This window comes from Rhinolophus sinicus, chromosome 2, assembly GCF_057876585.1.
Source record: "Rhinolophus sinicus isolate RSI-liver-muscle chromosome 2, RSI-T2T, whole genome shotgun sequence".
Taxonomy (NCBI): Eukaryota; Metazoa; Chordata; class Mammalia; order Chiroptera; family Rhinolophidae; genus Rhinolophus; species Rhinolophus sinicus.
The window spans coordinates 156,415,922-156,560,100 of NC_142502.1; the positions used below are offsets into that span (position 1 = coordinate 156,415,922).

The 144,179-nt window shown below is 37.2% G+C and overlaps 1 pseudogene; it reads right to left on the reverse strand.

The window, feature by feature from the left end:
* Positions 1-52,734: 52,734 nt before the first annotated feature.
* Positions 52,735-53,812, reverse strand: LOC109438882 (HAUS augmin-like complex subunit 4 pseudogene; annotated as a pseudogene).
* Between the last annotated feature and the right edge of the window lie 90,367 nt (positions 53,813-144,179).

Below are 144,179 nucleotides of genomic sequence, written 5' to 3' on the forward strand. Positions count from 1 at the left end.
TACCTCTTTTCTAAATATGTTTCCTTGTTAAAATCTCACAGTGGTATCTTGAAGAAATTGAGGTTGTTACCATATCAGTTAGTCTTTTTGGATATTAGTTTAATAGTTTAGAAAATTAATTTCTGGAACATTGCCTTCTGAGATTTAATAATTATTTTAGTGTTATGACAACTTTTCTTTTATGTCTTAAACATGTTATGTGAATAAAAAACGTATAATCTTGTCCTGAGCTGCTCATGGTTGCAAAATTGGGAAAATACCAAATTAATTATTAGTGGATATGGGATCCATTTAAGAAAACGTATTATATGCAAAGATAAACTTACCTACAATGTGTGAGAAAGATTAGGCACTTATAGTATGATAGGACTTTTAACATAAGTATAAATAAAAGAATTAAAAACATTTATATAGATATGGAATTAGTACTACCCACGTATAATGTGCATCCTTATTTTTCCCTCACAAATTTGGGCAAAAAGGTGCACATTGTACATGGCAAAATATGGTAAATCCATTCCTACATGGTCATTTAATCTACGACAAAGGAAGCAACAATTTACATTGGGGTAAAGACAGTCTATTCAATAAATGATGTTGGGAAAACTAGTCAGATACATGCAAAAAAAATAAATAAAACTGGACCACTTTCTTGGGCCATATAAAGAGTAAACTCAAAATGGATTAAAGACTTAAATTTAAGACCTGAGATCATAAAACTCGTAAAAGAAAATATAGGTAGTGAACTCTCAGACATCATTCTTAGTTATATTATTCCTGATATATCTCCTTGGGCAAGGGAAACAAAATAAACAAAATAAACAAATGGGATTACATCAAGCTAAAAAGTATGTTTCACAGCAAAAAAAACCCAACAAAAAAAACAAAAAGACCTCCGATATTTGCACATGATACATCTGATAAGGGGTTAATATTTCAAAATTAGAAAAAAATAAACCTCATATAACTTAACACCAAAACACCAAATAATTCAATTAAAAAGTAGGCAGAGGTCCTGAGTAGTCATTTCCCCAAAGAGAACAAATAGATGGCCAATAGATACATGAAAAAATATTCAACATCTTTAATCATCTGAGAAATGCAAATAAAAACCACACTGAGATATTACCTCACTCCTTTCAGAATGACTATTATCAATAAATCAACAAACAAGTGTTGGTGAGGATGTGGAAAAAAGGAAACCCTCGTACGATGTTGGTGAGATTGCAAACTGGTGCAGCCACTATGGAAAAATATAGAATATTTCCACTAAGTCTACACAGTCAAAATAATGTATTCTAAAGTTGCTTAAAAGAATTCTTATCTGTGTGGTTAATTACAAATAATTTCTTTTTTAGTTTGTTTTTAATTTTTAGATACTGTTTCCTATTTTTCATTATATTTTACTGTAAATGTTTTAAAACACTTATAAATGCAAAACTATATTAACAAGCTTTGTTTCTAAAAATCTTGCTTCTTTTCTTGTCCTATCTACCCTGTTTCTTCCTACTCTATAGGTAACCATTTTTTTTTTAATTTTTGGTTCATACTTTCACTACTTCTCTTTGTAAAACTAAGCACATATTTATTTATACATAACTTCTTTCATTCACCAAAGGTAGACTATTTCATTTACTTTTCTATTAGACTACATAATGGAGATCACTCCATATCTGTGCATAGAGCTCTTCATTCCTATGTACTGTTGCATAGTGTTTCAATGGGTTGATGTACAATAATTTGTGCAGTCTGTCTCTTGCACATTTGGGTTGTTTCCAATCTTCCATTATGATAAATAATGCCAGAATAAAACATGAGTCTTTTCATATATTTCCAAGTGCACCTTGCTATAGATACTTAGACATGAGATTGTTAGGTTAAAAGATAAAGGCATAAATTATTCTAAATATTGCCAAAACTCCCTCAATAGAGTTGAGGTTTTGTACTGGTGTTTTGTATTCCCAAGAATAATGTTTTGACAGCGAAATGCACACTGCATGATAAACAATGAATTGAATGCTATGAAAGGACTTACTCAAGCTTATTTTTGTGGAATTTTTATTACTTTCGTGGTAGTAGTATCAAAATTATACTATTTTCACATGTTCTAGGTTTTCTGGTGATTGGTTTGCTGTTTGGTTAAATAGGCAGATTTTAATTCTGAAGCAATTTTCCAGGGACTTAGTTTGAATGGCATTTGGTTGTTTAAAAAGTTGATGTCAAAAGTTAGTCTTATTTATTTAGCAGTCAATTCAACTCTTTTTTATTTTCCAGCTTCCATTCAGGCTGAGCAAAAGCTCTTCCTATTACATCAAAAGGTTTTATTATGGGTTGTATGTGATGAATGGTTTTGCCCTCCCTGTTGTTTCTAAGGCATTAAACAAAGGTTGATATTGAATTCCTATTCTTCGAAATAAAACTCTATTTATTTTTTCATCACTCTGTTAAGTAGCAACGATTTTATGAATAACCCTAAAGGGAAAAATGTTAATTTCCCTCCTAGCTTCCTTTAAATTCTAACTTCCAATTTCCTCATCATCTCTCACTGCAAATATATATACATATATATATATATATATATATATATATATATATATATATATATACATATACATATACATATATATATATATATATATATATATATATATATATATATATATATGTATATATACACATATATATTCTAAGCCTAAGTAGGATATAGATCATTTTGGGGATCATTTCTTGATAAGCTTTCAAAAAGGAAAATACTTTTATTGAAAACAAGAGGAAGACACCCTTGTCGATTGATCCTGATCTCATTCTGCATCAGAGAGCTTTGTTTTTTGTTTTGTTTTTTTAATGTGTCTTTCTGCTTTACCTGTTAGAAAGAAGGCATGTGGGAAGCAATTAATGATTTTCCTTTTCTCTCTATAAAGCCCTTATCTTGCGGCAAGCATGTTTCTTGAGGAGAAAGAAGAAAATCACCATTTATTTTCAGAGATAACAAAACAAAAGCCTTAAATCTGTTTTATTCTCACAGCTTCATTAGTGACAGGCAGTAAACCTGAACAGAGAGAAATACACAGGAAGATGCTGATAAACAAAATTGCTCCAAGTACAGGATGACTTGTGACCGCATCTCTAGTTAAAGACAAAATAAACGACTTTACCATGTTTCAAAATTCACTTTGTCATAAGTTTGATATTAAGGATTAATACTAGGAAGAAGAAACTGATAAAGTATGAATAATAATAATGCATGTATATATCTTTCTTCACTAATTAATTAAACATGGTATTTGAGAAGACTAAAGCTCATTTATTACTTATCCACATGTGGTTTTGTTTCGTATAATATTTCTTTAAAACAAATTGGCCATGTGCCCTTTTGAAGAACAAGTGAAAGGCTCATTGATGTATGCCTCTGTTACGCAACAGGGCAGAGTATGTGTTCCATTACTTGAAGTATAAATATTGAGAATATCTATCAAAGGAAAGAGCTAACCATCAATGATTAGTATTAGACAGAAAATTATTTAACAACACACAGTATTATACATGAAAAGACAATCTTATAGCATGAAAACTACTTAAATATTAGGAAGGAGCTACCCTTTAAAAAGATTTAATTGTAATTTATAGAAATGTACCTTTTTTGAGCCTCGTTTAGTTATTTTATATTTTGCATATAAAACCATTATGTATTAATTGTACTATTAATTGTAAAAGCTTTATGTATTAATTGTACATATTAATGTTTTGTAATTTTTATTAATAATGAGTGTATTTGATTTCACTACTTAAATTGATGAAACTATTAAATATAGCTTATTAAGTAAACACGAAAAGCTACAAGCAGTTATGCAATATCTGCCATTTTTCTTGTTGATCATTGAATAATTGCACATGCATCAAAACTGACTTCCCCAAGAGCAACTTTCTAAGGCTTTGGATGTTCCCTTCTCCCTTTCTCCCAACTATATTTCAGCTGACCTTGGCACTAGTACAGTTGACAGACAAGAAAGCTATCAGTTATTAGTCTGTCAGGTCAAAGCCTCTTGCAACACAAAATAACTTAACACAGAACTAAACGACCTGATAATTTTTTTACTACTTTCTTAAAAACTTAGTACTCCTATTGGTGAAAACTTGATCTTTTGGGATGAGGTGTGGGACATACCTCAGTCACAAATGTATACCGTGCTTTATTCAATCACAAAAGAAAGTCCTTCTCAAACTCAGTTTCTGTAATATTTGTCAATGTATCTCCAAGACAGCCATCTCTAAACAAGTTTTACAAACAATACCAACGTTTGTCTCCAATGTGTGAGGATTATCAGACACCTGAATCACCTTGATCCTATTTAATTCATACATTTGAATTTGTAATACAAGAAAGCCACATCTAAGGTAAGATATTTATAAGAATCATTTTGTGAATTGGAAATCAGTATATAGAAATCAGTTAATATACAACTAAGAGTATTTTGTATTATTATTATTATTATTTTAAATCTTAACTTGTAAACATGTTGTTCTGGTACACAGTTAAGTTATTTGGGAAAGTTTGATCCTTTTTAAATTTGTTTCTAATGTCTGATCAGTGGAACCAGAGAAGCCTTTAGTCTATGGCTAATTTGTCCTCAATACTGAATACTCTGATGCCCTGAATTTGTAGTTTTTTTTCACCCTGGTTGTGAATATGAACTATTCCCAGCTCAGTGAAAACTTTAGGAATTGTTCTACCACTTCTTTACAATACAGTTTTCTCTTCAGCGTTGGATAAACTCTTCACACGCATGCTCTGATCAGCATGTTGCTGCACACACAAGGAAAATCCTGTGCATATCTCCAGAGCTCCTTTGCTCCTTTGCTATGCAGCTCTCTCTTCTCCAGTCTCCTGCCCTGTGAATTCTAGCTGCTTTGTCCTCCCTGAATACTCAATTGGTTTTCTCAACCCAGGGAGTCCACCAACCTCTGTTAGGTTTTCCCCTTCGTGCTCTGCAGCCTGGAAACTCTCTGCAGGCAATAGAAACTGAAGGATTGTAAGGATCACCTCAATTCTTTTTTTCCTTTCAAGGATCACTATCTTATGCAGCCTGTTGTCCACTGTCTGAAAAGTATTGTTTTATATACGTTGTCTGTTTTTAAAAATTTGTTTAAGATGGTAGGATAATTCCAGTCCCTGTTACTCTATTATGACCAAAGGCAAAAGTTGCTAGTTTTCTATTGATATTGTATTATATCTATGAATATTCTCCTAGATAGCCCAATTTACCAGTGCTTATTTTGTGATGTTTGCCTTTGATGTCATAGATAGAAATCTTCCCTCTCTGTAAAGTTACATAAATATTCTCCATTTCTCCTAGGGCTTCCATAATTCCATTTTTTAATATAGTCTTTAAACTACTAGGAAGTTTGTCGTAAAATATGAGATGGAGTAAGATTTTTATATATATTTTTTGTGGTTACCTAGTTATTGTCAAATCTTTTTAGAATAATTCATTATTTTCTAACTGTTAAAAAAGTCATTTTATTCATTTATTTGCTACAATAAGATTTAGGTCTCTTTCAAGATCCACAATTTTGATTTATTAATGAGTTTATGTATTCTGATATCATTTATATGCAGTATTTACTATTATAGAATTATAATATACTTTAATCTAAGAGTTTTAGTCTGTATCCTGTTAAATTTTTTTTTGAGGGGGGTAAAATTTCTCAAGTAACTTACATTTATTCTATTTCATGAATTTTAGGTAGCTTAGCTATTTTCCTTTATTGATCAACCATTATTAGATATTTGGCATCTGACAGAAACTAGCTTTGCAAAAATAAGTTCTGGAGTTTTCATTGTTTCCCTATTTGCTTTAACTATTAAACTGACTAAAATTTGGAGTCCTTTTGTAGGTTTAAATAAACTTGTCTGCAAAATTACCTGAGACCATAATGTTAAAGAAGTGGAAAGGACAAAAACACAGGCTTTTCTGTTTGTTTGTTTGTTTGTTTTTTTAATGTTTGCAATATCTTCCAAAGTTATTGTTGTTTTTGTCTTTTTACCCCTTCTTGAGTTAATTTTGGCAATTTGTACTTTTGTAGAAATTAATTTTATCCACAATTTAAATGTATAATTATAAAATTGTAAACATTTTCTCACATAATTAAAAGATTTTTCATACGTAGGTTGTAATATCCCCTCTCCCTAATTTGAAAATTTTTCTTTTCTGTTTCTTTATGAGAGTAGGTAGTATCTATTTTTATTAATTTTTGCAATCCATTTTGAGTTGAAGTTTTAAATCAAACTTATTTTTTTTTCTGTGTTTGAGGGCATTTATTACTCCATTACTTTCATTGTAATATGAGATTTTTATCCTTTTAGTATTACTGCATTTGAGGGTTTTTTCTTCTATTTTACTCCTCCTTTTTGCAAACTATCTTTTTATTCTGCACCCTTCTTCTCTTTCTTTACGTTTTTCTAGCTTTTTAATATACTCTCATATGCCATGAGTAAGCAAATGGTATCAGACCTGTCCTCCCATCATAAACAACTATAAAACTGGACAAAGTCAATGAAATACTGGTTTTCAGACATTGGACAGGAGGACTAAATGCTAGGAGAAAAAGAAAGCAAATGAGGCTAGCCCTGTGATTGCCCCAGTTTACTGCATGGAGGGACTTTCCAGATTACAGCACAGAGATGGAGAACCCAAGCAGATAGTGACAGACTAGCAGAGTTGAGGAGAGAGATCAAAGCTTGGGCAAACTGACACAGCAGAAATCTGAGGGGCAAAGATAAGGGAACTAAAGAAAAAAAGAGCTCCACAGTCATCCCCTCGAGTTCATTCATTAATTTGATTATTCTCCTCGGAGACTAGCTCTTTCATTTATCAATGCTACTGATTTCTGTTTTCTTACTATTTTTTTATTACATCTGCGTCACTTTCCGTACTTTCCTTAAATTTATTATATTGCTCTATTTCTAATACATTGGAGACAATATTAGTTTCATTTATTTCCCATTTCTTTTCTGAGCTAATACATATAATTGAACTGTCAAATCAGACACCCACAGATCAAACTTCTTGTGCAGGATCAAGCTTTACAAATAATTTCAAGGCTACAAGGACTGCAAAGGACTCAGATAAAGTAGGTAAAGGTCTGGGACATTAAGGATCATTTCTCAGACACTTTCTTCTCACACCTAACATGCACTTTCTCGTCCAGAATAATAGATGAGGTCCCTAAAAGGAACTTCACAAGTTATTTCATACAGCAGGAAGAGCATTTAAATTGAGTAAAATCTCTAGTTTTTAACCTAGAGAGTTGTGTAGCTTATATATAATTTTCCAGCCAACCATGCCTCATGTTTCCATAGATTTTGCCTTTATTTACTCTAAGCAATCCTTTAGCTAGTGATATTCTCCAAAGGGAATTCTGTAGGTAAGATTCTTGCTCCTTGCAAATATTATTAGTCTGTTTACCTAGAGTTCTAGCTGACAAGAAGGTTAACCATCTGCCTTTTTCACCTCCTTGAGTTTGTCCCTCCACTAAAGGGAGTATATGAATCACAAGCCAGCTGCTTTAAGTTTTTCCTCTCCACTCTCTATCTCATTTAATAATGAAATATTCAGCAGTATTACTTTTTCTCTGAGGAAAATGTTAGCCATGTATTTTATATATGCTCACAATTAATCATTAAAATTACATTAATATAACTAATCATTATAATTTATCACTTCTATTTTTAAAATATTATGTTAAATAATAGTTTGGAGTGTTGCTTTGAGTCAAGAGTTGTTAACGTTTATTTTAAATTTTATTTCGAATACCATTCTTTCATATTGTTATTAGAGAGTATAGTCTATAACATTTTACATTATGGATTTCGCTGATGATTCTTTGTGACTTTGAATATAAGCTATTTTTATAAATAATTTGTGGGTATTCTTTTAAAGAGGTTTCTCTGTAGGATACAGAATTTAATACATAGTTGTGTTATTAACTTCATTAAAATAACATTCAGAGTCTCCACATTTGCATTAATGGTTCTTGACTCCGGCAGCACACTGCAATCTTCTGGGAGATTTTTATAAACCAACAATGTCTGGGACCCAACCCAAACCAGTTGGAAACAAGTGAGTTGGGGGACATAACCTGCACACTTAGAGCTTCTCAAGTGATGTATATACACTCTGACGTTTTACAAACACATTTTATTTGCTAAAAACATATAAGGGAAAAGCAAATTAAAATTCCCCATTAATTTTATGTTAGAGCCCATTTTGTCTTCTGACTCATATATTATTCTCCTTACGTATGTCAGCACACTTAAGTGATTCAACAGTTTTATCTTTACGGTGAGAAACCATTCATGCAGATTTTTAATTGCCTTAATATTTTACTTTTAATCATATATTTCACTAAAAAATATATTTCCAATCCTCCTGTCTTTTAATTGCATGTGTATGCTTATGCTTTATATTTCTTTCTTTTTCTCTTAAGCTTTCTGAATTATGCTTCTTTATGCAATAAATAACATTTAAATGGATTAATTTTTAAATCCTGTCTGCTCATCTTTTTTCTTGCTATAACTGAGTTTTTCAATTTATAGTGATAATTCTATCAGATGTGTTTTTTTTAACTAACTCAACTAATTTGCTTTATGTTTTATTCTTATGAATAAAATGTATGTCTTGTTGTTTCATTAGTTTTTTTTATTTCTTGATGTTTGTATTCTATATTTATTTCTTTCACAATCCACTGATTTGGAAAAGAGAAATTTTAACAATAATTGTTAAATTTTAAAATGCGCATCCATTTCTGGTAATGGCAGACTATGAAATTTAGACCAAACTGTCTATAGAAAATACCTCGAAACACTGGATCAAATTTTAAAAAATAAAATGAGGAACTGGGAAATGATCAAGGCAGTGAAAATTTGCAGTATTTGAGACCACTTCTCCTCTTGGGGCACAAACTGATCTTAGAAGATATGGTTGAGAGGCTGAGAAAAATAGAGTTTTAACATAACTGAGACTCCAGGGGGGCAAAAATTACAGTACCCTTTTCACCAAGAGAGGTTGGTGTGACTGGCTGCACATCAGGCATAAATGTAAAAACAAAACAAACAAACAAACAAAAAAACAGGCTGGTTTTCTCAGGAACTAAGGACCAGCTTTATTTCAATAATAGTAATGGCTTGTGGAATTCTCTCTACATTTTAAATTCTATGAAATACACTAATTATTGTTCTATGTATTTAGTGTTCTTTTAGAATTATTCAAATTTAGCCTTACTGTTTGCATTCATTCTGGCAGCTCCAAGTTTCCATCAGGGATCATTTTTCTTTTGCCTGAAGTATATTTTGCTTATTACAGATTTGCTGGTGTTTAATTCTCAAAATTTTAGAGTGTCTGAAGATATGCTTTGCACCATCATTTTTATAAGGTATATTTGCTGGGCATGGACTTCTAGATTGGCAGCTATTTTCTAGCAGCTTCTTGGAAGATACGATCTTATCATCTGCCTTCCACTGTTTCTTTTGAGACATCAGCTAATGGGCTACTTATTTCTTCTTTTACACATAGTATGTCTTTTTTTTTCCTTCTTAAATTTTTCCTTGTACTTTGGCTTTTGTCAGTTTTACTATGCTCAGCCTGTGTTCTTCCATTGTATTTATCTTGCTTGCGGTTTCTAATATTTCTTGACTCCATGACTTAAATGTGTCTGGGTGTGCGTGTATGTGTGTGTTTTCATGCTTCATTATGGCTATTTCTAATCAAGTGTTTAATATTTCACATGAAAGTTTTAGAGATAAGTTGTAGCTTAGTATAATGCTATTGCTTTGCAGAGAGAATTTCTATTTACTTCTGGTAAACAGCTAGTAGTTCTAAAAATGCAAGATTAGCCTCATGCAACCAGGAACTGAAATGAATCTACATTTGGATGAGGAGATATGGTTTCATCCCCTTGCTTTTCATATCAACACCTTACTAATCTTCCCTTTAAGAGTTTGTTTCAGAATGTGGTTTTCACTGGTAGGATACTTTCTGAATCCTTGACTATCTGAGAGTTTCTTTTTGCTCTCTTCATTGAGAATAACAACTTGTTTCCATCTCATATTCTTGAATCACTACTTTTGTTTATTCAGCCTTATATAGATGCTAATACATTAACCAAATGGTCCGAAGGGGAAGTCCCAGGACAGCCTGAAGTCTTGTCTCTGTAACTCAACTTAGAAAGGAAGCCTAACAGGATGTTTGTTGTAATCTCTCCCTCTTTTTTTTAATTTCATAAATTTGTTCTGATCTGTAGCTATGGCTAAGTATAGCCTTTGATAAAATTTGTTTCATATAAAAAGTAAGCCATTTCTGTTTTTTGACTCAGCATTCTATCAGGTATAGACATTTTCCTACTTTCTTTGAATATAACTCCTATTTCATTTATATCATCTCTTTTTATTCATTTAGGCACACCAGTTACTCACAGATGGTATCTATATTTTCTGGACTCCACATTAACCATCATTCTTTCATTGCTTTCAATAATTTAAACTTTAATTGGTATCCTGGGAGGTTAACTCCCGCTTCATATTGTGAGATACATTTCTTGAAGTGGTAATTCTGCCATCTAATACTACCATTGTAAATATTAATATTATACAGTTTGATTAATTACACCATCATATTACTTAATAAATCTATTACACTACAGAATGATTTACAAAAAATGTCAATTACCTGCCCAAGTCCTATATTCCTCAGTCTTAATCCTGCTTCCCCACAGAGCAAACATTTTAATAGTTCCTGCCTCTTATAAGTTCCCTTTGTGTATTTAAATAATACACTAAAATCTTTATGTCATAGGTAGTATCTCTTGATTTCATTCTTTGCAGAAGGAACATGTTAATGTACCCGCTTTCCTTTTGCCAATCTCCCCTCACCATCACCTTTTAAATTCTATCTGTATTTTATATAGTCAATGCTGATAATATTTATTTTCTTCTCTATAACCATAATTAAACTTCTGTGCTTTATCTATATATTGATGTTAAAAATTAAAAATCATTAAGCAATGTAAAATCTGTTTGGGAGGTTCACTGAAGAAACAATGAAAGTTCTGTAATCACATTTCCTTTCTCATAGAGCTTATAGTTTTTTAAGTGCCCTTCTCAATCTCTTCTATGTAATGCCTTTCCTATATCTTTATATTATTCAAGTATCTCAAGGACTCTATGGAAACTGTCCATGGAACACACATTTTTGTTTTTGCTATCTCCCTAAGATCTTTGTGATCCTTTTCCAGTTTTTATCAGTTGCTCTTTGGGACCCCAGCTGTCTGCCATTTTGGGAAATCTCTACTTTGTGTTCTTAAAGTTGATGCTCTACTTCCTGATTCCTAACTCTTTCTTGGTTTGTTTTATTTTGTTTTATTTTATTTTATTTTATTTCATTTTATATTTTTACTGGGGCAAATCTTCAAGAAATTCTCTAATATGGAAAGTATGGAAGGTAAATTTCCTGAGTCACTTTATGTCAAAAATGTCTTAATTCTTCCTTCATACTTGATTGAGAGTTTGAAAGTTGCAATATAAACACACAGAGGTAAGGATTCTTTCAAGTGACTTTAGAACACAGTATTTTTACTATATATTCTTATGGGATAAATTCTATTCTGTATTTATGTATTATTAGTATTTGCATACTAAATTTCATTATGCAGTCCAATTGTTAGTATTTATATTATAATTTTAAAATCTATTTTACATAGAGTATAGAAAGATACAAGTTGCAAGTCATATTACTGATTTTAGGAACTAAAAGTTTTAGTATAAAAAATTAATATAAGAATAAAATTAAAAATTAGTAAAAATACTGTAATTTTACATGTGAATGGGAATATCAATTTGCACCCTTGGTTACTTTGTCTTGTTTTTAAGCCTATTTAATTTCTAGCTTCATGCACTGAAAAATTCTAGAATCAGTGACAACCCATTAGCAGTGAGTAACCTGGCACTAAGAGCTCTTTGGAGGATACCTGATTCCAGGTCTAAAGCTGGAAATATACAGGATCAGGCTAAAATATCTTGTACCAGAAAACAAGGACATTTTCAAGAATCATAGACTAATGCAAACAAACAAATAAACAAACAATAACATCACCGACAAAAAACAGAATACAATCTCAAATGCCTCCTTTGGTCAAAGGAAGAGCAACCAATAATATGATGAATACAACTGATTAAAACACATTGACTATACAAAAATCTGTGAGTTCAAAATGATACTTTAAAAAGAGAAAGGGGACAAATGCTTTACTGGACATCACTAGAACTAAATCAACAACCTCGGAAAACTGGTCATTAAAAAGAAAAACATTATCCTGCCTTTCCTGTGTTCAGTAGATTTCATGATAACCAAATATCTCTAGTTGATAAGGGTAAGTTCTCCTTTGCTGAAGAATTCCAGCTGAAAATGTGGAAGAAATAATAGAAGAGGAAATCTTTGTTTTGCAATTCCTACTGAAATAAATCATGGATTCAGGCAATGATCATAAATTAATGAAAACTGTAGATGAAAGGTCATGAGATATTTCATAATAACAGGATTATATTTTCAGGTCCTGTATCCACTAACTACTCTTAGCATCACTAAACATAGAACAAGAAGTCACTGTGGTCCTAAAATATGATGCAACATGACACACTGCATTGCATATAAAGCGCTTTTGCAAAACAAAAGAACAAAAAATCTAATCAAGAGTTACAACTAATTATCAAAACATCAACAAATAACATGTGCTGGCGAGGATGTGGAGAAAAGGGAAGACTTGTGCACTGTTGGTGGGACTGCAAACTGGTGCAGGCACTAGGGAAAATACTAGTATCGAGACTCCTTAAAAAACTGAAAAATAGATATACCATATGACCCAGCTATTTTACTTCTAAGTATTTATCCAAAGAAAACAAAACACAAATTTGAAAAGATATATGAAGCCCTATGTTTACTGTAGCATTATTTACCATAGCCAAGATATGGAAGCAACCTAGGTGTCCGCTGATAGATGACTGGATAAAGAAGATATGATATATATATATCACATTTGTGGCAACATGAATGGATCTAGAAGGTATGATGCTAAGTGAAGTAAGTCAGGCAGAGAGAGACAAATAATGCATGGTTTCACTTATATGGGGAATCTGAAAAAAAAAAAAAAAAAGAAAAAGAAATGAACAAACAAAACAAAGTGAAAACAGACTCAGAAACAGAAACCAAAAGGATGTACCAGAAGGGAGGGGGTGAAGAAATGGGTAAAAAAGGTGAAGGGAAATATAATTAATAATTTTGTGATAAGTTTGCATGGTGACAAATAATTACTAGAATTAGTGGAATGATGACACTGTAAGGCATAAAAATGTCGAATCACTATATTGTACACCTGAAACTAATATAACATAATATTGTATACCAATTATACTTAAATAAAAAATTTTAAAAAGAGTCACAACTAACTTCGTTTATAGGAGATATATACAGGTTAGTTAAATAACACCAAAAAAAAACAAATACACAAGTCTAGAATTTGGAATATTTCTTAGAATCATTGATTCCGTTTTTGTAAAAATTCAATAGCATAAGGGAAAAAAGGGAGAAGTAGGTGGACTACAGAAAAAATAAAAGAGACTCTAAGGACCTAAAGAACAAGTATAATTAGTGGAACTTGTCTGAATCTTGATTAAAACAAACCAAGTATAATAAGGTATTTTTTGAGATAATCATGGAAATTTGATTACAGACAATATTGTACACTAAAAAAGAATTGTTATTTTTTCAGGTATTACAATGACAGTATAGTTTTGTAAGACAGTGTCTATATTTTTAAAAATACATACTGATATATGTAAAAGTGAAACAACCTGTCTTCATTGATTTGTTTTAAGATTATTTAGTAAAGGGACAAAAAAACTAAAAAAGAGAAGAAGCAAATATCGCAAGATCTTGACAATTGTATCTGGGTGATAGGTATATGAAGGTACACTGTGATCCCTTTAAAAGATTTACTAAATAAATTTTATAATAAATATTTTTAAAATAGGCATCATTTCTTCATGATTTCTTCTGTGCTTTCTAAATATTGAAATTTAATATTCAATTTTATCTTGTATTATATCTAAGCTTTAATGCTTAGCATTTAACTCCAATCCGTGTGTGTGTGTGTGTGTGTGTGTGTGTGTGTGTGTTTGTGTGTGTGTGCAATGAATAGTGTTAGGGGAAGATCGAAATTCATCAAGTTGATTCAGTTCAACCAGTATTTATGAAGCACCTAATCTTTGCCAGGTATTTAGGAAATGAAGATGAATATGATACAGTAGAAATAATATCAGTTTGTACCAGTAAATAGAAGTAAATGATTAACTTCTGGCAGAAAGGAATGAGAAATAGCTTCATATAGAATTTATAATTTGAGCTGGGGATTTTAAGAATGAATAAGAACTTGTTAGGAGGTGAGTGGAAAATTCCTCAGAGGAAACACAGAGGGGAAGACACAGATTTGTGGAGCTAAACCATAAGGTTTGGACAACTTCTATTAACTCTGCTGGAAGATAAACGCAAGAGGAAAAGAGGTAAAATAAAATAGTGATGCAGGCAATAGCCCTGCTTTTCATATTCTGAAGCCGGGACAAACTTTGTAAAAAGGAAGTAACTGGAAGGACTGAAAGAAAGAAATGATTATTCCGTTAACAGTGAGGAAGGCCAGGGAAAAAAGTGCTAGGTGATTGAAAAAACCTAGGCAAGAACTAACCTGGGCCTGAACTGCTAGTGGCAATGATAATAAGGAAAACACTAGTAATTTAAGAGATATTTAACAATTGATCAGAGGAGGAAGGTGAAGGAATGATTTAATAACCACACCTTTGGTATTATCTTTAGACCATATTCCCTGGAAAGCGACCTGGATTTGCTCTTTGCCTCCCAGTTGATTCTTTGTATAATTTGCCATCTAAAGAAGCTAGTAGTTTTCTATGCCAGCAAGCATATACAAACTGATGACCAAAACCAAGTAGAGAGACTAAAAAGAGACCCACAAAAACTCAGTCACTTGGTTTGTGAAAAAATTCCACTCTGGTACATTAGCGAAATTATGGTTTTATCAATAATTGATACTTGGACAATTAGATATCAATATGCTTTAAGCAGGACATACACACACACACATACACACACACACACACACACACACACACACACACACATACAAACCAGCATACACACATAAGCACTAACCATAAAGGAAAAGATTAATAAACTGGATCTCAATAAAATTGAAAACCTTTGTTATCAAAAAACAAGAGAATAAAAAGCGAAAATATTTCCAATACAAATAACAGAAAAAATGACTCACTAAGAATATAGAAAGAACTATAAAGCAATAACAGACAACCAAATAATAAAGTGACCAAAAGACTTGAACACCCAACATCATAAAAAAGTAAAGAATGTGCAAGTATCCAATAAACAAATGGAAAGGCGCTTTAATTCATTAGTCATCTTAGTAAATCCCACTTAATACAACATGAGAAATTACTACACAAGTAATAGGATGGCAAATATGAAAACAAATAGATACAAAAACAAATAACTGCTAATACCAAGTATTGGCAAGGATTTGGCTATCCTCACACACAGTTGGGGGAAGTATAAATATGAGCGACCATTTTTGAAAAGCATTTGTTAATATTTACTGAAACTTAAAACATGCATACCTCATGACTTAGAAATATCAATCCTAAATGTTTACTTAAAAGATAAGCATGTATGTATTCATAGAGAAAGAATGCTTGCAACAGCAATATTGATAAAGCCAAAATTTCAAAACAATGAAAATGAGCTGAATAGAATGAGAAAGTAAATTGTGATGTATGAGGAAAAATAAACACTGTTTCATACAGCATGGATGAATTTCATAATTCTGAGTGAAAGAAGCTAGCACAAAAGAACATATTCTGAATGATTCTATTTATATAAGTTTCAAAAACAAAGAACTCTATGGTGAAAAATGTCAAGATACTGGTTAACTTTGTGAAGGCAGTAATTAGAACAGACGCAGTTGAAATTTTAAAGATGCTGGAAATGCTATATTTTTTAATCTGTGTGCTGATTATATGGTTTATTTACTTGGTGAAAATTTATCAAGATGTATATATGTATAATTTGCATACCATTTTAATGTACATATACTTCATTTAAAAGTTCATTTATAAGATAATTGGAGTTAATTTAGCTTGGGAACTTATCACAAAAATCAATGGATTATTTGAGAAAAATTGAATCAACCCATGAAATGAGCTACATACAGCTTACTAACCAACTTACTCCCTAACTAAGTGCATCCTATCTTGAAGATATATTCATAATTACTAATGTAAATACACTTGTCTTATAGGCGTACACTGACTTACTGGCACCATGTAATAAATATTACCCATCTTTTAAGTTCATTTCAAGTCAGTACTTTCTCTATGAAGCCTTCCCAGTTGTTTCACTCACTTAAATCTTTCTTTCCCCAGGATCTCCAGCATTTATCAATTATATCAATAATTGCAAAGCGATATATGCTGTCTTAAGTATTCCTTAGATATTTCATATAGGCTTCTCTTATCTCTCAGACTACGCATTCCTGAATAGGGAAAAATATTTTGCATGCAACGTAACTTTGTATTTGATGCATACCCTAAAATACCAAATCAATGTGTAAAATATTTTAGACATGTCATTGACGATACGATTTACACATAACACAACAGTATCAAGTGCTGTCTAAGCACACAGACACACACATTCACAGGACACTCACATGCAAATCTGAAAATACACAGTGCTTCCTGTGTCTGAGGGATAAGTCATCATGAGAGTTGTGGCTGCCTCCCACTACAGAAGTCACAAAGAGCTGCTTCACTTAGTCTTCTGGTAGCCAGGGCAAGGGCCCGAAATAAAGGTGTGGCCAAACAGATGTGATACTAAGAAGCAGGGACAGAAATTCCTTTCCAGCACTGGCAGCGAGAGCATTTCTACAGGCAGGGTGGCAATGAAGAAGGCTCCTGAGGGATGATTTTGGCTATGGTTTGCACTGCCTAGTGGTTGATTCCTGACCTTTTATCACTCAGGCTTCCTGGGAAATCTGTGATCCATCTAGTATTTTTTCAAACGTCCCTCTTCTGTTTTTATTAGAATCATTTTCTTTTGGTTGTAAATGAAAACTCTTAGAGATATATTTGCATGTGTGTGTACACGTATATGTGTGGACACACTTGTATCCGTACACTTGTCTCTATACACATATACACCCACACATCCAAGAACACATTTCCAAAAACAAGTGTGTGCACATGTGCATGTGTGTGTGTATTCCATGTCAATGCCACACAGTTTAGATTTTTAGTAACTAAAAAGTGGAGGCTATAACTGATTTTTACTTCCTCAACCATCTATACAAAGCAGTTCTTATTCTGTTGTTTACTAAATAGACTACATTGCTTTTTGCTTGTTTATTTGTTTTAATAAAATTACTAGCTCATTGTAGAAATTGAGTCATTCTCAATTTCCATATCAAGAATGTATAAATATTTATCCATAACTTCCATATCAAGAATGTATAAATATTTATCCATAACTTCTTAACAATTTCAAGTTGTTATTTTTAAAAATTTTACTAATTTTCTCACAAGGTGTATGGTGTGAGGAAAAACATCGGACTGTATATTTTTCTAACTGATCAGTCAGTTGCTTGACACTAGTTATTCATTTTTCTATTTCTAATTGAATTGCCATCTTTGTAAAGTATATTAAACTTATATGGGTATCTAGACTTCCTTATGGTTGTTTTTCCCGATTTCAATAGTCTATAAGTTTATTCCTGTAATAATTTATCCCAGTTTAATCGACTTCATAATTTGTTTTCTGGTTGAGCAGATAGTATTGTATTTTCATTGACATAAGTTATTTTGTATCTGTGATTTGTTTCTGCTTCCTCATTCTAGTATTGCTTTTTAAAAATTTATCTATTTTTTCAATTATATTTGTAAGAGGTTTATCTACAGTATTGTTCTCCTTAAATAACCAGTTATTGAGTTTATTCATCAGTTTTATAGTTTCCTTAACTACTAATTCATGGTTTGCTTGAATATATTTTTATTTAAAAAACTAATATCTATTTCAACCAATCCTATTTATTCTCAGCTCCTTGGGTATGGTTCTAACTTGTTGAAACTCAAATATGTTCTTTAATTTATGCTAATTTCATCTCAATGTGGGGCACTTCATGATGCTGCATTCACTGAGAAATTCCCGGTTCAGCTGAAAGACAGGACTGAAGCATTCCTAAATATCAAGAGAACCCTTCCAGAGGCTGCTTAGCACTGACTGAGAAATAGATGTAAAACTCTTAATTTTTTGTGATTCTGCTTTACGTCAACTTCATAATCAGTACAACATCTAACTTTAAATTCCTTGATGTTTTCTAATGAGAAACAAAAGTATTGGGCAGATCCAAACAGTTAAGTCACCACTACATGCAAGAATAGTTTATTTTCAAAACATGTGTAACTTATTTATATTCAACAAAACAGCATAAACCATTAAAAGAAATAATCTAGTATACAAAGATTTCTGTTACCTATAATTCCATGAAGGCAAACAGACTTGGAGGTGTTTAAAACCCAGAAGTAAAATGGTTGGTATGGACATGCTTTGAGAATAGTCAAAGAAGGCCCTTCAGGAACACAAACCAAACATAGATAACAAGGTGCTAAATCTGAATTACACAGCTCCTGCATGAGTATACTGGTTTTGCATTCTTGAATGAAGTATTTTCATTGTTTGCTTCTTCTACATGGGATGTTAAACATTCAGAACAATTTATAAAGCCATAAACTTGCAGGATTTCTTTTCCAGCTTAAGCTAAGTCCAGGCAATCTTTATTTTATTTGCCTAGTCCACACTACTAAAACCAGTTTATCATTGACTGAAGTGACCATAGTTATTCCCTGGGGTACTATTGTAATGATCCTTTTTTATTTTTATTTCCTCCTTTACTGTTTTGCTAAATCAATATTTGAGGCTTCATTAAATTGACAACTGAATCTAAAATGTGTTTGCTATAGTTCAAAATGCAAATGGCTATTTGGTACTCTTAAATCTAAGAAAAAAAAGTAAACATGTCAAGGGTATTATGAATGTATATATTTATTTTCAAATTTTTACTCAGCAGGTTTCTATGTACTTCTGTAGATAAGTCTTTTATATGAACATAAATTAGAAAATGAATTCCTTGATTTAGCTTGCTATCATTTTTGCAAAAAAAAACTAAATTAGAAAATAGTATTGATGATATATGAATTATGATTTTTACAGAGTCATGTACATCTACTGAATTTGTTCTCAGTTTCCCTGCCATCCGTGTGAAATTGAACAAGGAATCTTAAGACTACAAGGTGAAAATTTGCCTTATTTGTCACCACACAGCTTGGTTCTGTCATTTTCTACATTAATAGGATTTTGTGACTGAGCGACCTTGTTAATACAGCAATATGTTTTCTGCCATATCATCAATAACAATCTTCTAAATAGGTAAAACTAGTATTAAAAAAAAGTCACGCTTGATTTCACTCCATTTTTTTCTTACTTTAGCAAAAGCATACAAGTTCCATTATATCTTAATACAACTACCACCATTAAAAACAAAAGAAAAGAAAGAAAAGTCACTGAGTGTTGAAAATGCAACATGTTGAAATAAAGAGTTGAAAACCTCCTGCCTGACAGCATAATCAGATGCAGACATCTGGATCTTTGGCAAAATGTTAGTTTTAAAAAATGTGGTGATGGTGGGGTCGATATTTTCTACCAGACATAGAAAAATGGAATTAGGAGACCTCTAAAAGACCTCTAAAGATTACTGCAAAAAATGAGTTGTATTAAGATGGTTAAAAGTGATTTTATTTCTTCTTCAGATCTTTGAACCCATGTCATGTTATGTTGGTTTCTGTTAATCACATCAGTCAATTCTGACTTCATAATTTAGTATTAGAGATGTTGTCTCTTAACCAAAAAGTGTGCTAAAAGCAGAAAAGAACACATTTTGCTAAAGGGACACCAGTAATTTGCCTCATTGGCTGCTAGGAGCTCTTGCTCTTCAGGGTTAAATAATCTTTATTGGAAATATTTAACATGTTTCCCTTGTTTGATCTCTCATTTCCCCATTCCTCACTAGTCCTCATCATTAAATCTCTGGAAACTTTCCCCAGATATATTTTCCTCTCACTACTACTCCTTTAGGTAATTCATTACTTTCCAGGACCCTTATTCATGTCTCTATTCCAAAGGTTATCTTCACTAGGATCCTTATTCCAACCTGTCTCCAATTGCCACTCCTTTCACACACTCATCCTTCGTGCCATCCTTTCTTCTCCACCATATGTTGACCATCATTTGGCTTTTCCATTAAGGTTCCACAGTTTCTTACTGTCCTCATCACAATTGTTCCAAAATTCCAGAAGGATGGATAGCAACTCACAGGAAAAGCAAAGCCTAAATGTAATTTTGCTTAAAGCAGAAGGATGGACCAGATGTCATTGTGATAAAAGCTTTCAAAATTTGTCTCAGAAGACTTAAGCTCAAATTATGTTGTTTTTTTCTCCTTTGTGTCTGTGTAATGACCATGAACCTAACAGATCACTTGTACTTCATGAGACTAGGAGAATCAGGCTGTATTAGTCTGTTAGGGTTGCCATAAGCAAGTGTCACAGACTGGATGGTAAACAACAGAAATGTATTGCCTCACAGTCTGGAGGCTGGAAGACTGAAGTTGAGGTGTCAGGAAGGTTGGTCCTTCAGAGGGCTGTGAGGGAAGGACATGTTCCAGGCCTTTCCCCTTGGCTGGTAGATGGCTATGTTCTGTCTGTTTCTTCACATCGTCTTATTTCTATGTGTGTCTGTCATGGACTGAATTGGGAGCCTCCAAAATTCATTTGTTGAAGCTCTAACCCACAATACCACTGTATTTGGGGATAAGTTCTATAATGAGGTTATTAAGGTTAAATGATGTCATAATCTGATAGGACTTGTGTCTTTATAACAAGAAAAAGACACTGTGTCTTTCTTTGTATGTGCATAAGAAGAAAAGCCATGTGAAAACACAATGAGAAGATGGTTATCTACAAGCCGTAAGAGAGGTCTCACCAGACACCAACCCTGACAGAACCTTTGTAGGGAGCGAGCTGTAAGCTGACAAGGGCTTTGCAGGCTGCAAGGTCATTCCCATGGGAAGCCTCGCCTCAGAAATATTCCCAGGAAGAACAAGATAACACTAATGCAGCCACAGATATATAAACTCGCCAATACACAAAACAAAATGTTCCAATAATACCTGCTTGTTCTGCTAATACTTGTTTGTATAGATAACTATTCTAAGACTGTATAAAAACTGTGTGTGAAATAAAGACTGTGCCACTACTCCGTCATCCATGGACGATGGACCTCCTGATCCCAGCTTTCCTGTCTCTGAGTCTTTTCTCAATCTCCTCGCCCTTCCCCCTCAGGCTGAGCCCTCCTGGCCTCACGGGCCTTGGCAAACCTCAATCTTGGACTTCTAGCCACTCAGTCAGGTATTTTATTATGACACTCAGTCAGGTATTTTATTAAGACAGCCCAAGCAGACTAATACAATGTCCAAATTTCTCCTTTTTATAAGGAATCCAGTCATACTAGATTAGAGCCTACCCTAGTGACCTTGTTTTAACTGTAAAGATCCTATTACCAAATTATGTCACTTTCTGGGGGTTAGGATCCCAACATATCTTTTTTTGGGGGGACACAATTCAACGTATAGCACAAGCCAAAACTGAAGCATGCCTCTCACTGTTTAAGAAACCGTCTATTTGAGAAAAGTCTAACTTGTTAAGTTGATGTATAGGACTACTATAAAGATCCCTGAAATAATTGACCTGGATCATCTGAAAAGACATCAGCAAAAGCCTAATGAGTAGGAATATCTGAAAAACTGCATTAGCAATACTAGTACATGGCATAATTCTTCTGCTTTTACAGAAAATGTCAACACTCTACAGCTACATGATAAATACCACCTCTACTTCACACATAGAGCTGATGACTACTAAAGATCAGATGAGTGAATCTCATGGGTAATGAGAAAGTCCCTTCTCTGTGGACAGGAGATAAACTCAAACCCGACCTCACACTGCCAGTATAGCACCAGGTAGTTCCTGCTGAAAGAACTCTGGGAGTTTCCTCCTCCACATAACCCAAAACAAAAGACTTCAGCTCTGATGTTTCCCATTAGAATATTGCATCAGTTCTGATTCCTGCCAATTCTTTATTACACACACACTTCCTCTTATGCCACAGTATTTGGACAGTTTATCTATTAAGCACAGGAAGCTCACATAGGACATGAATTCTCAGTGGAAGCACTATCATCCCCAAAGGAGTAAACATGGAGGGAGGTAAAAAAAAAAAAAAATCTTACTCTTTTCATGTATAAAGCACAGATGTACATATGATACAAAAACAGATACATTATATACATGGTATTAAAATTTCATGGGGAAGGAGACAGTAATTAGAAAAAAAATGCCTACAAAGATAAAAAATTGCTTCAGGATGTGATAACGAAGAAAAAAAAGGTTGAAAAATACTGCCATATGGTATTGACATATCCTCTAGCCATGGCTCCTTTTAAAACATCAAACATCAAATTCCAACCCAAAACACCTGCCCCCTCTCTCACCTTCTTTCACAGCCTGTGCCCTGTTCTGGTCCCTTTTCCCTCACTTCTTTTACTTTATTAAAGGTGTATATTATAAAGGAATTCTACATTGAATGCTTTTAAATAGAAGTCCCCTTGGTGCATGTGAGTGTTTATTTACAAATAATGAATGATAGATGGCAGAATAAACTAGAGGACAAGAAATAAAAGGCATCTCAAGTTTTAGGACATACATTTAGTGGAACATGAGTTTAAGAAGAAAATGATGTAGTTCCATTTCAATATTAGGAAAATGAAAAAAAAAGGATTTGGTTTTTTTAAAGATATTTTACATGATTTCTATACGTTAATTTTCTTAGCTCATATTGTTTTAACATGCTTAATATGTATTTTGTACATATTAAAACAATGTACAGTTGTGATATATCCATGAAAAAGCAAACTGATGTAGAGAGGGTAAGGCCTTTCCAAGCCTTCATTTAAAATGTTATGAAAACCCACAAACAAGCAAATACTCTTCACAACTACCTTCCATTCCTAGGAAGGAAAAAATATATATCCAATTCCAAGCAAGTAATAATAATGTTAACAGATTACAGGAAAAGTGCCAAAATTTGAATAAAGTCAACTGTTTGTGTGTTTTGTTCTGTTTTTCTGAAAAGAAAGAAAGAAAACACACAGTGGCCTTTTAAATTTTTTGCATGCTTAAGTTTTTTGCTTTTTATTTTTCCATAGAGAAAACAAGTTTCTAACTTGTTATAAAGAAAATTTAAGAATCAACCCATTTAGTCACAACCTTAATGAAGCCTAAAGAGTGGGAATGGTAGCTTTTTAAAAATTGAGAAGGGCTCATCCTGAGCCACTCTGTTTGTCAGCTGTCACTTGGTCTAGGAATGAGCAGCCAGTGAGGTCATTTAAAGCTCAGATGCTGTGGCAAAGGCATCTGTCTTCCTACGAAGCTCAAATCCTGCCCGGTCCACTAGCTCTACCCTTATAAGTTCTTTTGATTGGTAATTGAGAGAATAAATCTTTGAAGGACTTATATGAATGCAAATATATATATATATATTTCAGGAATAAAATACCTACCACAGTATTTTATGCTGTCTCCTTTCAGGACTTGGGCATTTAATTCATTTTGAGAAACAAAGATTTGGAATTGGGATTCAATTACAGAGTTTCTGTTCTTGTTCTTTTATTTCTGATGTGTGGTTAGGCAATTTCAAATTTTTATTTTCTGTCCCGGATTACGAGTTACATAATTTTGGGTAGGGATGGGGGGACAAGGGGTCATATCACAGACTTAAATAGAAGTTACATCTACTTAAGTGGGAAAGCTACAGAGAGAATTCAAAGGATTAGTCTGGAAAGCATTAGGTTGGATAGGGAAAGGTGAATAATACTGGGGTTGTTTAAGAAAAAATAAGACAAAAAAATAAGACTAATTATTGGTTGCCTTAAAATATTGTTTTCCTTAAAACACTCTCTTGGTCTAGAATCATAAAACACTCCTGGAAAAGGATCTAAGAGGAGCTCCCAGAGGCTAAGGAGCAGGATGTGAGCAGACACTCAAATCCTACTAAATCAGGTTACAAACTTCTCTTTGAATTTATTTCTCATGTTTTCCTTATAGGATCCCCCCACTTTCCGAGGGATGGTTTTACTCAATATTCTCCATTATCCCCATGTAGAGTCATATAATATTAAGCTTAATACTAAGAACAATATTGACATAATAACCATTATTTTTTGAGCACCCACTATGTGCCAGTCACTTTTCTAGGCACTTCACAATTATTAATTCTTATTCTCAAAAGAGCACTCCAAAGTAACCATAGTGATGCTCATTTTATACTTTAGAAACCAAGGCTCAAGAGAGGTTAGACATATTGATTGTCTAAGACCACAAGCTATTAGTGAAAGAACTAAAAAATAAAAATCAGTTCTATCTAACTCTAAAGTCTATGTTTTGTCCACTTCTCCAGGAGCCCCCTCTAACTGAACATGATGGAAAAAGTGTTCTGTACAAAGATGTTAGTAGCAAAATGATTTATAATAATAATGAATGTGACTTTGAATAATTATTCATTATTCAAAGGTAATAGTATATATGAATTATTAAATAAAATTATGGCAGATGTACTTGATGGAATAAAATCATGCATAATTAATGTGGAAAGTGCTTATTATAGCAATGTTTAGTTGAAAAATCCACCTGATATACACTTGATTGAAGCCCTGCTTTAAAAATGTCCAGAATAAGTCTGGAATCAACTGTACTAAAACATCAATAGCAACTGGGAGGGGACGTGTGATTCCAGGTAATTTCTGGTGTTTGTTCTCTCTCAAATGTATTCCTATTTTCCTTAATAAGAATGTATTACTATCATAATTATATAATTAAATATCTTTAGGTAGCTTATGATCTCTGATGTTAGGAATAAATACAGTAAAATCCTGCCCTAAAAAAAAATCATACTGTTATGCAACTCTGTCATGCTGCTTTCTTCCCCTCTATGGCCTCTCCTCTCTGCCCAGCTTTCTGCTCTGCATCAATGACCGCCACTGGTCTCCATCTCCCCATGACCCTTGTCCTGGCTTCCTCCTCCCACTATGCTTTTTTGCCTTGACCATCCCTTTGACCTTTAAACAGCCGGGAATACTTACTTCTCTATTTATTGCAAGCATGTCTTATATCCTAAGGTATAATTCAGGGTCTTATGAACCTCAACAACTATGCCAATGGTTTCATTAATGGGAGCTTTAATATGTTTCTTCCTCGGCAAGCAGCCAGATTGTCTCCATCTCCATTGAGTCAAGAGCAAGAGAATTAGGCTTAGCGTTCACCTGAGGAAGGAAATGTAACATTTCTCCCTCAGAAATATTTACTGCCATTAAAAGTTCTTATACACTGTAATAGCTGATCAAGTAGCATTTTGGATTTACTACACGGGAGAGTGTTACTCACAATTTGGCTTGATGGATATACACGTGATCTTCGGTAAAGACCCTCCTTACGTCAAAATGATATCTGAAGAGTCATTTTTCATTTCAAGAATTACGTGATGTTCACCTCCTTTACACAAACAAAAAAGTTCTTTTTTCCCTCTGCAAAAATATGCAATTGATCATAATTTCTAAGCCACAATATTTTCCGAAATTAATATGAGTCTATATGAAGGAAGAGAATCCTTCCAGAAAAATTTTGCCTTTTGTAGGTACCTTTGACGGTCAGCGGGAGATTATCTGAAAATTTATGAACATGAGCCCTTTTAAAATTGTATAACTCTAAAATGTTTTTTCCTTTCATTCGCTTCTCTCTGAGAAAATAAAACCTTAGCTTTTTGGCCACCTACATATATCAAAAGATGCTTGACAACTGTTTTATCCATCTTAGTGTCAGCTATACTAGAATGGTGCTTCCTACACAGCAAATATTAAATAAATACTCACTGAATATATGAATGAATAAATGTTTGTCTTCTATTGCCCCATGCAGGCAAATCTTGAGCCTCAGCATAAACTACAAATGCAAAAGAAGCCTTTCCTCTAGGAACAGAAAATGTTGACAAATTCACACTGTTTCTTGCAAGATCTATCAGGAAATGTCATGTTCCTTCTATGTGACACCCCACGGAAACTAAGACACACAAGTTCACATACTGATCAGCCAACTTCATAAATTGACAATCTCACTGACCTCTACAATTCTTATGAATTAGGGCCAGTTGAATTATCTTACTCTTATACAGAATAAGAGAAGATTGCTTATTTTAAAATCTGCAGAGAAGATTGGCAAGAATAGAAAAAATAGTTGTTCTTTTTTATTTCAAATTATTTAGTTTAAATGTGCTAGTAGTTCATGTGTATGAAATACTCAGACTCTCTAAATTGGGGGGGTGGGCAAAGTACCCGGTAGATTAGGTTGAGAAAACTTCTCACAATACAAGTCAGCTTTCTAATATTTTGTCATGTCCAGAGAAACAAATCAGCCTGAAAATAGCTTTTATAAACTCCAGGAAAAATACTTTTCAAATAAAAATAAAACAACCAAATAATTAGATTCAAATTCAGAGAGAGAGAAGATTGGGGTGAGACTGAGGGTGCTCTTATAATTTATCATCTAAATTTGGATACTTTTGTTCTGGAAAAATTCTAAGTAGGATTGAGTGCTGGGGAAACAGGCATAACCAGGGACATTCCTGGGAAAACCCACGTCATCACATCAGATGCCACTAATGACTCCTGTATGACCTGAGGCAAATTATTGTCATCTTCTATATTTCACTTCACCAAGGGCCATTCATTTGTGTCTTCAGTAAATACTTGAATTGCCAAAGTGAAAAAAAAAAAAATTAAGTTCAGGATTCTAATTGCAGGAAGATGGCCATCAAGTAATTGATTACAAAAAAGCATTTTTTTATACAGTAGAACCTTGTCATTCCTAGATATAGTATTCATGCTTCAACAGTTACTGTATGTTCAAAGTTTACAACATAGAATAATTTGTAACTTTGTAGAGCTATGGACTCAATTATGATACATAAAGTTTTGGGATCTGTATGGACAGTGGTGTTGGAAGGAGAATATTTAGCTGGTAAGTTAGCAAGCAAACTGCTCATTAACTCAGCATATGGAATTTAGTGGGGAATCGCTTTGTCCACTATTTCTTACCTTGTAAACAACAAGGGGAAATAACAAGGCCTGTATCTGTGACTACAGAGATTTAGGGTCCCATGAGAATTCCTTTCAGAATATCAAGGATCAGCCACATATAATGTATCCCCCTCTCTACCTCAAAACTCTGTAAGGCTCATTGTTGGTTCATTCAATAAAGCTTATTGATTGATTCATTTATTCCAAACATAAAAGTGTTTTCTTGTTCAAATATTTCCTATTAAAGGGAATACCTTGGTGCAGATTAGTTTATCAGAATAATTTCTAACCCCAACTGTGGGTTAGGAGGTTAGATTCTTAGAAACAGAGGTATTAGGAGGAGTCAGATGAACAAAGCAGAAAATGAGTTAAAACAACAAGGACATATCTTGCTCCTCATAGTCTGGCCAAGGGTAAAGTGAAAATAGGGAATACTGAGCATTCATGTCTAGGATCATTTCAGATGGAGCAACAGAAAATGTCATATATGTTCTGTACGTTGGTTTATTATTGCTAATATGAGATCATCATTTCCTTCATACATGAGAACTATGAAATATATCTTCCAGGTCTTGCAAGATCCCTTCAGTACAGGTAAGCATACGCATATATCTTCCCATCCCATTTCGCTTAAATAACACTACTACACCCCACCCACATTTCTGCCTAGTTACTTAACTTAAACAAACAAACAAACAAAAAACTTTGTTGAGTTTCTGTAATATGTCAGGGACTGTGTTTGGGCCAGTTGATTGTTGACTACTTTATAATATCCACCAGAGATACCCATTGGTCAGGCAAAGCTGAATTTATTAGATGTACTGCAGCAAAGGAGGAAACTACATTGATAGTCATATTAATGTCTCAAAGCAAAAATTAGGTAAGGATATTTATAGGGTTTTGGGCATTGGCCTCAAATGATTTAAGATGAGTGCTTCAAGGTGGGAGGTCATTGGAACTGGGCAAAATTCATAACACAATGGTTTAAGATTGGGGGACGTATACATTTAGGACTCTTGATGAGAAAATAATAGCCTGATAAGGGAGCAGTTTGCTGAGTAGGAAGAATATTGTACAATAAGAGAACTATTTGCCTATAAGAACACATCAATTTCCAGGATAAACTGGTTGTCAGAATGGACTGAAACAAACCACATTTTTTTTAATTGGTTTATAGCTTTATCTTTACATTTAAGTCATATTGACAGGTGGTCTCACTTCTTAGTTCGGTGGATATGAAGTTAAATAAGACATACTCCTGATCTCAAGGAACTTACTGTCTAATGTGGATGACAAGACATGCAAACAAATAATTTTGGTTGGAGAGGAAGGGACAGATATAACATATTACAGAGACAGGATCAAAAGGACTTAAGTGTTGATTGGATATAAGCAGTAAGGAAGAAGGAGGAATCCAGAATATTTCCATCCTTACTTGGGTGTTTTAGAAAATATTGGCAACACTAAAGAGGATAGAAAATATGGGGAAAATAGGTGGAAGAGAAGATAAATAACGGTGTTCATTCTAGACAGGTTGGCATTGAGATGACTTGGAATAATCAAGTAGAAGGAAGTAGGCAGTTGGCCATACAGGCCAGTGTTTGGGGGAGACACCTGCATCAAGTCGTTAAATATAAATATCATTCAGCCCTATCTGGCAGTAGCTCTCATGGACAGAGAGAGATCAAGCAGAGAATGTGCACAGTGAAAGGAAACCAAGGATTAAACCGTACATAACTTCGGGATTTACGAGACAGGTAGAAGAAGAGAACCCAGCCAAGGAGCTTAACAAGGGTATCACGGAAATCAAAAGCATAAAGAATTTTAAACAACAGGGAGAGTTAAAGGTATCAAATACTACAGAGGAGTTACTGTGATATACGCTAGAAGTAATCATTCAATAGTTGGAGTGTTAAGAATAACTTTAATACTAATAATTTCAGTAGAGTGAAAAGTACAAAAGCCTAGAATAAAGGTTCCTCTCTCTTCTAGTTGTATTCCTCAGTAGAAGCTCATCACTGTTTTAGAACAACATTGGAAGATAACTCTTTTCGCTTCTCTCAGTAATTTCCATGATAGTGAATCTCTATCACCTCTCAGAGTCACTGACTGCAATATCTCAGTATAATGGGTATTTGTTATTCTTTTTGTCTAACTGAATTCCTTCCTATGTTTGGGGAATCCCTATGTTATGAAGTTTGGTGGAGGCAGGTCCCACCTCCCATACTATCTATTCCATCCTCCCTTGCAGCTCAAGCATGAGCAGCAATCTGTATTTCATCAATCAGATATACCACCACTAGACTTTGATGCAAGCGCCAATGATGCCCAGAATCAGGAACCTTGTGGGAGTCTCTCTCTGGAAGCAGAAGTAGTTACGAGCCAGATCAGGTTCATGGCTAAACAGCTAGGACCATTGGAAAGCTGACAGCTTGTTGGTTTCCTCCCCAGAGCAGTTCTCTGCTGTGCCTGCTCTGTAGTAATAAAGCTGACACTTGCTGAGAACCATGTGCTCTGTAAGAGTGTTTGAGGGGTACTAGAATACAGAGTTTCTTAATCTCAGCAAAGTTCACATTTGGGGTTAGATAATACTTTGTTTTGTGAGGGCCGGTGAAGATGGTAGCAGACAGAGAGGATCTGTCCTGTGTATTGTAGGATGCTCAGAAGTGTCCTTGGTCTCTACCCACTAGATGCCAGTAACACCTTACTGGCAATAAAAATAGGACAATAAAAATGTCTCTAGACATTGCCAAACACCCCCTGGAGGGCAGAACAGCCATTTAGAATCACTGCATTAAGTCATTCAATATTCACAACCACCCCAAGAGGCAAGTACCAAACTAGATTCTTCCGGTCTCCAGGAGACTCAATTCAATGTCCTTTTAATAAGGCTGGTAGTGGGGTCTAAATCAGTTTTTGTCGAAATCTGTTCATTCTGGCTTCTGCTGTTAGCAAAGTAAAACCCACCTGCTAGAGTTTTTCATTCCCTTTCATTCTATTCTCACTAGAATCTCAAAATAGTTGCTGCGTTCCCTTGGACAGCAAATGCCTGGGTCCTATATAATGAGAACCGTGATATTAATGAGACATTCCTACATGGGAGTTAGAAACTTGGGAAAGAGAAGTGGTTTTCTCTGTTTCTCCAATCCAGCAAGGCAATTTCCAAGCTTAATTAGCTCTGTTGGCTGACACTGGGGCCAGTGCATTTGCAACCCTCATTAAAGCATTATGAGTAAAATAGAAGGCTCCACTGTCCCTTTTTAATGAGGCAACTTCATACCCTATTTCCCAAACAGTAGGTCAGAGGAAATCTCTCTTTTTTCCCTTAAAACTGTGGATGGCAGGTAATTGGATTGTTAGTTTATCCCTTGACTGAGATCTCCTCTAGAGAGCGATCTCAGAACTTTGTTCTTTCAAACACTCACTTTCTCCCAGGGCATCACCTTGGTAAGTACCTACCCACCTCTCAGAAATCTCTTGGTAAGTTATGAAATCAGGCCTATCGCCTGATCAGAAGCTGTAGGTTGAACACAAAGACCATCACATTACAACATATTATGTGCAAACATCCTCCGAAAGCTTCTATTTTTATTAGGAAGATGGGGCGGTATGGTTAATTAAGCCCATGGGCTTGCCGTCAGACTGATGGGTTCCAATCCTGCCTCAGCCTCTTCTGCCTGCTTGGCCTGGAGAGTTTGCCTAACCTCTCAGAGGCTGGGTTACCCTAGTCATAAAATAGAGGTAATCATGTAAAGGTCACGGCGAGAATGAAACGAGATGATAACAGAGTATTCATTCAGCAAATGGCAATTGTTGTCATTATTGCTATTGATTTGTGTGTTTTTTCCCTAGCTTATAGTCATCGTTATTGATTTATGTTTTTTCCCTAGCTTATAGATATTTGCTAGTTATTTGTTTTTCCTTATATATACCTACATATAAAATCTTCCACAAATTCTCCAAATTCTAGTCCCTAGGACTACTCAGTCTGTGATTCATAATGTGTATGTATTCTCTGAGCTGTGGGCTTTGCTTTATTTTTGGCCATCATTTGCAGAGAGCTTTGACCAGCATCATCTCATCTGCTCTTCGAACTATGTGATTACCGAAAGGAGTGCAGGTGTTACAGAGGATGAATCTACAATGTTGAAAGGACTTGAGCTGGGATCTCCTCAAGGCCTATTGATCTATTGATATCTATTTGGGTGCTCTTCCCCCACACCTCATGAACGAAGCACAATGTCACGCTTATCTCATATTTTTTCATAAACTTTTTTATCTTTTTTCATTATGTTAAATGAGGGGCTTAACTAAAAAAAATCACTCAGTTCTGGTGCCATCTCTAACCATCTATAAACTCACAAAACAGGTTCAAGTGAGCCAAGGCCATGTAAGGAAGTAGACATTTGGCAAAGGAAGTCATCTTCAAGCCAGACCAGGTGAAAGAAAAGTCAGAACCGGATGCAGCTAAAAGTCAAAGCCTTTAAGGACGCTTTGCCACGCTGATGGCATGATTCTCTGACACTCCCCTTTATAGTCAGAGACACTAAATGACTGTCTCTGATCTTGTTCAACTCGCAGTTACCACTCTGACTCCACTTTCCAGCATCTCTGCCATATTACTGGCTTACCTGACTTGTCAATCCCCCATTTCCAATGCCAGCCATCTGGGTGTAACTGCACTGTCTACTATGTAGGATGGTTTGTTTCTGGTTGTCTGAACCCTGGATTGGCTCCCAATCCTCACCTGGTCCCCACCTTGGAACTTTCAGAAACAGAAAAACCCTCACAGCCATCCACTAATCCCTGGGATGTCTGTTGTCCTAGCCTCTAGAAACTCACTTAATGGGACTTTGAATCTAAATAATTTTTTTCACTTCACAGATCTTCCTGGTATGTATTCTCCTGTGTAACCCCAGAGTCTTTGTGGAGAAACATCCAAAGCAATCATTCTTGGACTGGACAATGGCTGTCACCATGTTTGAACAGCTACAGATACAAGTTTCCCACTTGAGGGAACACCGTGCTTCCCTTTATTGAATATTCAAGGCTTACTGCACATGTGTCATACGTGGAAGAAAATCCCTTTGCTGGAATAGATGAGGAACCCTACCTATGGACAATGAAAACAGTGAACAAAATGATGGTTGTTATTCCTTTAGGAGGAGCCAAGAGTCATGGACCAGAGAATACAACTAACTGTAAGAATTTTGTAAAATTTCTAAAACTTTTCTAAGTTTCCTGGTAATGCTATTTTTGTTATTACCATCTGTTTCCCCATAGTGATTAGCACTAAACTTCTTAAAATAAAAAGGGCCTGTGTGCTTATCTTCAGGACATTAAGAAAGAGGAAAGTAGAAATATAGCTTTTCACTCTGCAGGCATGCTTGCTAGGAGAAAGACCTAAGAAGTAGAAGGGTGTTTGCAATTGTCAAAGGACAGGGAAATGGGTTGAGTCCTTGAAGCCTACGGAAAAGGGGAAGAAAAAAGTAGAATAAATTAGGGCCTAAGAAGAGATTTGGGGTTAGATAGAATGAAGTTCTTTGTAAGAATTCCCCAAAATTTGCCTTAGAAATTTATCTTTAGGTGGGCAACCGACTAGCAGAAATATTCCTGAAGGCGAGAGTTAGAGGCTGTCCTTTCTGAGATCCCTTTAGACAACAGCAGAATATGTGCCTTTTCATTGAGGACAGGTTGAGTGAGAAACTTATTCCTGAGAGATAGTAATAAGTTGTGGGAAATACACCAGATTGGATGTCACCAGAAATTGACAAACTAATTCTAAATTTATATGGAAATGCAAAGAACCTACTATAATCAATATATCTTTGGGGGGAAAAAAGGGGATGGATCTTACACTACCGGACTTTAAGACTTATTATAAAACTACAGTAATCAAGAGAGTAAGGTACCGGTGGTAAGATAGACAAATAGATTAATGAAACAGCATAGTCAGCAAACACATTCACACATATATGTTCAATTGATTTTGACAATGAATTCAATAGAGACTTTACAAAAAATTGCAGTTGAAACAATTTGATATTCATATGCAAAAGAATGAACTTTGATTCTTACCTCCCACCATATATAAAAATAAGTTAAAAATGGATCATAGTTCTTGATGTATAGCCTAAAACTTCCAAAAATATATAAGAAAATCTTATGAACTTGGATTAGACAAAAATTTCTTATACACAATACCAATCATGATTAATAATTTGACTTAACTATTAAGACATTAAGAGAAACAATAAGACAAACCACAAAGAGAAAAAAACATTTACAAATCAGCTGGCTGATAAAAGCGGTGTATACAAAATGTATAAGAAGCAATTCTCAAACCTCAATAAGAAAAAATCATAAATGAGAAAAAAAATTCAACTAATGTTTGTCCAAAGAAAGATACATAGATGATAAAAAAGCACATGAAAAAGTGCTCAATGTCCTAAGTAATTAGGGAAAGGAAAAGTAAAACCTCAGTGAACTACGAGTATACACCGATGTCCAAAAGTAAAAGGCTAACTGTACCAAATGTTGATGAGGGTGTGGAGAAACTAGAATGCTCATACATCACTGACAAGAATGTAAAATGACATGACCATCTGGCAGTTTCTTCTAAGTTAAATGTGTATCTATCTTATGAGCCATCGATTCCTCTCCCAGGAGTTTATCCAAGTGAAATAAAAGCATATTCATAAAAACACTTAAAACATGCAAATATTTATAACAGCTTTATTTGTAATAGCAAAAAATTGGAAACTAACCAAATATACATCAACAGGTGAATGGATAAAGAAATGTGGAATAGCAATACAATGGAACACAGCTCAACAATAAAAAAGGAAGAAACTCTTGATATGTGCAAATATATGGTTTTCTCTTACAATAATTATTCTGAGAAAAAAGAAGACAGATAATTTGATTCCATGAATTCATTTTTATGGACTTCTCAAAAATGCAAACTAATCAGTAGTGACAGAAAGCAGATTGGTTTCCTGGGGATGGGACCCAGGACAGGGGAGTTGTCTGGCAGGGGAGGAGATAAAGGAGGGATTAAAAAGGGAGCAAAGAAACTACTGGTGTGGTGGGTATATTCATTACCTAGATTTTGGTGATGGTTTCACCGTTATTTGTCAAAACTTATCATATCCTCTTTAAAGATATGATTTAGTTATAATTTACTTATGTAACTAGAAGTACAATTATACCTCAATAAAGCTGTTTTAAAAAGTATCAGATGACTTGCCCAGACTGACAGAGCATATCAAAAGCCCCAGGAACTTACTCTGTAGTCAGATGACTTTGGTAATTTTTTCTACATTACAGTGTTTTAATACTACTGTCCCTCTAATCAGATGTATGGATTTTAAGGAAAATAACTATGCCTAAACCTTTAACCACAGAAGGAACTCAAAAAACCTGGTGACTTTGTCCTCTTGAAATTTACTCCAACACGACAAGGTTGGAAACAGAAATTCTACCTTCAGTGAAACTCCGATATTTGTAACCCCAAGCCATAATAAAGGTTTGATGAAATGGCAAGTGATGCTACATTAGAGCAACGGTCACATAGAGGCTCAGGGCAAAGACTGTGGGCCAAGCTTCCTGAAGGCGAAACTTAGCACTGCCACTTAGCAGCTATGCGACTTTGGCAAGTTACCCTGTGTTCAGTCTCCTCGTTTATAAAATGAGGATAATAATATTACCTCATAAGACTGCTATGTTATTAAAATGAGTTATATTTGTGGGGTGCTAAGACCTGCCCTAGCATTGTAAACACTATATAAGTTTTTGTTAAGTAAATAAAATATTGTAGAGAGATCTATTCTAAACAAAATGTGTGCTGATGAGGATAATGAAAAGCAAAGCTATCCAGGAAGGATGACTGGGATTGTTCGTTCAAGTCTAAAAGAAAAAGAGGGCTTATTTGAAAGTCCCTATAATAAGAATCAAACATTTGGTTACCCTTCCCCACACTGACTCTAGCCAGGAGATGGTAGGTTTATTTTCTTTAAAAAATGGAACCAGAGAGGCACCGGAGGCAACTACATTAGGCTTAAAATGGGCAAGGATAAGCAGTTGTATTGAAATAGAGGCTAAAGTGTGTAGATGTCTGACCACTGCACTGTACACCTGAAGCTGAAGTTGAATAACAATGAATGTCAACTATAATTTACTATATGTATGGTCACAGGATATAAAGGACAGCATAAGGAATAGAGTCGATGGAATTGTAACAGCTATATACGATGTCAGAGGCGTAAAAGATTGGGGGAAGGGGATTATCACTTTGTGAGAGGTGTAAATGTCTAACTACTACATTGTTTTGTACACCTGAAACTAATTTTTAAAAAAAATAAGGGCTGTCTACTGAGTAAGAACTGTGTAGACCCCTCTCCCACCACCCAGACTACTTGCAAGGAACCAAGCTGGTACAACCTAGGTAAGACAGAAAGGGACTATTCTCCAGAGAAATTGAACCACTCAAAAGATAAATTATTTGCACATAACTAATGATAAGCCAGTGGCCATTAAACTCTATTACCAGTGATGTCCACCAACGACAACTCCACCATTCACACAGAGCTTCCAAATAATTTTTTGGTGTCTCTATCTTAAGTAGGCATCAAAAGACAAAAATCACCAGACATTTGAGGAGAGCCTTCATTGTGAAGGAGAGACCAAAGCAAACAGTAAAAAGAAATAGAGATGATGCAGGAAATTAACAAGCCTTTAAAAATATCACATTCATGGACCAAGAATGGGATACTATAAACAGAAATAATCAAAGGGGAGGAAAGTATCATTGCTTTGGATTTAAAAGTATAATTGCTGTCTTATGTAAGAAACAGACCCTGGAAACAGAGCCTGAGCTGGTGATTCTTGTTTAAGAAATAGACTGAAGCAGAGCTTTCAGGAGAGAGGAAGAAGCAGGATAGATCAGAGGAAGACAGCTACACAAGAATCTGGTCTCAGTTATAGAGACTTCCTTCAGTCTGGTGCCATATTAAAAAACGTAGAAGACACATTGCATCATTGAATCAATCCCACTTTGAAGCAAGGGTCCAGCCTTTTCACCCCCATGTTGGTCAATTATTATCTGAGTTCTAAGCCTTGAGAGGCAGGTACATAACCACCCAGAAGAGGCAGCTCCTCGGGGGCCAGGACAAGTCTCTAGACAAGGGGATGCTATGAGCTATAAGCTCACACCCCCAACAATGGTGGGATGGCAGCATTGGCTGCTACAGGACAACCAACCTTCTCATTCATTTTCCCCATACAGATAGTCTAATTGTATCTTTTCCTAGTAACTCTTACTAGTCTAACTTTCTTCTTGCTCAAACAAACTATGCAAATAAGGAGCTTTTGAAATTATCTAAGTTATGTTGGTTATTTTGACTTTTAGCTTTTGAAAAACTTAAATAACAGCAAGACTTGCTTGCAATAAACCTCCCACAAATATATGCCAACTCTTGGGCTAACACCTGGCATCGGTTTCCTTTCACTTCTCTTTTTATAGTTTGGATTACATAACTGAGGAAATTTCATTTAAATCTTCTTCCACTTTCACTGTATTAATAGAAGTTTTAGAAAAAAAAAAGATGAGAAAAGAATTATCAAAAAAAATTATACAAGAAAATTTCCCAAATGTGAATGCCATATAACTCTAAATTAAAAGTACCCACTGTCCAATGAAATAAATGAAAAAGTATGCACGAAAAGGTGCATTATGAAATCTTAGAACATCAGGGATAAAGAAAAGGTTCTAAAGGTTTTGAGACAGAAATCCAGGGTTATTTTGGGCACTGTTTGGCTTTCTTAAAGTATAAGTCATAATAGCTGTAACACAATATATGCATTTTTAAGAAACTTTACATTCCACAAAATTAATAACTTAAAAGATCTCTTGGGAAGGGAACAAGACCAGGAATGGAGAGGAGATACTATCTGCCAGCATTTAAAATTTTAAGCTGAGTAATTCTGTGTCTTAGGGGCATATTTAACTTTTTTTAAGAATGCCAATTTTATTACCTTATAAGTGCTAATTCATGTTTATTTCACTATTTTTTCCATATTTTGATCATTTCCAATATTCTAACTTGGACATAGGCTTAAGCTTTCAGTAGAGAATACTGCAGGGTGTGTGTGTGTGTGTGTGTGTGTGTGTGTGTGTGTGTGTGTGTTGCCTGACAGTGGTTATCAAAAATGACTCCACTGGAACCACTTCCCTAAGTGAGTTTAGCTTTGCTAACAAATACCACCTGCTAGGTTCAGTGACAGATTTTCCCGATACTTAATGATAATTTCTTTAATTTCACATTTTTAGTAAAAAATAATGTAGGAGTTAAAATTGGGATAGAGTACATTGGTACCATAATTGGCTTCAAACCTACCAATTAAATATTACAGGTATTAAAATTTCATGTGTTTTTAATTGTACCTTCAATAAGAGGAGTACAGCTTGTCTGTTAACTATACAATAAATTATTTAACTATTGGATTTAATCCTGAATTTCATAGGTTTTAATCACCTAGAGAAAAATCAGAGAGATGACAAAGGAGGAGCACAAAGAAGGTTTGATCAAGAAGAACCTCTGTCTGTGCTTCTCCTCAGTGTGAGAAGACATCTAGCCACACGATGGTACTTGTGTAATTAGAAAGTAAGTGAAGTTGTGATTAGTGCTGATCACAGCACAGACATTAAACAAGCATCACTAAAAAATCCTCAAGATTCCAGTTCATAGGTTATAGGCTGGAGTGCAAAAATAGGATCCAGTTGTCTACCAATTCAAAATATTTCTTTAGCAATGGTTCAAATTTGACTAAAAGAAAGAAAGTAGGTTGCCTAGTTTTCATATTGCTAAATAAAAATCTCTCTTTGGAATGCATCCCAATCCCAATGATAATTTGCAAAGTAAAACTGAAATAACAAGAGGACATTAACAAGCTCCCTCCCAATACCTGAGAAGCACAAGGGAGATTTGTAGCTACTCATCTGTCCAACATGCCTCCCACTTAGTGAGCCTCTTATGTTGAGGCACTGAGCCAGGTACCAGCTGCATGTGGATGTGAACAAGATGTCAGCTGGGTGTGTTGAAGATGGAGGCCTCAGGTACAACTGGTGCTACCCTAAGCACATCCTTACCTTATATTCTATTTCACTCAAAGAGCATCTTCTCAGGGCTCCAGGAGTCACTCTGGAAGAAAACAAAAAGAGAATTTGGTTCTTGTAAGTTGTATCCAAGCATCCTTTATTTTTAAATCCTAGGTATTATTTTTGATATGCTATTCATTTCACTGCGCTTGGAAAAGAGACCTTGTAATTCTTCAGACAAGCCTGGCAGCTGCAGCTTTATTATAAAATCACAGTGAATCCCATATCTACTGTCACTAAAGCATACTGTGAAATGATTCAGTGGCAGGTCCTGAAAAAAGAAGGGGAAAACGTTGGCAGAAAGAGCGTGATGATGATATGTGATTTGGTGATTCCCCAAATTGTTACTAGACAATAAGACGACTAAAATCCTCTTGATAAACTCAGTTCTCTGGGTCTCCTGCTGGCTGCCTTCGTTATAACAGCTGGGAACATTGTCTTAATGACATCTGCAAGACTTAATACTCTGGACACACCGCACTGTGCCGATGGGATCATCCATACTCACCAGAACAGACAGAGCTTTCAGAATAAGGAAAGACGTCAACTGGGCCTGGTGTTGAAAGGGGCACAGAAACACAAATAGAGGCCCATCTCCCCTCTGAACTTCTCCTTTTCCCATCTGCCTCTCAGGGTTAGAATAATTGATTAGAGACAGAGTGAGAAATTTAGAGTAGCTGCTGAAAGAAAACTCAGGCTTAATGAGGTTGGTGGGCTCCTAGTTCAGAGAAGTAGCCCCAGAAGAATTAAGAGCCCAAATCCCCTTCCCTAGCCATTTTATTACAATGCTTTTGTAGCATCACCTATTGTCATAACACTGGCTCTTTTCCACCCTCAGGTGTGATATTTCTGTGAATGATTTTTCCTCCATGCTTTTTTTCCTTCTTCCATTTAGCCTTCTCAAATAGGCTTGGTCTGTCATTTTATTTGGATTTTATTTCTCCCATATAGTACCACACATTTCTTTCTGCATTAAAAACAAAATCGCCACTCCATCATTTCCCTGCCACAGCGTCCCCTTCCTTCCTTTTACTTCCATAGGGTTTCAACTTAATAAAACATATTAATCATTTTGCGGGTGTCCAGTGTTGTGCTTGGCACTCTTTAGGGTCACTCTATGAAAGCTTCTTCCTTCTTCTCTTACCCCAGCCTAAATTAGTGTGTCTTTTCTCTCCAGACAAGGAGTCAGAAAACTATGGCCTATGGACCAAATTTTGCCCACCACCTCTTTTTATAAATAAAGTTTATAAATAAAGTTTTTTATAAATAAACAAAAGCCATGATCATTGTTTACGATTTGTGTATGGCTGCTTTCATGCAATGAATGAGTTGCATGCTTGCACAGAGATTGCTTAGTCCTTAGAAAAAGCTTATGGACGTGTGTGTGTGTGTGTGTGTGTGTGTGTGTGTGTGTGTGTGTGTCTTTGTTGTCTTGTCTGCTCTTCCTAGTTAGGCAAAGATCACAAGGTTAGAAACACTGAAACAGAAATAATACCAAACTAGAGATGCCAATAGGTTTCATTTAATTTTTCAGAAAGATGACCTTTATGCTCAGATAATTAAGAATCCTTACTATTTCCCAAATTGACAGCATATTGTTTATACCTTGACCACATTCTAAAGTTAAAAGTTGTTTTTCTATTTTATATTAAACCCAACTCAAGTACTCCCACTGCCATGAAGACTTTATGATTGCTTCTAATTGCTTAGACCACTCCCCGCTTCTGAGACACAGCCTTCCCCCATCTCACTGTGTCATCTACATCCGTTTCCCTTCCACTGTGCTCGTCTTCCCCTAGCCTCTCCCTCTTGTGATTTACAGTTTAGCAATATTTATTTTTAGTGCTTGAGAATGCCTTTGTAGGTTTCTTTTCACTTGATGCAGCATTTTTTTCAATGAAACACACATGCTTCACCGAAGATGGATTCTTAAAAATTAACATGTCTCCATCTCCTCCCATGAATGAATATTCGTCTTTCCTACTGTCCATGAGAAGTTTTATATTGACCATTGGCTCTGAAATAGCATCACGAGTAGATGCAAGATACAATCTTGACTAGGTAATAGAGACTGAGGAGCAACACAGTATTTTATTTTATTTGAAATGGTTCACAAATTTTAAAAATTATAAGCATTCAATTAAAATCTGTATTACCAGCTTCTCTTGAAAAAAAATCAGGAAATCTAATAGCACTGGGTTTTTCACATGGCTTCCATCAGCTATAGCTCTGCAGCACTGCCTCCTTCAGAAGAGTCGTGTGCTTTCAGATTTCCAGTACACTGTAGTACCAGACACTCCTATTAGCCTCTGCTGGCCAACTTCATCATTTGTGTTGCCCACTCATTCCCACAGGTATTTATAGTAATCCCCCCTTATCCGCAGTTTTGCTTTCCACTGTTTCCTTTGCTGCAGTCAACTGCAGTCCAAAATATTAAATGGAAAATTCCAGAAATAATCAATTCATAATTTTAAATTATGTGCCATTCTGAGTAGCATGATAAAAATCTCATGCCTTCCCACTCTGTCCTGCCCAGGATATGAATCATCCCTTTGTCCAGCATATCCAAACTATATATGCTGCCCGCCCAGTAGTATTCACTTAATAGATGTCTCGGTTCTGAGATCGACATGGTATTGCAGTGACTGTGTTCAAGTAACACTTATTTTGCTTAATAATGGCCCCAAAGAGCAAGACTAGTGACGTTGGCAATTTGGATATGCCAAAGAGAAGCTGTAAATTATATGCATGTATAGGAAAAAAAACAACCACATAGTGCAGGGTTGTGCAGGGTTCTGTAGGGTTCTGTACTACCTGAAGTTTCAGACACCCACTGGAATGTATCCCCTGCATACGTATAAGGGGGGACTACTGCAATTTGTGATTCCTGATCTAAATCAAATATCAAAGGAACATGAATGTATGACTGAAAAGCTGTATTTCAGAGGTGGTTATAAGTAATAGCCTAATACACCTGGAAATGAAGGTTGCACAATGGGAGTAAATGGCAAAAGCACGGAATAATATCCCAGAATTCTAGAGTGAGTATCGGTAAAATGCTGAAAGAGAAAAGAAAAAAAAAAAACGAAAAAAAAACTAACCTTGTAGCTTTGATAGTATTACCAATCTAAGCCCTAGATTTGGTAATAGCACTTTGGAGTATATGGCAAAATGGGTCTTAGGGGCTGAACAGTGTTTCCCCAAAGTTCATATTCTGAAGTACTAACCCCCAGCACCTCAGAACGGGACTGTATTTAGATACAGGGCCTTTAAAGAGGTGATTAAGTTAAAATGAGGCTGTTAGAATAGGCCCTATGCCAATCTGACCGGGGTCTTATAAGAAGAGGAAATTTGGACATGTGAAGAGACACCAGGAACACGCATGAACAGCATGAAGAGACACCAGGAACATGCATGCACAGTGGGAAGAAACACTAGGAACATGCATGAAACAGCATGAAGAGACACCAGGAACATGCATGAACAGCATGAAGAGACACCAGGAACATGCATGCACAGCGTGAAGAAACACTAGGAACATGCATGAACAGCATGAAGAGACACCAGGAACATGCATGAACAGCATGAAGAGACACCAGGAACATGCACGAACAGCATGAAGAGACACCAGGAACATGCATGCACAGTGGGAAGAGACACCAGTAACATACATTCACAGAGGGCAGAGACACCAGGAACATACATGCACAGAGGGAAGAGACACCAGGAACATACATGCACAGTGGGAAGAGACACCAGGAACATACATGCACAGAGGGAAGAGACACCAGGAATATACATGCACAGAGGGAAGAGACACCAGGAACATACATGCACAGTGGGAAGAGACACCAGGAACATACATGCACAGAGGGAAGAGACACCAGGAACATACATGCACAGAGGGAAGAGACACCAGGAACTTGTATGCACAGAGGGAAGAGACACCAGGAACATGTATGCACAGAGGGAAGAGACACCAGGAACATGTATGCACAGAGGGAGGACCATGTGAAGCGGCAGCAAGAGGGTGACCATTTGCAAGCAAGGACAGAGGCCTCAGAAGCAAAACATGCTGACATCTTGATCTTGAACTTCTAACATCCAAAGTTGGGAGAAAATTAATTTCTGTTGTTTAAACCACCTGGTCTGTGGCATTTTTAGGGCATCTGTAGCAAATTGATACAGTGGAGCCCCTATGATAGTCTCCTCCTTGGCCATATTACAAGGGTTTTTCTCACTCTCCTGTGACTCTGAAAAGTACTAGGTTCACTTGTCATCTCCCAGTCTCACACAAGCCATTCTCACAGCCTGTGATACACTCTTCTGTCCTCACTCTTCACCAAACCAGACCTATCTGCACCTTTTTGCAAGGTGATGATTGCCAAGATGCCACAGTTTACTTAATCCATCTCTGGGAGACAAAGAATGAAAACTGAAGGAATATAACACGGATATTTATTCTTCCTCATTCGACCTAGAAATACACAGCAAAACAGGATCCATCAATTATTTCATTACTACTTCTTAGTTCCTTTTTCTGTTGATGCTCCTAAAATGTCACATATCCCTACCCTTGTAATGCTGGTATTCAGAAGACCCTGATTGCAGATGATACCTTTCTTGGCCATCAGAAATGTCCCTTTTTATTTATTCTTGACTCAAGGAAACTGGCCTGGAACTTTTCTCTCCAAATTCACCCTGTCTTCTGCCAACATGTGAAGGTGATTATGGCTTATTGAAAAGGGTCCTTTAGCAGGCATATGGGGGTTTGCTGCATGAGTTTTCATAGCATGAACACTGCATGGTAGGAACAGTCAACTTGGCCTTTCAGCTTATTGAAATCAGAACACAATCTTCACAATTGCGTACTTTTTTGCACTGTTGCAAAAGTATCACATACCTCTTTGCACTGTTGGGAGATAACGCAAAAAGAGTGAAAGTTCCTTGGAGACAGTGATAATTTTTTTTTCCTTTCTTTGTATCGCTGACTATGTTGCTGCCATTTGACATCGCATTAGATGATCATTTGTATTGGCCGTGGCTTTGCCCTAGTTAAAAGGAAATTCCTCTTGCAATACCTCATCTAACCTTTGCAGAGATTCACATTACCCAATATGATAGTAAATGAAAGACAGTTCCTCGAAAGGAGATTTCTAGTGGAGTTTGGAGTTTATAGAGAGCAGTTTCTTTTAGGAGAGAGCATATACAACTGCGTGCCAGATGGGAGAGATCTGACTGGTTATCCAGAGGATAGCAGAACAGAGGGCATCAGAATAGAGATGGAGAATGGCAGTAATAAGGAAGATGGGAGGGAAATCAGAAATAGCATCCTGCTGAGGGAGGGCTCTGCGTGGAAAAACCCAGCCGGAGGTCTCACATATGAGGTAGAGGTAGATATTCATTTTCTAGGCATTGGTCTATTTGATAAATGATTTTTTGCTTGACCAGAGTCAGTACTATCATTTACAGTTTTCTTGTTGAAAATAAATAAGATGTATACATATCTAAGCTTGCATAAGTGTTACAAAAAGGCATATTACTCACTTTTTCAAATAAATATTTGTATTGAAAAGATTTACAATAGGTCTCCTTAAAAAACACACTCATATGTGGCAATTCAGATGTGTCTCCATGTGATTACAAACTTTTCCAAAAGCATAAATATGACTTTAAACAAACACTAAGTGCATAAATTATGAGGACACTTAGAAGTGCGTATATATTTTAAATATATTAAAATATACGCCCCCAGAAAACTCCAAACAACATGCAAGTGTTCACATTCACACGTGTATACTTACACAAGTGCAAAAATTTCAAGCCAACCATTTCCCTTTAAGTTTTAATTAAAGTGCCAATACCAAAGATTGATGATTTCTGGGAGTAAGTACTGAAACAGGTAAATTAAAGGGCCAGTGGCATTTTAACAGCTGACAGTGTGACAGGGAGGCATTGCCCACGTTTTACTAGAATAAAACACCTCATGCTAATATTCACCTTTGACTCCATTTCTCTACTTGCTCCCAAATAAGATCTGAGAGGGATGCCTTGCTCAGGCAGAGATCAGGTGCAAGGAATAGAGACTGAGCTTCTTCAAAATCTTCCCTGAAACTGTATATACAGCAGTAAGCACGAAGGAGCCATGCATTACTAATAATTATTCAATGAACAGGCTCAAAGTCTAAGTTTTCCCTTCCAGATCTTGTCCTTGCTGTGGGTATTCAAGTCAAAGGAGTATGTCAAACCAATGAGAACAGATCACATCTGGAGAAAAGACAAAGGGTATGCATCCTTTAAAGAGTTCATTTCATTTTTAGAGTTTAAGTCTCCTTCCGCTGCTAGCGTTGTGACTCAGAGTCTGCTATCACTGCTGGCCAGGACCTTTCCTCACATCTCTGATCCTCTCTCTCTGCGGCAGAAGATTCTGATCAAACCAACCACACCTTGGAAACCTTCACTTCTTGAACAGAGCCTCCCAGCCGTACTACATTCATCTGAGTGAAAGAAAGTTAAGCGATTTGGAGCACTTTTCAGACTATGTCCCCCTAAATGTATAACCCAAACTAAGGAGATGTATTTGGGAGAAATGAGAAATGGCCCTAAACTCACTTGAACCAAACCCCGCAGAACCTTGCCGAGTATAGAAATGTTCATCCATTCTTTTTCCTCAATCTTTCTTCTCATTTGGTGGATGTACCCACCTCTACTTTCTTGTCTGTGATGAAGCAAATATATCAGAAGTTTTCTCTCACCATTTTGCTGATTAGGAAGTACAGACTGTACACATGAATTTCACTTAAGCATCTGAACTTTTTGGCCGCCGTATCAATATTGGAATTTAACCCACACTAATCATAACGAATCTCACATTTTGTACATTCAGTATCACGCAACAGGCTAGTGTGCATGTTTATGGAATGGAAACATCCTCAATCACTGTCCCTATATGTACATATCTTAACGTTGTCTTTCCTTAGCACTTCTTGCTCCTTGCACGTATAATGCCAATAATAAGATTTTGAAACCTTCTAAGACAAGTAGACTTTTTTGACCCACATCATTAAACAGATAATAGCTAGGCTTGTTCTCAATAAGCAATACTCATCGTCCTCCAATGAATATATGCCAACTCTAGGCAAACATCTGGCATCCGTTTCCCCTTACTGCTATTTTTATAATTATGAGTTAGGTAACAGAGAAATTTTTATGTAAATACTCTAAAACTCAGTGGACACTAGATATTCTGAGCTGTTCCTTTAATACTTCCATATAGGATTTACTTTCATCAAATGTGAAGTGTTATCATCAGCATCACCATTATCTAATGGAATCAATGATGCCAGATGTCCTGTATTGCTTCCAGATCTAAAGATGAAGAAACAAATCAAGTTATAATTATATTGACTTTCTTAAAAATAATCTTTTGCTGCTCCCCCTAAACTCTCTTAAACTAACTTGAAAGCAATACTGAAAGATAATGGATATTGACACTATTATATAAATCTTATGATTGCCAAGGCATAAGTACATTTCAATAGCTATAGATGACCAAAGAACAGAGGATGATATGAAATCAACCTGTGCTTGAAGCCACAAATGGCCATATAGAAGAACATGAAGCTGATACTTGACTTGAGACCTACTTGCTTTCTGAAATTTTTCCCAGTATCGGTTTATATTCCAAAGATTCCTGCTGCGCCGTTACATTTTTCTGCTTTATAAATGCAAGAGTCACAGTGACATGCCAAAATGTCAGGCAAAATTTTAACTCATCACTAGAAAAAAATATCCCGAATACATGGATTTTGATATGAAGACTTGCTCATGAAGTCACGTCTACTCACTTTAATGTGGCTGTTTGTACTGTTCAACATGTGGTAATGCTTACAGTTGGCTTCCAGCTCTCTGTCCAAAAGATGATATTGGGTTCATTCAGGTTATCTATTCCCAGGACACTCATTCCTCCAAGGAATAAAGCCAGACCTATAGAATGTGCAATAATTCTTCTGTTTAGCCATTGGGTCATTTTGCTAAAAAGTCCTTCAAAGCCATAAAAGAAGTAAGGCAGTGTTAAAATGAATTCTCCTTGACAGGGCTGCATCTGGGGAAAATCGTGGGAAGTGCTTTCATTTTCCTTTACCTTTTTCCTACTGTCCTAACATCAAGTATCAGTCTGGCATTGGGCAGGTTTCCAACTACTTCTTCATAAGGGATTAAATTGAGGCAATAATTTCTGGACTCATCTGTTTATCAGATCACCTGGGAAGCTTTCAAAAAAAAGAAGATTCCCAACTTCAGAGATTCTGATTCAGTAGGACTCAAGTTTGAGAAATTTTTCTATCTTTCTTCTTATTATGAGATCATGGTAATTTGAAAAAATTTCAAGATTCAAAGAAAGAAATACCTAATTGTAGACATTTAGGCTTTGGCAGTCATGTGGTGAAAATATGTGTGTACCATTTATCACCCTATATTCAACCTCATCCCTCTTCCACGACCTGGCTGATGATATCTGTGTATTTAGAATTTTTTCTGGACCCTTTTCTGTCTTTTCTTTTTATGAATTTCTCTCTCTCTCTCTCTCTCTCTCTCTCTCTGTCTCTCTCTCTCTCTCATCTCAAATATTATTGGTATATAATATTAGTTTCAGTTGTTCAATATAGTGATTCGACATTTATATGCAGTTGTGCTTCTTATATAAGAAAGGACCATGTGCATGGATGTTAAGACCATCGGCTCACATTTAAGACTTACTGTGTTCAAATACTGACTTTGCCACTTGCTACCTCTTTAAGCCTCATTTAAAGTGAATAATAATAGTATCTAACCCCAAGGGAGAGAATTCACTGATATAATGGTGCCGAAGTATCTGAAACATAGGAAGCACTCCATAAATGTAGGTTATTGTGACTATTGTATTGTAATGATTTATTGGAATCTTAAACTTTTGACTTTCCTTTTTAAAAACCTCCACTGCCTGTGATAATTGGAGTGTAGAAAAGTGTTTCCCAAGTACCTTAACCTCTTTGAATGTACTATCTGTTATCTATTTTGTGAATAGTAAGCTGATCTCTTGTGGAAAGACAAAATAACACTCTCCCAGATGTCATTAGAACACTCCATGTCTTCTCTATCTTCTAGTAACTTTTGTGTGCCCTAGGTGAGAATCCCATCCCTAATGACTTCTGGTATTAAGCTTTGCCAACTGCTTCAATGAATTGTCCTTTCCTCCCAGGCTCTGGTTTCTCCTAGCTTTAGTAGCTGTTAATAGTTACATAAACTTTTCTGAGGGCCTCACTCTACTTCTCACAAGCTAGGTACAAGGACTTCTTTCACACTAAAAAATTTTCACTTATTATGATAACTGCAAGATAATTATAAATGATCTACCAAAACTAGCAAATATTTTAGTGAACTAGTCACACTTTGTTATCTTCTAACTTCTGCTGGAATGAAATTTCCCAGCTCTCTTAGAAGTTATACGAGTGCTAACGTATAGTCTGCAGATGATCACAGTTCATAAGCTGTTAGGGATCCATGAGCGGATACCATGTTTCCCTGCAAATAAGACCTAGCTGGATAATCAGCTCTAATGTATCTTTTGGAGCAAAAATTAATATAAAACCTGGTCTTATAGTAAAATAAGACTAGGTGTTATGTTATGTTATGTTATGTTATGTTATGTTATGTTATGTTATGTTATGTTATGTTATGTTATGTTATGTTATGTTATGTTACATATAAGACTGGTCTTATATTAATTTTTGCTCCAAAAGATGCATTAGAGCTGATTGTTTGGCTAGGTCTTATTTTCAGGGAAACACGGTAGGAAGCTTGGGCCAGAATATAAATCAACCACGTCACTAAGGACATTGTTTTGTTTAGCTGACTTTTTTTTTTTTTTTTTTTTTTAGTAGAAAACTTTCTTGATGAAGGAAGCCATGTGTCAATTCACATTTTGGCTAACTGTTAATAAACAATTCACAGACCAGCTATTTTGTGTAGCACCACACTAGAGCCTATGCTAGGTGTTAAAGATACAGCATTGGGCGAGATAGAAAAGATCTGTTCTCTCAAATAGCTCATGTCCTACCTGAGTTTGGAGTTGGGGAGGAGACACTAAACAAGTTGACATTAGTAAATTTTAGGAGTAATAATTGCAAAAAAGAAAGTAAAAACAATGGGACAGACAGAATCTGGAGGGAGAGATCAAGGGAGGCTTCTGTAGGAGGTCAACACTTGAACTGAACTTGAATGATATCAAGGAGCCAACTGAGCAAAGGTAGGGAGAAGAAAGAGCATTCCAGTTGGAAGAAAATGGTAATACAAAGGCTTAAAGTGGAAACGACTCGGTGTGGCCCAGGCAATAAAAGGTCAATGGCTGAATCAAATGAAAGAGGAAGAAAGAGATAGGAGGTGATACCTGACTGGCAGGTAGCCGCCAAATTATGTAATGCCTTGAAAGTAATTTACATTTTATTTTTGTTTTAATGAGAAACCACTGGAGCATCCCAAGCAGAGGGAAGTCATGATGTGGTTTGCATTTTTTTTACCTTCAGGCGAGTCTTTCTCCTAAGAATACCTCATACTCCTGTAATTGTACCTTTGGTCTTGTTCCTTCTACTTACTTGATTCACCCTCCTGTCCTTCTTTCCATATGCAATTCTGCTACCCTTCAAAGCTCAAGCCCATCTTCTCCCACTGATGTTTTCTAATCACTCTAGACCCTGTCTCTTTTTCCTGACAGCAATAACACTTAGCGGTTTCAAATGTTCATACTTCCATTTGAAAAGAAAATTTATGCTCATTGTCTGGTCAGGTTTGTTTGCTTATTTAAAACATCTACCTGAAGTAACCAATGGGTGAGAAATTCATTCTTGTTAATTGACCCTCTCTTTGCTTTTGATGCCATTGCCTGAGAAAACAGGAGGGTATTCTGTGAAGATATAGGAATTGAAGAATACTAAAATATAAACACGTGTGTTAGAGACAGGGAAAGTGTTCCTGGTGGGAGAATAAATGAGCAAAGGTGAGACCTTTAAAAATGTACAGAAAAAAATGAAGAGTATAATCCTTGGCACTTCACCACTCACTGCATTCACGGACAGGTTAGGTTCACTGGGGAACTCACACTGTTGAATTTCTCATAGTATCAGCCATCTGGTTTCCACGGCTTCTGCTGTTTTTATGCTTTTCTCCAAACCATTGCAATTTTCCCATTGTTCTTTTTTATATAAATGGAAAAAGAGTGCAATTATGAAATACTTTAGCCCCTTCTCTAATCTAAGTATCTTAATTTCTTATTCGGAACTATAATGTTCTAATTTTCTCTTCATCTGATCTCTTGAATTGTAGCATAAAGTACATTTGGGGCCACTGTATTTTAGAATGCCTTCTCACATCTATTACCTAAGATTCTCCTTGCATTTCTATTGCTTCTTTTATCTGTTCTACCATCTTCTTGTAATCTACCTACTGTTCAGTTCTTAATTAAAAAAAGTTACTCTTATGAGGTTGAATGGCTGCTTTTGAAACCCAATCAGTAAGATTCTTTTCACATTTCAGTACTTATCTTGATGAGTACTTACATAGATGATTCAAAAATTGAGGAGGTTAAAGAGCTGCTTTAGTTTCAGGGAAAACTGTTTGGGAGGGGAAAAGAGAGAATATACTGATGGTGATATAGTCTTGTGAGTTTTTCTCCTTCATTTATTTTCATTAAAAAAGATAATTGCATGAAAACAAGATTTTTCCCCCCCATGAGTGCACACCTGTTCGTTCTGTGACATACGACTTAGAATTTCCTCTTGTCTGTGACATCTGTTATTTCCAGTGGAGTCTGGGATAATGTTTCTTGCAATTAAAAAAAAAAAAAGAACTAAATAGATAACAATTCTTCTAAGCTAAAAGGAATGACAGTCCTAAAACCTTGTATTTAGTTGTGTTGTCAAAAATATTTCATTCATTCATGGAAAGGATACTTTTCTAAGGCAATGGCTACTAGATGGAGTGAAGTCACTTATTGATCTTACCAATATAAATGTATAAGTGGTATGATCAGGACTCCAAGAATGCAGAGCAGATTGCCTACAATACCAGAATTTTTGTCTTTTTAAATGCTTGAGGGTACATGACTTTTTTTTTTTTTCCAATTCCAGTTGAAAATATTGTATTAGTTTCAGGTGCATAAAAAAGACATGTATATATCTTACAAAGTGATTACCCTGATAAGGGTACACGGATTTTCATATGTTCCTTTTTTTCCTAATAAATGGGTCATTGAAATACTCTAGTCAATATTTGTTACACAATGAGAACTAAACACCTCTTTCTCCAGTTTTCAACTACCTTTTATGTAAAGATGACTATGTTGCCTAAATAAAATGAAAATGTAACCTCGTTTGCAAAACAGCATATCCATGTTATCACTAAGCAATTGTTCTTGTGTTGGGGAGGTCAAAGTTCATTTTAGGTTTCCCCTGGCAGCAGGTAGAATTCTTATTTCTATTCTAGTCTTAAATCTTATTCCTTGCATATATATATATATATATATATATATATATATATATATATATATATCAACTTTTTCTCTTATTTTATTTCTTTAAGCAAAATAGGAATAGGGAAGGAGCTTATTTTCTATAACTCAATCAGTTCTACGATGTAAGGGTGTTGTTCACCCTTTCTATTGACTTGCTAACTTCTACACATAACTGTAGTTTCAGGAGCAGAATGTACAAGAAACTGAGGACAAGGAAGGCAAGATTTATTACTCTTATGCATGGCATGGTAAAAGAGTAAAGAAAAACTATCAGATAACTAGGGTCTATAATTACCCAGCTATGTCATTTATTGTCATTTATCTCATCCATTGTGTCTCAGATGGGGAGGTCTATTTTCATTATATATTTTTGAATCATCATCTCAATTTCCTTCATGGGTATCTGCAATTTTGGCAGTTTGACCAACTCAGGAAAATTCACCGTCATCAATATAACTAATTACTCCAAAAATATCTGATACTGTACCAGGCATTATATCCATATTCATGTATGGATGTCATTAAATATTGTATACTTCACACAAATATGAATAAACTGTTTGTTAGAGATTAGGAGAAAGATTATCTAGACTAGGAAATTAGTTCAAAGTAACATTTCATGGTGACCTACATCAAAATAAAAAGAGCCATGGAGTATGTTTTTCAAAATATATAAATGATTTGATATGCTTTGACAGTCCTTTGATATTTTTTACTGTTTAAAATACATTTTACTTCCGATGAGAAATAATGGGGTTATATAATTCTTGTTTTTCCCTGTTAAAGCTTGTCTTACGATAGGTATGATATAATTTAAAGGTTGTAGGAAGGACTGCTATTTAAAAATTCCCCTCTTCTTTGCCCCAAGAACTCCCATAGTATCTCACATTTTACTTTTAGAGATTAATTTTTTTTTTTTTTTTTTTTTTTTTTGGTCTTAAAGGCTTTTGTGCTATAAGATCTCTATTAAAATGCAAATGCCTCTAGGAGTGGAAACATCTTAATCCAGTCATGAACAACCTGAAGCTCCATGTAGCTTTATGTTCTGGCCAAGATCTAATTCTGCACAAAAAAAGATTCAAAAGTTGCCTCCTTGTTGCTACTTTTCCAATATTCCCAGATATTAACTTTTTAGTGGATAGAAAGACGCATCAATTTCCTATTTACATTTTTCTGGTCAATAAAGTAAGGAAAATAAATCATCAGGGTATATATTTCAAGATTAGATCAAGATAAAGACTGGGTCAAAAAATATCTACATAGCTAAATCTAATTTTAAAAGTAAAATTTGAGTTTTTTTGTTTATGTTTTTTTTTGTTGTTGTTGTTTAAGAAACAATATTATCACTTTATTCAGGAGATAATCAAATACAACACAAGGCCGACACTGAAAAATAGCTGTATATAAAATTATATAAATTGGCTACATTTTCCAGAAGAGAGTCATTGTAAACAAGAGAAACCAGGAGGGTCCCTAAAAGAATACAGTGTTTCTAGCAAGTGTCCCCACTCTCGCTTGAGTGAAGATGGCCCCAGGTGGATGTGACCCTTTTACCAGGAAGAGAAGGAGGCAGTGACTAGGCAGAAGCGGGGCCTCCTGGCCCCACCAACACTCAGCAGCATGCCTTGTAGAACTCCTGGAGTGCCCAACGCTTGTTCTCAGTTGCCTGCTTCCGGTGGGTCTGTCGGGTGTACTCTTTTACCAGCCTGTCAAACTCCAACCCAAGGACCTCACAGGTGTTTAGGACCTGTTGAAATTTCTCCACGTCCTGTTCTTGTAGGAGAATGGCCCCCTCCAGAGGGTCCCAATGAGACGGTGAACTTCCTTTTCTCAGCAGTGTAAGTGGCAGGCAAAATCTTTAGCTCCTCCACCCTCAGCTTAAGGATCATGGCTTTGCACTTGATCTCCAAGTACTGGGCATTGATGCAGTTCTAGCTCAGACTGAGCCTTCAGCCGGTGGTCCTGCAGAAGCCAATGTACCAAGAGCAGGCAGCAGAGAAGGACCTGGGAGTCGGTAACGCTCTTCTTCTGCAGCAGCACCATCTGCTCCTACTGCTAGATCTTGGCATCCTGACACTGCTGCTTGGCACCCACCAGGACCTCTGCCAGTTTAAGCACCTTTGCTGCCTTCAGAGTTTCTGAATCCCAATTGGGGTCATGAGAACAGAACAGAGTCAAACATTTCTTCTTGAGCTGCTGTTCCACTTGTAGTGGGAGTGGAGCTCTCATCCACACAAAATCCTCTGAGGTTGTCATGAGCTCCAGAAGGTCTGCTTTCTCCAGTTCTTGCAGTGGAGGCATGTTGCCTGGCTAGTACCTAAGAGCTGGATCAGTTGTTATGAGTAACCACGGTTCAAGGGTCTCATAAAAGTTTTTATCTTCAGAAGTTAAGTTTTTGTTTTGTGTCTTCACATGGTAGTCCACAAGCAGCTCTTGAATGGCTCCCTGTAAAATCTCAGACCTCAGCCATGTTGTCTTAGGCACTCGAACTTCCTTCCAGGCCTGAACCTGTTCCTTTGCCAGGCAGACGTGTAAGCCACTCTCCTCCATGTGTTCTGAGAGACTCAGCAGCCATCTGCTGAACTGTGGGTTCTGTAACAGGTCCGCTTCACTCAGAGTACAAGGAGGAAGCTGTTGGCTTGGTGGAATATTTCCATCCCTTCTGCAGGTGAGCAGAAATCAAATGCCATTTGGTTTTCTTGAGATTCTTATCTGCGCACCTTGGGGCCGCTGAGCTCCAGAGGTTCTGTGGGGCAGGCTGGGGCTGGCTGGCTGGGGCAGGCTGGCTGTCAGCATCAACACCAGCGACCACCCCTCTGCTGGCTCTGCAACTTCTCAATCACGCATGTTATAGGGGTGGGGGCGGGGGTGGGGAGGTGAGTTAACTTCTGATATGGAATCTTTATGCTTTACTCAAGATTTCATTTGCCAAAAAATAAGTTATATATACATAATACAGAAAGTTATAGTGCATTTGTTAAATTCAAAACAGTTCATTATGGAAGACTGATATTCAAAACAACCACACATTCTTCAATTTGTGTGATTTGATATGGTTGCTGGACTTTCGTTTGAATGTGAATTTGAATTTTTATATGTGCTGAACATTTAGAATTATATTCAATAAATTCAGCTGAACAACAACAGTAAAAGACTGGGTCCATACAAATGAGAAAAACAAACAAAACAAAAAAACATCTAAAACATTGTAAGAGAATCCTGAAACATAAAAAGCAGAAGGATTGGGCCTGATGAAACAAGGTAAACCACAGTATAAAGCATGAGCAGGAGATAATCACAGACACGAGAAATATCAAGCTCAAAGTGAATACATGCAACAAGACAAAAGGAGGAAAAAAAGAACAAACAAAATAAAATAGGTTCCTGCAACAATCCATCAGAGCTATTTATTAAAGAACTGTATTTAAAGTAACAGTGCTAGCTGGTCTCTACACACACACACACTCACTCACTATCCCCAGAAAATCCTAAAAGCGAGTCCTAAGAAAAGACATGATGGAAGAAGCGAGAGTCTCAGGCTGGATTTGAACACAGGACATAATGTAGGTAGGTAAAGAACAGAAAGGAAAGAGAAGTGGCTGAAGGAGAGGGAAAGTGGGAGGATAGAAACAACTAGAATGAGAACTCAGGTGCTAATATTCTTCCATTGCCAAATTATAAATTTAAAATAATTAAGGAAATGGGAATTTGTGCAAGTCAGTTAAATGTCCCAAATGTTTATAATAACTAGTCCTTGCTCACCTGACTTGAGAAAGAAATGAGTTCATTTCTTTATTTTCTGACCTTATAGCATACTCAGCAAGCTTCTATTTTTATATGGACAAAGCCAGTTTTGAAAAATACATGAAAGGCTTCTTTGGGGATTGGAGTCCTAATGCTGGCCCTGTATATCTGTCTTGTTTTAAATCATAGCATGATGAATAATTTCGGTGGTAATGACTGAACCTCCGTATTTATAGAAAACTGACATTTCTTGAACATGAAATTGTTCTTGTTTCTATGTTAATGAAGCTCTGTATTTAGGTGCAGTGGCTTCTGTTCATTTTACTTGCTCTGTCTTATTTAAATAAAAACGTTGTATCACCAATTTTCACCCTTTACCACCCTCCCCCCTCAAACTTTGGACAGTCTCTGTAGGGTTTTTGCTCCTGCTCAAAGAACATTTTCCTTTCCTTACGTCTCTCACTCAACATGCTTATTTTGTTCTTGCTGGATGGTAAAATTATAAATATCTCATAATCAAGTAAACTTGGTATGTCACACTGAAAGAAAGTGGGACATATGTGTGTATTTTATCTTCCTCCTCTCCTGCTCATACACAGCACTTGCGTTTGGAATCTTTTCCTTCTTGACATGGGTCTTGCCAGTGTTTTCTGTTTCTGGCAGAATGTAAATTCTGACAGGGAAGAGGCTGCCTCTCCTTTTAAGATAACTTCTGTCTGAATCAGCTCAGGCTGCCATAACGAGGTACCATAGACTGTGTGGCTTAAACAACAGAAATTTATTTTCTCACAGTTCTGGATGCTGGGAAGTCCCAGATCAAGGTGCAGGCAGATTTGGTTTTTTGGTGAGAGCTCGCTTCCTGGCTTGCAGATGGCTGCTTTCTCAATGTATTCACATGGCCTTTCCTTGGCATATGTACGCGAGAGAAAGAGAGACCTCTCTTGCCCCTCTCCCTCCCCCTCTCTTCCTCCTCCCTCCTCCTCCTCCCTCTTCCTCCTCCCCCTTCTTCTTTGGCCATCAATCCTAGGGGATCAGGACCCTCCCCCCCCCAATGACTTCATTTAATCTTAATTACCTGCTAAAAGCCTTATCTCCAAACACACTCACTTCGGGGTTGGCACTTCAGCATATGAATTCTGAGGGGAAACAATTCAGTCCATACCAATTTCAATCCGTGCAACGCAGCACTGTGCCTCCCAAACACATTTTTCAAATACTGTTTTTGTACATTTTGATTTTGTACAGAAGCAGGTATATGTGAAAGCGAGGGGCCAATTCAATTCAAATCCCATTCTCTCTAAATATCCCCAAAACGCTCCTCTGAGATTATCTTTTGTTACTTTTTATATTTTGCTAGTATCTTGACTATGTCCTCCCTTCTATGACTCTAGCTCCTAGAGCAGATATTACCTGTACTCCCTCACTGAGAAGTTAATCATGTACTGCTTTATGACTACTATAAGGTGAACTGATTTCTAATCTTTTTTTTGAATGTTTTTTTTCCATATATTTCTTGCTTCTCAATAGGATTCTAAGCCACTGTAGTCAATATGGCGTTCTGCACTGCCACAATGTCCATTATAGTTTCCAGGTATAGTACTGCCCAGCATGAAGGTGTTTCATGTTTTCTTGCTGCTTGCTTTAATCCACATACACTCAATTAATGATCGTGCAACAATTCAAAGAAAATGAAATGAAATGAAAAGGTTTAAGATAGAAAGATGGTGGTCATAATTTTTAAGATACTTCTTATCTTTAAAAGACTAATAACTGACAAGAGTGTAATTCATTCTAGTACAACTTTTCCCAAATCAGTGTCTTATGGGGAAAAAAAAAAAAAAAAATATATATATATATATATATATATATATATATATATATATATATATATATATATATATATATTTGTATGGATAGTGTTTCCTGAAGCAGATGCTTAGAGTTTGGAGTTCAGGGTGTTAATTAGGGATCAGTATCTGTGAAAGATGCATGATCATTTAGTATCCTATAACTTATCTTGTAATTATATCAGATGTCTCAAAACACCCCTGAGCACTAGATAACTAAAAATGTTACTGATATGACAGGCCCCTGAATCTTCACATCTATCTTCTATCTCCTATCTTCTAGGGCTCATGTGTTTTACCAAAGCCTCCGGTGTGCTAACCATGTCTTGTTCATATGGCTCAATTAGCCTAGTGGAGGGATATTCATCACTCATCTATTTCTCAACCAGTGTCCTGGCCTTGGAGTAATACACTTACATTGGCTGAACACTTAACCTCCTCTGGAGCTCGGCTACTGTGACTATTGAGTCCGAGGCCTGGTCCTCAACTTTCCCTTCTCTCCCTCTCCACAAGATGAGAGCATCTTCATAAGCTACCAGGAAGTCCCTCTGACTTTCAAAATTGGCTTTAATTGCCTGAGAACAAACTACAGCCTTTTGTTATCCTTTGTTAGGGGTGCCGGTGGTGCTTAGCAATAGCCATGCCATCCCATCATCCATATAGATACTATTGCCTCTGGATTTCTCAAACACCTGATAAATCATAGCAGCTGTTGCATTCTTTACCACCAGTTCAACCTCCCAATTCACCACCAGTGAGAATTTGCACAATTTGACTGCCATCTGTTGCCAGTAACCTGCTCTGTGCTTCCCATACAACCAGTAATGGGGTCTCCATTGCCTGCTGCTACCATCTAGCAGCTGTTATCTAGCTCTAAAATCTTACATCATTACCTGTTTTCTTGGGGCACTCCTGGCAACAAGTTCACAAATGAAGACCTCTGGAAAGAGTTCTGAGATGGAGTGTGGTGTTCATGGTATTTATTGGGATCAAGCCTGTGGGAGAAAAGGACAGGAAGCAGAATTAAGCAGAGGAAAAGTGAAATGGCTATTCAGGCCCAGCAACATCTCATTTAACCCCATGGGAGCTTTGGAGCATATATAGCTAGTCAAAGTATCTTACGTTTGGCCCAGATAGCTAGGCCTTTATACACCTGCCTCAGTAAGCCACTGGCTGTGGGTCCACTTACCTCCTGACAACTGGAAAGGGTATGCCATCCAGCAAGGCTCTCTGTGGCAGAAGCAAACACTGAAGGTGATGACAGCTGCAGCCAGAAGGCCTTACCTGGATAGCACCTCTGACTTTCTGATAACTCTTCTGCCGGATATTCATAAAAGTGCTGGGAAATAGTATTTTCAAATTGCAATTGCTCAGTTAAATAAATGTAAACTGATTTCTTTATTGCAGAACCTCTCAGAGCCTTTATAAAGCTAATATGCATTGTGATTTCCTAGAGAAGAAGAGAAATTATTCCAAGATGCTTTTATTTAGTTTATACCAGTTTGAAAAAACATTGATCTATTCATATATATATATATATATATATATATATATATATATATATATTTTTTTTTTTTTTTTTTTACAATAATAGAGTTTCAGGTAAAGTCCTATTCCTGTGGAAAATACAGTCACAATTAAATACATTAGGAATGCACCACTTTCCAACAACATGTTTTTAGAGTCATAGAAAGAAGCAAGCTCTGGGTGTAGTTAACATTCTTATGATTGCTTTTGAGATGTGGTCTTCTACTGATCAGCAATTTCAATTGATTGTTTAAAGCTATCCACTGTTAAAGAGCTTAAAGTACCAGTTTACAAAACTCATCGGTTGTGTTAACCCAATGAATTAGTACTTCCTCAGAAGAAATGGATTGAGAGGTGAGTCCTGCTATGCTGGGGGGACATCATCAAAAATATGTGAAAGGAGAAAGAGGAAGTAACCAATGTCCCATAGTAACTGTCTCAAGCTCAGCGTTTTTCTTCACAAACGAGAATCCCCATGTAATGTTATCTTTTAAGTGCTCAAGAGGTCTTTTGGTTATGCCTTGGTCTCTGATTATGGAAGAAGAAAAAAAAGTCTTTCATTCTTTTCATGAAAAATATTTAGGAAGAAATCCATTTTCATTTTCTTTCACTAAGATAGTCAGAAATATTTGTAATGAAAGTTGAAAACAATTGAGGCGGTCTGAATTCACTTAACTGGTTATGGGATCATCTGCCCATAGCAGCATATATTCAGCCTCCATTGGCTCATCTTAAAAGGAAATGAGTTCAGCGTGAATGTTCACCTATTGTTTACACGAAAGCATTACACCTTAGTAAAAACTATGTCTTGTACTGGAAATAATATGGGCGTTCAGATACAACTTTACCTCTGATGCCTCTAACTTGACCTTGCACAATTTACATAAGGAACTGGCTGAGTTTCAGCTTCCTCCTGAGTAAAATGGAGATTATTTGTAAGAATGAGTATTATTTGCAAGAGCTAGAGGCACTGCATGTGTTAAATCTAGTTCCCTACCCAGCAACCAGTAGGCATTCGGTAAATGGTGGTAGTTATTGTTATCAGTACAAATGCGGAGGTTACTATTCCCCCTCATTTTTCTCAAAACTTCTGTTTGATTTTAAAATCAGAAAATTTAAGTAGATAGTGATTATCTAACTCTATTGGATTCATTATGTATACTTAAATAATGTGAAGTGCTACGTTGACAAACGCTATTTCTTTTGGCAAAGATCTATCCATCGCATTTTGCTAAAATGACAAATAGCTATTGCATACATGACGTCAGTGAGGCTTTTAAACAAATTGCCCTCCTGTAATCACAAAGAGAACACCAGCCCTACTCCACCAGTACTTTTTTTTTTGTAATTATTTGTAATGGAAACAGTGTAATAGGAGCTCTTATGGTGCCTTCCATAAGTGCTAATTAAATTACACACTGAATACATTGTGCAATTGATTTAAATGCCTTACATTCTTTTCAGCATTGTTATGAATAAATGCACATATGCTTACAGATCCTAATGTGGTACTTTATTCCATTATCCTGAGCAGTTTGCTTTCTATGTCTGTGATGGAAGACATACAGAGGGAAACGTGTGGCTGTCAAGTGCCCAGTGCAATGAAAAATCAATCATTCCAGGAAGTGCCATCACAAGGGTTACTGGCTTCTGGGAATATGAATGTTATAGTCTCATTCATCCCTGTGCCTTCTGAAGATGGAACAGCTACTTAGATACAGGAGAGAAGAATGCACAGATAAATTGGGTTTGGGAGAGGTCTCCCAAGATATTGTGCTCAGAGACATCCATATAGATATTTTCTAAATGCAGGTATGTTGACAACATTTTGACTTTATTAGGACAGGAGAAGGATTTTAAGTATGTTTTTCTAAATGCAATTAAAAAAAAAAAAAAAAAAAAAGACTGTGCTTGCATCATTCTGACTTTAGAAGAAAGCTTCCTAACATGGTCTTTCCTTTATGAAATGAGAATAAGAGTAGATGATAGTTTTCTGTTTCGTTTTGTATTAATGTCTTTTCTTGGTCAAATAAAGTGCTAGGAACTCTGTCAATTGCTCAGGTTGGTCGAAATGTTGAAGGTCTCTAAAAAAAGAAAGAAAAAATTGAGAACCATTGGTTTATAACGCTTGGTTCTTGGTCCTTCCCTCACTGAGGAATCCATTCTTCTAGATCCCTCAGGAGTTAAACCTAAAACAAATCAAGGTTTGATTCATCATCACCATTACTAACTCACTTATGGTATTTAACTTAATATGTGGGTGCTATGGGGGCTATATCAAAGGAAGGTTTAAATGTAAGTTAGGGGAACTTGCTTCCCCAGTCCATTGACTAGGGATCTGTAGACACGTTAAAGGTCTCAGGACTTGAGATCCTTATAAGGAAAAGGAAACGCCATCTTGTCAGATTACATCCTGAGGAATTAATGGTAGCGTTAATGGAGACAATTAACATTTCTGTAGAACTCTAAAGTTTATAAACTATTTCTATCTCATTTGACATAGAAAATCGCCCTTTGAGGTAGATTTCACTAGTCCTTTTTGCAAAAGAAGTAATTAAAATCTCAAAACAGGAAAAATGAAAAAAAAAATCTAGCTATTAGTGTCTTGAACCTAGATTTTCTACCCAAATTCCAGCGCTCCTCCCTGGAGCACAGCTATGTCAGTCTTCCAGTGGAACAGCTTCTCCTACACCCAGGATAGGGGTTAAAAGAAGCTGGGGCTCTGCCCTTTTCCCCTCAAAGCAGATACATTTTAGAAACTAAAGAAGTAAGACCCACCTATCTAGTCCTAGCTTGAATGGTCCTCCATGTTTGACATCACCTTTGTTCTCCTGTTCAGTGCCTCAGTGCCTGGAGTTCACCGGCTCTGAGAAAATGCAACTGCCTGAGCTTTCTTTCTTCCTGGGGTTTGAGCTGTCCCTCGGAGATGCCACACCCATGGAGCTCTTGCCACCTCTACTGCGCCGTTATCACTAGAGAGCAGCACAGCAGATACCTACTGAGCACCTAAATGCAACAACTGAATCACACAGCTCTCTCTCCGAGGGATGCCTCTGTCAAGACTTCGGAGTTCTGTTAGGGAAGCAACACCGCCTAACTGCACACAATGTCACAGTCCGAGCTGTTCTGTCATGTTCTTCCTTTGGCTCAAGTGAGCTTGGTTCCCTCAAGGCTAAGTGTGGCAAAGTGGGGGGACGTTGCATCCAACTAGATGACAAGATCCATGGCCCCAAAGTCCCACTTCTGCTTCCTGTATATGTGGACACCTACATAAGTCAATTCAAAGAACTGCCCTGAGCATTCCAAAGCTTCCTGAGATAAACATGCAAAATGAAATACTGACCTTGAATTTTACTCTCAAAAGAAGACTAATGCCAGGCCAACTCTAATATGCAAGACTTCAAAAGACTGGGAAGCTGAATGATTAAAGCATCCTTTTTGAAGTTTTTGTTTGTTTGTTTGTTTTTTGTTTTGTTTTGTTTTTTTAAGTGCCAGGGCTTGGATGTTTCTGCAAGCAGATGTTTTGCATTTTTGCTCAGTCCTAAGTAGCTGAGAATTGAATTACAGCCGATTTTTGCAAACCATCATGAAGAATATGTATTTACCAGTTTAAAAAGCTTCCTGGAAGATTTAAGAGGGCAGGAGTATTTCAGTCACAATCCATTAACCCCATTTATCATCCACTGAAAATGTCTAAGTGTGAAAACATTTTCAATCTCCGCTAATGTGCCTAGAACTGATATAGCATATCATACTTAATTTCCACACTGCATCATGTAGTTGTTTTTTGTATTTGTAGATGCAAAGGTGGCAGAGCTCACAAATTCAGGATCTCATTCCTGCACAGCCAGCTAGCATGACTGAGGCTTGAGCTTTCTATCCTTTGACTGAATGGGAATCAGAACTATGCGAATTGGTTCCTCTTAGTACCCTGCTCAGTACACCACACAACTTCTCCATCCCAGGAAAGGTGGCTTTGAGCATGAAATATGGAATACATTTGATTTATAAGTATAACTTCAGCTCCAAAGGATATTTGTGCATGCGTTCTTATTTTGGCTCTTTCGGCTATTTTCCCTGTTGCTTTTACACAGTTTACTGAACATCTATTATACATGACTGGGTGGCAATTGGTACAATAAGTAACATTTATTGGAAATTTACTGTGTTTTAGTCACTGTGCTAAATAGCTTATGGGCATCGTTTCATTAACTACTCACAAGAGCTCTAAGACCTAAGCAGTGCAGGAATGATGATTGGAACCATTTGACGTGTGAGGGAAGTACAACCCAGAGAGTTTAAGTAACTTGCCCGAGGACATACAGTTATTAAATGGGATTCAAACCCAGTGCTGTCTGACTATGAAGCCCAGCTCCTATTCTACAAAAAACGTGAGGAGAGTCAGAGCAACCACTTGAGGAATAAACACACATAAACACCTATCATGTTGATTAGCCAAACCTCAATCATTTCATACCAAAGTTTATGAAAGCAGAAAACTCAGGTCAAGAACTAAGGCTAGTCCGGGAGTGGGGGCTGACACTAGAAAGAGGTGGGTCCAGGATCTGGGTTGAAAGTAAGGAAAGTAATTTGGGAGCCGGAAGGTCGGCAGGGGAATATAGGGCAAGGATATGCAGGAAAGGCCACAGGGGAAACAGGAATGAGGCAAAAAGAAGGGGCCAGGATTCAGGTGGGTCATGGAGCAACAAAGGGCCAGAGCCTCCATGGGGTGGAACATCTGCAAGGCGCACTCTAATCCTTCGCTGAATCTAGGATGTTGGGCAACTCTCTTGTGAAGGTACTTGCCAATTATCAAGGTTGAGGCTGGTCTAAGTAAAAGCACCTCACAGGTGTAAAAGTCAAAACATGCTCAACTCTGTGGAGAATACAGAGTCCTACCATTGAAATAGTTTTGATTTGGGTGGAGATTACAGACAGACAGAGTTGCACTGCACGACTGGGTGGTGTGCAAGGCTGAAGAAGGGTGCTCTTGGCATTGTGCAGGGCACAAGCTGTGTGGCCCTAACCTCCCACTTAAATGTGTGAATCGCCCTTACTCCCACTCCCAACTTGCTTCTGGCAAAACCAATCACACCCTCCTCTGTGATCTCAAAGCACTGGGTGAGTAGGTAGGTAGGTAGGTAGATAGATAGATAGATAGATAGATAGATAGATAGATAGATAGATAGATAGATAGATAGATAGACAGACAGACAGACAGACAGACAGGTAGGTAGGTAGGTAGGTAGGTAGGTAGGTAGGTAGGTAGGTAGATAGATAGATAGATAGATAGATAGATAGATAGATAGATAGATATCTGTGTGACACTAATGTTTGAATAGTGTGAGTCTCATCCACTAGCTGTGAACGTTCTGAGAGCATGTCAACTGAATTACCATGAATTACCATTATTTAAAAAAATATTGTTGTGCTCACTTCGGCAGCACATATACTAAAAAAATATTGTAAGTCTGCCTTAAACAAACACACTGAATGGTCTTCCATTTAGTGACATTTTACAAATTTTCATGGTTAGTTTTGCTTTGTCTTTGGTCCTGGTATTTCTCATGTAGGACTCGCTGGTGGGAATGAAGGGAAAGGTGACCAGGGCAAGTGATGGGAGAGAATGGAAGTGACACTAAGGAAGGAAAAGTATGCACAGAGTAGCTTGGGAACCCAAGAGGCCTCACCAGCTGGAGTTAGTTTATGATCCACATGTGTCTATGGATTGTTGCCCTGTGTGTTATGCTAATCAGCTCCAACTCAACTCAGTTTACCTTCTTAGAGCCTTCTGGAATAACAACTGCCCATTAGCTCTCCGGGGGCAAGGACCCATTTTTATTAGGGTCCTTCTATGCCCTTGAGCCTTCATTCCTGAACTACATAAGGGTGCTGCTGAGGTAGCTGAGCTTCCCAGGAGGTAATGGGAATGGAAGCCCCTCTCACTGGTGGCTGGGTGAGAGATCCTTTAGCATCCCTGTTAGGCAGGCTGATTGGGAAGCATACTCAGCCGCCCTCTGTGTGTCCCTGTACTTTCTTTTCCCCCACGGGTCTCTATGTCTGTGTTTAACTATGCCTCATGAGCAGCTTTTCATTCTGATTTTAATCACATGTGGGAACAGATAACACATCTCACTTCGCTGGACTCACAGGTTCTTAAGTTGATTATTAGTTCCTTGTCTTGAAATTACTATGCTCACGGAGGCCAGCCGGGAATATAAACTTTGCTTGCAGAGAAGGTGATAAGTTCTAAATGATGACATTCCCAGAGGATATTCTCTCTGTAAAGAGTAAAGGTGCTGATGGTCTAGGTCCAGACATGGTCAATGAAAGCATTGCTCTTCCTCTGGGTGGCAAGTGGAGGAGATGACACATAGGAGAAGAGGCATGATTTGTGTGGGTAGCAACTTTCACCCCTTACTTGTGCTGCTTCCTCAACTTGGACTTCTCTCGTTCCACAGCCACTTCTATTCTGGTGCGAAATACAATGTTGTGGCTGAGAGTTTGAGTTCTAGAACCATGCAAATCTGAGCTTGAATGCCAGCTCCTCTATATGTAAGCTACTTAACTTTCCGAAGATTCAAAAGTTTCTATATCTAGGTTTTAAGTAGTTCTTGAAGTTATTACCTGATGCACAGAAAGTATTCAACAAATATGAAAAATTATGGGTTTAGGTCTTCAAAGCCAAACTCAATCCTATCCTCCATTGAGTATTTTCTTTACCAGAGCACCTAAGAATAGAGACCCTCAGATCTTCAGACATTCTACTTTTCCCATTGCTATTGGTTATAAAAATGGAATGAATATTTTAAAAATGAATAGTTAGAAGATTTCACATGCAAATCCTAATTTCTAGTTTCTTTTGAAAATTCACAAGCTCTACAGATAGTGGTCACCACCGTTTTCTTATACCAACAGCTAACACTAGCTCAGTAGGTGCTGCCCTCCTGAGACAAGTGTGCTCTCCAGTTTGACACAGGCTCCATCACTCTCTGTTATTTCCCAGAAAACAAGACTACTCTTAATTGTCATTTTTTCCACTGGGCTCTTACTGTTGTTGTTTCTCCCCCCCCCCCCCCTTCAGTATATTGAGTGTTGTTTTTTTAAACATGTGTTCTATAATTGTTGGGTTTAGTATTCTGTAAATGTAAATTAGACCCACTGGGTTGACTGTGTTATCTAGATCCTCTAATTCCTTACATATCCTTTTGTCAACTTTGTCTAACATTTACAGAGAATAAAATATTAAAATTTCCAACTATGATTATCGATTGATCGCTTCCTTTAGTTCTGTCAATGTTTTGCTTTATAAAATTTGAATCCCTGTTTTTAGTTACATACAACTTTAGAATTATGTCTTTCCATTGAATTGACTCCTTTACGATTCTGAAATGACAGTCTTTATGTGAAACTCTCCTTTTCTTTCTTATGCTATTAACATGGCATATCATTTTCAAAGTCCTTCCTTTAAACCATCTGTGTCTTTATATTTAAAGTGTTTCACTTTTATATCTTTGGGTCCTGCTATTTTATCCAGTCTGACAATATCTAACTTTAATTGGAGCGTTTAGTTTATTACATATATGTACCAATTTGCTAGTTTTTCTATTCATCTCATATGTTCTAATTTATTTACAGTTTTCCTGCCTCTTATTGTTATCTTTGGGTTAATTAAACGCCTTTTGTATTCCATTTATTACCAGTCAGAGATCCAAAGGATTATAGTTCTGCCTATTGTCAATGCCTGAAAACCACTGCCTTACATATTTTCTCTAGTGTTATACTTTATGGCAGAGGTCAACTCCAAAACCAGTTGCACTGTGGTTGAAAATTCCATATTTTTTTTCTTTTTTGATGGGTATCATGCAATATGATTTTAATTTTTTTTTAATTTCTGTATTTGTAGAGCAGAGACTTGTAGCAGTGTTGGAAACAGTAAGTACAATTGTTTGTGAAGTCACATATTTAATGTATCACAACTGAAAGTTGACATACGTGGAGCTATTTTCAGATAGAGCCAGAGCAGCCATTCCAGAGGTATTGCCTTTTGTATCCTCTTTTCTAAACCTTTGGACTGGGCTAAAACCAACATTGTTTTACAAATTGTAAAGCCAGCAGAAAAGCAGACATCCTCTCCACAAGACTGATGATTATGGACTCTCTAACTGAAGAGAGAATCTGTAATCAATCATGTATAGCCAAGAGTAGCTCAGCTTATCAACACCTACAGAAAATCTTTCTTCCTTTCACGTAATTGTTCCTTTCCTTTTCTCATAAAGCCCTCTGCCCTTCACCATGTAATCAGGACACTATTTGGATTTCTGCCTGAAACTGTGCTCCCAAAATTATAATTCTTTGATCCCAAATAATATTGCCTCTTATCAGGTTTTTATTTTTAGGTTAACATAACTAAGTATAATACTACCAGTAATACAATGATGATGGTGATGATGATGATGATGATGATGATGATGATGAAGGAGGAGGAAGAGGAGGAAGAGGAGGAGGAGGAGAAAGGAGAAGGAGAAAGGAGGAAAGACAGAATTGCCTTTTTATCCTCCCGATAGAAAATAATATTGCAAACTTGTCAAATGAAGAGGCAATAAAAAGTATGCAGTCAAAATATGTAGAAAAAAATTAATAAAAGTGTTTTAGGCAGTTAATTAACAAAAATATTTTTCCTTTCCTTAGCAAGGGTTCGTAAGATTGTATATGTTTTCATGCCCCACAAAATCTAGATTTTAGAAGGCTAAAAAGATCCTGTAATGATATTTAAGCAAATCAATAAAGATCAAGAAAACTATAAAATGTGAAAGAGTTTAATTCACTCAAAGCACCATGCAATGATTTTTTTGGAGGAGAGCTAGAGGGCATGGATAGGTGATAAGAAAAGAACAAGCTCACTTATTCTACCATTCGTACCCCCTTCAGTTTGGAGGAGGTAGCACTAGGAAAATAAATTTCCTTGAAATCTCAACCTGAATTACTAGATGTATCACACGATAATGACGTGAGTGTGTGTGTGGGGGGGGAATCTATCAGAAAACTACAAGGAAAAGCAAATATACAAAGTTCAAATTCCAAGAGAAATCAAATACACATATGTGTCCACACACATATAGTCACGGTCTATTTTCCACCTATTTTTAAACAATATAAATAAATAAATACATTTGGAGAATTAGAATAAACGTACGCATTCCCAATAGCAAACTGATTCCCTCTCAAATCCCACAAAGTGCTTATTTGGAGAAGGGGGTGAAGGGAGCAACAATGCTTCTATTATCTGTTAGGTTCAATTAAGACAACAGCTGTCTTAAAAAATAAACAAGAGAAGAAGCAATTTTACATTAGAATGCATCAGGGGAATAGCACGGGGGAAGCACAGATGGCTCTACTCAGAGACATTGGAAAAGTACCATTCTCTACTTTTCCAACTTTTCCAATGTCTGTGTGACTTTCAGGTCTCAAAAAACATATCCCTAGTGCCTATCATAGCTAGCTTTAACTAGAAATTTTTATCACTGACTGTGATGATTGTGTCTTTTTCTGTAAGAATGGGTGCCCATTTCTTACAGCACACATGCTTGTTACGTATTGTTGAAAAGGGGGGAAAATTGGAACCAGGTTCTAAAAAAATAGTTGGCAACATAGGTCTCTGTGAATAAAGCACTGCTGGACATTTAAAATGGAAACGAAAATGACGCTATATATGTTAAGGCTCATAGCTAACTGGCAAATTGAGAATCAGAAATCCCTGGTTCCATTCCTAGTTCAACTAGTAATTCATTTTATAAATTCTGTCCTGTTTCCATGCTATTAAAATATCTCCAATTAAAATTACCCATTGCTCAGTAGCATCTCTCACTTCTTCGTCTATTTTCTGGTGAGTGGATAAGACTCTAACCTCCCCAAAATAGAGCTGAGTACATTCCAAGGAATAAAAATGAAAACCAATCAGTACAGAAGTAATAATAACAAAAAAGTGTGCTGGTCTGTGTGCTGGCCCTTGACTTTAAATACTCCTGCCTGGTTGACTTGGAAAGATCTCTCTCTAGGGGCTCTGGTGTTTGTGTATGGCGGTTGGGAGCTGTGAGACACTTCACAAATTTTATCCACATGGAAGACTCATTGCACTCAGAGTGAAGTACAACCTTGCATATTTACACGTTAACCTTACATAATCCTGTACATTTTACGGGATGGTCTACCGTGTACACATTGCCATCATGCGCACTGAAAATCCCCATTCAAAGAAAAGATTTGCTTTCTTTGTTAGAGGGGCTCTATGATGAAGTCCCCTGGCTACACAATGGGATATTCAACATATAATGTTCAGGGAAAATGTAATTATGGTTATTTTTAATATTAAAAAGTAGTGACATCACCAATATCCCAGCCAGAAATTACTTGCTTCCTAATTATAGCCTAAAAAAATAAATAGGATTTATTAGTTTAATACCCTAATTTGAATTGACCATAAGTAGATTTAGACAAGTTTTGAGATAATTCCTTTTTAAAAATTGACTGTCTTTTTTCACTATTTAATTTTTAAGTATTTAGTGATGAAATTTTATGAGACAATCAATTCTTATTTTTGATAATATTAACCTTCCACTGTTTGGAACAGATTTGATACCACATATACAATAAAAATAATCCCCCCAAACTTTAATCTCACCTCAAGTACTCCCTAGGATGCCCAGTTTTAACTGAACACTCTCCCTTTGAACACCATGCTTCTCGTACTATTGTCTCAAATTGGAACTTTAAGGTGGGGTTGATGTCCCCCTTACTCTCTACCACAACTTCTCACCCTCTAATGACAATGTCTGCTGCTTTGATTTCTAGGCCTTACAGCAATACCACCTTCCCCTTTCCTCACTGCTGTCATCTATCACACTCTTGATTATGCCCTCTTATTAACTATAGACTTTGGCACTTGGCCGATAACGCTTTTCTAAGCCCAGCTGAACACCTGGGCCCTTCACCATCCGCATGGATTCCCTGCCTAACACCCTGATCATTCATTTCCTCGACCCCTTCCCCTCCAGTGATCTACCCTGCCACTCCATTTTCAGTGCATATCGCTGGTATACCTTAGTCCTTGCTGTACCCTTTACACTACTTCCAAAGGGATTTATTTCTCCCATCACAAGACTATCATCCTTATTATTCGATTTAATTTTAAGCATGATCAAGTGTCTCCCCCATAGAGATAAACTGAAACTTCTCTTGACCTACCATTTCCCTCCTGATTCTTCGAATATCCTGTCTTCTCTATTCCCCCTCAAAGTCAAACTTTACAAGGAGTTACATGTCCTCAAAACCATACTCCACTCTAATGTGGTTTCTTCTCTTCATTGCTCATCAAATGGCCCCATGTCACTGAATCCAGGATGTTTTTCAGTCCTCATCTTACTCGATGCTGCTGACCACTTCCCTTTCTCACAACACTCTGTTCCTTTGCTTCTGAGACACCTTTTTGTCCAGCTTCTCTTCCTCCTCACTGCACCTTCTCTGGTATCTCATCCTCCTTCCCACAGGATACATTCTGCAGTTCCTCAATGCTGTCTACAACCCTCGACTTTACTTACTCAGGATCCTCTCACCACAAAAAATGTATCCATTCCTTCAGCTTTAATTACCACCAATACAATGAACATTCACATCTTTATCTCTAGACTTCCACTGCAGTCTGAATCAATATATCCACCTGCTTACCTGACATCTCCATTTTGATGTCTCAATGATACGTCATTCATAAGATTTCCAAAACCAAATTATCTTTCTGCACCAACTCCCTTCACTTTATACCCCAATTAAACGAATAATGGAAACTGTATATCTTTCAAGATTTGATCACCCACCCCGCCAAGTGGATTCTTGTGACCTTCATATTCATCATTCTGTAACCATTTCCAAGTTTTGCCTTAGGCTACCTTCTAATTATCTTTCAAACACATCTTCTCATGTTCATAGCCACCATTTTTATGCTAATCCAACCTACCAGTCCCTCTTACCTGGACAACTTGACTACACTAGCCTCCTAACTGATTCACTATTACAAATGCTTACTTCCTTTCAATCAGTTACCCAAGTGATCTTTCCCTAAAATAAATTTTATTATGCTCGCCCAATGCTTGAAACACTTAATGAGTCCCCATTGTACTGAATATAGAGACCCAATTTCTTCCTCTCTTGCAGCCAGTTAAATTATATTCCTTTAGATCTCCTCTAGTTGTGACCCTCGGAGAAACGTTCCCTGGCATCACTGACATCCCTGCCCCCTGAAATAGCACTTTATGAAGTGGGAATCAGAAAGTTCTAAGTCAAATTTCGGTTAACTTAGAGGTTGGTAAGTAAGCAATGAGAAAAGTCAGAAACCCGACTCTTCCCACAAAATCTGAAAATGCTGCTATAGAATTCTCCAGCAGAAAAAGCCCCTGTCTCTTTCAAATGCTATTACCCTTCTTCACCAAGAACAATAATTTGTAATTTCCAGCTCCAACAGATTGTTTTTTCCATGCCTGGCGAACATGGTCTTTTTACCCATTCACAATTCACTGAGAGCAGTCAGCAAAAGCCGAATGAAGAGGTCTTTTTGCCTTCAGAAAAGTGACAGTGAATATTAAATAGCATTTAGTGGTCATTGTTTCGATAAGCTCATTAGATGTCCCTAGTCTAACTTCTGTAGAATTATAAGGCTATAATAGAAACATTTACCAAAAGTGCTAAACCATTTTTCAGAATGATTTGGTGTCCTCAATATTGAAGAGAATCATTTTGGAACACATTTTCACAGATCACCTTAATTCAACTTGAACTAAATTCATTTACGAGAGCTGCTGGGCTGCACATCTCAACTTATCTCTGCCTTGAATTTGCCTATGATGGATATTGCTTGAGCTGCATGGATCGTTGAGCAGAGAAGAACACTTCTGCCCTTCCTTGCCCTTCTCGATAATCAAAGGAAACTTGTGACTTGTTAAGTGTTTCCCTAACAGGGAGTTCAGAAATGTCCATTGCATATGGCCTGAGAAGGGGAATACAAAATGGCCTTCAGAGTCCTCTGGGGTTATGGTGGCCTCTTTTGAGAGCTGCGGAGGATGTGGACAACAGAGTGGAAGCAAACTCGGAGAAGCTATTAGTTGTGGCTGTGTCTCTGGGTCCGGGACACACCTGTTGAACCGGACCCCTAAACCAGGGCTGGGAACATGCTGCTCTCACCTATGCCATCTGCCTTTAACCTGATTACAAAGTCTAGTTTTGTTGAAAGTTCTTCAGTTACTGTCCTCTGTAAAACGAAATGCCTCCCAGGTCTCTGTCCCAGGGTCTTTTCTAATTCTGTGCCCTCTTTCATTGTTCTTGTCATTTTCTATGTGATGATGATTCCCAAATCATACTAGTTCTGGTCAGCTTTCACTCGTGGGCTACAGAAACAATGATCTCTCTACCTACCAGATGAAAGCACTTGGATGTCACATAAGAACCTCAAACCTGATATGTCCAAATCTGAACTCAATATCTTACCCTCCAAATCTGCTCCTTTTTCTAGATTCCCTATGTTTATTTATAGAAGGCACCAAATGTCTTCCAAGTAGCCCAAACCAGTACCTTAGTGTATTAGTCAGCTATTGCCATAATAATACTGTGTAACAAACTACCTCAAAACTCAGTGGTTTATAATTACAAATATTTATGACCATGCCTGGAGTTCTAAAAGTTAATTATCGTTTGATTAATCTTGTGTGAGCTTGGCCAGGCAGCGAGCACTGCTTCCTGTTGCAGACCCACTCATTTAGCTCAAGCTGTAGATTAGGTCCAGGTCCCTGAGAATTTTCCTCAGACACCACTCTGTTAGAGTCCAAGAGTCAACCCAAACTATTCGAGGACACTTAAGGCTCTTGTTCTGCTAATATTCTATAAGCCAAAGTGGGTTATATGGACAAATCCAGTATCAGTGAAATGGAAGTAAATATTTTCTCTATAAATAGCTCAACCTAACAGATGTAACTGTCATTATTAATTATTCCTTTTCCTTTATCAATACTCTACCACAACCTCTACCACCATCATTCCCAATCAATTACTAAGCCCCATTCATTCTGCTTTGTAAACATTTCTAGAATCAGTGGAGCAGGTCACCATTTTGCCCTTGTCTGGATTTCTGCCACAGCTGCCGGCTGGCCTTTCTGGCTCCAGGCTTGCCACCAATCCTAACTCCACATTGAAGCAAGAGTGACCATTCTAAAAATCTTTTATTTTTTTCATTTCACAAGTACATATGCTTTATCCCCTACTATGGGTCAGGCACTGCTTTAGGAGCTGGGAATAACAATAACCTCAAATCCCTGCCCTCATGGAGGTTACAGTTTAGTGGAGGTGGGCTGAGGAACAGGAAAATAGATGATAAACAGGTAGATAGAGTACATAGTATATCAGATACTGGATAATACTGAGAGACAGAGGGAGCTGGGGGCAGGGCGTAGAGACTGTTAGGAACAAGGGTTAATCTTATAAAATAGGGTGAACATAGAAGGTCTGACTGAGAAGCTGATCTTTCAGTAAAGGCCTAAAATAAGTGAGGGGATGCGAACCTGGGGTCCAGACTGATGTAAGTAGAATGCCAGTGAATGGAGATAAGGTGGGAGTGTACTTGGCTAAAGCACAGTGGGTGAGGGGGAAAGTTGTAGAAGATGAGATCAGAGAGAGCCTGAAACCAGGAAAATGCAAAATCTGATTCAGCAACCCAGCTCCACATCTTGATATAAATACTGATAAAATTCTAACTCCTTAATGCGCGGTACAAGGCCTCTGTTAATCTTATCCTCGTTTACCTTTTAAATTCCAGTGCTTACCTTCAAATCCCATGCTCAGGCCATTTGGAACACCTCTGTTTTCTGAATCAACACTGCTCTATGTCAGCTCAGCACTACTGAATGTCCCAAACACTTGATCTGAAGCACAAATCCCCACCTCCCGCCCTGCCAGAGCTTTGCCTGGCTAATTCTTCCTTTTGCTTCTGTTCTTAGGTTAGATTCCCTTCTTCTGGAAAACCACCGCTGCCCTCCAACATGCTGCCAGAGTACACCATACTTCCCACCTCGCTGCCTTCATCACACTGCGTAATAATCATTGGCTTATTGTCTGAATTCCGTGTTTCTCACTAGACATTTTCTTTCTTGCCATTGTATGGGATCCATCTTAAACAATGTATAGCACACAGTGGATGCTCATTATGTATAGCATAAATAAGTGAACAGAAATATGATTCTAATAAGGAAAGTATTGCACTCAAATTTGCTGTAAGATTATCATGGTTGGTGACATCATCATTAAAAACGGAACGTGGAGATCTCGCTTTCAAGTAGCTCAAGGCTGAGATTTAGCAACAATATGCTATCTGCAAAGTGTTTATTTCCTGTTACCCTTTTCCTGGTATGGTGCCCAACTATCTCATTCCCCCAGGGGCAGGTATTCAAATACCTGTTAGATAATCCCCAACACATTAGCAGAAAATGTTTAAGACTTATGCCTCCCATTGGTATTTACGTTTAAACAATCAGGTATTCTTTTAAGATAATATCTTCAAAACTTAAAGGATTTGTTCGTTAAAGATGAGATTTCAAGCAGTGATGAAAACCAGAGTGAGAGGTACTTGAAAAGAGCAGGACCTTCTTGGGGGATTTAAAATCACAACGGATAAGTGGTCACCTACTCCACATATAGATAGTAAAATCAATACCTGAAATTCTTTCTGTTTTATATTTTACATAGCATTCATATACTCTGCCTCCTTTGAACTTTGCAATGGGAATAATGGACTGGTTTTAGAGATGGGGAAACTAAAAGGCTAGTATAAACAGATAAACAATAGGTACAGCGAAGGCAAAATTCAAACCAGAATTCAAAGCCTATGCTTTTTCAAGGAGGGAGAGGATGAGAGAGAGAGAGAGAGAGAGAGAGAGAGAGAGAGAGAGAGAGAGAGAGAGAGAGAGAAATTTAATAATGCTAATCCTAAATTAACTATCTGGAAGGTGTGAATCTATAACCTGCAATTTTGTGATTTGGCCCTAGTTCTCCTTGCACATCTCTCTTTATTGTGTGCATTTTGTTGTGCTAAGTGTAATTCCAGTCTTTAGAAAGGGCAATATGGCCTGCACTGTGACTCCTAAGCACAAGCCGACATCTTCAGGAAGCGCTATCACGGTGATTACGCGCATAGGCTCTGGATGGAGCCTAACGGCCTGAGTTCAAACCCTGGCTCTGAATCTTACTAACTTGTGACCTCGGGCAATTTATTTAACCTCTCTGTACCTCAGTTTCCTTATCTATAGAAGATAGATGCAAGCACATTTGTTTCCTAGGGTTGTTGTAGGGATTCAATAAGTTAGTATCTTCAAAATGCCTCCAATAGTCCTAGCTACACGGCAAGTACTAATATAAGGATCAACTATTACTGTCTCCTGCTCAATTGAACAAACAGCTGCCTGTTCCAACATTGAAGAAGAAACTCTTTGTGCTGGAAATACTGAAAGAAGGTACTTTGGTCTCCAATGCAGCACATACGTCATTTTATGCTCCATGTTATGGATATGAGGCTGCCGCTGCTATAACTCAGGAAATGCACATGATTTTTTCACATTACATGTAGGAGAGGAAACACGCTTTTAAAAAAAATCACACCCTATGAGTTTTTGTTTATGTTCAAAGGGCTTCAGAATTGCTCAAATCAGATAGTCAGCCTTGAATTTGGGGTTAGATCTTATTCTAGATATATACTGATTGGCATCTGGATGAGGGAAGAATTTGTTTCTAATTGGAATTTAAAAATAAAGAGACCTTTCTAATTGATGTCATTTGATAAATATGTTAGGGCCCCAAACATAGTGAAAATGACTCAGTTGAAGAGACTAGGAATTTCCCAAATGCCAAAGACCAGTTCAGAATGAAAAGCTTTAATTCTAAAACTCAAGAGTTAATTTCGGCTTTTATTTTCAGGGAACAGACGGTTCTTAATAAAGTTGCCTAGACAACAGCAGCTCAGTCCCAGGGCAATCGCCCGTTGCTATCTCACCATCCTACACCAGCTCATACCAACCCCATAAACAACTTCAAGGGCAACCAGGGCCCCTGGAATGGCTGCTGGCTGCTGTTAGGAGGCCCATGTGGCTGCAAACAGAAGGATCAACATTATCTAATTCCGCCCATCCAAGGTGTGGGCAGGATGTAGGTCACGGTGGAGCTGTTGGTGCTTATGAGGAGTTTCATCTGCAGGGTCAGCTACACCTCCATCCACTGAGGACAAGGGAGGAATGCCTCCATGGACGAAGGAGATTCAAAAGGGCACAAGGTCACCTTGGAAATTTCTCACTTTTTTCGCTAAACCTTTCGGAGTATTTCATGTGTTTTTCTACAATGAGCCTTTTGTTTTTCTACATGTTTACAATTATAAACGTGAATGTATTTTACAATCAGGAGCCAAATAATATTTTTCTGTGCACAGAGGTCCCGACGGAGACTATGAAGATATTTTGAAACTAAAATGTTTGAATCCTACACGTCTTCTTCATGGTGTTTGATCACAGTCATACTCAATTGTTGAATTACTCATGTAACATCTCTCTACCCTTCTAGAATGCAAGATCCATGAAGATGGAAACTGCTTTTATCTCAACACCGATATAACCTTTATGTCTGTCTTGCACAGAGGTGGTGCTCAGAAGTGATTATTGAATGAATGCATGGCCATTTTAAAAAATTATAAGCAGCTTAAAATTGCAGCTTTTTGTGATAAATGTTGTGAGTTATATTGAAGAAAGTCCTTCTCTTAATTATGTAGGGAATCATTTTGACAAGCCATTTTGGTGAGGAAGGTAAAAAGCAATTATGAAGAAGAAGTAAACTGAAACAAAACAAATGATAATGTTTCAGATTTAGATGATAACTATTCTATTTAAAAAACAACAGTGGGTATATCTTTCAGTGGATCTAAACCCATACAGGTTACATTGGAATTAAGATAAACACAGATAGATATAAAGCAAAGAATAGCTATTATGTTATATTGCATTCTAATATATTAATATCAATATATTAATATATACAGTTGCATAGCAAATTACTCCAAAACTTAGCAGTTTAAAACAACAAACACTTATTATCTTATAGTTTCTGTTGGCTAAGAATGTGGGGGTGGCTTAGCTGGGTTGTTCTGCTCAAGGCCTCTCAAGAGGATACAGTCAAGCAATGGCTGGGGCTACAGTCACCTCAAGGCTGCTTCATTAGTGCTGAAGTACCTGCTTTCAAATATATATAATCAGATAACCACCACCACAATAAAAATATAGTGCATTTCTATCACCGCTCCCCCCAAATTCTCTCATGTCCTTTCAAAATCAATTCCTTCCCCTACTCCCAGCCCCTGGCAACCACTGATGTGTTCTCTGTCCTCTGCCTATAGTTTTCCTTTCCTAGAAGGTCATATAAACAAAATCATACATTCTTTGCTTCAGGCTTCTTTCAGTTTTTATTGCTTTTTATTGTTGTATACTATCTCATTGTAGGGATGTACCACAATTTTTTTTTTTTCTTTTTTGAATTCATTCACTAGTTGATAAACACTTGGGATGGTTTCAGTTTTGGGCAATTATAACTAAAGCTGCTACACACATTCATGTTCAGATCTTTGTATGAATAGTTTAAATTCCCTCAGGTAAATACCTACAAGTAGGATTGCTGCTGTATCATATGGTAAATGTGGATTTAACTTTATAAGAAACTGCCAAACCACTTTCCCAAGTGGCTGTACCATTTTGCATTCCCACCAGGGTTCAGCAACCCGGCCAACACTTGACAGGGTCAGTTGATGTTACTGCTTGTGTTTTTTATCATCTTAGACATTCTAGTGGGTATGCAGTGGCACTGATTGTGGTTTTTGTTAGTACTTCTTTAATGATAAAGTTTTAGTACTGATTTGCCGCCTTTATCTTTTCTTTGGTAAAGTGCACTTTTGTCCACTTTTTCCTTGGTTATTTGTCTTGCTCAGAGGCAAAGAAGAAACTACAGCTAAAGGAGAGGAAAGACTGATCCTCTCTTTGCATCTCTAAAGATTCAGAAAGGACCTGATGGGCCTGTCCATCCACAATGTGGACTGAGTAACTGGCGTTTTGCACAGAGTATTATGTAGGTCTGAATAGCTTAATCTTGGGAAACAAAAATGCCCCAAAGTCATCTGGATCTTGAAAAGATGTCTGTACTCCCATCCTCATTACAGCATTATTCACATCAGCTGAGATATGGAAACAACCTAAATGTCAATCAACAGGTGACTGGATAAAGAAAATGTGGTATATATACCCACAATGGAATATTATTCAGCTTGATAAAAGAAGAAAATCCTACCGTTTGCAACAATATGGATAGATCTGGAAGACATTATGCTAAGGAGAATAGTCAGTCACAGAAGGACAAATACTACATAACCTCACATCTCTTTGGAATCAAAAATGGTCAAATTCATTAAAAGCAGAAAGTAGAATGGTGGTTGCTGTGGGCTGGGGGAAGGGTGAAAAGGGGAAGTGAGGATCAAAGAATACAAAGTTTCTGTCATTCAAGATAAATAAGTTCTGGAGATCTACTCTACAACATAGGGCCTATGATTAATAATACCATATTGTATTCTTAAAATCTTGCTAAGAGGGTACATCTTACGTTAAGTACTCTTATCACAAAAGGAAAATCAGAATGAAAAAAAGTGAGGGCGGTGGGAGGAAGCATTTGGAAGTGATGGATAAGTTTATGGAATTGATTGTGGTGATAGCGTCACACATGTATACTTACCTCCAAACACATGAAGTTGTATACATTAACTTTTGTATGTATGTCAATTATACCTCAATGAAATGGTTTAGAAACAGTAGGGAAAAAAAAATGATAAGAAAGCTAAGGTGTTCCAGAAGGACGGTATAGAGAAAATGGAGGAGAGGAAATTACCAAATAAATTGAAAGGAAGGAAGGAAGGAAGGAAGGAAGGAAGGAAGGAAGGAAGGAAGGAAGGAAGGAAGAAAGAAAGAAAGAAAGAAAGAAAGAAAGAAAGAAAGAAAGAAAGAAAGAAAGAAAGAAAGAAAGAAAGAAAGAAAGAAAGAAAGATGAACCACATTGAAGATCATGGCTCTCCAGATTGCAAAAGGCCACTGAACACCAATTAGTTACTTCTTGGCTCAGCAGTGAACACTACCTGTTGAATGAGAAAAAGGTAAACAGTGAAATTAACATAAACAAAATAACCTATTAGGAAAATGGAAAGGGAGAAAGTGGAAGACTGGGTCTTGACAAGTATGTTAAGTTCTCATCTTCACAACTGGCATCTTGGGGAAAACAGCTCTGTATTATCATGCCCCAGGGTTAACCTAGATCAACTAATAAAAAAAAGGAGAGATTTACAATAATTATCCAGTAATGTGTACCCTGTAATTTCTGCAGGACGAGTTTTCCCCCCTAATCTGTCATGGATCAAACTACGGTCCTACTGTACATGACTAGCATGTAGATCACACCACCCACTGGTGTACTGGAGCTGGCTCAGGAGAGCTGATTGTTACATTTTAATTATTTGACATTCTATTTTTAGCTTGGGGTCAGCCATGGTGGGAATATTTATACCAGAAATCAGCAAACACTACAAATTAAAGAGAGAGGATTTTGTTGTTGAAAGCTTTTTTTTTTTTTCTTAAGGACCAGTTTGCCTGCACACTACTACAAGTAATTCACCATTTAAGCATAAAAATATACAAAATCCTCTATACTCTGTTCAGTGAGATGAGACTACCAATGAGTCATTGAATGTTGCAGCAATATCAAATACCTACAAAAGTTTCTAAACTCTTTCTCTCAATTGTTGTACTTACCTAGTCTCAGACAGGTAACACACAGTTTGCAGGTTAACTCTGACCCCTAGACCATACATTGAGTAGCACTGCTGTAGAGTATATAAATTCTATCCTCCACCCTTAACTCAATGTCAGCTCTCTTTCACTTTGTTAGTTCCCATTTTATCAAACTTAATAAAACTTTAACATGTACTCAAGATCAATTTCCCTAACAAGTTTCATTTTTAAAATATTTCATAAAATTAAGAAAATTAAATGAAATAAAAAGCTGAAATGCATAAGGAAGCCCCTACCACACAGTAACTGTTCAATAAATAACAGGAGTAAATACCATTAGTTGACTGTGAGCCTTTTGATGCAGGGACCATGGTTTTTGTTTGGTTTTGGTTTTGTTTCATATGTAAGCTCCTTAACACTTTAGCACAATGTGTGAACACTTCGTGTCTGATACCTATTTATTGGCGGAATCAATGACGAACAAATAAATGATTATAATGTTTATCCTTCTAAACTTAATGTAGATACATCTGAACATTTCTTCTGGTCCAAGCAAGTTGTCCAGTTTCTGAATTTTGCCTCATAACTTGACTAAAGTGAAAATCGCACTGAACTCAAATATGAACAGAATGAACAGATAAGTAATCTTATTTGGCCCTTTGTTTTTTTGTTTGTTTGTTTGTTTTGTTTTTTTTAAGTGAGTTATGCAGGTGTTCCATGGAAGATGACTTGGGTCTCAGTCATCTCATCTGCCAACTAAGAGAACTGGAGATTTTTCTTGCATATCTTAAGTTCTATCATTTTGTGTGGTTAACGAATTGATTGTGCAAGAGGACTATCTTGAGCAAGAACAAAAATTAGCTGTGCTCTGTACAATGAAGAAAAAGAAAACATTCTTTAAAAAAGAAATAGAGGAAATGGATTATGCTGCTTTCTAAATGTGGTCGGGAAAGACTTCATGGAGGCAGGTTATTTGACAAGTTTGATTCAAAATTTGTAGGTGTCTGAGCATCTGATGTTGCTCCCTCTTTTACCTTCTATGCCTGTCATCTATCATCATCAGGAAACTAGCTGCCAACTACCATGAGATTCAGGAAGTAGGAAAGTTTTGCAAGAAATGTGTAGGGCCAAACATTTCAATGGCAACTGATGAACCATGTAATAATACCTCTTTTTCCCTGTAAAGTTTTGTCACATCTAATTGATGTCCAGGACCCTAATAGAATGTAGTAGGGGGAACGCCATTCATCAGATTCAGGAAAGTCGAGAGTTTGGCTTACAATTCATATTTTAAAGCCAAGGTTCTTAATCTCTGTAATGAAAGTTGTGGACTTTTTACACAGAAGGTACTTAGGCACAAACTTTGGCATAAATTGAAGAAGGTCTATAAACCCTGAAACTAAAGAGGTAATCCAGGTTAAGAACCTCATATTTGGGTGAGTTAGGAGAGCCTGGGATGATTTCTACATAAGTGCCCTTTGTGTGGGTGGGGAGGTTGAGCTAAGGCAGGAATGATTTCTGGCATACACATACAGATGGGGTGGGATGGAGTAGAAGCGTGGCCTCCTGTAGAACTGGGAGAGCCAGTGTTAGACATTGTGTGGCTCATGAAAGACTCTCTGGGAGAGGCTCTCCCATCTGGGAGAGGGTTAAGAAGTCTGAAACACAGTTCTGCTTATGCTTCCGAAGGTCTGGGTGACATCATAGAATTTTCTTTGTGCCTTAGTTGTGTCATCCAAACAAGAATAGACATGAATCAGATGATTCTTTTAACTCTAAAATTCCATCGTTTGGAAGTACAAGCCATGTACAGAATATAGGAAAGACTCATATAATGGAGAGAAAGTGTATGCCAAGGAGATGAACCTTCGCAACAGTTTGCCTGAGGGCTCTAATTTATATTCAACATCACTGTACTATTGGATTATAATGAGCACTCATGCCTTCTTCCATTTTTTTTTTCCCTAGAAGAACGTCACTTCTATCTCTTCCAGCAATCAGTATAATCTCAATTTAGAAAAAAACAAAATAAAACAAAACAGTAGTAACTTCATAAGGTATGCCTAGAATTCAAACTGCCTGGGATGAGACTGAGAAAGAAAAAAGCAATATAACCTTTCCGTTTAAGAACACTGTGTTAAGTCCATGGTCAGTATAGCACCCGGCTTGAATGGAGCCAAGAGGTTTGTTTCAATGCGGGATACGTAAGGATAACCGCTAACTACTTTGTGCTTTTCTAACCTGGCTGTTGGAGTTACATTCCTAGATTTTGAACTAGATCTGCTTTTCTGTTTTCTAGCATTCAGCTCCAGCCTCAACCTCCAAATCAAAAAATTTTATCTATGTTTCAGTGATGAGAAGGAAAACTGCTAGGTTGGTACCTACCAGTAAGAAAGAAAACATTATACCAGTTGCATCAGGCAAAAAAAAAAAAAAGATTTTAACTTTTCTGTAGCTATGTAAGAACTCAGGTAACCTTATTCACAGCTCTTGGCTTCTCCAAAAGATGATACTGGGGTTGAAAACAAGAATGTACTTACATAATTGACTTAAAATTCTATCCAGCCAGTGGGTTTGTATAGACCTCACTGCTATAAACAGTAACTCAGGCTTGAATTGACATTGCTTTTTCTTCTAAGAAACTCAAACCCCCTCTTCCCTCTTTTATTAGCTTTGGGACTTTAGTAAACTCAGTGGCTCAGAAAATTTAAAATAAGTATGACTCAAGTCCATTGAAAATAGCTATATCAATTATATTTGTTTACCAGGCACCCAGACTCATGGTCCATCATGATTCTTAACCTTCCTCAGCCCCCCGGGACTGGCCTCTCCCTACTTCATTACCAAATACCCAGTGTTACCCTTTCCAAGGTTATTTTCTTTCAGTAGATACATCTTTCAAAACCAAAATACGGGAGGAAAAATATTACCATTCGTCTATTATTTACCAAGCACTACCACATACGTTACCACGTTACCTCATTTAACCTTCACAGCATCCCTAAAAAAGTAATGTCATATGGGAAATTAAGTTCCAAATTATTTTATGTAGTAGATGTACGAACTCGAGGTGTAAAGATTTGAGCCCATATATTCTAACTCCAAGTACACACTTTCTTCTGGATCCAAATGCCTCCCTGTATTACTAGGTCTTTCATTTGCAAAGCATAGAGACTCAAGAAATCTTAAAACAATGGGACGTTAATCAAGAAATTAGAATTTAGGATTCAAAACAGCTGAGGGTACTTGCTGTTCTATCCATCTTTCTCACAGAATCCAAGATTTCCTGCAGGGTATGTCTTCTTCTCCATGCGTGTCTCCTACTAACTAGAAAATCTTCTAAAACTTCCCTGTTGGAATTCTGCAGACATCTGACCTAACTAGCTTGCAAATAACCCAAACTATCATTCTTATAAAGTCTTTTGCACTAGGATACCTACTGATTTACTGATTGGCCTCTGGGAAGACCCTTAAGGGAAGTATCCATTTCTTGTCCACTCAGGGCAGCTCCTGAGCAAAGCATCCTTGCTTGAGCAAGAGCTGTGTGCCTAATTGTTTCAGCCCAAACCACCTACTGGACACCAAGAGCAATGACTGCTGTGCCTGTGTACATTGAAGCTCTTTTAGAGGCACGAGGTATCAGCTAGAGTAAGACAATGCATCTGGTACTGTGTCCTCTGATATCACATGCCCCGCTCATTGTCTCTGAATGCTTCCCAGCAGCCTGTTTATGTAAGTAGGTTAATGGATGACCTTGCAGCCTTGGTGTTGGCTATATTCTGCTTTGTCCTCACCCAGGAGCACCCCCCTTCCCTGCTTTTTTTTTTTTTTTTTTTTTTTTTAAATTATTGTTGTTATTAGTTTCAGGACCCTGGAGCCCTTTAAATCATCCATGTACTTAAAGCACTGTATCCATAACATAAAGACATTTTTTACATATGAGCTAATTAAGCATCATATATAAGAATGAATCCTAAAAAATACTTTCATTGATTTCTCTGTTGCCATAGGGAGTCACTGTTGTTTTACACTAATATACTTGCATAGCTTTTGCCTGAAAGTTCTCTTTGATTCCTTCTGCTCTGAGAAGGAAACTATCTCTTATCATCTACTGAGTATCATAAATATAAAATGCTAATAATTGGATCTTTATCTCGATAAACTGTATTTTAAAAAATCAGATCAAACCTTTCCAAATGCTTACAACTGACTCATTTCTCCCTGAAATGATATTATTCTGAGTCTTTTTAAAGCATCCCCCTTTAAAGGGCCAAGCCAACATATTGCATGGGTGTGGTATTCGAAAACACCACATAGTGTGTGAACAAGTATGCTTATATACATGCCCAATGGCCACTGTAAATCCCACATCTTTCTCCCTACTATGTACTAGAAGTAGCTGGAGTTGCTTTTGCTTCTATACAGTCCTCTATGATTTGTTTTCTTCTTTTCTATCTCTGTTGACTCTTGTATTGGAATCTACCATGATTCCTTCCATATTCCAGCCACCCCATATACACATACATTTACTCTGTACCACGCTTCCCTCCACGTATATACACACACGTCTCTCATAAAGAGAGAGAACTGAATTCTATGGCTGTTCTTAATAATAACATGTCTTGGTGGCCTCCTGGAGAAGGTGGCTCATTGTGTTGCCGTGGTTTGCAAATTGTGACTTGAGGCTTTTATCTCTACAGCACTGCCACAGACACTACCAGCGAGGGAGAATCTCTAGCAGAAAGAACTCCCTTTCACCTGCCCCTATTTCAAATTACTTTTTTTTTCTTCAAACTTTTTAAAACAGGGATTTATCTTAGGATGATTTCCCAGAACCAGTCCCTGAACGGAGATTCATGTAAAGTAAGAAAGTGTGCAGGTGCGGACAAAATGGCTCCAGACTAATGCAAGTCATTTCAAGAGAGCCAGCAGTGTGAGTTGTTAGAAAAAGAGCCCTCTGGCAAGGGAGGGGTGCATACATGGTAAAAGAGACCCAAGGGGTCCAAGCACACCAGCAACAGTGTCCACTAGAGGCTTCCATCCTCCAAATCCCCAGATGTGCTCAGTTCTCCTTTCACTTTATTTCTCAGAGATAGTCTCACTGACCTCTCCCTCCTTGAAAGTCGTTTACTTTGGCTTCTGTGATATTATCATCTTTAGATCTTTTTAGCTGCTATTGCCCCACCATTTTGCAAGATCATCTAAACTCTGCTCACAATGTACTCCTCAAGCCTTTGTTCCAGGCTCTCTTCCTTCTCTGTACTTTTTCTCTCTTGGATCTCATCCCATGGATTGAATTAACACTCGTAGGCAGGTGTTTTAAATGTTAATATCTCCAAACCTGACCTTCATTCTGATTTCCAGATATGCAGTGAATACAATTGTCTTCTTTTATTCTGATACAACAAGCCAAATATTCCCCCAAACCAAGACATGAGGATCGTATGTCCATCCTATCTTCTCAGTGCCACCACCAGTCATCAGTCTGTTCAAGTTGGAACCAGTTACCACTGTTTCCAAACATTCATCAATTCTGCTCACTTACCTTCTAAATAAATCTAAAATCTAAAATCTGTTCTCTTCACCATCTACAATACTAGCACCCTGGTCCAAAGTTCTGTAATCTCCTGTAGTATTATTTAATAGCCCATTAACTGGTCCACCACTTCTACTCCCTCTCACCAATCCAGTATATTTTTCCCAGTAGACTGCAGTTATCTAGTATGAGGCCAGGCACCATGCTTACATTGTTTCTTAGATAAACTTCACATTTTAGAACAGTTTTAGATTTACAAAAAAAATAAAACAACAACAAAAAAAAGATAGGACAGAGTTCCATAACCTCTGTACCCAATTTCCATGATAATTCGCATCCTACATTAGAATGGCACATTTATTACAATTAATAAACCAATACTGATTCATTATCATTGACTAAAACCCATAGTTTATTCCTATTTCTTTTGTTTTTACTCACATTAATTTTCCATTTTGGTATACTGTCCAGGATATCACATTACATTAAGTCATTATGTCGCCTTAGACTCTATTTGGCTGTGAAAATTGCTCAGACTTTCCTTACTTTTAATGCCCTTAACAGTTTTGAAGAGCACGTCATGTATTTTGTAAAATATCCATCTATTGAAATTTGTTTAATGTTTCTAACATAATTAAACTGGGGTTATTGGTTTTGGGGGGGGGGGGGGGCTGGGGGAGAAAAGCCATAAAGGCAGAGTCATGTTCATCCCGTCAAATCAAGGGTGCATACTATCAACGTGACTGTTTACAGTTGATGTTGACCTTGATCACCTTGACTGAGGCATATTTGTCAAATTTCTGAACTGTATTCTTTTTCCCCCTTTTCCACGCTGTACTCTTTGGAAGGAAGTGCATAGCCCACATTTAAGCAGTAGAGTGTTATGACCCATATCTTTGAGGGTGGAATAGCTACATAAACTATTTGGAATTCTTCTGCTCAGCATATACGTCTCTCCTCTCTTATGTATGTATGTATGTACGTATGTAAGCATGTATTTATTTATTTATGTTAGTATGGACACATGGACATTGATTTTACACCTTGGGTTATAATCCAGTACTTCTTTATTTTTGCTCAAATGTTTTTATCTTTGGCCATTGGGAGTTCTTTCAAGTTGCCTCCTGTGTGTGTCCCTTTGACTTATCCCCACTGTCATTTTTTTTTTTTTTTTTTTTTTGGAGTACTTTCTGGCACTATAATATTGAGGTTTACTTTGTACATTTTCTGCCCTAGTCCTAGAATCAGCCATTTCTCCAACGAGCCCTGGTTTCTTCTATTGGAGAATGGTATTAAAAACCAAGTCAGAGCCAGATATAGTAAGCGAAACCTAAGTTCATATTGATGTCTCCAACTCTCATCTATTATCACGTGGATCATTAGTGTTCCTCTTGCTTATCTGTAAACTTCCGCTGCAACAGTAGAATTCCTGGCTCCTACCACCTATCATCCATTTACTTGATTGTTCAATTTCAATATACTTATATCAGAATTGTTAACCCACACGCCAGGGATACAATTTTATCAACTACAGTGCAGTGTTTAGTGCTTATGTACAGTTTCTTTTGCCTTTAGTCTTACTGACTCCACTCATTTCCAAAGATACTTAGGTCAGCACCTTTTTCTCTTGCCTTCCATGATTAAGTTTACTATTATTATTTCTACTGAAGACTAACACCATCCCTGACACAGAGCAAGTGACCAACAGATAACTGTTGCATGGTTGCAAGATTTAAAGTATTTAATTTGAAAACTTCCAGCTGCTTAAGAGAGGAGAAGGAGAAGGAGAGGAAGGAGAAGGAGAAAGAAGACAGCAGAGTTTCAATTCATGCCCAACCATGAATTATGATTTGTGTCAATTTCACATCTGTAAAACTCAGTTTCTTCATCTGCAAACTAGGGATATTGATAACCTAAAGGGACTGTTGTGAGGGAAATATGAGAAAATGTGCATAACTTGCCTGGCAGAATATCAAGAACATAGTAAGTATATTCTAAGCATTAGTTCCTGTCTATTTTTGGAAACACCGAGAATCATTAAAGTTTATTTCAGGGGTTTCAAGGAGCACCTGATCACCATAGTTCCTTCCCAGTCTAGCTGATGAGCCCCGAAATTCCTTCTAGAGGGTATGAGCTTCGTATTAATGGTGACAATTTAGGCCTAAATGCACACATTTGGGGAGAAAGACACTGATACATTTCCTAAGGAAGCAATTAACAGCAATAGTATTAATAGCTAACTAATTTTGCCAATGGTTGTGCTCCGGGCACTGTGCTGAGCCTGTTTGTGTGAGCCTTACAATGATCTTCCATGGAAGATACCATTTTTAACCTTGTTCACAAATGAAGAAACTCACCCATATTTCAATTACTGCCATATACTATAAACCAAACAGAGAGGCTAGGCTGTTACATGGTAGCAAGTCAACAGGCTTTAAAAGTGGGGATATGAAAGATAAACGTGGACATTTTTAGTAACTACTTTTGTTATAGTTATTTCTCATTCATTTGGACTATATTAAACACCTGTACATACAAGAATTCAGGTCCTCTTAAGTCCGCCACTCTGTGACCTCAGTCAAGTTACTTAACAATGCGTGGACTTAGTTTTTGGGTTCCTTTAAGGTTTAAAATTCCAATGTGGTGAACAGATTTTGAAAATGTCTTCCTGAGATGGACTTGACTGTAGGATACTTATTTCCAAATGTATATATAGCCAAACTCCCTCTCTCCTGCCTTCTGCCCCTAAATTATTTGCAGAAACTTAGTTTGGTGCCCCAACCCTTAAAATGGCCTCAAATCATACCTTCCCTATTGATTTCTCTTGTTGCATGTTCCTTTCGTGATTAAAACGGAATTTCATTTCATACTGTAAACTCTGGTTTGGTTTGGAATGCCAGAGTTTGGAATAACAAACCTGAAAGCAAGACGTGAGCTCTCACTCTGCAGACATTATGCTGAGTGCTTTAAAGGCATCATACTACTGTAATCCTTCTACCAACCCTGTGATATAGTTATGGAAATTATCTTCCTTATTCAGATTAATTCAAACACACACACACACACACACACACACACACTTCAGAGACCTTGGGCAAATTGCCCAGCACGTAGGTGGCGTGCAGAATTCTGAATACCTGACTCCAAAGCCCAAACTTTTGACTATTAAACCTTATCCCTTGAGACAGGTGATAATTTACATCAAAAGTGTTAATACCTAAGAGGAACATTGGACCAAGGTTACAGAGCTGGTATATGACAAGGCAAAACTGTGCACTAACTATACAGTGTGTATTGGACACTGTCATGTCACCTACTATTAGTACTTTCCAAAGGAGGAAAATGAGATTTATCACTCTAAGAGACTTGTCAAAGGTGGCTGTGACTCCTGTTCAGGAAGCTTCCTATTGCCAGGATGCAAACTTCAGAATTATCCACAGAAATTCATTTAAAACAAACAAACAAACAAACAAACAAACAAACAGAAAGTCGTAATTCAGTAGACCTAAATCACCAGGTGATTTTTAAAATGTCCCCAGATAATTCTGAGGCATTCCCAAATATACAAGCATCACACAAATTTATATTCACCTGATACAAGGGTCAGCCCCGTTTATAATAGTAAAATTCCAGGTCAGTGCTATTTCCTTAACTAAATACCTATTTAAAAATACTGTTGAGGAGGATATCTAAGATCTCACTCTCTCTCTGTCTCTCTCTCTGTCTCTCTCTCTGTCTCTCTCTCTGTCTCTCTGTCTCTCTCTCTGTCTCTGTCTCTCTCTCTCTCTCTCTCTCTCTCCCTCCCTCCCTCCCTCCCTCCCTCCCTCCCACAAACACACACACACACACACACACACACACCCGCCTTGGCCATTGCTTCCAGTAAGAAGTCCCACATAGAGTCCCAGTTCCCTTATACTTGAACTGATACACGATGGGGTCCTTATCACTCCCTGGAAGACAAGACAATCGGGTGGATTAACCCCAGCAAAGGTACCAATTACTGATTATGAAGTATTAAGTCACTACTCCCAGATAACCTACATTTAATCACCAATTCCTTCTATACAAATCCCCTGCACTATGATAACATAGGCGGCACATTTGGCATCTTCAAACCATCATACCATAGAGCTTGCTCCTTCCTTCCCCAAATCATGGAAAATTGGCATCTGCCAAGATCTTGTTTTTCCCAACCTAGAAATCACAAAGTTTATTGCGCTACTCTGACTCATCATACACAGTTTCACCTACTTTAAATTTCTGCATAAATTTAGAGCTATTTTAATGTGCCTTTTCTGCATTTTTTCCTTACAGTTTTGCCGTCATCCTCTGGTTAGATAACTAATCCACGTACCCAAGTGTGGGTATGTAAAATAGAAATCGCAAAAGAGTTTTGTTCTCCCTGACTCTGCAAGAGGATACAAAAGCAGGTCACTGACCTAATTTACTCTGCCATAAACCCAGTCGGGGGAAATTTTTTTTATTAAAAGAATGCTCCCCACCAACTTTCCAGCGACAACAGCCCCCTACCTCATCGTAAGTATGGTTTTCAGATCTATTCCTAAGAACAGGCCCCCATAGGGAATCGAGTTAAAACGGCAGACCATCTGAGAGGGAATGGCAGTCGGAATAACACCGATAAAGGGACAACAAGCTTGCTGCAAGGAGCTACTGTGCAACCCAGGCACATTTTAGTTCACTTGTTACTGCACTCCGTAGAGTAAAAGCCAGAGTCAGCTGCAAGGACCTGTGTGATCTGGCCCCTCTCCCAGTACCTGTCCGTCTCCCTCCAGGCCATGCTTCTTCCCACCCGCTCTGCTCCTGCCAGTGTGCACCGCCCTGTTCTTCCAGCAGAGGGCATGCACTCTGCAGTGTCTTGCAGCTGCCTGAGGCATCCTTTACCACTGGCAACCATACCCCAGCCCAGCACTCGCTATCCCCAACCTTGCTTTATTGTCTATTACATGCGTCTCCCTCTAACTTACTGTGTATTTTACTTACAATTTATTATTTTGAATCTCAACTCATAAAATGTAATTCCATGCGGGGAGGGATTTTGTCTGTTTTGTTTACTGCTTTTTCACCATCAATTAGAACAGTGCTTAGTACTGAATACATGCTCAAAAAGAATTTGTTAAATAAACAAACATGCTTGCTATGAACTGCCCCTGCACCCATGATCGTGTAAAAAACAAAACAAAAACAAAAACTCAATTCAGTGCTATTCTGTTCTGGTGCTAACACACGAACTCTTAAGGGTCTCATAGACAAGGCATTCACCAAAATTGAACCACTATATAAAAAAAAAAGTCTGCTCCCTTTCCATGTTTTTGGTTACACTAGGAACCATTTTAACTCTTGGGGTTAAAATGTCATGAACACTTATTAATTTCCTTTTTGACCAAAAAGAAAAAAAAAGAAAAGAAAAAGTCAAATCTCTGGTTTAGATCCTTGGTAGGCAGCGGAATCTGGCTGAAATTCAATAACAAATTTTGTTTTCATTGTTTTTTATTTAATTTTTATTGTCAAATAATGTAGTGACCTACAATATGTTTCTTTGAAATATTATTTATAGGGGAAAAAAGAAAACAGAGAAAGAAGGGGAAGGAAGGAGGGAAAGAGACAGAGAGAGAAAAAGAGGGAAGGAAGGAAAGAAGGAAGGCAAGGAGGGAGGAAGGAAGGGAGGGAGGAAGAAAAGGAGAGAGGGAGGAAAAAAGAAAGACCCAGTAAAGGAAACATCAGTTCAGGTGGCACACATATATATTTTGTAAAAAGTAGTAAAGATGGTATAGCAATACCTAGTGTTTTGGAAACACCTACCCTTGTGATTACACACATCCCTCTCCTTGGGGAATAAGAAGCATGTCCTTTGGATATTAATCTCTGCTAGATGTAACAGCCTGAGCTCCCAGTTGAACACACAGTATGGGTGCACTTCCTCCAAAAATGTATGCTCTGGGCTGGTCCCTGAGTACTAACCAGGTGTTGGGAAGGTTACATGAAAAGAGAAAAGATCATTAAAAGGAGAAAAAATTCTTGACTCTTACCAGCCTCCTGTTAAGTCAAGACTGATGTTTAGAAATTGGCAAGAACAGCCTGAACCTGTGTAAATGTTGGGGGCTGCTTCTAGGAGAACCCCAGAGGATGACGTGTCATTTCATCATGCTAGTGAGTGACAGTAGGGAGCCCTGTGTAATCTGCACAGAAACACTGCCATGCCCCTGCCTCTGCCTGACCTCTTCTCACCCTCGGAATGCAGCACAGCGTCTTACTGATTGCAGAGCCCCCCGGGGGACACAGACCTACTGCATCTCAGACCATGAGCACTTGTCATTCTGATAAAAGAGCCACAGACATATTTGAACTATAAAGAAATAACAACAAAAACAAATCACATCCTTCTTATCTTTCATTGTGCATTTGAATGCAATTTATTCTCATTTTTGTATTTTAAGGGGAAACCGTTGGAGATTTGATGGTTAGAATAGAAATGAAGTATAGAGCATATTGCTTTTTCTTTCCCTTCCCCACAGAGCTGGCGGGATGAATGTCTTTGCTCTCAGTTCTGAAATTTGTATTCTCTACTATCTGGGAAGAAAATGCAGAATAATATCCATTCTGCTGCCCTTTCCCCCATTTTGTTTATCCTTGCAAGGTAAAATTTTAAAGAAAAGTGAAACACATTAATCTTTATCTAGTAATTTATTTCTTCCCTATTTAAATCCTTTAAAAGGTGTATTATTATAAGTGACCTTGCATTTCTTTTAAAAATTCTGCATCCTTCGCTTTCCTTTTAAAGCCGAACTGGTCACTGAGCTTAATTCAGTCTCATGGGAATAATTTCTCATCCATCTTTCCATCTGTGCTCCAAAGAACACCTCTGCATTCCTTGGAGGCTTTCCATGTGGGGGAAGAGGCAACGAACGGGTTTGGAAGCCATAGCTCATCCCAAGGTTTAACTTCCCCATGGGATCTCTTGATCAAGACTTCTGATACAAAAAGCATCTCCTTCCATTACTGAATTTGGAGGACAAAGGCATGATTTTATTAAGGGAGTCTGTGATGTTCCTTACAACCACCATCTCAACCTCAACATCTGTATCTTCTGTCAGTTTTGAAAATCCAAGGATATTAATGATGACTTAGAACCACATTTTGAAAGGAAAAAGCCATTGATTTATAACTGGAATAGAGCAAGTAGCAATTTATGACAAGAGGGTGGAAAAGTGGCTGGTCTGGCCTCTGACTACCCCTTCGCTCTCTCTTGACAACTTCACCCTGCATACAACCTTGGTTCCAACCTAACAAAATAATAAGTTTCCTTAATGAATACTGTTTCATGGCTCATGATTTTGTCTAAGATTGCCTACGCACTGAAATGCTCTCCTCTCTAACTCTCTATTGTATTCTTGGAAAATTTCCCTCCTTTAAGAATGATTTTAAGCACCAGTGTCTTATGGAGCTAATGGTGATGCGTAGCATTTGGTGAGTGTTAATGTTACGGTAATCTCGTTGAAAAATTATTTCATTTAAACATACCTGCCACCATAAGACAGATATTGTTACTCCCACTTTACAAATGACAGATCCCATAAATCAAGAGTTAAAACTGTAGACCTAAGAGGGGATGGGGTGGTATTTTGATTTGTATTGCATTTAGTCTGCTCACTATTGAGTCTTCCAAACCATGACATTTGTAAATTCTTCCACTTATGTAGTTCTTTTTTTTTTTTTTTTTTTTTTGTAGTTCTTTAAAAAAAATGTCTTCTCAATATTTTTTTAACTTTCTGTGTAGGAACCTTATACATACTTTTCTAGATTTGACTACATGTGGTTTTGGATGCGCTTGTAAATCATATTTCTATCACATTTGAAACTTGAGTTATTTGTTGTTATAGAGAAATGCAATTAATTTCTATACACTGACAATGAATCTAGCAAACTTAACAGAAGATTAAATAATTCACCAAACTTGCATAGCTAGTAAATTGCAAGGTTGAGATACAAACCAATGTATATTCCCCCAAACAGCCTTCTAACACATTCTTGAAAATATTCACCCACTCAGAGCCTCCACCAGATGGAGCAATGCTTTTATTGCCCCACTATATTCTTTCTCTTTCTATTTGGCATTCTAAAACATTCTATTTGGAAATAATTATTTATATGTTTTCCTCTTCCTTCTTGCTTTCTAGAGATTGTATCTATATTCTTCAGCAACTCATCCCTCCCACATGGAGCCCATATGCCACAAGGCAGGAATATTGACATTTTGAAATAAGTAACTTTGTTATGGGGTTCTGCCCTGTACATGTTTAACAGCATCTCTGGCCCCTGCCTACCAAATGTTGCAACTGGTTCCTTCTGATTATAATCATCATCATCATCATCATCATCATCATCATCATCATCATCATAGTACAAAGTTTCCAGACTTTGGCACCTGTCTCCTTGGGGACAAAACTGTTTCCGGTTCAGAACTACTGCCTTGGTGGAAGCCAATCCCCTTTCTAGCTCTACTGGTGGGACTCATTTTCTGAGAATAATCCTATATATATATCTATATATTATATACATCTATATACATCTATATACATCTATATACATCTATATACATCTATATCTATATCTATATCTATATCTATCTATCTATCTATCTATCTATCTATCTATCTATCTATCTATCTATCTATATATATATATATAGAGAGAGAGAGAGAGAGAGAGATTCAGGAAAGAACATTTGACCAAATTTGGGCCAATGTGATTGGAGTGGAGGTCTACTGTGGTTTTTCTGGAAAAGTTCCTTCTCCTAAAAGAGGATCCATATACTATCATCTCTCCCTTTTTTTGAACATTATGGGGTACAGGTGAGCCCAGAGCTGCTGCAACTGTCTTGCTACCTGCCTAAGGATGAATATGACATAGAGAGTAAAGCAGTTGATATTCCCAAGAGACTCCTAGAGAAAAGCAGACAGAATCACCGGATTAAGTCCTCTAAGTATGTGAGAGAATAAATTTCCTAACCTCTTAAATTAATTCATGATGGGATTTCTCTCCTCCCTTCCTCCTTCCCTCCCTATTTCTTTCCACTTAGGACCTTAAGTTTATAACACCGAATTGATTATACTTTCAAAATAATGGCACAATATATTCCAACCACTGCCTTTCTCCCCACCGCCCACCACCACCCTCTTTCTTAAATGTAGTGCCATTTCATTTCCTATTATTTTTCTCGGTTTCCTCCCTGCTTAGGCACTCACTCCTGTATTTTGAATATATAATCATTAAATCCATCTTTACAGATTTAGTAAGATAGAGTATATGTGAACTTAAAATTAGTGTTGTGTGTGTTAATTTTCATAAAAGCTATTGTGCTATGAATTTTATTCTGTTTCCAACTTTCTTCCATGATGGTATATATTTGCATACATCTAATTCCTTAACCACATGGTATTCCACCGCATACACATATTACATTTGTCTAATCCTGTTTGACAGGGAGGACCACATACTTTATCCTTACCCTGATTCTTATCTTAAACAACTATGAAATGGACATTATTGTTTACGGCTCACTGTGGACATGGGATATAAATGCAAGAGTCGTGACCCACAACTCACAGGATACTTTCATACTTAATTTCACTAGGTACTGACCCATTGCTCTCCAAAATAGACCCCTCAATTACAATGCTCACACCATTTCTATTCACTTATACCCTCAACACTTGCTATTCTTAAGCTTTCTTATTATTTCTAATATGATCCTTATTAAATCGTATCTAATCAGTTTAACTTATATTCTGAGAATATTAATGAAGGTGGATACTCATTTATATATTTAAAATAATACCTACTTTAGAGGATTGTCATGAGAGCTTTAAAATTAATATATATAAAACTCAACTCTTGGGAACACAGTATCAGCTATTTCTATTATTATCTATATTTTCATTTATTACATATTAGCCATTTGACCTTTTTCTGTGAATTGCTTGTACATATGTGTTCCCAAATTTCTGTTGAGTGTCCCGTCATTTATTTATTTCCAAGTGTTCTTTTATATTATAGCTATCAATCCATTGTCTTTTTAAATGGTGCCAATATCACCTTCAAATCTTCCACAAAGCTGCTAACTTTGTCTATGAAGTAGTTCAGTGATACAAACTGTGCAATTTGGATGCAGGCAAATTCATCCATTTTTCTCCTTACAAGTATTTTTCTTTCTGAGTGTTGTTTAAAATTCCTTCATCGTCCCAAGATAACAAATATTTTTCTGTGCTTTTCTTATATTGGCTTTATATTCACACATTTGGGCCTCTCATACACTTGGAGTTGAGGAGTGAGATAGAGGTAAAATTTTGTTTTTATGGATTCTAATACAGTGAACCTGTTTTCCCAATACTATTTCTTCAAAAATCCATTCTTTGCTCCACTCAAGTGTGATGTCTCCTATTCAGATATGGGTCTGATCCCAGACTTTCTATTTTATTCCATTGCCTACTGATTGTTTCTTGGGTTACTGACACGTAGTTTCTTCAACTATCTCTTTGCACTAGATTTTTATATCTGGTGTCTTCAAAGCTGGCTTTTTTCCTCTCTCACTTGCTCCTAAGAGTAAGACTCCTCAAATTTCTGTTGAGATTCTCTGACGCTTAGTGGCTACTTGATGCTTTGCTTCTCAGCCTCTCTGCTCTGCTGATAGGAAATGAGTAAATGCATCAAAGGAGAATTGGTTTTTCTTGGTCCCTCAAATCCTGACTCTTTTAAGCGCTCTCATTCTTTCTGACATCTGTTTTCCATATTTTTATCTAGCCTTTTTAGTTATTGCTGAGAAATTCGATCTGTAAATTGTTAGTCCAGCATAACCCCAAAATTGACATTTTAAAAATACGAATCCTCTAATCAGCAACCTTTCCAAACTCTCTTATTAATTTCACTATATTTTCTGTATCGAAGATCATATCTTTGTTCCTTTCTGTCACAGACAGGGTTCACCTATAGGAGATGGGGGTAGGTGTTCACGGTGTTTATTGGGAAATCAATACCTATGCAAGGAAAGGGGGAGGAAACAGCAGGAGGAAGAGAGAGAAGTTGAACTGCTGTGCAGACCAGACAAAGCCTCAACCCTGTCAGCAGGGAATTCTGGAATGAGTACTACCCATCAAACTTGCCCCATATTGGGTCAAAACAGCCACACCTTGATATACTACTATCTGTTCAATCACCAGAAAACAGGTGCTCCAGGAAAGGCATAACCTTGGAGGAAGATGGTCTCTGCAAGCGAGTGGCGGAGGTTCTCTGTAAGTGAGGTGAGCGCTGAAGGAGCAAACTGGTGAAGGCTGTCAGCCCACTGCATCCCCTGCAGCTGGCTGCAAGTCCTTTTCTGAAAGGTAATATGAGCAGTACTTCTCTATGTTTATCGCATCTCCTAAGTCACATACATACATTTTGTGTGTGTTGTGTACGCACACACACACAACACACACACACACACACAGATTGAATGGGGGGAGTGACAGAGAGAGAAGGAGCTCATGAGTTAATAAGTCCATACTCTGTTTATCAGTAAGAATGGTAGCAAACATGCTCGTCATATCCCTGACCTTAAAAGGACTATCGTCAAAGTTTCTTCATTAAGTATGATATTTGCTGTAGGTCTTTATTGGATAACCTTTATCAAGATAAGAAAATTACCTTGCATTTCTGGTTTTCTAAAAGTTTTTTTTTTTTCTTTTTAATAATAATAGGTGTTGAACTTAAAGTCGCTTTATTTGTATCTATTGGTATAATCATGTGTTTTTTTCTCCTTTATCTCTTAATGGAGAAAATAATATCAACGCATTTTCTGACTCGAAACATTATTGCATTCTTGGAATAAACACTTCCTGATTATGGGGTGTGTGTGTGTGTGTGTACATTTATCTTCAGGTACTTAAATTTCATTTAGAATTTTTTCATTTATATACATGTGTATAATTGGCTCTACCCTTCTTTTCTTGGACTCTGGGTTTGTTTTCTTTCACCTGGTCAGATTGCCCTCTTTATGTTTGTTCTGGTAAAACCTTCATTAAAAAATGATTATCTGTTCCTTGAAAATTTTATAGACCTCAACTATAAAGTTATCTGAGCTTAGTATTTTTGTACAGAAATATTTTTACTTTCATTTAAATTCCATAATTGTTTATTGGATTACTTATATTTTCTATTAAATAAGTATATTTTTAATATTTTTGGGAAGTTTATATATATTCATTAGATTTTAAATGAATTGTTACATGGTTAATCTTGCTTTATATATGTAGCTGTTTCTATCTTTTAATACTTTACTTATTTGTAGCAGGTGTTTTCTTTAAGTCTTACCAAATTTTTCTATCTCATTAATCTTTCTAAAGGATCAGCTTAATTTCTTTATCTTTAGTGTTTTTATGTTTATTTTTTATTTATGCCCTTAACTTTAATATTTCTTTCCTTGTCGTTTGATCTTTTTCTAGTTCTTTGTGTAGAAAGATTATTTACTTTCACTGTTTTATTTTTATTGTCGTTTTCTATTTTTCTAATGTAGGAATTCAAATCAATACCAAATAATGACTTTAGCTGCATTCTAAAATGTTTGACATATAGTACTTTGTCATTAGGCTAGTAATGTTTTTAATTTTGCTTTATTAAAAATTTAAACCAAATATTCTTTACTCAGGGGTGATGTGAATTAAAGAAAAATGGGACTTCTGTTAGCTATGCTTTTATTACCAGTTTTAAATTTTATAGCATTTTGTTAGGGAACATGTTCTTTATGTTTTCCTTCATTCGCCATTGAGTGTCTTAGCATCCCCATGAGAAATCATTTGATCACATATATATGAGTTAATTTCTGAGCTCTTATTTCTAGTCCATTATTCTGTATGTCTGTCTTCATGTCAGTACTATCCTGTTTTGATTATTCTAGCTTGTACTGAATTTTTCAATCCAGAAGTATTCATCTCTTTGTTCTTCTTTTTCAAGATTGTCTTGGCTAAATCAGCGTCCCTTGAAATTCCATACAAATTTTGGAATGGATTTTTTTTTTTTTCTGCAAAATGTATTGTTGGGTTTTTGATAAGTGTTTCATTCCATCTGTGGGTTGCTCTGGGTATTACTGACATCTTCATAGTATTAAGTCTTTCAATCTGTGAACATGGGATGTCTTTCCATTTATTTACATCTTCTTTAATTTCTCTCAGCAATGTTTTCTAGTTTGCAGTGTACAAGTCTTTCACCTCCTTGGTTAAGTTAATTCCTAAGTATTTTATTCATTTCAATGATACTGTAAATTGAATCTTTCTTAAATTCCTTTTCAGATTATTCATTGTTAATGTATAAAAACACAACTGATTTTTGCGTGTTGATTTTGTATCCTGCTGCTTTTCTAAATTCATTTATTAATTATAACAATTTGGGGGGAGGGAATCTTAGGGTTTTTTACATATTAATATAAGATCATGTGACCAGTGAGCAGAGGTAATTTTACTTCTTCTGTTACAATCTGGATGACTTTTCTTTTTCTTGCCTATTTGCTCTGGATAGAACTTTCAACACTGTGTTGAACAGAAGTGGTGAAAGAGAGCATTCTTGTCTTATTCTTAATTTTAGAGGAAAAGCTGCCTGTCTTTCCTCGGGTTTGCTTTTTGTCTGTTTGTTCATTTGTTTGATTGATTGTTGTAGAATGTGTCGGTGCCGGAGATCAGCCTCAGGTGCCAACTTACAATCTTTTCAGGTCTTTTCTGAGCCGATGACTTTTCCTTGAATGTGAAGTGACTTTCTGATTTCCCTGGTGCAGGCAGTTGGTTTTGAATGTCCTAGTCTTTAAACGTTTGGCTCCCAAAAAAAGAAAAAGCAGGGAAAGAAGTGGGAGGACCCGCACAGGTGCTGCCATTTAAATCCCCTGGAAGCCCCCTCAGCCAGAGGGGGTTGCAGCAATGGCACCCTGACTCTGTGCCTGCACCTTCACAACTGCAATCAGGAATCACAACTCCGATCCCTAATATTTGGAAACTAATGTCCTTATTGCCCAACCAGGCTCTCACAAGCAGTGTGCAAGCTGATCCAGCAATGCAAGAATGGCTGCCTGACAGTGAGTTGGATGGTTAGCTGCTACCTTGCAAAGAGCTAAACTTGGTCGAAATGAATCATGATTTACTGTCCAAGCCTTCCTCTGGAAGCTAGAAGCCTTTCAATAGACTCCAGAGTTTCAAAATAGTTACATCAGATACATCTGCCAGTATAATTGTTGTCTAAGTAGGGGAGACAGCTTCCCAGCACTTCCTGTTCCACCATCTTCCCCAATGTCCAAGGCCTACATTTTAAAAATACAATTAATTTTCCTACTTATTTCTACCTCGGGTGCAAAAATCTACCTCAGGTGATTTGGACTAATTATGACCCTTGGTTCATAATATACTGTAACTATTTTCTATGCCTCAACCATTTTTATTTGATGGTTTCTTTGTTCATCTGTTTTGTTTGCTTATATATTCCCTTATTTATGTGTATATTTAAGACACTTTGCAGCCCTCCATCCCGTGCAAGAACTAGAAAATTATCAATAATTTATATTTCCTACATTCTTTTTCTTTCTATTCCTTACTGTGTGAATTAACATGTCATCACTACATGTGAATATTGTAGATATCATTTAAAATAATGATTTTTTTTATGTTTACTAATATTAAATTTTATATTTAGCTTTTAAATTGAATTTATTAATTGTTTTACTCAAATATTAGTTATCCTACCTTATTTTTAGTCTGTGTGATCTAACAGTTACCAAGAAGGATATATTAAAATCTATAACTGCAATTGCTGATTCATCTATTTCCCCATAATTTTGTCAATTGTCACTTTATATTATGTGAGTCTGTGGGGAGCTATGTATGGTTGATTTTGATTTATTATTCCAATTTTACACTTATCAACAAACAGTTCTAGATCTACATAACATAGATAACTTGACCTTATCTAATTTTGTCAGAATTATTTCATTTCTGATTTGCCTGGTATATGTTTTCCATCTTTACATCTTCCCACTTTCTAAATCTCTCTCGTATTCAACATTGTGTGCTATCTTTTACATTTATTAAAATTATACTGTCCAGTCCCTTAGTAACAACTTCAAAGTTCAAAAAACATCTCTGAAAAACTGAGAGTTTTTGCCTAACTTACTCAGAAGCCACACTGAACAACCCTAAGTCAGCATGGTAGCAAAACCAGACTGAGACTGACAAGAGGCTCTTTACTTCCAGTGAGACATAAAACATTGCTCCTGCTAGGCTTATTCTTCTTTCCCTTTTTCCTTTGTGCTATTATTGTTAAATGTATTATATCTATATAAGTTACAAACCCCAAAACACATTGGTATAATTACTTTATATAGCCACAGAGCAGCAGTGAAAAGAAAGGAGAGCAAGGGTATATTTATAGAGTTTGTTATGTTAACCTATTTACCATATCTGATTCTTGTCATTTCTTCCTTTGTATTCAAGTTACGTCTTATGTCATTTCCTTCCTCTACTAGAACTTACTCCCACCACCTTCTTTGTGCTAATATTGTCAAATATATTACATTTCTATATGTGATAGACCACACAAACTAGTTATATACATAATGTTTTATAAAAAATTCTTTTGAAATTGTTTAATCAAAGCAAGGAAAAGAAATATGTATGTACACTGTGTTTTATAATTAAGGAATTACCTTTTCTGGTGTTGCTTTTTTTTCCTCTGGATTTGCATTTCCATCTGGGTTACATGTTTTCAACCTGAAGAACTTCCTTTAGTATTTCTTGTATGGTGGATCTGCTGGTAAAGAATAATTTTAAGTTTGCATGTATCTGAGAATATCTTTATTTTGCTTTCATTTTTAAAAGGTATTTTTTCTGAATATAAGATCCTTAGTTCAAAGACTTTTCTTTCAATATTTGAACATGTCACCCACTGCATTCTGGACTCTAATCATTTCTGATGAGAAGTTAGCTATTAAGCTAATTGAGGTTTCCTTGTACATAAGGAACTGTTTTCCTCTTGCTGCTTTCAAATTTTTCTCTTGGACTTTTAGCATTTTACTGTCATATGTTTAGGTGTGGATTCTTTCGGTTTTTTTAATCCTATTGGAGTTCATTTTGTGTTATCCTACTTGGGAAAAATTCCTGAGCCATAGCTCTGGAACTGAGGGTGGGGACAGTGGCTTGCTTCTCTTGAGAGGCACCCCTGATTTACTAGGAGGGTGGTGAGTGGGGGGGCCTAGCCTCTGATCTCTTTAACTTACCTCTCACCGTGTAAAACCTCTGCCTTGCAAGCAAGCTGGGGCAAGGGTAAATGGAGCCCCAGTCTTCTTGGCCTGCCCCACCTGGCACAGAGCCTCCATCTTACAGGTGAGAGCTGTGTGGAGGAAGGCAGCACCTGACCTTTCAGCCACACTTGCAGGACATTTAGCTTCTGCATCTTGGAGCTGGGATCATAAGACATGCTTGGGGTGTACCCTTCCCAGTGAGACAACATGTCCCTTAACTAAGAGCTAAGGGAGAGGCAGTCCTGTCTTCTTGGCCACACCTAACCAGAGTAGAGCTTCCGTCATGCTGAGAAGGGGAGGCTGGGGCGCAGTTAGAGGACTGAGTTGTGACTCAAGTGCCACACTCGGGCTGTTCTTTCTGATATTTTGTATATTTTCATGAATAAATGCATCCTCAGAATGAATGCTATATGCAGTTAGGACAATTTCTAAAAATGTTAAGTGTTTTTCTCAATAGATAGATAGAGGAATAGATAGAAAGATACATATAGAGATACATGTCTGTATAGGTATATCATAAATACTTGTATGTGTATATCTATATCAAAATATTCACCAGTTATAGTTGTTTCTCTAGGCAACATATTCTCAGAGATCCTCGAGTCCCCATTCTGGTAGTGGAATTTCTGATCTATCTTGTCTTTATGTCTTCTGAGATCATTTCTCAGCCCAATCTTCCAGTATATTAGCTCAGATTATAGCTTAACCTCTCCTTTTTTACATCTTTCTCCTCATGCCGATGAGCATCTCCTAACTCCAGGGAATCTCCTTATACCTCAGTCCCAGATACTACTCTTTTCTGGGGTCCTCCACCTTCTTTTATATTTAGTTGGTCCCCTGGTTGTAGATTGAAGGACTAGGATGTGGGGAGAAGGATGCTTTTGAACAGATGAGCATGTGTGCAGTTCTTGACGTAGCATCTATCCATTGCTACTCAATTTCCATGCTGTTAGGAACTTACTGCCTATAGCTGGTGGCTTGGATCTGTGACTTCCCTGTCCCATGGTAGCTATTACACAGAGGGCGATCTATTCAAAGCAACACAACAATGAGGAAAGGGCATGATTAGAAAACGATTTCTAGCAACCCCCAATGCCCCCTCTCATGGCGCACTCTAGTTTTTATCCCCTCATCCTTCTCTTGGTCTTCAGCCACAGCCCAACCCTCTCTCCCACAAATATATCCAGAAGGCAAATCACCTTATCCCCAAAGTATTTCACAATATGTTTTTTTTTTTATTTTATTTGGTAAACTTGTTCTGAAACCCATTAACCTCCTTTTCCCTTTTGTGGAAATTCTAAGATTCTAAGGAAGGAAATAAGTCTCTACTTGCTCTCCAACTGCTCCAGAACTAGACGCCAATTTTCTATTACTTGTACTTTAAGACATCTTTATTTACTATTAGGTTGGTGCAAAAGTAATTGCAGTTCTTGCTATTTTTTTTAACCTTTTAAACGGCAATTACTTTTGCACCAACCTACTATTGCTTGATTATACCTCCTTTTCCTTATAGTCTGTAAAGGCAGGCATCATTTCTTCTTCCTCTTTGTGTCCCCAGTGTTTGGACAGTATCAGACAGCCATACGGAGGACCTGACATGGGTTGAGTGCTGTGCATTTTCGTGAAAGCTTATAACCTAGAATCCCAGCTGTTAGGAAGTTTAATATTTAGCAGAAGGTGAAAACAGAGACACATACCTGTAATGATCTTTTTTATTGATTTTCAAAGCTGGAATGAGTGAACCCAGTTTATTAAGGGTTAAACACATAAATTATATGCATTTCAGAATGCCAGTAAATGGAGGAATGATCTATTACTTTCCAACATTATTGCACTGATAACTAATGCAAAGCTAGCTCTTCAGCTATGTATCAAACCTTTTCCTTCTGCCAGGTATTATGGTACTTAAGTGCCTCCCAAAGCAATTGCATTTTTGTTTCTGCTTTTAATACCAGACCATTAATCCCAGTGTTCTGTTTGTAGTAAGGTGATATGTGTGAACCCAGGCTTAGGAATTATGACAGTTAAAGGGCCACATTTAAAGAGGCAGATGCAAAATGGGGTTTCATTTCTTTCTGGTATTAGGCTTTTAAGTGCCAGAAAAATAACAATCTACACAGAGGAATTTTTCAGTAAGAGCTGCAGCTCTGATATTTTAGTCACAATTCTCTCCAAATCAGCTGCAGATATGAATCTCAGAGTAATGGTAGTTCAAGAAAGCAATTGTATAAAATTGATTTAAATCCTTGACAGTATGTCTACATTGTATAGTCAACAACAACAAAAAAAAAGTTTCATGGGCCAAGGATGTGATTACTACAAAGTAGCTCTGTCTCTTCCTTGAAAATTATAATGCAGGATCTTATTCTTGAATGTTTTGTCTGCTTCTTCCCCAGCAAGCTTTGCAGCCCACTTGAATCAGGCCCATTTACTCGATGTATATGATGAGAAAAGGAAAGTTGATTGAGAGACATGAATTTGGGATTGTTATTGAAATGGAAATATTTTTGCATTTATATGAAGAATGAGGAGTTTTCTACCAGAAGTTCTCAGATTTTCAGTGTTTTCTAGGAGTAGGAAGGATCCTCACATGGTAACACAGACCAAATTCTCCTTTTTTGAGACAGGTAAATGGGACAATAAAGTTTTCTGTGGCCCAGGCTCTGCAGGTGATGACTTAGACACATGAATTCTCTTAACAAGGGAGGTGAGAGAGTCATCGTCTTGTAGGCAAGAGCAGCAGGCTGAGGGAAACAAGACCACAGAAAATCAGTGTCACAGCCAAGACTTAACCCCAAACCTTGCTTTTCCTCGTCATTGCTAACTCCAAAATGATCCATGAATAAGGGGAACTCTCTGCTTTCAGCACACCAATATATCAAAATTCACAGCCACTAAATAACAAATCAGGAGGTGTTTCTTCATAGTGCAAAAGGATTTCCTAGCAGTTCCCTTTAAATCTCCAGGAAATTGCAAATACTAACATGTAAAATAATTAATATTAAAAATATTAAAATAAAAAGCACAATGAGATACCACCTCACACCAGTTAGAATGACTATCCTCAACAAGACAAATTATAACAAGTGTTGGAGAGGCTGTGGAGAAAAAGGAACCCTCATACACTGTTGGTGGGAATGCAGATTGGTGCAGACACTATGGAAGGCACTGTGGAGGTTCCTCAAAAAATTAAGAATAGAATTACCATATGACTCAGAAATCCCTCTCCGGGGTATTTACCCAGAAAATCTGAAAACATGTATCCATAAAGATATACGTGCTCCGATGTTCATTGTAGCTTTATTTACAGTGGCCAAGACATGGAAACAACCAGTGTCCTTTGATAGATGATTGGATAAAGAAGCTGTGGTATATATATACACAATGGAATACTATTCTGCCATAAGAAAAGATGAAATAGTGCCATTTACACCTACATGGATGGCTCTTGAGATTATTATGCTAAGCAAAATAAGTCGCACAGAAAAAGTCAAGAACCATATGATTTCAGTGATATGTGGGATATAAAACTGAAAGCAACAAAGGAACAAGACAAACAAACAAACAAAAACTCATAGACAATAGTTTAGTGGTTACCAGAGGGTATGGAGGAGGGAGGTAGATGAGGGTAAACGGTGTCAAATATATGGTGATGGAAGGAGAACTGACTGAGTGCTGAACACACAATGTGACATACAGATGATGTATTACAGAATTGTACACCTGAAACCTATGTAACTTTACTAACCATTGTCACTCCAATAAACTTTAATTTAAAAAAATTGAAAACTAAAAAAAGTTAAAATATTGACTGTTTAATTTGCATTCACTACTCCAATTATAATTTCCGTTTATCAAGCATTTACGTATTTTATATATATTACACATTAATTCTTCATAATTCCCCTGTAAGGTGGGTCCTCTTTTAGCCTAATTATGTAAGTGAGGGAACTGGGGCACAGAAAATAGATAAGTCTCCTGAGGTCATATATCTAGAAGGCGGTGGAAGCAGGATTTGAACCCCAGTTTTCTGAGTCCTGAGCTCATGCTCCAAGCAATATGCCATATCTCTGTTGGATAGAACAATTTCTCAACTTGTGATATAATACTATGCCACTCAGGATCTCCATTTTTTTTGACAAATCATTTTATTGATGGGTCATGGTAAATTTAATTTCTGACAGGTGCTGATTGAAAGTTGTTATCTGCCCATCACTTCACTGGGGGGAATGTGGAGAATAATGGAATATATGATTTAGTCATTGTCCTTGTGGAAAGTTTAATCTATTTGGAGAAATCTCTTAAATTCTACTAGTGCATCCTAAATATGGACACCTCTCTATTGAGTTTCAGTGTTGCTTTTTTAAATAACTACTTTAAAATATTTTATTTGAAATATTGCTTTCTAGTAGTTTATGTATTCTTCCAAGTTATCCTTTCCAAGAGATCCATCATTGCAGCCATGTCTTCTATTTTAACTAGCGTAGCTGTTTTGTTTTTTTCCTTCATGTTTTAACAGTTGTTAAATAGCCTAGGTCACTTCTCAGCCTTTTAGAACTTTTGAGGGAGGGTAATCTCGATTGTACAAGAATTCTAAATTAACATTAAATGATGCTTTTGTATTTCAAAAAATAGTTAGAATTAAGTAAACTGAATTGAGAAGAAATGACACCCTCAATATTTGCTTGATCTTTCCACCTAGGTCTATGTTTTCGTGCATTCATTCAAGTGTATTTTTAAAACAATTAATAATACTTGAAGTTTTCTTCCATAAATTTCTCAATATTACTGAGATCATTTTTATTGGAGAATTAAAATATTCATTAATTAAAGTATGTGCTATGCTGTTGAAGTTATTAGTTTTATATTATATTTGGCAAATTTTCTCAATTTTTAGTAATCTTTTCCGTTAAGTCTTTATGTTTTCTTTTATTCCTTATAAACATCTTTATCACATACATTTTTAAACACTCCTCTAAATGCATTCCAGCATTGCTTTTAAATCGTACAGGAAGTGGCCGTCCATGCAGTTCAGGCACACTGACAGGTTTCCCAATATCCCAGCCTGGTTCAGTGAGCCTAGGAAATGGTCCTCTGAATGGAGAACCCAGGATACCATTATGTCCTCCATTCCTCTCACTACTATTGCACTAGAGGGAAAAGAAAAAAGAAAAAAAAAAACTTGCTTGTATATATATACATTTTTTTTTTTAAACCATAATTAGGTTTAAATTCGGGAATTTATAGAGAGGATGGAACACGAGGAAGAATTGCCTCGGAGGCTTCTGGAGGCTTAGAAGTTGCTGCCTGTCTTCTCTCCCTGGGCCTGGAGGACGTTCCCAGAGGATTTGTACCGCATGCTGAGCTCTGTGCTGCGACACTGCTTTTCCTAACCATCAGGCGCTGTAGTGCTCCCAGCCCAACTTCCCAAGCTACAGATTGCTTCAGTTGCTGCTTGTGGCTGTTGTTCTCTCCAGGGAAGCCCGTGAGTGGGTGCACAGAGATCCACTGCTTCCTTTTCCTAAAAGGTGAAGTATCTCTAACAACTTGGATTCAAATAAAACATGCAATGCGGTGTTGCAATGCCGAGTTAAATATAAAAGCACTCTGGGGTTACAGGGCATTAAGAACACCTGCGGGCCCCGAGTGCTCTCTAGTCCTGCTGTCTCCAATCTTCACCTTTCATGCGCAGACTATCATGACAAGATTTGGGTTGTTCTTCCTTTCTCCCCACAATGCTTTCTTGCAATTTTTCTTGGGGACTTCAATCAGATAAATTGCCTTCAAGTTGCAATGTGTAGCCCGCCATTCTTCAGCAAAATGTTTTCAGTAGCTCCCTATTGTAGGTAGAATAAAATCCAAACTCCTTGCCATGACATGTAAATGCCATGAGTTCGCTCTGTGAACTTCTACTCCAGCACAGCGGTTCTGAACTGCAGGCAATCGTCCCCCCAGGACACATCTGGTTGTCATAACTCTGAGAGGAGGGGACTTAACTGCCATCTAGTCAGTAGAAATTAGGGATGTTGCTAAACATCTTACAATACCCAAGATAACCCCCTGCAACAAAGAATTCCACAGATTAAAATATCAGTAGTGCTGAGGTTGAGAAACCCTGCTCTCGACAAATGGGGCTGGGGTTGTTCCTGAATGTTCCTTGACATACTCCTCACCATACATCATCAGCTTTCACTTTTAGTTCCTCTGTGTAACTCCTGCCTCGACTCCAACCAACTCCCAAAGCCTTCCGAGTGCAATGCTCCCTGACGCTTCTGAAGTTTTATGTATGTTTTGGTCCCATTCCGGTGTTCCTTTTCTGAAATGTTTTATTTCCCCAACTCTATTACACATTTTTGAAGTGTAAGAAATCTGTCTTCTATCTCTCATATCCCCCACGGTACTTATCACAAGGCTGCACAATATAATAGCTGCTAAAAACTATTTGTTGTTTGGACACAAGGAAAATAGTTCATTTTGATGGGAGCCTCCCTTTACAGTCATGTTGCTCCACTTACTATATAATTTGATTACTGCTACTGCAGTCACTGAATTCCTAATATGTAGACTTAAGCACAGTTTCTTTGTTTTAAGACACTGACAGTTTTACCAGGCCCACAGCTCAAGGAAACATAATGGAATACCGATGATCAGGTATGGCCCTGTCTCCCTTTGTCATGCCTCTTCGCCGGCTATTATCCGAAATGAGTGGCCGTGTGGAACAAATCAGTAACGTGAAGGATAAGGCAAAATTGCCAGGAAAGAAAGCATGAAATAGTAAATGTTTTATTTAATCTAGAATGATATGGAAATGTTTCATCTGATTCCAGCCCTGCTGTTTTAAACAACCTCAGCCTCATTATTCAGAACCACTAACGTTAATGTATCTTCGCAGTGGAAACGCTTGCTAAGTAGGCTAAAAGAACAGCTTTAGTGGATCACGTCTGCCCTGGTGGCTGCCTCTCACACAGATAAACAGCTCAATTTCATTGAACTTACCAAACATGTATGGGACATCTGCTCTATAGAATGTGCATATGTACAGTGCACCGTACACATGCATCGAGTACAATATGAAGATGCCCTCGGTGGACTAGCAATATTATACAGACACAAGATACAATAAGATGAATTGGAGTAAAATGGAGTTCTGTGGGCATTCCAGGGATAGAGTAACCAGGTTTAAGGGAGCAAGTGGGTAAGGTATCACTTTTGAGACCCTTCAAACAGGGAGAAATAGGAGTGTTTTGTTTTTACTATACTTTTAATTTGTTGTTGTTGTTGAGTTATATTAGTTTTCTATTGCTATGGTAACAAATTACCACAAACTGACTGGCTTCAAACAACACAAATGTATCATTTTACAGTTCTATAGGTCAGAAACCTGACATAGGTTTCATTGGGTTAAAACAGAGTTGCTATGCTCCTTTGGCAAGTTCTAGGGGAGAATCTGTTCCTTTGCTCTCTCCAGATTCTAAGCTGCCCATATTCCGTGGCTCATGGCCTCTTTCCTCCATTATCAAAGCAAGCAGTGATGGGCTGAGTCCTTCTTACGCCTCATTTTTCTAACCTACTCTTCTTATCCTCTTCAGTTTTTAAGGACACATGTGAATAGATAGGGCCCACTCAGATAGTCCAAAATAGTCCCCCTACCTCAATGTCCTTATCCGTAATTAATTCTGCAAAAATACCTTTTGTCAAGTAAGCGAATATACTCACACATTCCAGGGATTAGTTTATGGACATCTTTAGAGGGCTATTATTCTCTTTACCACATAACATAAAACTTACAATAAATTACACAAGTCTTAAGTATACAACTAGATGAATTTACACACACACACACACACACACACACACACACACATGCACACACACACAAATAACTGCCACTAAGAAAAGCTGTAACGTACTTCCAACACTCTTATTTTTCTGGAACTTTTGTGACCCTTTTTGTCCCTACACTTATCCAAACATAACCAGTTTTTGACCTATATCACCATTGATTAGTTTTGCCTGTTTTTAAACTTCATATAAATGGAATCAAACAACATGTGCTACTTTTGTGTTCAGCTTCTTTTTGTTAATACTTGATCTGTGAGATTAATCCATGTTCATACAACTCTAGCAATAGTTCATTTTTTCATTGCTGTGTATTATTCTATTGTGTGCATATATCACAATTTATTTATTCATTCTATTACTGATAGGTATTTAGGTTGTTTGCAGTTAGGGGCTACTGTAAATAAAGCTATCATGAACTTTCTTTTGTATGTCTGTTGATTTATATGTATACATACATTCAGCTTTAGTAGATACTACTGAAGAGTTTTCAAAGCAGTTGTGCCAATTTACACTCCCACCAAAAGTAACAAGAGTTTGAGTTGCCCTGCATTCTCACTGACGTATGATATTATCTGACCTCTTGATTTAGGGCTTCAGGTGAGGTTATAGTAGTATCTCATTGTGGTTTTAATTTGCATTTTCTTGATGACTAATGATGTTGAACATCTTCTCTTATGTTTATTGGCTATTTGCATGTTGTCTTAAAATCTTTTACCCATTTATTTTAGTTCAGTAATCTATGTTTTTTAGAAAAATGATGTATAGGTGTTCTTTATATATTTTGAAATGAGTTCTTTGTCAGATATATGCACTGCAATATATTTCCCACCTGTGACTACTTTTTCACTCTTTAAATGATCACTTTTGTTGCATAAAATGTATTAATCTTAATAAAGACCATTTTTGAATCTTCTTTATGGTTACTGTTTTTGAGTTATATTTTTAAATAGTTGTCTACTCCAAGGACAGGAAAGTATTCTCCAATGTCATCTTCTACATACTTTATTGCTTTGCCTTTCACACTTAGATCTATGGTTCATCTCAAATAACTTTTGTGTAGTGTGAGATAGGCACGATGTTACATTTATTTCTACATGAATATCCATGTAATTTGGCACCATTTATACCATCCTTTCTTCCCCAAATTATACTGACACCTTAGCTTTAACTCACATGGCTGTACATATGTGGGTATATTTGAGGACTCTCTGTTCTATTCCATTAGTCTATTTATCTATCCTCTTGCCAACATATCACATGGGTGCTAGGGCCAGTGATGGAATAACTGTATAGTGAATTCTGACCAATAGTACTTTCACTGGTTAGAACTACCAACAGATTTTCATGATAACTATTATAATTATTCTACCTCAAGCTAAGGTGGTCTTATACATCAATGTTTACATTGTAAGTTCCTTGAAGGAAGCAATTTTGCTGCCTGTTTTGTAATTGGTCATTCTATACCTAGTAGACAATCAATAATAATTGATTATATCAAACTGAGAAGTTTCTCAACTAATAGATAAATAAGAATGATGGTGTTAGAATATTTAAAAGGCTGGAAACTTGGTGAGAAAAATCCACTAAAAGATAAACAAACTTTAAGTAAACCAAACATAAATTCTAGAATTAGGTTCAAAGACTGAGACTCAAGAAACCTGGGATATAGTCCTGATATTGCTGGTAAAGTTATTTTACATAACCCCAGGCATGTAACTTAATCTTTTCTGTGCTATTAATCTATCTGTAAAATGAGAAAAATAATAATGCAATAATATTTCAACCTTATAGGACTACTGTGAGACTGAATTAAAAACAAATTTGAAGAAGAAAAGCTTGCTGTGAAAAGACACAGCAAGATGCTATTCTTTTAAAAATATATATACAATTCACCATAAGTCCACATTCCTATTGTGAAATTATTATTGATATGTATGTAAAGATTCTAAGATCCTTCAAGATACTGAGGAACATTTACATTAGCAACAGGAGAATAAACTAATTTTAAAACAGATTTAGAGTTCATTGTGTTACAGTCTTTAGTTGAAAATTGGTCAAATTTTATTATGCATATATAAAGAACTCTCTATTAACGAGAGTACTCTATTCATTAATTTGGCCAGAGAAATGAATATTTGTAATAGTCACAAATATTAAGTTAAAACGAGTCTTTCTTCAGATTTGTCTCGTTTAATTGCATAAGCGCATGTACTCAGAATCAAAGCTAAGTAGCAGTTAGAAAAGGTACAGTCTAAACAATACTTATATGATATAAGACAGAGATAAAATGATTTCTTTTACTATTTTTTTCCCTGGGAAAAGGAACAATTTTATAAGGAAAAGAAATCCAGAATATATGTTTTTCTTACATTTGATCTTTTAATTTCTTTTTATTGTCACTTTTCCTCACTACACGGTACTTGCCTAGCCCGTATTCAGAGCTCAATAAATATGTAAATGAATGAAAAATTGTTCCTTTGTCTGTGCCCCCAAAGTACATATTGCACTAGTTGCATATGTTATTGTGATCATTTATTTACAGGCTGTTACCTCCTGATTTGCAAAGTCCTCGAAAGTGGAAACTCCTTTAACATCTAGCTTCCCCAATGCCTGACACATACTAGACATGTAGAACCTTGCACCTATAGGAACTACAAAAAGACGAACAAACAAATCCTAAAGTGAGCAAAAAGAAGAAAATAAAGATCAGAGCAAAAATAAATAAAATAGTCTTAAAAAATAATGCAAAAGATCAACGAAACCAAGAGATGGTTCTTCACAAAGAAAAATGAAATTGACAAACCTTTAACCAGAATCATCAAGAAAAACAGAGAGGGCTCAAATAAATAAACCAGAAAAGAAAGAGAAGTGACAACTGACACCATAGAAATACAAAGGATTATAAGAAAACACTATGAACAATTATATGCCAACAAATTGTACCACCTGGAAGAAATGAATAAGTTCCTAGAAACACACAATCTTCCAAGACTGAATCAAGAAAAAGGAGAAAATCTGAACAGACTGATAACTACAAAGAAAATCGAATCAGTAAACTCCCAACAAATCAAAGTCCTGGACCAGATGGCTTCACAGGTGAATTTTATCAAACGTGCAAAGAAGAAATAACACTGATCCTTCTCAAACTACTCCAAAAAAATTCAAGAGGAGGGAAGGATCCCAAACTCGTTTTGCAAGGCCAGCATTACCCTGATTCAAAAACCAGACAAAGACACTACAACAAAAGAAAATTATAGGTCGATATCTCTGATGAACATAGATGTATAAATTCTCAACAAAATATTGGCAAATCAAATTCAGAAAACACTAAAAATATCATACACCATGATCAAGAGGGATTTATTCCTGGGCTGCAAAATTGGTTCAATATCTGCAAATCAATTACCATGATACACCACATAAACAAAATGAAGCATAAAAATTACATGATTATATCAATAGATACTGAAAATCCATTTGACAAAACCCAGCATCCAGTTATGGTAAAAGCTCTCAGCAAAGTGGGACGAGAGGGGATATACCTCAAAATAATGAAGGCCATATATGGCAAACCTACAGCTCACATCCTACTAAATGGTGAAAAGCTAAAAGCAGTTTCCTTAAGGTACATGACAAGGATGTCCACTTTCACCACTTGTAGTCAACATAGTATTTATTGGAAGTCCTAGCCACAGCTATCAGACAAAAATAAATAAATAAATAAATAAATAAATAAATAAATAAATAAATAAATAAAGGCATCCATCTTGGAAAGGAAGAAATAAACCTGTTATTATTTGCAGATGACATATTATATGAGGTCTGACAATTAAGTTCATGAACTCATCCTAGAAAATGTGCTACACACTACACTGCTGAATATCATTATGGTCACCTTCAAAGTGCTCCCCTTGGGAAGCTATGCACCAATGCCAGTGCCTAGTCCACTCTTCAAAGCGATTTTGGAACTCTTTTACTGGAACGGCCATCAGAGCTGTCATATTACCCTTGATGTCCTGAATGTCACCAAAATGTCTTCCTTTCAACATTTCCTTTATCTTCGGGTAAAGGAAGAAGTCATTGGGGGCCAGATCAGGTCAGAAGGGAGGGGGTTCCAATACAGTTATTTGTTTACTGGCTAAAAACTCCCTCACAGACAGTGCCACGTGAGCTGGTGCATTGTCGTGATGCAAGAGCCATGAATTATTGGCAAAAAGTTCAGGTCATCTAACTTTTTCATGCAGCCTTTTCAGCACTTCCAAACAATAAACTTGATTAACTGTTTGTCCAGTTGGTGCAAATTCATAATGAATAATCCCTCTGATATCAAAAACATTTAGCAACGTCATTGCAACAATGTCGTGAACTTAATTGTCAGACTTCGCACAGAGAGAACCAGAAAGAGTTCCCCAAAAAACTATTAAAAATGATATATGAATTCAGGAAAGCAGGATACAAAATTAATATTCAGAAATCAGTTACACTTTATACATCAATAACAAACTATCAGAAAGAGAAGTTAAGATAACAATCCCATTTACAACTGAATCAAAAACAATACCTAGGAATAAATTTAACCAAGGAGGTGAAAGCTCTGTACTTAGAAAATGATAAGACATTGAAGAAAGAAATTAAAGAACATAACAAATAAATGGAAGCATATCCCATGATCATAGACAGGAAGAATTACCATCTTTAAAGTGTCCATACTTCCCAAAGCAATCTACAGATTCAATGCAACACCCACCAAAAGGCCAATGGCATTTTTTCAAAGAACTAGAACAAATAATCCTAAAATGTATATGGACCCACAGAAGATCCTAAATAGCCAAAGGAATCTTGAGAAAGAATGAAGTTGGAAGTACCATACTACCTGATATCAAACTATACCACAACACTGCAGTAATCAAAACAACATGGTACTGGCATAAAAACAGAACATAGATCAATAGAACAGAATAGAAAGCCCACAAACCCACGTGTGGTCAATGAAACTATGATAAAGGAGACAAGACTACACACCATGGGGTAAAGACAGTCTATTCAATAAATGGTGTTAGGAAAACTGGACAGATACAGTCAAATAAAATGAAACTCAATCACTGACTTACACCCTATACAAGAATAAACTCAAAATGGATTAAAGACTTAAATATAAGACCCAAAACCATAAAACTCCCAGAAGAAAACAATGGCAGTGAACTCTTTGACATTGCTCTTAGTAATATTTTTTGGATGTATCTCCTCAAACAAGGGAAACAAAAGAAAAAATAAACAAATGGGACTACATTGAACTACAAAGTTTCTACACAACAAAGGAAACCATCAACAACAATAAAAAGACAGCCTATTGAATGGGAGAAGATACTCACTAATGATAGACCCAGTAAGGGGTTAATATTCAAAATATATAAAGAACTCATTTAACACCAAAGAAACCAAAAAGTCCAAATAAAAAATGTGCAGAGGACCTGAATAGAAATTTCTCCATTGAGGACATGCAGACGGCCAACAGACATATGAAAAGATGCTCAATGTCACTATTCATCAGAGAAATGCAAATAAAAACCGCAATGAGATATCATCTCACGCCTTTCAGAATGGCTATCACCAATAAATCAACAAACAAGTGTTGGTGAGGATGTGGAGAAACAGAAACGCTCATGTACTTTTGGTGGGATTCCAAAAAGATGCAGCCACTATGGAAATCAGTATGGAGTTTCCTCAAAAAATTTTAAAAAATAGAGCCTCTATATGACCCAGCAATCCTACTTCTGGGTATTTATTCAAATAAATACAAAACACTAATTTGAAAAGATGCATGCATCCTTATTTTCACTGCAGCATTATTTATACAATAGCTAAGATATGGAAGCAACTTAAGTGTCCGTCAATAGACTATTGGATAAAGATGTGGTACATATATATACAACAGAGTATTACTTGGCTTACAAAAGAATGAAATATTACCATTTCCTACACCATTGATAGACTTAGAGGGTTTTATGCTAAGTGAAATAAGTCAGACAGAGAAAGACAAATACCATATGATCTCACTTATATGTGGAATCTAAAAATAATGAACAAACAAAACAGAAACAAATTCATAAATACAGAGAACAAACTGATGGTGGCCAAATGGGAGGGGATAGAGGGCCTGGGTGAAAAAGCTGAAGGGATTAATAAGTACAAATTGACAGTTACAAAACAGTCACAGGGATGTGAAGTACAAGATAGGGAATATAGTCAATAATATTATAATGACTATGTATGGTTATCAGGTGGGTATTAGACTTATCGAAGGGATCACTTCATAAATTATATAAATGTCTAACCACTATGTTGTATACTTGAAATTAATATTGAATGTCAACTGTAATTAAAACAATTTTTAAAAATGTATATAGAAAAACACGTCTAAGAATGTTTTCTCTTCTACCCTGTGCTATTTGATGTACCATAAATGTGGAACAAATACCAGCTGAAATAAAAAGATCCTGAGAGGGTTGAGTAATTTTTTAATTGCCATTTTCTTTAGACATACATGTAACTCAATTAACAGCAGCTGGATAGGACCAAGTTGGATGAACTTGGATTTCCTGGCATAATTCAGTATTTTACATGCCCACTGTGTGTCCAATAAGTCCCAGAGCACGGCACCCAAAGGACAGAACACATATGTTGTTTCAAGCAATAGGCTAGAACTAGAGGAACTTAATATTAATGTTCACTGATGATGGAGGTACACAAAACAGAGCTACCCCACTAATTGACCACCTGCATGGTGCTAGGCTCTATATACATTATTTCATGGAACCCTCGTAACAACTTTTTGAAGAGAAGCTATCATTATTTCTCCAATATTGAAATATTGAAACTGAGGTTCAGAGAGATTAAATAGTTATTTCCATGTCAGTAGTGTCAGAAAGACACAGACATAGTCAAACCACGTACATCTGACACCCAGCCCCATGCTTACATCATTATACTATCCTGAGGCTCAGAATAAATTGAAGAATGGGGGTGTTTTAGAAATCTAGATCAGTGCTGCCCTTACAATAGCCACTGGCCACCTATGGATGATTCAGCTAGTCCAAAATGAAATGTGCTATAACTGTAAAATACACATCAGATGTCAAAGATTTAGTATAAAATGAGAATAATAATTTGGATATACTATATAAAGTAAAATATATTATCAAAATTAACTTCACCTGTTCCTTTTTCCTTTATCTATGTATCTACAAATTTGCCATTACATGTGTGACTTGCATTTGAAGCTCACGTGGTGTGTCTACCAGGCAGCACTGAGATCAATGAAGCTTTTTGGCAGTTGTTGGCCATTGTACTGGGTACCAGGACAATGCACTGGTCCCCGGATGACAATAAAACAATAATTCTCAATGAGCAGCAATTTTCTCCACCTCCTCCAAGAAACACTTGGCAACATCTGGAGACATTTTTGATTGTGGTGACTGGATTGAGGATGCTACTAGGACCAGTGGGCAGAGGCCAGGGATACTGCTAAACATCCTGCAATGCACAGGACAGCTCCCCAAAACAAAGAGTTATCAGTCCCCAAATATTAACAGTGTTGAGGGTGAAAAACCCTGGATTTGGGGATGTGGGGAATTGGCATAATCAGGTGAGGTTCTCTGTTCTGTGAAGAAGCAGGGAACTACGTACAAAGGCAAACGGGACTTGAACATAGGAGATGGGAATTCGGCACTAGCAGTAAGGTACAAGGACTAGGTCTTGGACACAAACAACATGAGTCTATTCAGGTGCACTAGAGCGCATGCCAGGGGCCCAAACCCCTGCCATGCCAGCCCATTCAGAGTTAGGCTGGAGTTACTTAGATCCTGGGATTAGAGAAAGACCACCCTGATGATCCAGCAGCTTTTAGCTGTGGGAGAAAAGGCACACAGAGACTGGAGCCAGGCAGGGCCTGACATATCTAACAAACGAAATCAACTGCATGACTTTTCACACAGATTTTTCCATGCAAACTCTGGACTGAGTGTTAGCCTCAGCATCCACTTATGTCAAGGCTCAGAGACCAGTCTCTTCAACCAAATAATACAAATTGAATTTATGAAAAAAGAGAATTGGCTGTGTGGGTTAAACCAGCATTTTCCAGAAATGCTTTATTGGTTCCAATAGACCTTTATTACACATTTTAGAACACATTCCAAGTCAAAGAGACAGCTAGGTTTTTGTTGAAGACTGAATTTCAGCAGCAACATTTGACGTCTGAGATGTGTGCATATTAAACCATAGAGGCCTTCACTTCAGAGGACGAAACAATTAAATTCTGCCTCTGTTCCGGAGACACGGCAGCGTGAGGGAAAGTATGTGTGCTGTGAACAGTTTATTTATAGCCTGGCCTTGAGAGAGAAGATGCTGTCAGTGTACTCGACATGGGATGTCTCTGCGTCTCTTCAGGTATTTGTCTACATCCCGTTGGTCTGTATCTGACTATAAGTGATAAGAAATAGGGTCATGGCATAGCAGATGCAGGCAGAGGCCACCATAGTCATTGCATCGCTTTGAGCCTTTCCACTGCTCACATTTCCTCACATACCCTGAACACAAGAGCAAGCTTGGAAACACACAATCAGTGCATACCATTACCCTCTCAGAGAGTCTGCTTTAAAAAAAACAAAGAGGAAACAAGAAGAAGGCAGGGATAAAAGAAAAACAAAGAATGAGGGTTATAGGATGGGAAAGTTCTGGGCTTGGGTCCAGGCTTCATTCTCACTGTCACAGCTGAGTAATCATGAGCAAGTGGCAGAACCCACCCCTACCTTTGTTCCATTATTGTAAAGTAGGAGCCATAAGATTGCTGACTTCTTGGGCTTATGTGAGATTAACAAAGAGTGACACGTGTTCAGAGCATGGAATCTGGAGCTGTAGCATCTGGGCTCAAATCCTGGCTTTGCCACTTAACTGCGGTGTAACTTTGGACCAGTTACTTATTTCTGTAGCTCTGTGAAGTGGGGAGAACAATAGTCCCTATCTGCTAAAGTAAGTAGTGTGAGGATTAACTGGGCAATGACAGGGAAAGCAAAGAGAGCTCTCCAGTCCTGTGTTATTGTGTAATTGACCACTCTGTAGACCACAGAAAACACAGTCGTGGGGCATTTGGACTGTGTTCAGAGGAGAGTGGGTGATCCTTTGTATAGAAAACAACATCTGGATTTATTTGTCTCCTTACTGCTTTATTTATGGTTTTATTTATTATTATATGTATGGTTTTATTAAATCATTGCTCATCTCCAAGGTTTCAACTCATGTCACCATCTGTTGTGGGAATGGTGCACCCAGGCCAATTGTATGCGGTATTCGTGTAGGTCTCAGAAGAGGCTGGTCCTGGGCACTTGTTTGATCATGTAAAACCTCTAACCATGGAACCTTGCTTATTTCAGGGTGCGGAGGGATCCCAAATGAAAACTAAGTTTTAACTGCTGGCCATCTAGGTAGGATGAGGCTGTGTTGGATTTCATGTGATTGCAAGGCAATAAAGAAATTCAGCAGTTCTTGTGCACCCTCAAAGAAATTTTATTTCTACCACAGAAACATGGAGCAGTGATATTATCCGCTATCAAATTGTTTTCTATCCCAGTCCCCAGTGAAATTATCTGGGTTCTTAGAGGAAAAAATAATCTATAATGAATAAGTAAAATAAAGTGTGATAGCATTAATAGCATTGTAGAAGACTAAAGCAGGAAGACCAGGGGAAGCTGGGGAAGGCCTTAGGCCAAGCCCATGAGAGTCATGCCTTAGGAGAGCGGAGGGCCAAATTCAGGCAAGGCAGATGGTACTGATCGTGTTAGAGTCAGGGACCAATGTATCACCCCCTGACCCTCTGACTGGTTTGATTCTGGGACTCTGAGTTATAGGTATACCATCATCTTTTGGATTGAGGACTTTTGTCCTGACTATAAGCAGAATTAGGGAGATGAGTAGCTAGACAAACCTAAGTTTAAAGGATGGAAACAGACGGTCCTTCGAGCTCACAAGCTTGAATAAAAGCAAGTTTGCATCTGTCTCCATATCCTACAGTGTTTCCCCAAAAATAAGACCTAGCAGGACAATCAGCTCTAATGCGACTTTTGGATCAAAAATTAATATAAGACCCAGTCTTATTTTACTGTAAGAGCAGGTATATAATATAATATAATATAATATAATATAATATAATATAATATAATATAATATAATATAATATAATATACTATAATATACTATAATACTGGGTTTTAAATTAATTTTTGCTCCAAAAGACGCATTAGAGCTGATTGTCTGGCTAGGTCTTATTTTCGGGGAAACACAGTAACTATCTGGTAGAGGTGGTGAGAAGAGTACTGTAAAGACAAGGTGGTTTGTTTACATGTAGACACGGAAATGGAATAATGTACATTCAAGAGGGACAGAACATAGAAAAAAATCCCTAAGTAGTAATAAATGTCTTTAGTACCTTCCAACTTCTGCAATAGTAAGCTTTCCTCTCTGTTGACACATGCCCATTTTATTTGTGACATACTCCTCATCTCACCAAAATTACTAATGTGCTCACTTTGAGCACTACTGGAGGCTCTTCCAGAGTCATGGAGTTACAAAGCATCTAAGTAGGTAGGAACTTTTAGGTCATCGGAACTGAAGTCCACATAGGTGAATAAACAAAGGCCTTTGGGTCATGATAAAGACTTCAGCCTATGCTCTGAGAGAGATGGGACACTCCCATGGAGAGTTTTAAGCAGCAAAGTGCCATGATCTGACTTATGTCTTAAAAAGTATCCATCTGACTTCTATGGGAAAACAGACTATAGGAGACGCAGAGCGAACAGGTAGGAGGATATTGCAATTAATTCTGGCAAGAGATGACTGTGGCTTGGGCCAGAGCATAGCAGTGGAGATGTTGAGAAGTGGTTAGATTCTAGAAATATTTTGAACTTAGAGCTCAGAGAATTTGCTAATAGAATGGATGTGAGGTATGAGAGAGAGAAGCATTAATGATTACTCCAAGATGTTTGGTGTGTTCCACCGGAAGAAGAGCAGATTTGGTAGTGGGAAAGCATGTATTCAGTTTTGAGTAAAAATAGAAATGCTTAATAAACAGGTGGGTGTATGAGTCTGGAGTTCATGAGAAAGGACCTGGCTGGGAATATAAAATGTGGCAGTCATTAAGATACAGATGGTACTTAAAATCCTGCCACTAGATGAGATCATCCAAGAAAATGAGTATGGAGAGGGTAGAAAGATGGCAGAAGACTAAGCCATGGGACACATGCAGCATGTGTAGGTCAGAGAAATGAGAAGAAAATGTGCGAAGGAGATGAAGAAGGAACAACTTTTGAAGTAAGAGAAAGCTATTTCTGAAGAAAGTATTTTAATAAAGAGGGATTATTTAAGTATATCTAAAGTTACTGTTTGATTTGGTTAGATGAGGACTGAGAACCTACCATTTGTCTTAGCAACAGAGAGTTCAGTGGGAATCTTGGTAAGAACAATTTGGGTAAAGTAATGAGGATGGAGGCTTAACTGGAGGGTTCATTAGAAAAAGTGGGTGGGGTACTTATTAGCCTGCCTACATATTAAAATATATTACAAAATTTAAGAAATTAAGATAGGTTTTATTGGCACATGAATAGAAAGACAAGTCAATGTACCAGAACAGAATTTCCATAAATAGATCAAAATATATATGAGAATTCAGTATATGATAAAGGTAACATTTCAGTAATAAATGGTGTTGAAATAAACTATGTACCATCTGGAAAAAGATAAAGTTGGATTCAATGTTATTCTTTTGAGTTTTCCAATGAATTGCTTTGATGAAGAAAAGAAGTTCTGAAAGAAAACACGGGTGAATTCCTTTATAAACTTGGAGTGGAGAAACCTTTCCTAACTATGACTTAAACTCCAGAAGCCACATACAAGATTAATGAATTAAGCAAGAATTTAGCAAGTCAGTATTTCAACAGACAAATGATAGAAAAGATATTTGCAGTACCTGGCACAAAGCAATAATTCCCTAAGATAATTATAAATTGGAACAAAAATGACAACAATTAGAAAATAATGGCAAGATATAAGTAGGAAATTCACAGAAAAAGAGATATTAGTAACCTTTAATCATATGACAAGATACTTACTCATGAAAAGGAAAATATAAATTAAACCTACACTGAAGTATCATTTATCACTTACCAGAAGGACAGCCACCCACAAGCCTAACAATTATTCTTTGTTGGTGAGGTTAAAGGATGAAAATCATTTCTATGACTGCTGGTAAGAGGGCACATTGTAAATGTCCATGGTGGGTAACCCATTTAATTTTTTAATAAAAATTAAAAAATGCATTTTATTAGTTTCCTAAGACTTCCATAACAAAAAAACACAAACTGAGTAGCTGAAACCAACAGGAAAAAAAATGTTTTTTCACAGTTCTGGAAACTGCAAGTCTAAAATCAAGGTGTTGGCATGGCAATGGGGTAGGTTCTGGAGAAGAATCCTTCTCTGTCTCTTGGCTGAAAGGAGAGAGGGGCAAAGGAAATGAAGGATACAGAGGTAGAGATTATGTTGGTGATAGAATCTAAGCTGGGTAAGGAGGGAAGGGATGGCACATGACATGTCAATGACAGATTTCTCTTTGCATGTGGCATATCTGCATTTGTTGCATGTTATTTATGTATTAACTTTCCAAACATTTATTGGGTGCCTTTATATATGCCATGCACCATTTTAAGCACTTGAGGATACGATATTGAGCAAGACAGAAAAGTTCCCTCATGTCATCAAGTTTCATTCTGGGAAACAGATCATAGACAACCAAGAAGTAAAAACAAATAAAATAATAAGAACAAATCAAATAATGCTCCCAGTTATTCAGGGAATTAAAATTGGGTGATGTAAGAAAGATTAATTGGACAGTTAGTACACTTAGGGTAATCGAGAAAAGCCTCTGTGATGAGGTGATATTTAGGCTGAGATGTGAATGACAAGAATGACCCAGGTATGTAAATATCACAGAGAACAAAGTATCTCAGGCATAGGAAAGGTCATATGGAATGATCCTAATATGGGAACCCACTTAGTTTGTTAGAAACACAGAAGGGAGGTTAGTATAGCTGGAGCATGGGAGCTGAGGTGTGAAGCAAGGGGATAAGATGGGGAGATGTATATGGGACCAGATCATGTAGAGCTTTGTAAACCACAATCAAGTGTTTGGCTTTTATTCTAATATACTGGGGGTACCAAAAAAATATACAGACATTTTAAGAGATGTTCTCTATGTATTACTTTTTGAAGTTGAATTGAACTACAATGGCAATGTATAGTAATTGCCACTGTATTTATGGCATTCGCTCAAAAATGGTGTCAATCAAATGAATGCTAGCATTACCATGTGACAGATAGGACAATCAGAGAAAATGGCAGAAGCACAGTTGTCATTTGAGGAGCGCAAGACCATTTTGAAGTGGTATTTGAAATTCAAGAACATTGTGGAAGTACAATGTCAATGGAGGCATGAGTATGCAGCAGAACCTCCAACACAGCTAACAATTGCATACATCCGTGATAAGTTTGAGACACACGGTACTGTGTGAAGAAATTGAAACAGCATGTGCAGTGATAGAAGTGGGCACTTGGGTCAACGTTCAAGCAGTAGTTCACCATAATCAGAAGTGTCTGGACAATGATGGTAGCTACTTTGAGCACCTCTTGTAATTGCAGAAGTCAAACGTGACTTATATTCATCTTTTGTTATCGGTATATATTGATTACAGTTACAATTTTAATACAGTTTTTTTTTTTCCTTTCTTAAAATGTGTATACAATTTTTTGGCACCCTCTGTGTATGTCATTATATAAAATTGTTTGTGCTCATAAACGCTCAATGTAGAAGCTATAGAATGAATTACAGAACCAGTAACAATAGAATCAAGGAGACCAGTTAGGAAGTTATTGTATTCATATACAGGAGAGAAATCGTGGTGGTTTGATTATAGAGAATGAGAGAAACAGATTTAAAGTAAGTACTATTCAGCTTCCAGTCAAGATGTCAGAGTAGGTAAACACTGTGCTTACGTCCACTCACAACCACATCAAAATTACAACTAAACTACAGAACAGCCATCATTGATATTTGTCTGAAGCCTACTGAATAGAAGTCCTATAACTCAGGATATACAGAAGAAGCCACTTCAAGACTGATAGGAGCTCCAGAGAAGTGGAACATGCTGGTCCTACACCCATGTGTGGCAGTTAAAAATCATGAGGGATATCTTGGCTGTGGAGGTACCCCCTGAGGAGTGAGGGGTCCCAGCCCCACACCAGCCTCCCCAACCCTAGGCCTCCAGTTCTGGGAAGAGAAGTCCCCACAACTTCTGTCTCTGAAAACAAGCAGAGATTGTGGCTGAGTGAGAAGGAGGGCAACTGGAGTCCCGGGCATTCCACTTAAAGGGCTGCACACAGACTCACTCACTCTGAGCTCCAGTGCTGGGGCAGCAGACCGAAAGGCACCGGGAACATACAAGGAAGAACTGAATTGTCTGTCTGGCTCAGGGTGAGGGCTGGATGGGCAGCTTTCTCCCACACAAAAGTGCTGGCAGAAGTCATTATTCCTTTGTTGAGCCCTCCCCCACCCTGCCTGCATGCACAGACAAAGGAAGGCACCATATATGAGTCTCTATCGACCTGGTTAACACCATTTGCCACACCCTAATGATTCCCTGAGATCCTGCTACAACCAACATGAGGACCCACCCACACTACTTCCAATGGTTTTTCCATACAAACAGCCTATCTTGGCTCATGCTGCAGATTTCCTAAAATCTCTCACAGGTTCAGAAACCCCAAACAAGCCTTGGCATGCCCCATACCTCTTGTTAAGCAGCCTCATGCCTGGTACTATCATCAGCCAGCCTCAGTTCAAGGCTTGGCCTCCACCAGGTACCTCCAAGCCCAGCACAAGAGGCAACCATCTACAGATTACTTTGTAGCTCATACCAAGTGGCCCAGGGAAGAGTACAGGCATTGGGTGACCTAGACGTGCAAGAGAACCCCTCCCAAGAGGTCCCAAAACCAACATATCTGGTAGCCACCTTCAGAGCACACAGGAGCACCATCCAACCATCTCCACAATGACACACCAAAACGGCAAACGGGGCAGGCACCAGAGCCCTGCTAAAGTGAATCCTACTCCATAGGGTCAGCCTCTACACACCAACTCTTCCATTAAAGTTATGGTCAGTCCTTATAACCAATCAGCCTGAGGGTCAATCCCTCCCATTGGCATGCAAACAACAACCAAGGCTAAACTACAAGAGGGCACACACAACACACACAAGGGACACACCTGGAGCACCTGGCTCAGGTGACCAGGGAAACTGAACTACTGGGCTCCACAAAACACCTACTACATAAGGTCACTTTACCAAGACCTGGAGATGTAGCAGCTCTACCTAATATATAGAAACAAAAACAGGGAGGCAGCCAAAATGGGTAGATAAAGAAATGTGTCCTAAATAAAAGAACAGAACAAATCCTCAGAGAAAAAAACTAAATAAAATGGAGACAAGCAATCTACCAGATGCAGAGTTCAAAACACAGGTTATAAGGATGCTCAATGATCTCAGGGAGAACTTCAACAAAGAGACAGAAAACATAAAAATGGAGATGGAAAACACAAAAAATAGCCAGTCAGAGATGAAGAATACAATAAATGAAATGAAAAATAGATTAGAGGGAATCAATAGACTAGATGATGCAGAGGACTGAATCAGCAATTTGGAAGATAAGGTAGCAGAAAACACCCAATCAAAACAACAAAAAGAAAAAAAAAAAGAATTCAAAAAACTGAGGATAGTTTAAGAGACTCAGAAGCCTCTTACATCAAGCATATTAACATTTGCATCTTAAGGGTACCAGAAGCAGAAGAGAGCAAGAAATTGAAAACCTATTTGAAGAAATAATGAGAAAAAACTTCCCTAACCTGGTAAAGCAAATAGATATTCCAGCCCAGGAAGTGAGAGTACCAAAGGAGATAATCTCAAAGAGGCCCATACCAACACATCATAATTTCAAGGTCAAAGGTCAAAGACAAAGACAAAATCTTAAAACAGCAAGAGAAAAGTAGATAGTTACCCACAAGGGGGCTCCCATAAGAGTCTCAGCTTTCTCAACAGAAACTGCAGGCAAAAAGGGATTGGCAGGAAATATTCAAAGTGATGAAAAGCAAGGACCTACAACCAATATTACTCTATCCAGCAAGACTATCATTTATAATTGAAGGACCAAAAATATCTTCCCAGACAAGAAAAAGCTAAAGGAGTTCATCACCACTGAACCAGTATTACAAGAAATCTCAAAGGGAGTTCTTGAAGGAGAAGGAGAAGAAGAGATAAAAAATATGAACAATAAAATGGCAATAACTACATATCAATCAACTATTAAATATTACCTTAAATGTAAATGGATTAAATGCTTCAATTAAGACATAAGTGGTTGAATGGATAACAAAATAAGACCTTTACATTTAATGCCTACAAGAGACTCACTTCAGATGGAAAGACACCTACAGACTGAAAGTAAAGGGATGGTAAACGATATTTCAGGAAAATGGGGAAAAAAGAAAAAAAATCTGGGGTAGCAATACTTATACCAGACAAAATAGACGTTAAAATAAAGGCCATAACAAAAGACAAAGAAGGATCCAGTAATCCCACTCCTGGGTATTTATCCAAAGAAACCCAAAACACTACTTCAAAGGGGCATGTGTATTCATATGTTCATTGCAGCATTGTTTACAATAGCCAAAATGTGGACGCAATCATAAGTGTCCAATAATGGATGAATGGATAAAGAAGAGGTGGTACATATATACAATAAAATATTACTCAACCATGAAAAAGAATGAAATCTTGGCATCTGCAGCAACAGGGACCTAGAGGGTGCTGTGTTGACTGTAGTATGTCATACAGACAAAGACAAATGCCATATGAGCTCATTTATATGTGGAATCTAAAGAACAAAATAAATGAACAAACAAAATAGAAATAAACTCATAAATATAGAGAACAAACTGATGGTTGCCAGCTGGAGGAGGGTCAGGGGGATGGATGAAAAAGGGGAAGGGATTAAGAAGTACAAATTGATAGTTATGAAATAGTCATGGGGATGTAAAGTACAGCATAGGGAATACAGTCAATAGTATTGTAATAATTATGTATGGTGTCAGATGGGTACTATATTTATTGGGGTGATCACTTCATAAGGTATATAAATGTCTAGTCACTGTGTTGTACACTTGAAACTAACATACTATTGTATGTCAACTGTAATTTAAAAATAAGAAGTTATTTAAAAATATGTACTATTCAATATTTTGCACTTTCATAGTGGCTAATGCTTTATCCTTAAAAGGGTCACATATGATAAGTCAGAGAAAAATCATTCTGAAAGGTGAACGAGTACTTGACTCCAACATTTGAATATTGTCCCTTGTTATCTTCACCCCCTGTAGCTATGGGCCCCAGAGGCAACCTTAGGCATATTCATCTATAACAAATGGTTTCATTCTACCAAAAGCTTACTGAACTGCCAGTAGGGAATTCACTTACTTGTCAAAGAAACAAGGAGGGGAAGGAGGAAAGGAGGGATGGAGGGAAAGAGGAAGAGAGGGAGGGAATGAAAGAGGAAGGAAGGAGGGAGAAAGGAGTTGGAGAGGGAGGAGGGAAACGTGAAGAAAAGAAGGGTAAAAAGGACATTGAAAGGATGCCAAGATCCCCATGAATTGAACTTGTTAGGGGAAAGGATACAGCAAATATGTGACTCCGTTTTCATTTGCTAATAGGAGACCTGTGTTTTTAACATTCAGCATGTACTTCTCAGAGGCACGATTGGAAAAGATAGCATTTCTATTTCTCTGGGAAATGATTAAGCATGCCCTTGTCCTAATTTTCTCAGCCTGCATGTGGTGGTGAGCAAACCTGTCCCTGCTGTCCTCTGTAAACAATGGAGGTACTAACAGTGCTCATGAAAATCACTGCACTGACTTTGAGATCATGGGATGTCTCCATCCACGGTAACCTTTAAGATGAAGGATACTATTTGCCTTGGCATAAGGTGGGGAAGGGGAAAGGCAAAAGCAAGCTGTCAATGACATATAGTAATTGCTCTTGGTCTGGAATGACACTGCCATAAAACCTTTGTAATAATAAACTAAAAAATTTAAAACAACAACAACAGCTTAAATTGAGAACCATGAGTCAGTTCTAAAGAGTAAAGACAGAGATCAGCTCAGTGGATTCCAGTAGAAGTAATGGCAATAGTCTGGGTAGGAGAATATGCCTTTAAACAACGTCCCAGCAGGACAGCCAACTTAGGAACACTGGTCTCAATATCCAGCTGCATCATTTCAAAGAGTGGTCTGGAAGGAAATATAGAGATATTTGAATCTGGGGACTAATCTTTACATAATTTAAATGTGCTGTGGACAGCTACACCTGTGCAATTGGCAATTGCTGTTCACAGCTTCATTTTCAGTAATTAGAATAAACTCTAACCTCAGCAAGATGTGGTTGGTATGCAGCAATTTTGTTTTCCATGCCTTTAGCATGGCTTTGAAAAAGTCCTGCATTCTGGCTTCAGTTACTGACAAGTTACAGAAAAAGTGATATTCACCTTCATAAAAAGTATCACATTGAAGAAAGGATGCCCTCAAAATTAGATGTTTCTGATTTACATATAGGATTTTAGAGAGGGCCCTAAGAATGGATCATGGTGGGTTATCATTGACACTTTCTGGAGAGGATATATTTTGATAACAAAAATTGGGAATACATGTTAATCATTAAGCAAAATTGTAATGCTGGTGAATTAATTCTATCTCTATGCATAAAATCTGTTTCAGAAACATAACACCTGTGAGAGTACCCTTTGACACAAAGTGACCAGAATTGCAATGTTTTCCCTAATGGTTAATCATGTGACTGTCTATGAAATACAGCATTCATTTTAGAATTGCTGTGCCAAGTAGCAAAAATAGGAGCCAAACAGTGTTATTGGAATATGCTGTGATGAGATTAAAGCAGGCAGGACTGAGAGGTATTCCAGAATCAAATTAAAACTGCACTAGTGGAGGCAGGTATATGCTGGAAAATTTGAAGCAGAACATTCCTCCTTCTCAATACAAGAAGCTGCAGGAGGGAGCAAGAGAAAGGGCTGCGCCAGCATCTTGCCAATGATATTTTTTTTTTTTTTTTTCAGTACAAGTCTCCTAGAAAACATAAATGCCACCTTCAGCTAATTCATTGCCCACCTGCCTTGGCATCATCTTAAATGATCCAGTCACTGGATCAGTCTGTGAATAAGGGAGAGCCCTAGGCAAAGAATTCTCTTTAATTCGATTCTGTCATGTTTGGGCTACAACTTTAGCAAATCCATTTGCCCAAGCAAAAGACAGAGTATGGCAAGAGTAAATTTCAAAGGGTTGACCATGATTTCTTCTCAATCCCCCAGATGGTCCAGCATAGTGCTGGAGACATGGTACATAGCGAGCCCTCCATGCTGGGTGATTGATTCAAAAATTATGATCTCAAATTTAAGAAGGCAGATATTGTACCTTTTGTATATACACTACCATCATTTTTCACTAAGAATAAGGTTTGTCTTCTTGATTGTGTGGACTTTTTAAAGTGATGGAGAAAATAGTAACAATGCACATTAAATGTAGGCATTCTGGAGTTGTCACATTGTTAATAATACAAAAAGTTGAGGCAATATTTTTTCCTGTATTCAAAAATTATTATTTGATTTAATAATGAAGTTTCCCGTGGCTTTGATGAAAGAATAAATTCTGGCATAGATCTCCATTGCTTTGCTTTTATCTTTCTCATTCATGCCAAGAAAATTTCAACCAATATTCATATCGGAACTACATTTATTCATCAGTTGTAACCATAGGTTGTCTACAGATTAAAAAATTCAACAAAAATATTTTATCAGGATCAATTGGCTTTATGGAATTTATAATAAAGAGTATTGTTTATGTTATTATTATCTGTGAATTGGGTGCTACATATCCTTAAATTCATAATAAGCTTGTGTGTGTGTGTGTGTGTGTGTGTGTGTGTGTGTGTGTGTTAGGATAACCAGCTGTCAGACACTTACTGTGAACCCATTGAGGACTGGGAATAGGTCAGACAGCATCAAAAATAAAATCCCCAAAGACAAAGAAAATTAGTTCCGAAGTGACTAAGTTTCTATGTTTAAAATGTACAAGTACAGATAGAAATCTGGTCACAGGAAATCTAAAAATGAGAGAATTAACAGATGCTGGTCAAAGCAGGTAGAAGTGACAAATGCTCTACACTTTTTGAGAACAAATGTAGTCTTTGCTTACACTTTTCTCTCTTCACAGAAACTAGTAACTAAGTAATTAACGTTTATTAAGTAATTACTATACATCAGATACTATACTAAACACAACATGTGGGACATCCACTTAGTGACCACAATAACTCAAGGAGCCAATGTGGTCATCCCATTTTTTAAATGGAAAATAGAGATCAGTATGAGGTGAGGCAAACTGCTCAATGTCACAAGCTACTAGGTTTTTCTCCATTACCCTACCTCTGTTCTGGTAGTTGTTCTGGAAAACTTTATTTAAGACTAGAAAGTGTAAAAAGAAGAAAAAAGTGCTTATTGTTTTCACTGCAAAAAAAAAAAAAAAAGAAAGAAAAGAAAAGAAAAGAAAGAAAAAAGTCTGCTTGATTTGAGTTTACCTTTCCAGCCCTTATCCACCACAATTGACTCTTCAACAAGCTGTTTTTCTGTCCACCTCACCGAATCTTTCACACACGTGTTAATTTTTCTACCTTTTTTTTTTTTTTTTTTTTTTGTCTTGCAAGTATCCTTTTTCGAAATAACTTCTCACAAATCCCAATTCCAAATTCTATCCAGCCTTTAGGGTTAAATTTAAATGCAGTCTCCTCTGTGGATTCCTTGACTTTCCCAGCTTAAAAAAAAAAAAAAATTCTCTACTCACTCAAACCCCTTTATCTGTATATCTTAGAGCACTCCACCACTTTTCACATTGAATTAGTCAGGCTTTTCCAAGATAGAATCTGGAAGAACTCTACTCACTTGGTACTACCACTGCCAATATCTACTAGCATATCAAAAACTTGAGAAGTTCTGCATGCATAAACATTTTTTAACTTTATTTTCCCCAATGTTATTCCCATTTATTTTACCCTGGAACCCATCCCCTCCCCTCAAAAAAAAACTCATTAACAACAGTACTCCAAAAGCAACCACAATTTAGGAAACTCTGGAATGTATCATATCTCCATTACCATGGAAGCATGGACACACAAAACAGATTTTTCTCTTTGCATCACTCAATGAGACTTACCCATTGTGATCCATATAAAAACTGAGAAAATATTGGTTGAATGAATGAACATGAATAACGGGCTTCATATTTGAGTGAAGAGGACATAAGTAGCCACAGATAGAGTGTAAACGCTGGTTGCTTATCCACAAAGCTTGCTTTTGGAAGCACTTATTTATAAGGATTCAACTGGATAGCATCCCTATGACAAAGCTGGGCCAAAGAGCAGTCTAAGTAGCAATTGACAGAGGATATTACAAGGCCTGTGGCTAATTCCCTCTCAGTTTATATCTGTATATATATCAGTATATGTCTGTTTGTGTTCTGTGGCCCTTTGGAAGGCCACAAACTATTTTCATGTCTAAAAATTTTTTTTACCTTCCAAGAATAAAGTTCTCCCTCTTGGAAGGGGGACATTTGTGCCTGTTAAGATATCACCCATGTTCTAGGGGTTCAGTAACAGATGAGATCCCCCCATACACAGCTCAGTTTTGTTCAATAAATAGTCACTAAACACAAATTATATGCCAGGTACTGTATTACACCCTGGTGGCACTAGATACACAAATGACTAAATTATTGTCCCTACCTGGCCGTCCCTGGGAGACATGTACTAAACAGATAATTCCAACATAACAATAAGTAATAGAATAGAATTGACCACAGGTTGCCCTCATTCTATAGAGAAGGGTTGTTCATATGATGTAAGTTCATGGAAGACATCATAGAGAAGAAGGCGTGTGAGTTGATTTATGAGATTGAGAAAAGTTAACCAAAGAAAGGTGGGTAGTTAAAAAAGTCTTCATTGATCATGTGGATTTTGGTCTGGTTTTACAATTATGCACAGCCATTTGAGATTTGTCTGTTGGATATTAGGAGCAAGACTGGGAACAAGGAAAGTTTTCTCCCTATACAAATGTAATTGGCTCATGTGTATCATGTGTACAGTAAGTATACAACCTAAGAAACCTTTTAAAATCTTTTATAAATAGGAGACGAAATGGTGTGTGTGTGTGTGTGTGTGTGTGTGTGTGTGTGTGTAATACCAAGTATGCATCGTACTACATGACTAGCACACAATACATACATATGAGATGTTAGATTTATTGCTTTATGTTTGGGAGCAACATCAGTGAACAGAGCCCACCCCAATCCCAAGTGTGTTGAATCCACAGTGTTTCTGGCCCTTTGTTTCCACCTATCTGTAAACAATCAGGTGAGAAGCAAGGCCACTCAGGAAGCAACACGCCCTGGATATAGCACAACTGTGCAAAGCTGAGACTTCTCTCTCATTCGTTTTCAAAGAGAGGGAGATCCCAGGCTGGCGAGTGTCACAAGTTCATTGTTGTGAGAAAGCTTTTATTTGTCTATCTCACCTCAGACGACAGGATTGAGCTGAAAGATTACATGGCCCCTTAGGCCTGCTTTTCCCCACAATGAAATGCTCTACTCTTGGTTCACGTCTCTGTAGTGGGTGAGTGCACATTAAAATTTTGACTTTTCTCCTCTAGATCTCTCACAGTAAATTGCTGAATATATATTTATGACACTTGATTTTACTTATTTTTCAATAAATATGTCAACAAATATGGCTTTGTACTGTTCTCTGCCATTGGCCATATTGTAAACCCTGGGTCCCAGGAGAGAAGGCACTGGGTCGTATCTTCTTTCAGGATTGGTCATCCATACAATATCGCATTGCACATCTATACAGTATCACACGAATAACAGACTAGCAGCTAGCACAGGTCTGGACAAGAGGGCTTCAGGAAGTGTTAACACAGCTTGTGGAAACAGTATTATCTTTTCCCTCATGTTTGTAAAATATTTTGAAACTATAAGATTCCTTGTACCATCTTTTCCCATAAGTGACAATCATCCCATCAGGACAGATCCAGTGCAGCCATAGACTCAAGCTGGTAGAGGGGAACTGGGGGCTCAAGCATGCTGCCTTGTCCCTTCATTGTAAGTCTGGTCTTGAAGATCTGGTTCTTGAGTATCTTGTGCACAGAATAATCTGGGGTGTGGTGGGGATGCTCAGATGTTTGTCTCTATGTGCAGCAAATTGATGAGAGCCATTCTAGCCTTCTCAGCGGAATAGTTCTCAGTGGAAAGGGGGAGCATGCTCATCATCCCAGTGACAGGAGAACCCAGGCCTACCATCCTTGACCCTGGACTTAGGTGATTTTCACAAATTAGGTCCATCCAAGAAATACCTGTAAAAGCCTGTCTACCCCTCACCTCCTTCTACCATGTTTTCTTTTGCCAAATCATATCAGATAACTTCTTTAGAACAGCCTCACTCATTTATTCAAAAATCTGTATTGCACCTCTAATATCTGCCAGACACTATGCTAGGTAAACAAACAACAGAGATGAATAAAACTCATGAATACCTGTCTTTAAGAAGGTCATAAGTCTGTGTGTTCGTGTATGTGTGTGTAGGGGAAACCGAAGTCAGCAGCCTAAGACATAGAAGCAAGTACTCGAGTTGGTGAACATATAAGGGCTTAGAGGAGTACAAAGGAAGGAGCCTACCCTAGGGTGGAGTGCAGTTAAAGCTATCCAGATGACATGATCCCTAGGCTGAGTGTTACGGAACTTGTAAGCAGTAACCAGGGACTCTGGGTTTCCCAGCAGAGCTTGTGCTAAGGCACAGGGGTAAGAGAGCATGGAACATTGTGGGACTTGCCTGACTATGGCATATTTCCTCACTCATTGTACATCTGAGCATTCTGCACATGAACATCATAAACTCAATTTTATTGGAGTCAATTTAGGATATTTATTTTTTTTAAGATGGCCAGGTATATGATTTCAGTGAGTGGAATAAGGACCCAGGCTAGAAAAGACCACAGGGGTGGGGAGACACTTTAGAACAGCAATGGAGTTTTTGAGGATTCTGCAATTCATCAGGACTCATATGGAGCTCTGGTAGAGTAAACAAAGAGAGAATCCTCCCTTCTTTCTACTTTTTCTAGCCAACTTAGAGAAGAAAGGAAGTTAAATAGTACTTTTGTTTTCTCTGGTGGTTCATTTGGTTTGTGTGTATTTGATAAATTCATAGAGATAATGTCACAGCAGCAGCTCAAACCAGGCACTAAAAGATGTACTCAGTTCAACAGACATGTGTTGCAGCCTCCTTTGTTCTAGAAAATGTCGATACAAAATCAAACAAGACATGTTGTGAGCCCTCTGAACACAATGGCTCATTGTTTAAATTCAGTCACCATCATAGCCACCATTATTGAGGAGCGCTGTCCAAATTGTAGACTGGGAAGACATTGGCAACCACTTGATCCAAGTGTTATCAGAGGTAGGTACACTCCTGGACACTCAGGGCCCTGAAACTTCATAATTAAAGAATGTAAAATTAAGCTAAGAATTGTTATAGACCCAAGTAAATGAATAGAATTAATCCTAAAATTCCCAGACATTAGTGCACTTCTGTGGCTACCTGTTATATTGTATCCCTTATCACTGAGAAATGTGGATGCTGGTTTCTAAGTCAAAGTGACATGAACAAATCTCCCTTGCACACCCAGACCCCATGCAGCACTTTGTACATTTTGAATTTATGGCAGCATTTCTATTAGTTCCCAACAGTATTCACTAGATTAAAGCTGCATCAGAAATTGAATTTTTTTTTTTTTACTTTTGGCCCTGAAGAGTGTAATAAAAAAATAACCCAGTAAATCTGGCAAATTAGCAATAAGATCTCAAATTTGAGGGCGTATATGTACCTATGCTGTTGAGAAAGAAACATAAAACTGTTGACAGCTGAACCAATCAGATTACATATTACTATTTACGAGCAGGAAGGATGAAAGACAATTCTTCCATCTAAACTGAACCAAGCTCACCACAAGGAACAAAAGTCTCAGGGGTAGAGAATACCATTGTTATATTTTCTATGCAGCTACCATAATCTTATGTGAAATGGAACATTTTGAAAGGTTATTTCTTAAGATTATCTTTTTTTTTTTTCACTCAAAAGCTGAAAACCTGAACAGATGTGGGTTTTAAGCCATTTCCCCTCATAGATTCATCAGCTATGGTATTGGGCTAGAATTGAAAAAAATCACCTTGTCCTGATTTATGGTCCCTTGATTGTAATAAAAGAAATATTCATTCCAAGTTTATGAGAAGCACTTAAAAAGGGAAAGTAAGGTTATTCATTGAAAAGCTTATGAGCATCCAGACTGCCCAGATCTTCATTACTTGAAAGAACTGGAGAGCATGGGGCATAGGTGGCTTCCTGTTTGGGGCTGTAAGCGAGTAAGTTACCAGTAACCGACATCCCTGTCTTCATCACCCATCTCTCCCTAAAATAATGTTCTTCCCAGACAGTGTGGCTCATAACCTTTGTCTACAGCAGCTATCATAGACTTAAAAATCAAAGCAAAACACATAAAACACGTTGTTCCCTAAATCTTCCATATCAAAATATACAGCCACAGGTACAAGGGCTAAGTGTGGATTCCCGGGGGCTTTGTTTGGAATCTCACCCTGGCACTCGCCATCTATTCAGCATGTACCACAGTCTCCTAGGTTCCAGGCTCTTTGCTGCACCTTCAGTGGTAAAAGGCATGGTCTCTGCCCTGAGCAGGTCACCAGCACATCTTCCCCAATGTGAAGAAGCATTGCAGGTATATGCTTTCCACCTGCAATGTATTACTTTACCTTATTTCCATTTAGTCCAAGCTTACATTTTCATAAAAACTCTATTACGGTCCTACCACCTCTGTGAAACATTCCCTAGACTCACACTCTTTCCCTCCTCTGAACATATCTAGTCTGTATTGCCCTTTTGTCATTTAATGGTTCCTACTCTAACTTGTGACATTAAATTGCATTATGTTGTTGTTGTCGTCGTTGTTGTTGTTATATAACAATGACCATACACTATGTATTTGTTTTATTTCCCCAGGCTAGAACATCCTTCAGAGCAACGACACATTCATCTATGTTTTTGAAATCCTTCACAAGAGTTTTACAGTAGTGCATTTGTGTAGGTATTCAATGACTTTTTTAAATAAGCAGCACAGGGAAGGAGGGAGAAACTAAACATTTGTAAATTCTAATCTACCTAATCAAATCCTCATTCATATTAGCAAGTCTCACAAAAGGCTACACGTCTAATGTAAATCATGATGGATACCAGGTAAGCAAGGAAGAATATTAAATATATTAAATATTATACGATAATATTGAATTTTCTCTGTAAACTAAACAGGTGGGTTTAGTGGCTTCATGGAACGACAGGAATTTTTATTATTTATGTTTAGCTCTCTTTGTGTGTGTGTGTGTGTGTGAGAGAGAGAGAGAGAGAGAGAGCGATGAATGAAACATATATTTTGAAAATAAAATAACACAATCCAAAAAGCCTGGCTCTTCAGTGTTCAGTCATTTCTAATTATTGTTTTCATTTATAGTTTTAGAATCACAATTTTTCTTCACTCATCCATTCCTACTCATCCTCCTCTCTCAAGACCTACCACCTCTTCACCAAATAGGCAATGTTTCTAGGAATGATTGGCAGTGGGAAATGTCAGCTGTCAGCAAATTGACACCAGCTAGTGTTAAGTACATATGGAAGTTTGGTCCAGGATTCCAACCCAGCTGGTGAGAGAGGATCTGGGAAGTTACAGAGACAGCTGCCCTTCACAATAAATGTTAAGAAAGACAAGTTGAACCACTTCCAAATGAAATGCTCTGAGCAAGGAGCAAGGTTGACAGAAATGAATGGGCAATTCTGCTGTTATTTGGGTAATCTGATCAATATACACAGCTGAGCAAGACCACTGGCTTGCTGACAGACTTCCAGGCCTAGGACAGAACTTGGGCCAGGAGGGGGCCCTGGAAAACCGCTTCCCAATTTATCTTCAGGCTCCAGAACTTGAGGAGAAAAGACGATAGAATGAGAATGATGTGCCTTTGGCTAAAGGAAGCCCAGGTGTCCTACACTTCATTAAGGGTGTGGGATGGGGAGGCTGTGAACATGGGATAGGAAGTGAGTAAAACATAAAATGAAAGGAAACTTATGAGGTTTTGAAAATATAAATAGTTGAAAATCGGTACTAATGAGTTTTCAGACTCACATACTTATTCTCCATTTCCCAAATTTTAGGGAAACTGGCACTCACAACTTCTAAACACTCAAAATATAAGAGTCACAGACATATAAAGAACTGAACTAAACAGTTGTGAAGATTTTGAACTTCTGGGAAATCGTAAATGGCAAGATGTAGAGTTCTCTGCACAATGGGGTATCCAGCAAAGACCAAGCCTTAACCATTTTTTTCAGAGCAGGAAAAACCTCTATTTTAAAAACCTAAGTCTTTTGTGTTTCTGGGGTTTGCCTTTAATGCAAGGAGTCTCTTTGTCTAGGCAGGAACACTTTGAAAAATCTATCTGATTACACAAATGTAAACATTAACCGTTTTTGCTGGGGGCAACAAAGGCTGTTTTTCTGGATCAGGGGATTTCTGCTGGGTCTGTATTCTAAAGTGCAGAGGATGCTGGAGACCTTAGTAATTGATGGGCAGTGGGGATGTGTAAGCTTGTTGCTGTCATGTGGTGAACACCAGGGAGCTGGGCAGGGACCATGTCCACCAAGAAACTCTGAAATTTGATTTGGGTGGATGGTCTTTAGGAGGTGCTTCTATTTGCAATAGTGGGAGGACCAGGCCATACTTTAGAAGAAGTAACTTAGCAGAAAGCCATGTCCCCTCTGGAGGCCAACACAAAGGCACTAGCAATGTCCACCAGCCTAGAGACTGTGGTACAGGAGCAAACCTAAAGGAAGTGAGACTCCAGAAGGCAGGCGGTGACAGGCAGAAGCTCAGGGTGGCAGTCAGGAGGCTGGGCTGGCTGAGATAGGAGGGGAAGTGCAGGCTGATTTGTGGAGGAAGCGTGAGCAGGCTCTGGGAAGAACAATGCAGCAAAAAGACTAGACTTCCTGAACTTAAGCGGGATGGGAATTCTCCACAGTAATTTGGGTATTGATGTAATTGTGTCATTATGTTATAGACTCACACTCTTCAGGCCTGGGGTACAAGAATTATATCTGTATTTAGGGTTCCAGCCTTCCTATTTTTACCCAAATAATAATGTACTGTGTGTAAAAATAGGAAGGCTGATTAATTATACCCCTCTCCCCCCAAAAAAAGAGAGCGTGAAACAGTCTATAAAAGGTGAGAACATAGACATTTCTCTGGGTCACAAAGAGATGAGAGTTTCACCAATATTCTGTTAAGAAAGGAAAGTTAGTACTAGAATGAAGTATATAATAATATGACTTCTTATGTTATAAATATGCTAAAGTTATTTGGCTAAAGAGATATAATTCATCCCATAGCACAGAATCAGTAGAAGAACGCTTGTTTGTTAACTTGCAAACTGATAAATTCCTAAGGTGCCTACAAAAATCAACACCAAAAAATGTCTAACCAACGTCTCTACCTCTTTTTTGCATGTAACATACATTTAAAGAATGTACATCTCTCACAATGAGATATCACCTCACACCTGTCAGAATGGCTATCATCAATAAATCAACAAACAAGTGTCGGTGAGGATGTGGAGAAAGGGGAACCCCCATGCATTTTGGTGGGATTGTAAATTGGCACAGCCACTATAGTGCAGCCAGTATGGAGTAATTCAACTTGTGGGAATTTATCCGAAGAAATTAAAACAACACTACCTTGGGAAGATATATGTACCCCTCCCGATGTTCATTGCAGCATTATTAGCAGCAGCCAAGATATAGAAGAAACCTAGGTAGTGTCCATTGATAGACAAATGGATAAAGAAGGTGTGGCACATACTCGTATATACAGTGGAATATTACCCAGCCATAAAAAAGAATGAAATCTTGCCATTTGCAACAACATGAACCTAGAGGGTATTGTGTTCACTGGAGTAAGACAGACGAAGACAGATACCATATGATCTCACTTATATATGGAATCTAAAGAACAAAATAACATACAGGACAGAAACAGACTCACAGATACAGAGAAGGCTGATGGTTGCCAGCTGGGAAGGGGGTTGGGGAAGTGGGTGCAAAAGGGGGAAGGGATTAAGAAGCACAAATTGGTAGTTACAAAATAGTCATGGGGATGCAGAATACAGCATAGGGAATATAGTCAATAATATTGTAATAACTGCGCATGGTGTCAGAGGATCACTTCATAAGGTATATAAACGTCTAATCACTATGTTGTACACCTGAAACTAATGTAATATTGTATGTCAATTGTACCTGAAAAATAAATTTTAAAAAAGAAGGTACATCTCTAAGAATAACACAGAGGTGTCCTATGATGTCTCCTTTTCATAATAACACACCAATGCTTGCCTCAGTAGTCACATGTCCAAATCAATGGCCAAGCAGAAGTACAGAAATCTGATAAGCCCAAGCCACATGACGTGCCTATGGTAAATACTTCTGCTTTAGCCATCATTGAATACTCTCCCTTATATCACTTTTATTTTTTTGCAGTGACATTAACTTTTAGAAGTAGGGCAAAGTTAAACTATCTCCCGATTTTGAGAGCTGGACTAATAAACGGATAGATGCCCTGAAGGCATCCTTAGGAAAGAAACTTAAAATAAAATCAAGAAAATTGCACAAGTCCAGAGAGCTAGTTCAGGCCCGTTTTTCTGTGGCCAAGGGCAGCATGATACAGGATTTAGAGTCAAAAGTCAAGTCTTGGCCCTGCTGCTTAAACATGTGTATGACCTTGAACAAGCAACTTAGCCTCTCTGAACCTCCACTTCTTCAACTTTAAAATGAAAAGATTTATGATAACCATCACATCAGTTTTCTCTGAATATTAAGTGAAAGAGGGTATTTGAAAAACACTATAGTCCCTGTTCATAACAAACTATTATCTTAAAGGGGCTTTATTTAGAAAGTCAAAAATAGATACTAGAATAAACCATTGTGTTTTTACAAGTATGGATAAAACAGGAGTGGTGAAATACTTTGTTGGAAGGCAGGAGACTGCATGGCATGTGGAAGATCAGAGCACAAAGGAACATCTCTGTGCCTCACCCCTCACAACTGTGCCCAGGCTGGGGCAGAAAGTTTCCCCAGGCAACCAGGTGCAGCCATCACCATACGAGTAGGCATTTCTCAGAATTCCAGGACCTAACCTGGATCATGTCTTGTACCTGTCAAGGGTCAGAAACACTGGATACGTGAAGAATTAAGCTCTTGGGAAATCTAGTCAACCAAATGTAAGTTTGAAAAGAGGAAAAGAAAAAAAAGTCCCATAAAAACTCTTTATAGGTGACGAAGGGCATACGCTGTGGAGGTGAGATATTTTATTTTGCTGTACACTGTCTGTAAAGCAATTTCTTCTCTTAGAAAATGATGTTTCTATTGGACTCTGAGCTATTTGTCATTCTGAGCCCCAAACAAAATATTTTTCATAAGAACATCAGAAATGCCATGCTGGATCAAACCCATGGTCCCTCTAGTCCCGTGTTTTGCTTTTGAAAGTGGCACCAAGAAAGGGTTCAGGAGAGGACACAGATACTCTATTTTGGTCAAAAACATTTTTTACTATGGCTCACAGTTACAAATAGAATTTGCACTGCAATCCGGTATTCACACACACATGCAAAAAAACCACACCTATACATACATATACATATGTATATGTACATGTATATGTGTATTATGTCATGTGTGTGTAACTGATACTTTGCATTCCACTTGATTCCTCTTTTGTTTGGAACTACTGGCCCCAACCCACTAAACTCATTTCATGATCCACTAATAGGACCACAACTTATAGCCTGAAAAACCTTGCTGTGTATGCTTTCGGCCTCCAAGGATCTATTACCCATGAATTTACCTAACACCATCTTTTGGGGAAATGAGTTCCACAAGTAAGTACTCACAATGTGAAGTAGAACTTACTCTCACTTGTGATTTTATTATTGTGTGTTAGATAAGATAAAGGTGATTAAAAGATCTTGATGACAGACAGTGGGCTTGGTTTTCCTTCTCTTCCATCTCTAAGGCAGAGACTACAAACAGCAGCTTATATCGGATTAAACCTTATCACAGTGAAAGGCACTGAGTATTTCTAGAGGGTTGAGTTTTTATGACAAGGTGCCTTGGGCACTGATTTATATATGTTAATTATATCATAGATTATAGGTCCCAAAGATGGCTGCAAAAAGCATGCTCCATCTCACATGCTTTCCTTCAATGTAATCTTGTCACATCCCATTAAGAGGTGGTGTCCATTTCTCTACCCCATCTAATCTAGTTGAACTCAGTCTCTGCTTTAACCAATAAGTGCAGAGAAGTGACCAGGGACAGTTCTTAACTGGTCTGGCAGCATCCCCTTCCTGCCTCTAAGAGGCAGCCATTGGGTAAGAAGTGTAACTACTCAGAGACCATTATGTCAGAAGTCCCAGCTAGCATAAGAGGCACTGGAAAGTGAGATGTCACATGGAGAGAAATCAAGAAGCAGCAAAGAGCCAATGTATAAAGCAACTATCTTGGAGGAGAACCTCCAACTATAAGGACCAACCATTCAGTCAAATCCTTCCTGAATTCCTGACCTACAAAATTTTGAATAAAAAAGCCTAATGTTTGGTTTAAGCTTCTAGGTTTTAGGGTAACCCATAGTGCAAAAATATGTAGACAATCAAAATAATTATCCATAACATGTAAATCTGCAATTCTTCTATGGCCTAACAAAAAAGAATGGACTTTGTGATTTTCTTTTGAATTTAAATTTTTGTTTATTTTCTAGTAACAAAATAAATGTGGATGATATAATTGCATAAATAAAAAATATGAATCACATGTTCAAAAAGACAGTATGTAATTTTAATGTAGTTGTTCCTTTTCACCAATATTTGTATTTCACTAGTATCTATCCATTATTTCCTCATTTTTTCCCCTACTGGGTGCTTAGTATATGTTAAGCATTCTGCTAGACATTGGGAAACATACAGGTTAATGAGAAACCATCCTTGACCTTGAATGAGCCCATTTATTAGAGAAGAAACAAGTGAAGGGATTGTTTTATTACATCAGTATCAGGAGAGTTGTTCAGAAGAACTTTACATGTAAGCTGGATCTTTGAGGATGAGTAGGTCAAGAAGAAGACTTGGAGAGAGGATATGCTAGAGAGAGCAAAATAATGGAATTCCAAGAAGAGAAGGTGGAATACTCAAAGGCAAGAAGAAATAAAGGTGTGGTGGGCTGGATACATGGTCAGTGGACAGAAAGGAACAGTAAGAGTTATCATGGTTGGGGCCATATTATGAAGGGTTTTGGAAGCCAGGCTAAGAAATTTAGACTCAAACCAGCAAGTGATAAGGAACTAAGGAAATATTTTTGAGTAGAGATGTGTCTTGAGCCCTTTGATGTTGGGAAGAACTCCAGCAGAGGATGTACAATGTAAGCACGACCCCAAGCGTCCCAGTTTGCCTCCCCCACAAGCTCTTGACTAACCCACAATAGATAAAAGCACACACCAATAGGATCCCTTCCTTTACTTGTTCCCTTTACTAAAATGGAAGGAGGGCAGCCACTTCTAGGATTACTGTTGACCTGTGAGTGTCATATAATAATAGAAAGCAAAGATTTTTCAAGAATAAAAGAAAGACAAGAGTTAACCAAAATTAAAGCAACTCAGAGTGGGGAAAGTTTGCACTGGGATATATATTTTGAACACTAGGATATTACACTTTATCCTCATATCTGAGACCATATTTCTATCACAGCTTACAAAGCAGAAAACATAAATCACTAGCAGAGATATAACTTTCTGAGGTTCACTTAAGGTTTTTTTGTGTGTTTTTTTCCTCCCTATACCACAGGATTCAGCTTCAGAATTTATACTTCCCTAACATTAAAGAACAAGTGTCAGCAAAGACAGGGGTCAAGATGTTTGGGTTTTTGGAGCTGATCTTATTATTACTTCAGTGGAGCATCCAAACAAAGATGAAAGCAACCAGATCAGATTGCCTGTGGCTAAATACTGTAACATAAATGGACATCATAACCCAAGGAATCCTGCCGATCCAAACAAAGATGCACAAAAAACCTTGTCTTCTTCATATGCAAACTTCATGGGAGGGACATAGGGAAATAAAATTCTTCTTGGTGGTATATAATGCTTTATTATGATGACCCAGTCCCCAAGACTATTTAAAATTCCGAATTCAGGTTCTCTGAGTTCTGATTCCCTTCTCCTCAAAATCACTATCCCAATTTTAACTGCACTTCCCTGAGGCAGGAAATAACTCACCATATTTATAGCTGATGCATAATTACTGTATGCAATATTTATCTGGCTATTCATCTGTTTGCGTGTCTTCTGTCTAGCTGCTGAAACTGTCAATAGACAAGTTTCTCAGCATCTTGTAAAGGAGTATGTCATTCACTGGATATGATATCCACTTGGTCCACTCGGCTTGTTCCTTGGGTTTCTTAAAGGGGTGACCCACTTCTACCAGCCCTTCTTGAGCATTCTCTCTTGCTCCTTAGGGAAATTTAGGCCGCCATTAGACCTTATTTCTAGCATATTATTCTGATCATTGATCTACGCCACAGTTCTGAGTTATCTTTTTCATTATTCTAGTACTGTACTTACTCAGAGCCCCTTACCTCATATACTCACAATGCAATTTCAAGCTTCTGGAACTGATAAATGGGACAAGTATTTTAGTATCCCTTAAAATACTCCATCAAATCATCTGTATTTCAGTGCTCTAAACTGTAGGAGTGCCATTTCCATACTTCCTAGAGATTCTAATTTGTGTGACATGGAGAGGAGCCAGACAAGACTTGTCTAGATGCCACCATTCTTTCACACTCAGCCAGTGAGAGTATCTAGCTGGTGAGAAGAATGCTAAGTGCTTCAGGATGGTATTCAGACTCTTCTTAGTTCCCCAATTTTTGCCACATGTTAGTATTAATAAGTAGAATCCCAGCTAAACTTTAGAACACGTATTTGGCTCAGGACTGGGATGATTGTTACTGCTAAAAAGCTAAAGCAAGCCCGGTTACCTCATTATCATATCAGAAATGTGAATCAGTTTTTTCAACTTCTTTATTTTCCAAAGCATTTTACCAGGGGAATTTTGACATACTAGATTGATACTAATCCAGCACTAATCTACAGTAACAAGAGTGGCTGCAATCTCTAGGGCTGTTTGGCCTTGTTCAAAGTATGACTTTCCACCTACCATTGTTTTAGCTTTAACGCTTTATTTCTCAACAGATAAGACTTATGGGATCGGAGAACTTTATTTTGACATTCAAGTTTTCCTTCACCCATTAGAAATTTTCCAGGGAACAAATTTTGACCTTAATTTTTTTTTTTTCTTTATTGTGCTTAGCAAAATGCTGGAAGAAAAAATGATTGGTGGATAATTATTGATTTTTCATTAGTCAATTTTATAAGATTTATCACTAAAGCTTATTGATTTATTTTTGTCCTTCAACATAGTCTTGGATTCTCTCTCTATGTATATCTCTATGTATGTCCCTTTCTATCTTTTCCCCACCCTTATTCCTTTTCCTCTTCTTATTTCTTATGAGTCTCAGCCTTCTTTATATTCTCCCTACTAATTTAAATGTAAACAATAGGGAATGATATCTACGCGTTATGGTTACTGAGGCGTAGAGGGCTGGAGGTACACTTGTCTGAATGGAGGAAACCCTCTTCTTTTGAGCCCACCAGTCCTTTAGAGCCCAGCTCTCCCTCTCTCCCTGCTTTGCTTCCTTTGTTGTAAATGCTATGGAAATGGTTCCCTGCAAAAAAGAGATTGCCTCCTACTCTTGGCATGTGTCTGTTGTAGCTCTCAGCAACCACCTCTTCCCTGCTCCATCTACCCCCTTCACTGTAGTGAAATGGACAAAATCCTAGCTCTTTTTTCCCAGCTGTTTGCAATTA